At 40.0% G+C, this 144,179-nt stretch overlaps 7 protein-coding genes across 13 annotated transcripts in view; 6 read left to right on the forward strand and 1 right to left on the reverse strand.

The window, feature by feature from the left end:
* Nucleotides 1-7,697: 7,697 nt before the first annotated feature.
* Nucleotides 7,698-22,307, forward strand: slc38a3b (solute carrier family 38 member 3b). The gene is made up of 16 exons (XM_076110607.1): nucleotides 7,698-7,801; nucleotides 8,170-8,190; nucleotides 8,343-8,424; nucleotides 8,520-8,635; nucleotides 11,376-11,449; nucleotides 11,666-11,758; nucleotides 12,665-12,746; nucleotides 15,696-15,778; nucleotides 16,654-16,712; nucleotides 17,043-17,216; nucleotides 17,373-17,452; nucleotides 17,538-17,638; nucleotides 18,634-18,758; nucleotides 18,854-18,998; nucleotides 20,177-20,280; nucleotides 20,427-22,307. Exons 1-16 carry the CDS (start codon nucleotides 7,698-7,700, stop codon nucleotides 20,529-20,531), a joined length of 1,548 nt encoding a protein of 515 aa, XP_075966722.1. The 3' UTR covers nucleotides 20,532-22,307.
* A 1,362-nt stretch (nucleotides 22,308-23,669) lies between these two features.
* Nucleotides 23,670-53,994, forward strand: gnai2b (guanine nucleotide binding protein (G protein), alpha inhibiting activity polypeptide 2b). The gene is made up of 8 exons (XM_076110959.1): nucleotides 23,670-23,962; nucleotides 41,354-41,396; nucleotides 43,092-43,233; nucleotides 47,233-47,393; nucleotides 49,365-49,493; nucleotides 51,249-51,378; nucleotides 53,528-53,681; nucleotides 53,804-53,994. Exons 1-8 carry the CDS (start codon nucleotides 23,845-23,847, stop codon nucleotides 53,992-53,994), a joined length of 1,068 nt encoding a protein of 355 aa, XP_075967074.1. The 5' UTR covers nucleotides 23,670-23,844.
* Nucleotides 53,995-59,073: 5,079 nt separating this feature from the next.
* Nucleotides 59,074-61,480, forward strand: inka1b (inka box actin regulator 1b). Of its 2 annotated transcripts, XM_076110472.1 has the most exons (3): nucleotides 59,074-59,189; nucleotides 59,288-59,340; nucleotides 60,437-61,480. In XM_076110472.1, the coding sequence occupies exons 2-3, from the start codon at nucleotides 59,338-59,340 to the stop codon at nucleotides 61,367-61,369; spliced, it is 936 nt and encodes a 311-aa protein (XP_075966587.1). In that variant the 5' UTR covers nucleotides 59,074-59,189; nucleotides 59,288-59,337; the 3' UTR covers nucleotides 61,370-61,480. The 2 variants fall into 2 exon arrangements, with proteins under 2 accessions (XP_075966587.1, XP_075966588.1); XM_076110473.1 differs by lacking the exon at nucleotides 59,074-59,189 and having other exon boundaries at nucleotides 59,250-59,340.
* Nucleotides 61,481-62,117: 637 nt separating this feature from the next.
* On the reverse strand, nucleotides 62,118-95,966 carry uba7 (ubiquitin-like modifier activating enzyme 7). Of its 2 annotated transcripts, none has more exons than XM_076110471.1 (24): nucleotides 95,789-95,966; nucleotides 95,534-95,702; nucleotides 94,913-95,047; nucleotides 94,454-94,560; nucleotides 94,264-94,354; nucleotides 93,768-93,900; nucleotides 93,489-93,586; nucleotides 93,245-93,394; nucleotides 92,916-93,080; nucleotides 92,631-92,735; nucleotides 92,444-92,524; nucleotides 91,851-92,006; nucleotides 91,034-91,199; nucleotides 90,690-90,886; nucleotides 89,628-89,692; nucleotides 88,002-88,212; nucleotides 85,704-85,778; nucleotides 84,226-84,427; nucleotides 84,043-84,134; nucleotides 81,770-81,862; nucleotides 80,327-80,518; nucleotides 65,994-66,092; nucleotides 64,523-64,605; nucleotides 62,118-63,060 (listed from the first exon to the last, which is right to left on the reverse strand). In XM_076110471.1, exons 1-24 carry the CDS (start codon nucleotides 95,833-95,835, stop codon nucleotides 62,928-62,930), a joined length of 3,045 nt encoding a protein of 1,014 aa, XP_075966586.1. In that variant the 5' UTR covers nucleotides 95,836-95,966; the 3' UTR covers nucleotides 62,118-62,927. The 2 variants fall into 2 exon arrangements, with proteins under 2 accessions (XP_075966586.1, XP_075966585.1); XM_076110470.1 differs by having other exon boundaries at nucleotides 92,444-92,527; nucleotides 95,789-95,965.
* A 3,509-nt stretch (nucleotides 95,967-99,475) lies between these two features.
* LOC142970318 (macrophage-stimulating protein receptor-like) lies at nucleotides 99,476-110,502 on the forward strand. Its single transcript, XM_076110468.1, has 20 exons — nucleotides 99,476-100,675; nucleotides 102,072-102,248; nucleotides 102,377-102,496; nucleotides 103,024-103,194; nucleotides 103,896-104,059; nucleotides 104,451-104,580; nucleotides 104,690-104,826; nucleotides 104,931-105,107; nucleotides 105,259-105,355; nucleotides 105,580-105,810; nucleotides 105,961-106,107; nucleotides 106,206-106,368; nucleotides 106,538-106,627; nucleotides 106,893-107,102; nucleotides 107,199-107,279; nucleotides 107,375-107,556; nucleotides 107,661-107,770; nucleotides 108,547-108,712; nucleotides 108,796-108,932; nucleotides 109,131-110,502. Exons 1-20 carry the CDS (start codon nucleotides 99,476-99,478, stop codon nucleotides 109,360-109,362), a joined length of 4,122 nt encoding a protein of 1,373 aa, XP_075966583.1. The 3' UTR covers nucleotides 109,363-110,502.
* Nucleotides 110,503-122,642: 12,140 nt separating this feature from the next.
* Nucleotides 122,643-135,595, forward strand: LOC142970641 (caM kinase-like vesicle-associated protein). Its single transcript, XM_076110999.1, has 11 exons — nucleotides 122,643-122,809; nucleotides 131,367-131,507; nucleotides 131,603-131,734; nucleotides 132,152-132,226; nucleotides 132,349-132,487; nucleotides 132,637-132,757; nucleotides 132,852-132,927; nucleotides 133,032-133,162; nucleotides 133,285-133,363; nucleotides 133,490-133,577; nucleotides 134,135-135,595. The coding sequence occupies exons 2-11, from the start codon at nucleotides 131,413-131,415 to the stop codon at nucleotides 134,444-134,446; spliced, it is 1,248 nt and encodes a 415-aa protein (XP_075967114.1). The 5' UTR covers nucleotides 122,643-122,809; nucleotides 131,367-131,412; the 3' UTR covers nucleotides 134,447-135,595.
* An 826-nt stretch (nucleotides 135,596-136,421) lies between these two features.
* Nucleotides 136,422-144,179, forward strand: part of rbm6 (RNA binding motif protein 6) — a 13,119-nt gene continuing 5,361 nt past the window's right edge. For all 5 annotated transcript variants that reach the window (XM_076110482.1, XM_076110484.1, XM_076110485.1 and 2 more), the window contains exons 1-7: nucleotides 136,422-136,557; nucleotides 137,459-137,532; nucleotides 137,789-139,331; nucleotides 139,443-139,532; nucleotides 139,657-139,726; nucleotides 140,603-140,676; nucleotides 143,998-144,072. In XM_076110482.1, coding sequence (XP_075966597.1) covers nucleotides 137,480-137,532; nucleotides 137,789-139,331; nucleotides 139,443-139,532; nucleotides 139,657-139,726; nucleotides 140,603-140,676; nucleotides 143,998-144,072 — 1,905 coding nt within the window. In that variant the 5' untranslated portion in view covers nucleotides 136,422-136,557; nucleotides 137,459-137,479. The remainder of the gene's footprint in view (nucleotides 136,558-137,458; nucleotides 137,533-137,788; nucleotides 139,332-139,442; nucleotides 139,533-139,656; nucleotides 139,727-140,602; nucleotides 140,677-143,997; nucleotides 144,073-144,179) is intronic.

A 144,179-nucleotide genomic window follows, 5' to 3' on the forward strand; every position in this document is an offset into this window, starting at 1 on the left:
TGCTTGATGAGCTTAATTTTGTTTTTGGCAAGACTGTATGTGGGCTGCACGGTGGTATAGTGGCTAGCACTGTCACCTCACAGCAAGAGGGGCCGGGGTTCGATCCCCGATCCCGGGTGTTCCTTCTGTGTGGAGTTTGCACGTTCTCCCCGTGGCAGCGTGGGTTCTCTCCGTCTTCCTCCCACAGTCCAAAGACATGCAGCTTAGGTTATTTGGAGACTTGAAATTGCCCGTGAATGTTTGCCCCGTGACCCCGAATATGATAATCGGTTTGGATAATGGAATGGAAAGACTGTATGTGGTGTCTTATACAATGATTTCAAGCCAATTGCCTGCAATTTTTGAGTTTGAATGAAATGTGTTTTATCACACAACACAGTGAGTGTTTATAGGGAAGCATAAAGTCTATGCTAGACTGTTATTCTTCTGGAAAATGTTCTACTCCTACTTCAGGTTTCCTAGGTCTGAATGTGTCACAATTCATGATGCTGCAGTTTTTTTTGGGGGGGGGGGGGGGGGGGGGGGAGATCGGCATCATGTGTTGCACCCTGCACGTTGCCAGTTTCAGTCTTTGACTTACTTAGAAAACGTTGGGTGTAGAAATGTGTATATTCCTGTGAAACAACTGTTGTACTGATTGTGTGAAATAAGACACTTAACCCCTAGTTGCTTAAATGCAGGTGTTGAGCGGTCATCATAGAAAACTGTAGTTGTACTGCTAAAAACATGTAACTTTCCAAGTGTGACTTTCCAAATTATTTTAAATACCAACCATATTAAGACTGAACACCTCACAGTTTCTGGGATACAGATCGACTGTCCAGAGAACTTCAGTGTGTGTACTTAAGGTGGGGTGACAGGTTTTTCACTTTGGCCCCTATCTAAACACCAACCCATATGGGTTGACATGCTGGGTTCATCACAGTGGAGAACGAGCAGATAAGCTCGACTGCGGCCAGTGACCCCAGCATGTGCGGTGATCAAAGTGGCTGAGAGTTTGAGCACAAGCTGGACAGGTGCGCGGCATGTGGACGCCAATGTTTTAACCATGTGGGAACCAGCCAGCTGTTCTCCTCTGTCACACTGAAGAGACCTGTGAATATCTGCGTTTGACTCAGCCCAAGTGTTAAGTGTCAGACACTCCAGAGGTTATTATTGTCCTTGTCATGGGGCTCATAATCTGCGGGGCTGAACTTGAACATGCCATGTGCTATATTTAAGTCATTATAAAGTCCTTTATTGATGTTGTGTATATGAAAATGACTAAATTGCATTTATTTATTTAATAAATGATATGTTTCCCTGCAGGCTTTTTGATATTTAGGATTGTCTTTTTTGAAATTGTCCCGACAGATAATGTTATGTTCATTATCTTATGAGAAAGTTCAAACTGGACTGGTCTTTCAGTCCATTCAAAGAGCGTTGTTTGTGCAATGTGGTGTTTTATAGCTTATCAGGTAGAAAATGGCACAGATGCTCCAGTGAATTTGTTCCCTCTTGAGCAATCAGTGCCTACAAAATTCTACGTAGAGCCATATATTGTTGAATTTGAAGACTTTCAGGAAATAAATCACCATAGACTAAGCAAGAAACAACCCTAGCATATACTGAATGTGAGCAGTTAAATTACATATATAATTTGAAAGCAAAAATAGTCAAGTGACAAGTTACAATACATACATAAGACAGAGACAAGCTGTTAACACTGACATATATCGCCTCTTATGTTCATATGGCAAACATGTTCGCTAACAGTTGCCTATTTACACATCCAGAAGATACAGAGCAACAATAGCATTTCCTTTTAGTTTCATTTCAAATAAATGGACCAAGATGATATTTGAATAGTTGCCATTGTTGCACTGAAACACATTTTTAACACACACTGAAATGCATGTTGTTTGGTATATAATACATTCTATAAACTTTCTTGTGATGGCCATCGTTCACATCAGCTATAAAATATTACTAGTCACCTTAATTTTAGAAACTGTAGACACCAACACATAATAGCAATTAGCAACCATAGAGCTACTTCTTCTTTACTCCTAGAACACCTTTCACAATAATGCAGTCAGCTGAATTACTAGTTTGCAGATGAAGTGTCAAAAAAGAAAGTTTTACACGGTCCACAAAGGCAGGGTTTATTGCAGGGTCACTGCATTAGATTGCACTGGATTTTACAGGCATTCTGTGCTTGTTTCCACATCCTGTATTACAACCATGATTCAGGATGTGTCACCCTTATAACATGCATTCGTCCTGGTCATGGTTGCCTGGGCTTAAACTATTGGCCCAGTGGGTATGTACCAGTGTTTGTCTTGCAATGAAGTCATGCAGCTGATGAAGTCAAGAATTCTGGACCTCCCACGGCTAAAAAAGCTAAATAAGCCATTCCTCTCTGAAATGTGTTTTTACACATTTGTCATCCCCTAAGTTGAAACATTTCATGCACTTGCTTCTGTTATACTTTTATGAAAGGCAAATGTTAGGGTTCCACCTGCCACCAGGTTACATGCTACTTGGATTAACATAACATAATAGGAGGATTGTCGGCTGTTTGATGTCGCTAAAGATAAAACTTTGTTTAAACTGCTTGTTAAACAGGGTGTTAAATAATATCTTGGCTCCCTGTTTTCACTCTAGTGGTGTTGCTTTTATGATCTTTAACGATTCCTGTCTGTGCGTGAGAGAGAAAGTCAGAAGAATCATGAAAACTTTAGTGGGCTGGGAGATTATATTATGAAACCTTCTGTTGACTTTTACCACATTGAATATCACCTGTTTGATATCGATTCTGTTGTTCATTCAGTACACATGACATCTATTGCACTTCTGTCCATCCTGGGAGAGGGATCCCTCCTCTGTTGCTCTCCCACAGGTCTCTCCTTCTTTTCTCCCCGTTAAAGGTTTTTTTCTGAGGGAGTTTTTCCTGTTCCGGTGTGAGGGTTCCGGGACAAGAGGATATTGTAGGTGTACAGATTGTAAAACCCTCTGAATTGAACTTGTTTGTGTTGTTCCCTCTTTCCAATATACCATTTATTAATGGATGCTACATACTTGACTTAAAGTGCAGTCAGCCATTAGTCCTCAAACTGAGAGACCAAACTAATTTGGGGATTTTACCACACAAACGTGAAATTTAACTTTTCAAAGAAGCATGTATGCAATGTGTATTTTTAAATTAATTTCAATCATACTTGAAAAAAGGCAAACAGTAGTCGTGACATACCAACCTATGTTTCATCAGACAGGTCAAATATGATGGAGGTTACATTTGACTTTGGTTTTTGTGTTCAAAGGTCAGGGCAAACTTTGCTGACCTGAAAAGCATCAGTAGCTTGACAAGAGCTAACTTGTGATGTAGTTTAATCTTTAGTGTGTCAGTTCTGTCAAGCTTCACATTGCTTTAATACCAATGTAATTATAGGCTGTGACACAGAAAGCTAATGCCTTCAGTAGCATGAATGTCACCTCGAGCTTTTGTTTTGTATTTCATTTGAAAATTCCTTTTGAGGATGAAGGTTACATAATTTGGCTGTCCCAAGGGAAACATATCCAATTTGCTGTACGTAACACCTCCCTAAATGTTAAGGCTTACTCTGTAAAGATTCTAGTTTTTTTGTTCAATCTACAATCGTAATATATCTTCAAATTGTGCTATCTAGTCAGAAAGGCTGACACTATTATTGGTATATGAGGAGGAGGGTAGCCGGTGAAATGGGAACATCATCTATTTCATTCAACTATTTGATGCAGTATCAAAGCTGTTGAAGTTTAATTTTTATATAGTTTGAGTTATGATTGAAAGTATTTTCTGTGTGTTAGTACACTAATTATCTTTATCTCAGTATTATTTTGAATTTCATAAAGACTAGCATATATGGATCATTTCACAACAAGTCTCTCCTTTCCTTACATTCTCCAAATGAGAACATAGAAATAGCTAGTGTTTATTCCAAAAACTAATCATTTATTACAGATTGAATATCCACTGGCAATAAAAAAGAATCCACTGCTCCAGATTGTTGTTCATTTGACCTAAAGAGTTGTTTGAAGCATTTAAAATGGTTGTAGTTCATGACGAATTGACCATTATAAAAACCAGCCTGCTTTGCCACATAGCAGAATATGTCATTCAGGTGCTGGCCGACATCACATAGGACACGAGCATGTGTTCCTCTGTCCCCAGCAGCACGTGGCTGAGACGAGCTGGTGCTGCCAGGCACAGTTGACTGAACCTCGTGCCTGTTCCTGCGCCCACTGTCGCCCCACTTGTCCCGTGCCTGCCCTGTTTTATGTCCAAGTGACACGAGAAGAGATCGGAAATAATTGTGGGAGTAAAGTGTTTTTATAAAGATTCTCTCACATTAATGTCCAACAGATGGAAAAACCTAACCGTTTTTCACACGGACACGGATCATATCTGTAAATAGTTAGTGGTTTTCTTTGCCCGTAGGACTTCATTTCAAGTGTTTTATTGCTATAGAAACATCATATCACTCACCCAGAAACGTTTAGTTATAATTTTGTTACCAAGAGGTTGATGCAGATGTTCTTGAATAGAACATGTGAACTTGTTTAAGGCTTGGTAGATTTTACCTGCTAGATACAGAGGGCAACCATTTTACATTTGATCTTGATCATTTGAAGTCAGCAGGAAACAAAGACACGGACAGAGAGGTAGATCAGAAGAATCAATTAGATTTGCAGCTTTTACACCTTCTGCAAACAAGGAATTGGTGTCCCCTCCTTTGTGGCACAATTGTACAAATTATTAAGGTTGTTATTGTTTCACTGGTGCAAAGCAAGTTATGCATATGTGCATAACCATTGATGTTTGTATAGTTGAACTATACAAATAGGATGTTCTCAAGATGACCCAAACCGCTATGAAGATCTGCAAACCGTAGTCCTTTTTTCGGTACCAAGCTGGCAGCAGCCACTTCAGAAACCACATCTGCCGGGTCTCTAACAAGCTGTCTTGGATCGTGTTGAGGGACAGGTTTATAGACACACATATGGCTAAATGGTCCAGCCTGCCTAATATCAGCCATGTGTCTGTTTAAAGAATCATTTTGCATACAGTTACCTGATCTCAGACTTGGTCTGTACCTGACGGAAGTTTCCACAGAGTTCCAGTCCTGTTGTATTAATGCTGCTAATTCACTGTGACTTCCTGTTGTTGCACCTTAACTGCATCAGATTGATGTGGTCTTAAAGGTCTTTACCACACTTCATAGAAGCCCAGAGAATGCTGCTTTATGGGTGTGTGTTTTCCCTTATAGTTTCCTATGGAAAATACTCCCTGGCTTATGCTAGCAACTAATTGGAATGACTTAATTGGAAGTGTCTAATGGTGATTTTAGAATTGTGTTTGTATGCTGTACTGTTATCAGCTATGTTGCCTTACACTACTACTCAGAAGGTCTTATCTAACTTCAACATTTTCATTTGAAATAAATAAGAACTGTTCTGACTGAAAGCAGCAAACTAATCAGTCAAATAGAAATATCCATTTGCAAAGGATTTCGCATGAATACAGTTTTATTAGAAAGAAGAATAAGCTTTTGAGTGTGATTTTGCATTTCATACAGTGTATAGGCAAGTGTTTTCAGGGTCTTTGATATAGATTTGGGTTTTTCTTTGATTTCCTGTGCTAAATACACATCCATCACAGTCCATCTTTTATGTCTTCCATCTGTCCTCAATGACTTCTGTCTTGACAAAATTGACTAGTACAATTCAGGATATTAAAAGTAACAAATAAAACACCTGAAAACATTAACCTCACTGACACCACAAAATAAAAAAGGCACTCTAGGTTTAGCTAGTATTAGCATTTTCTACATCACCATTGACTGAAAAAATTGTAACTGTCTCTGATTAGACGCATTATTCAAGGCGCAGCTGTTGTCAGGTTAAAAGGGTATGCAGTGCAAACAGTGATCATATGGGCGGAACACCGGCAACATCATGAGACTTCATAATGAGCCTCCTACTGTATTTACTGTAAATGTTAGTGGCTCCAAGCTCATCTGCTGTTTTCTGGTTTTTAATGCACCTAAACAGTGATTGGATTCTCCTGGAGGCCACAACAGGCACATCTTTTATAATTTACAGTGGGGAAGACTGGAGCGATATCTTGATGTGACGCTTAAAATAAGCCTGTTTATCACTTTTTACCCCCAGTTTCTCTGGAAATGATCATTATCAAAGTCTGGTGTTGCAACAGGAAGTATTCACATTAGGGGCTTTTACATGTGTCGCCATGTTACGGGACATGTTAACTTAGGGCAAATAAAATGGCTGAATAGATGTGGCAATGGAAGGTCTCATTGAAGTTAGATGATATTTTTTAGGTTTAAATACATTTTCTTTATTGGAGGAAATTATTCATTTCTTGATTGGCATCTGTGCCTGATTATTGTGTTTATGTTGTGCAGTGGGACTTTGTTTTATTCTACTCGGCCTTCTTTTGTAGCTGCAGTGCTTGTATCAATGGCCCTCTTCAACAGTGTGAATAGCAGTAATAGGGATCTTTTGGCTGAGAGGACGCCGTGAACACAATTGAGCTGCTGTACAATTGTCACAGAGGAAACAGCGAACAAAACCACATTGTCTCTCTGAGTTCTGTATTCTGAGTATTCAATATGTCACTTGGGTCATGGTGTGACGCAATCACATATTATTAATAGTTCTTAGTTATTGATAATTTGATTGGATGTGAGTGATGTGAATTCTCCCACAGAAGTCTTTATAGTTTTATAGTGATTAATCGGTTGACATAAATATGCCTTCTTTCTCCTCAAACTATTGTTACAGAAAACCCCATGCTCATTAAGGAAAAACACTGTTGAAATGTATGATTATAGTAATACGGTAATAACAGTTTTGCAAACGGCTTTCTCAGTAATTTGAGGCCTGCTGTTGTGAGTGATTTAGCATTTAGTTTACTCACGTTGTGCTTATATTCATCCTAAAGACCACCACGTCATTGTGTGGGATGCGAACAGTAGCACTGAGAATCTGCAGGTTTGTGACATTAACTCAATGGACAAGAGCAAACAAAAGTAAAAAACTCAAGCAGACTTTGACCGTTGACCATGTAGTCTGTACTTGTTTGCTTGGCTCAGTACTGAAATTCTGGACAGCACAAAAAATTTGCCATACTTTCCAACATTTTACCGCAGCCTTTGATCATTTCCAGCTACGTATGTACCGTTCATGTTGGTGTATTTATTGCAAAAGTTTCAGTGAACAGATTGGACAAGTGAGAGAATGAGGTCAGGCCTCGAGTGTTGGAGGTCCCCGTGTCAACAGTAGAACTGAGTCATCGTTACCCAGATGTTGTATAGACACATGTTGAATATAAGGCTTCATGACGTCAGTCATTGATCGCAGAATTTACAGAAGTGCAGGTGCAGTAAAACCAGAACCTTGAGCTAGTAGATAGAACGCTGCTCTTTGAAATTGAAAATGAATTGTAAATAATTACAATTAGGCAAAAAAAGGCAATTACAGGCAAACCAAACAATGGCTCTGGAGAGAGCCTTTGACGTTTTTACATGACCTATACTGTATGTAATTCATGTCCTTTCTTTCTCTGTCCCAGATATTCAAGATATTGAGCGACTATAAAGGATCATCTTCATTGTATACATACAAGCCAAAAATAATCAGTTCCTACTTGGACTATGGAACCAGCTCAGTCAGAGATGAACATCTTATCCAACGGGAAAAGTCACGAACTTGAAGGTGACTTAGGGATGCCAATGAAGACATTGCTAGAAGAGGATCAGTGAGTATTCCCCCTTCATTTTAAACACAGACGAATGGCTGCCCTTTGTCGTTTACATACTGTTAATGGCATTATAACACAGCATGTGCCGAGCACTTTTTATACCTTTTGTCTTTCTGTATTATATTCAAAACCACATCCTGCATTATTCAAACAACTGTCGTTTAAGTTAACTAAACAAAGACACTTTTGGACGCGTTGATTTGCATACATACCTTTGTCCTTGTGATAAGAGTTTATCATTTAATAATGACCAGGATAATGGATGTGGCGAGGAACATACAGTAGGACTTACAACCTAGATAAACGCTTTTAAATGCATGTTCACCTTGTTTTTTGCTCACCTCATCGGGTGGATCCTTATTCAGAAATGGCACTCAAACAGTCAGGTATGTCTTTGTACGAAGACTTTTGAAACTGCATATTTGTTTTCATGCATATGATAATACAGAAAAATAAGCAAGTCTACAGGAGATATGTGCACAGTTGTAGGAGATCGATAGAGAGACCATGCATTGACAATTATAACTTTGCCCTGTAGATTTGATGATATTGATGGAGGACTGGAGAATGAGGAATTTTTGCCCAGTGCGGATGGAGAAAAACAAATCCGCTTCAAAGATGTGAGTCAAGTTTACAGACAAAAAACAACAGAGTGAGGATTATGCTTTTTCAAATTGTACATTTATTGTGTGCTCTTGTTTCTTCCCCCTCTTAGTTTGAAGGAAAGATGTCTTTTGGCATGTCCGTCTTCAACCTGGGTAATGCTATTATGGGCAGTGGAATCCTGGGACTGGCGTATGCCATGGCCAACACTGGCATACTCCTCTTCTTGTGAGTAAATAAGTGTGTTTATCAACGGGTGGCAAATGACAAAATACGAGCTAGAACCTGCATACAGGCAAAGTCAGTTATGTCAATGGTTTCAGTGCTGCATTGTTGTCAGTTTCATTACACACACACAGTATATATGGCAATACAAGAGGTGAATGAAGAGGAATCTTCATCTGAGTGGTTTTTTTATGGGAATGTGGATCTTTCAGATCCATTTGAGGAGTGTCAATGTCTCACATTTTAACGTAGGAGTGTATGCAGTGTGGGATTCACACTGGTATGGTCTTGGTCTTCACGCGGACCTGCCCCCTCAAAGTCTTGGTCTTGTCTCAGCCTCGATACACTCTGGTCTTGCTTATGACTTGGTCTCGGTTTAGGTGGTCATGACTACAACACTATTAGTTTAATTTACTTAAGAGTGGTAAAAAAAACTATCAAACTATTTGCCAAAAGCATTATAGAGTCCTGAGATTCTCTAATGTGCTTCCTTCGGGATTACACTTGAGGAGTGAGCTGCTTTGGTGGTACGATTGAGGGCCAGAGTGGTGCCACTTACAGGAGTGATTTACTATCTGGCATGACTTCTTGGAATATATCGTGTACCATGATATGCTCATCTTTACTCATACCTTTTTCCAAGCTCCCATCCCTGCTCCCGTTGCCACATACAGAACCCAGAAAGGCCACAGTCCAGAATAACCGATCCTCCAGACCCTGTGTGAGGCATCTGGATTGCTCGTGTACTTCCTTATGCTCTTACCACAATGTTGCTGTCAGATCGTGACCCTGGTTGTCTTGGTCATGTCGTCTGTGTCTACGTAGCTGCAGAGAGCAAGTAGCAAGACTTAGGTATAGAACGGCCTCAGTGTAATAGATTCAACTCCTCTCATGAAGGAGGCTGAAAGGTAATTTCCTATGAAATTCCTGTTCGGAATTAGATCAGAGTTATTCTAACCATATATGCTTGGGGATCTTATCATTGCTATGTCAGTAGGTGCAACAGAAATTTATATTTACATGAGTTTTCAAAGCAACCTGAGGCAACCAACCTGCAGGTTAACAGTCTTTAATATCATGACAACTTATGTCAAACATAACATTCAATAAACAGCATGTGCATGTACATTATGTCTGTTCTAAGAAGCACAAAACACAGACTTGAGAGTTATTGAAAAACTGTAGGTTTGATTGAGGCTTTTAAGTGCGCCTTATAGTGCGGAAAATACGGTACACTGTATCTCACTGTAATGCTTGTCTTGCTTTAATTCTGTGTTTTAATGCATTAGACAGCACTGCTTTTTAAAATCTGTTTAATCTCTGATGCGATTAAAGGCAAGTGGCTCTTTTGAACGGACCAGACCAGAGGCATTTCAAAAGTGTAATTCCTAGAAAGCAAACAAAAGAGCTTTCCAGGCTGGGGGATTAATTTCTCTATACGAGCACTTCATTAAAAGAAGACCATCAAGCATTGATACATGTCACCTAGTTGACTGCATTGGTATTGTTACACATGCTTCAGAGCGTCATGTGTCAAGAATATCTGCAATATTTTACCCGATAGTCACTTTTGTGTTTTGGATTCAAAGCATGTTTATTCATCTTTGTTCGTACATGTTTGCTCTAGAGACTAGATGTTTGGTCCTTGTTGCCTCAGTGGCTCTTTGTGCTACACACGTTATTCCCCTCATTATGGCTCTGGTGGAGATTATAGCCGATAGTGTCAAGAGAACCCTTGATCCACCAGCAGAGATACAAATAGACATTCTCACTCCACGCCAGCTTATTTCCAGTGAGACACAGAAATAGAGCAGTCAAAGAAGGCGTCAGGATCCAGAGAAGAATATTTCTTCATTGACACAAGTAATGTAATATACTAAAAAGCAGATCAAATAAATGCTTGTTTTTGAGTTGAGGGAGGTTGGACAGTTTGCGCAGCAGTTGTAATGCTGCTAATGACTGTTCAGTGGAATCTGAGGGCTCGGCCTCCATCCCTCTGCCTACACACAAGGGCCAGTGGTATTCTCGCTATGTTGTGGCTACAGGAAATGCAGAGTGTACAGAAATGCTGGGAAAAGGTCTGAGAAAGGGGATGGATTTTGGATCGACCTTTGACCCATAATGCTGACCTCACAACCCTGCTGACTTGACTCTGTAGGAGGACACTCTAACTCGGGTTGTGGGACATATGGTTTTCATCCATGTGTAGGACTGTTGAGTTCAATCAATCGGGAGCATTTATATTCTAAAAATAAGTATTATTGCAAGAATGCCTCGTCTTTAATGCAGAACATTTGCCTCAACCTTTGGTAAAGTCTCACAATAATACTGTACAATTAACATTTATACTGTACAATCAACATTTATACTGTACAATTAACATTTTCAAGCAATGAACACCATCAGCTGTCAAATGTCATGCAAAGGCGGGACAGTGACGTTGTGAAAAATCAGCCACTACTGAAGTTCAACTTCCCAGGCTTAATGAAATGTTTTTTGTTCTCTCATTAACACACAATGTCAGGTCAAACAATAAATTGTGTAAATAAATTATGTCACATTGGCGGTAGCATCTAAGAACATGCACAATACATCACGACTGTTTTATTGTAATGTACATGGAAATGGTCAGAAGAGTAAGGCCAGGATTATAATCCCAGAAGCAATGTAGAATTTGGTGAAATACACGGTTGACATATATAAACCTTCAGTATATGACTGTTCCTTCCGTATTGTGTAATAGGTTTCTCCTGACTGCAGTTGCAGCCTTGTCATCTTACTCCATTCATCTCCTGCTGAAATCCTCTGGCATTGTGGGTAAGATTTGTGTCATGCCTCTGCCTTTTGTGAAGAAATCAAAATGATATGTACTTAAAAACAGTTCTGCAACATCTGATACATTTAACCCATTCACCCAACAGTCACAGTTGTACAACATTTTAATTTGTTTATGATTTTACATTTTTGTAATTTTTTTTGTTGCTCAAAGGGATGTCTCAGCAAACATAACTGAGTGAGTATTAATGTTTACAGGAATTCGAGCTTATGAAGAGCTGGGGTACAGGGCCTTTGGTACTCCTGGAAAAATGGCTGCTGGTATCGCGATTACCCTGCAGAATATTGGAGGTGAGGAGCCAATGTGACTTAGTGATTCAGTTTGTGGACGCCCTGTAGTAGAATACATGAGTAATAATGATATTCCCCACTCAACCACACACACAACTACATTCCTCAAACCGTTATTATTGTGACTTTTATTCCTGGCTGTATGTGCTGGAACATGAGGATGTACTAAGAGCAAAGATCAGGAGAAGTGTTGGTAAATAGCTGCTTTCCCGCTGCTGCCTGCTGGCAATAACAACAGTTTCACCCACTCACTGAGCCGCATGTATGGCCGGTTGTTTCTGACCAAAGCTGACACATTAGAGGCACGATTAACATGATTGGTTGCATTTATAATGCATAATGCTTAAAAACGTAATGCATGGGTTTTCATAAGTAGCCCTAAGTAGGTGCAATAACTACACATGGATTGACGTTGATTGGTGTTGTGATTGGCTCACTGAAACCAGTAACTCACTTTCCAGGGTCATGGCCAGGATTTTAGAATTACTGAGGTCAAATACTATATCACAATAGTGCCGATAAAATGCCAATAAACCTGGGAGGAAAAACAGATACGTTCTGGAGAAGCTTGGCAATGTTTGGTAATTTTGCTTGAAAAATGACTGAAACAGTATATTTATGTTCCTCAACTTGACAGTCTTAATGTTGTATGAAAGCAATACAATTCTGGCCTTTTTGTCAGACTAAGTCTTTTAAATAAACAGTGTCAAATCTGCCGATAAATTACAGCTATGTGTTAATTATTTTAAACTGTAGACAGTAACCTCCCCCATGCTGCTAAAACACATGACCTCAGTGTCCTCAATAGTAGCTACTGCTCTGTCACTTACACAAACATAATGTGACATGGCTTAGCGAATCATGATTGGCCACATTTTCACCTCTTCTCTGTCTCGTCTGTTACAGCTATGTCCAGCTACCTGTACATTGTGAAATCTGAGTTACCGCTGGTCATCCAAACTTTCCTGAACGCGGATCCCAACTCTGAGTGAGTATTATCACTTAAGCGCTTTTCAACATCAAAACCTCTGTGCTGCTAGTGAAAGGCACTCAACTCCTGCCTGCTGTCCAGCTCAGACACTGTGTGCAAGGTCAAAGGGCCTGGCAGACTATGTGGGCAGTGAGTATGGGTGTGGGGGTGTGATGAGAATGGCAGCCTGTAATTGGCTGAGCTGCAGGGGGCCCTCGGTTGAGTGCTATCTGTCAGTTATGTGTACACACGACATAAACCCTCAGCGCTTGTCAGCTTGTCCACGTCAGAGTCTTGCCACAGACACAGACGCTCTGCATAAGGCCACGGCAGACTGAAGTGGATTCCAGCCTGTTCGAATCTAAAAACAAACCGTGTGCTCGAAAAGGGATTGCAGCGACTGCAGCAGTCCCTCTTAAAACATCTCAGGTCTTAAAGATTAAAAAAAAGAGTTTTAAATATTGGAGCTAAACCTCTAGACAATCCTCTAATGCATCCAATGCAATACACAATACTCAGCAGAGTGTGTTTTTCCATTTTTTATGCCATACCATTTAGAAAGAATTCTAACATCTAAGCCTTCTAAAGGGCACGCTACCTTTTATCACTGAGTAATTTTAGAGTGGGACGAAGTAATGCATATGTCTATGTTTGTGTGTGTTCATTTCAGGGGCTTAGCTACAATCGAAATTGACGTATGAAGCATTGTGACTCATGCTCTTTCTGTGTCTCATGCAAGCGCGCACACACACACACACACACACACACACACACACACACCCGCACTCACAAATGACAGCAGCAGGTGGTTGAACATGGGTGCCAAATTTCGTGGTCGAGCATAAGGACAGGTCAGCTGAGGGCTGGCACCCAGCAACCAAGACACACTGTTCATTTCCACTCAGTGCTCCTGTTTCTGTTCAGATCCATGGCGTCAGGAGAACAGGGTGACTGAGGAGCGGGAGGTGGTGTGCTGGGGGGGGGGGGGGTCACACAAGAGGGTCAGATATTTGTAAGTAGGAGGAATTCACTCAGAGCTGTAGTCTTGAGACCAAGTCACAAAAGTTTGAATTTAAGATTGAGACATGGACTTGGACTCACTGCTGTACTGTGACACTTGACTCCATAAAGACTTGGGCCCAATTGATACTGCATTTTTGATGCAGATGCAATATAGCAATCCCAATATTTGGGAGCTAAAAAAATTAGAGAATTCTGTATCGGCCAATGCCTATTTTCTTTATACAAACACATACAGTAACACAATAGGATCCCCTAAATTGGTTATTTAAAAATTGCGACCTAAATATGTGCTATATATCAGGACATTTTACAGTTTCAAAATAAAAGCAGAATAGAATAGGATAAAATGAATTCTGTCAGTGATCACAATTTTCTGTTACTTATCATTCATCACATTATTTCTGCTAATATTTCTTTTATAACTTCACATCACAAGCTAATATCATTGACACTGTAAAATCCAAAGAATAATAAAACAGTGCTATAGGCCGTTCTGAACCACTCAGCTTACATATTTAATAATTATACATTACAAACACTCAGCTGTGCATTAAGACGTCTCAAATTAAAATGTTTAAATGCAACACTTGCAGTTTGCTTATGAAAACTAACCCTACCCCTTTTCACTTGACTTGGATTGGTCTTGTTTGACTTTAGATTCGACTTTCCCTCAGCAGCTCTGGAATCACATCACAGCAGAAAGCTGATCCCTACTGGCTAAATGTCGTAAGAGGACATGACCTGCGACTTGCCTGACTTCCTCCACGTTCCACATACACACAGAGCTAGTGTCATAGATCACTGTAGGGTGATGACAGACAGTTGACTGGTTGTGTTTTGTCCAGAAGGTTAAGAATAACAGGTTTAGCAGCTTAAAAAGGGGCTGTAGGACACAAAGACTGTTCTATACACAGGATTTAGGAGACAGTGGTCTTTGATGATTGACAATTATTTCTTTAAGCTTCCTGTTGCTGGTGCTCATCCTAGGTCTACAGCTACTAATTAAATGTATATTTGTTTTCCTGAGAAAGACACACAAGGAGCGTTTGTCTTTTCTATTCCTTTAAGTAAACTGGTGGTTGCCCACCTCAAGGACTTAAACATGTGTTAAAAAGACACATATACATGTTGTGGCGGCTTTTTAGGTTATGTAAGGGTGTTGTGTTTTATGAAGGGCGTTCACAGGACGTTGTTTAATGGTGCCCACATATAGCCAATGACAAAACAGCAGCATGGTCCCCCTATCGGTTTGAAGTATAGGTGCAAGCTACTGCAGACCCAGATGAAGACCCATGTCGGTCGCAATGCGTAGGCCATTTTAAATACATATTGCAATGTTATATAAAGGCTTGTTAATTTAGCACAATCCCTACAATGTGCCTTGGATATTCCACCCTTTCAATTAACCCCTCACCAGATTGAATATGTTTGTTATGGTCTGGGGTGAGTAATAGAGATGTTTGTTGTGGGGTTGATATGAAAGAACTAAAGGGACATAAGTGACGATGGTGTGATGGAATAAGCTGGTAATGTTTACTGACGTCTTGCCTTGGTGCTGTGTTGATGAGGCTCCACTGTTTTCCTATTCTGCAACTGTGAACAGTCGCATGAATCATCAGAGTTACATACAGTCTACTCCAGTACTTCTGTCGAGAGCAACATAAGCAGACATGTTTTTTCCACAGTTTTGTGGCCAAGGATGTTCCCAGCAGGTTGCTTTTTTTGGTCAGGCAAAATGCAGCACGTCATCCGTTTGGATCAGTAGATTTTTGTGATTTTAGAGAAAGTAGTACTAACGTTTCACTAAATATGTTGAACTATATCTTACCATCTAACACATTTTCCGCTGTAATTTTGTCCCCGTCTCTCTGTGTGCTGTGTCTCTCTGTGCCAATGTTTGAAATATTGAGGTCACCAAAGTAAACTATAGTTTTCTCCAAACAGTCTGTGGTACTTGAATGGAAACTACCTGGTCATCATGGTCTCTGCCAGTATCATCCTGCCCCTGGCTTTAATGAAACAGCTCGGTGAGTAGAACTAGTGCAGTTGGAGCTGCAAGCAAGGGAAACATTTGTGGTTCTTTTCACCACAGGACCTTTTCCAGGGATATCTTTAGGAACTCACCTACATTTTGACCACTGGGGTCTAGTTTCAATGGAAGCTCAGATCTGCCCAAGTGCCCAAAATTATGCATAGTAAAAATACTTATGGTAGGTCAAAATAATCATACAGTAAGTCAAAACTATGAGAAACAAAGACATCCAAGCTCGTCATTTTGGTTTATGGTAGGTACTTTTATATTGTCACATATAGCTTTTTGTTTATCTTTTCTTTTTGTGTTGGAAATGTGGTTCCAAAAGTTCCAGTTTTTGTTACTGGGCTTAGTTCCTGCCTCCTAATATTAAGAGACTATAAGTCAACGACGTCCTTGCACTTCTTTGCCTATCCGTCTGTTTTTACACACGCTTTGCTGTGAAGCTGAAGATCCTCAAGTTAATTCATTTGTAGTTTAGCTCTTTCCAGGAACATTTTCTATCTTTAGGACTTGTTCATTAAAGCCATTTTTTTCTTTTGACTTTGAGCTTAGGTAAGCGCATTTTGATGCAGCAGTTACCTCAAAGTCAAGCAATTATTGTGTCTTAGTGCGACCTCTGGCAGAGGGAACAGTAGGTGCCCAATTAGACATAATTTTCTCTGAGTTGATCCCTCCCTCTGAACTATTCATTAATATAATATAAACATGCTCTTTCTGGTCCCATAGTGCTGTGAGGTCATTCGTCTGACTCTTAGCTCTGTGAAGTTCTTGTGTAACTATTACAGATTGCAGTGGTCACAAACAACACATGAAGGCCAAGTGGATCAGGAGCTCTAACATTAACTGTCTTTTCCTGTTCATTTTCAGGTTACCTCGGCTATACCAGTGGATTTTCGCTCAGCTGTATGGTGTTTTTTCTCTCTGCAGTAAGTTGGTCCTGCTCACATAGTAGAACATCATCACAGTGACTCTTCACAAGGAGACTCATTTGTTCTGGCACGTCATCTTGGCACGTTACTCGCTTTCTTCCCACCCTCATCTCTATTTTTGGTGGTGTGTTGCTATGTTTGATAAGGCGCATATAAGAGCTGCTCAATGCACATCAAAGGTTCAAAGTAAAACCTAAGTACTGAGTCACACTAATCTGACGTTGGCAGTGGTTATTTTGAGCCCTTGTTTTATTGCGTCCCTTCATGCTTACGTCTTTTCTTCGATTCCACCTGTTCTTTTCTTCATTTTTCCGCATCCCCCTGCAGGTTATCTATAAGAAGTTTCAGATCCCCTGCCCTTTCGAAGAGTTCTCAGCCAACACTACTGCTGCCAACCTCGGCCTGAACGTCTCAAGCCACGGCCACGAGTACGACAATGGTCTGGTTCATGAAGACGATGACTCCCACTGCTCCCCACGCATGATCACCATGAACTCACAGGTAAGCAGCTGAGCTGAAAACGCAGTCTGCTTATCTGCATTGTTTTCGAACAGTAAAGCAACAAACGTTGATGTCTGCAGAGTTCCCACACTTATTTTGAAAGCCTCGGTTGCACTTCTAATCATAGAAAGTCACGTGTTAATGTGTTCTTATCAGACAGCATACACCATCCCCATCTTGGCTTTCGCCTTTGTTTGCCACCCTGAGGTCCTCCCCATCTACACCGAGCTCCGCAAGTGAGTCACCCCTCACCTGCATATATTTTACAACATGTCATTGCATAATGGAGCATTCAAATAACTTTCAACTGTCTGATTTCAGTCCAACGCAGAAGAGGATGCAGAAGGTGTCCAACATCTCCATCCTTGTCATGTACACCATGTACTTTCTGGCAGCTCTCTTTGGCTACCTGACCTTTTATGGTGGGAAGAGTTCTTACTTTTTGTCTTTACACTATCGTTGGAAAAATAATATTCAGGAAAAAAATCAGATCGTCAGGGCAGTGATACACAGTAAAACAAAAGGAGTGATGCTTTGAGGCGTATAGAGGCAGTTAAACTGAGAGATGTTTGTTTTTGTAAAACTAGAATTATCGCCTTGTGATTGTATGCATTCGTCAACCAGTCATGTTGCAGTTTACATCCATGTCTGTCCAAAATGTCATAACTTCATAATGTTATCCAGTTAGACGTTTATGTGAAATTGTCATAAAAAGCATATGAATTCTTGAGTTATGACCAAAAACGTGTTTTGTGAGGTCACAGTGACCTTTCACCACCAAAATCTTATCAGTTCATCGGTGCAAGTGGACCTTTATGCCAAATTTGAAGAAATGTGCTCAAGGTGTTCTTGAGATATTGCGTTCCCAAGAATGGGACGGACATTAGGTCACAGTAATATAAAAAATGCTTTGTTTTGCTGCTGTTTTTAGAAGAAAAAAGAGAAAAAGAATAATGATTTTGTCCAAATCGAGGAATCAACAGGGTCCGTAATTATGATGAGGGGATTCTGCTTTATATAGAACACTAAAGTACATAAAGGAAAATCTTGCCATAATGCAGCTTTTAAAAATACTCAAATATGTTTTGTGGCAAAATGCAATGGAAGCAATTAGATTAAATATGTAATAATTTGCAGATTTTAAACAAATGTTCTAATCTATGGTTTTAATTTACTGCATGTTGTTGAGTCAGATAATAATATGCGGTATTAATGGTTAGTGTTTTTCTGCATTGAAGAGAAACAGAGCCTGGTACAGTGTCTCATCCTCCACGTAGAGCACAAGCTCCATCTTGTGGTGACAAGCTAGAGTTTGTGGCTCGCCAGTGCTACATTAGATTATTACTCAGTGAAGTTCACATGAGACTTTATCAAGAAAGTACATTTTTCTACATCTATTTTTCACATATTTCCTTAGGCAATGTGGAGCCTGAACTGCTGCACACATACAGCCGGATCGATCCTTACGACACTTTGATCCTGTGTGTGAGAGTGGCCGTCCTCACGGCTGTGACGCTGACCGTCCCTATTGTGTTGTTCCCTGTAAGTTTGTTGTTGATTTGTTCCCTGCGTATCTCAATGACTATGATATCGTGGTATTATTTCCTCATTCAATCCTCTGTCTGCTCTGTCCACAGGTACGTAGAGCCATCCAGCATATGGCATTCCCCACAAAGTCTTTCAACTGGTTGCGTCACATTGCCATTGCTGTCGTTCTGCTCACCATCATCAATATGCTGGTGATATTCGCCCCCAACATTCTAGGCATCTTCGGCATCATTGGTTAGTACAGCACAGTACAAAAAGATGAAATTGTATCAAAAGTATCGTAGAAACACATAGAAACATTGTCACCATGACAGACTTAAAAGTCGCAGACAAGTAGCAAACATATGCTATATCATAACTAATAAACATTAGAACAATGATAGGAAACAATATATCCTACAGGTCTTATTTATCCACTTGTCTGGATTTATTCGACTAGATATTCTACATATGATGTCATTATTATGAGTTACTTATTTTGTCGCTGTGTACAACCCTTCTGTTTGATCTAGCAGTGTTTGTTGTATTTCAAGCGTTCACGTTTCTGACACACACAAAAAAACAAAAAACGTGACCAGAGCATGTTTGCTCACGGAAAAACCCAAGTCAATATTATTGTCACGCTTTGTCCTCGTGTTTCAAAGGTTAGAGGTCAAAGTTTTAAAAAATTGCAGTCGAAAGAGCGCCACGGGCATCTTCAAAGCCAGATTCTGCTTTGACAAACATGTGCATGCAGATGAGGCAATATATGGAGCTGTTTGCAACAACTTTTGGATATTGTTAGGGCTTACAATCCTGAAACTTGTCTGTGTCAATTTTGAATTAAAAAAACAGGTGAATCTGATATGAAGAAAAAATCATTAATATAAGAAAATCTGAATGAAAATATAATTCGCAAAGCAAGCCTTCTGGAGCGTTTTTGATTTAGTTTTAACTCACAGGGGATGCATAGGGCCTGTCTTTGCTTTTTCTCCCTCACTTTCCATCACCACTGTATCACTCTGTCTATCACTGTAAACTATATTTAACATGCTGTGTATTCTCTTCAAAAACTTTTTTTTGGGTCATTAAATACATAGTTCATGAATGAAAAAAAGAAAAAAAATCAGACGCAGGAACAAATTAAGAGGACGGCAACACTTGTTGCCCAGTAATGGGCAAATAAAATACAATAATAGAACAAATATAATGATAAATAAAAAAAACAACAACAAATGATGCATCAAGCACCCTGAAAAATAATATTATTTCAACAAAACTTGGTAAGATTGCTAAAATATTCTCAGTGTTGAGTCATTTCACTCAGATTACTTACAAACTGATTATAATTAGACTTCCAAATGTTTTGTCTTCATATCGCTGCAGTGCTATTTGCTTTGTTTTTCACCAGCCCTTCCTCGTTCTCCTTACAGGCGCAACGTCGGCTCCCTGCCTCATTTTCATCTTCCCTGCTGTCTTTTACATCCGCATTGTTCCCAATGAAGATGAACCCATGAACTCTGTTCCTAAGATACTGGTGAGGCCTTGAAATCTTTCCCCCTTCAGTCATTCATTATGCTTAGTTGGTGATTATCCCATGTGAGAAAGGCTATTGTCATGGAATGGTGCTCTTGATAATTAAGCATCAATGCCATCGATGTGCTCTTTTCCCCTCGTTCTTAGGCGGCCTGTTTTGCAGCTTTGGGTGTCATTTTCATGGTAATGAGTCTGAGCTTCATAATCATCGACTGGACTTCAGGGGGCGGCAATGCTGCTGGAGGCCACTAGATGCTGCTTCGGTGTTTGTGAGCTCTGGAAAGGGGGAAAATAACTGGTCAATGTAAAGGGAACACAGTCACTTCAGTGGGATCGCTACAGGGCTGCACAGAGCCTGCAGGGGTTTGTAACAAAATATACAGTATAGTATGTCGGTTGAAATCACACTGTAATTGATCGAGTTAAATTAGCTTTTTGTGAACAAAGTCCTTGCATAACGACATAATTAATTTAACATAACACGTAATGCAATTTGTATGAATAATCAGGACGAAACAGGGGCTTTTTTATTACCATCTGTTGGTTCCTCCTTTCCTGTTGCTTCCTTTTTATTGACACACAAACAACTGCAGCTGGTACTGTACAGAAAAAGAAGGCATGATCGTCTGTTAGGTTGAAGATGGGAATGCATCAAGATATGCATGAGAAATAACTTGTTATTTTTCACACCAATTTCAATTATTGTTCCTAAGACACACAAAAGAGAATAGTCAGATGATTTCATCCTGACCAGCTGCTCTCTGAACTGTCCATCATGATGTAATGTAAAACAAAAAAAGTGCTTTAAGGCCTTACAGTGCAGGTGGTATTTCATTTCATGGCCTGTGGAGGTGTTATGTAATGCATCCTACTAAGCTTTTGTTCCAGATCTGCTAACTCTCTTCAGAAACCTTGGTGCCTTATAGCATTTGGAACAGCACACAAACACACAGCAAAACAGGATTGTATATTTATTTAGACACTATTAATTTCAAATGGACGATATTTAACTACTGTATATGATAAAGGCAATGATCCAAATTGATCGTATGATATCAGTTTTTGTTTTAGCTTACACTATATTAACAATGGAAGGAGTTACGAATGATGATATTCAGATATTCAGATTGATATTCAGATGCTACATGACATAATATTTCAAACATTACTGTTGTGGTGATCTGTCAGTGAGGTCAGTGATGACACATTCATGGATACTTTCAGTAATTCTTCAGGTGAATTTTGAGACTCACAAAAGCACAACAACATGCAATAAAGTTTTTTTTTTTTTTTTTTTTTTTACAAATTACATTTCATTATATATAAATCACAAATTAACAAGTTTAAAAACAGCACAAAGGGTTTAAACTTTTAATAGAAACTCAGAGAAGTTTAATAACTAATATTTTCTGCTCTTATCCAAAGGTGGTCTTATATTGTATCGCAAGTTTCAGGCTTTCATAACAGTCCTGCGTAAATCATTACTTCTCCAAATGTATTTATATAGTATCTATTCCTTTAGCAGTTTTTAAATTGTGAATAAGTCTCGGAAATACTTATACACATACCAACCTCCGTCCCTTGCTTTTCTACATGTATTTACAGTGGTTGTAGTGGTGTTAATGAAAGTTTAGTTTTGTCATGTTTCGTGAACAGAGTTTTTATTCACTTAAAGGTATCATGCCAAAACGAGAACTGACTACCTGCTGCTTCAAAATGCCTTAACCTTTTAACAGGTACCACAGTTTTAATACCAGACGCCGTATATCAAATATGCATTTTTCTTGTACCTAAACAAATCTGTGTGATATTTTATTACAGCTGTTGTTCAAGAAATAGATTTATGGAAATGACACAACTATAATATAATATGGTAAATGAATTTTGGTGAATAAGACGTGGCTTTATATAAATAATGTATATAAATGTAAACCTTTTATATTTGTGATGCATATTTACAATAGCTTGTAAAGTGTAAATAGCAGGGACAGTTTTAGTTTGCCAATAAAATAATTGTAGATGTTTTTACATTGTCTCTGTTGTCATCATTTCCCCTTCACTGAAACTAATTCTTATTTAAGCAGCACATTTTTCTGCTTGTTGTGTTTAAGCGCAAATGAACAAATCAGCCTAACTTCAATCATATGGTTTTTGTGTGTGTTGCTTTTTATTTGTATGCAACTTAACAGATTTTTTATAAATTGAATGGACATTTCCACATTTGATCCTTGTAGGAATATACCATCTTCATCCCCAAACGCATTTGTGTAGTAGGTTTAAAAGTAGAGTTTTTATACCTGGTCAGTGTTCTTATGATGTCAATCTGTCGAGGCTAAGTTGTGTTTACATAAAAAACACTACTTTAGGTCGTAATGATCCTTCATTGCTGACCTTACTTTAAGACTTAAAGAATAAAAATAAATTAACTTGTGGCTGAATGAATTGGGGCGATGGGAGACATTTCTGATGAAACCGTTGTTACTGTAATTATTTAATTAATTATTTAATTTAAATTTGTTTGTGTTTATTATTTTACAACCCTTCTTTTTTCAGCATATTTCAATATTAAGTTGTTAGAATGGCCTGTTTTTCCTCGGTTTTCTTTTGTGAATCACTTTGAGCTGCATTTCTTATTATATAAATACATATTATTTATTATCATTTTCACTTTATGGCTTTCCAGAACATTTGGCCCAGTATCTGCCGCCAGAGAAAATGTCTATTTATGTCCACATGGCGGCGCTGTCAGCCAGCTTGATTGTGTGGAAGGCTATTTCATTAACATGTGACACAAAGACCTTTTAGCCATATTAACAGCTCGTCCTGCTTCCTCCAAGGCAAACCTACTCCTGCGCACTTCAGTCAGTCAGAGAGCAGCTCAGACCGATCTATACGTTGCGTTTCTTTCGTCCTCCATGTGAGACGCAGAGGAGTGAAGTTGGCACAGCGCCCACTGCAGTCCACACACCACACTGCTGAAATCACGCATCCCCCCCCCCCCCCCCCCCTCTACCGTGAGGCGCTCACCTGTTTTAATTGGACTATCGCGACAAGTTGCGCAATGGACGTCGATGCCACTGGCCGACCAATTCCAATCGTCAGAGGGACATCTGAGGAGGATAACTGAGGAGCACCGAAAAAGGACTGCAGTAGTCGCGCTACTGAGGGACGTGCTGCTCACCAGGCCGATGAGACAAGTGTTGCAGTCCGCAGCGGAGCAGCGAGCGCTAGGCGTCCTGTGAATGGTTGCGGGACGGAGGGCTGTGAGCGGTGCGGCACGGCCAAGTGGTGCTAAAAAGCCTGGTGTAATAAACCAAATAATTTGGCTGCAGATCTGCTTCATCTTTGATCTCTTGCTTGAACAGGGGAGCGGGGACATTGACTTCACGCGTGTGTTAAAAACAACTCTGGAATCGGCCGCTCCTCGAAGGCAGTGCTGGACGCAGGAGACTCGGGAGACGCAGGAGCTGCTCCGTTCTTGACATCGGCTGGTACGCGCTGAGGCCATCAGCATTGAAGCCTTTTTCTTCTCGCAATTGGTCGGTGCGCCCCTGCGTTTGGAGCCATGGGTTGTACAGTGAGCGCCGAGGATAAGGCTGCCGCGGAGAGGTCAAAGATGATCGACAAAAACCTCCGAGAGGACGGGGAGAAGGCAGCCCGAGAAGTGAAACTGCTTCTGTTAGGTAGGTCACAGCTGGTGGCTTGTTGCTGCCTATAATAAACAGCTCCACAGTTTTAGAGCACGATCCAGTAAGTCCAACTGAAGACCAACTGATTCAATATTAAAACACAATCTGATGATTAACCAAGCAGCTCAGTATTATGTTTTAGTGAAAACATTCTGAAAGGAAACAAATTAAATTGTACTTGCAAGTATACATTAAGTTTAGATTTGACCAAGTACCAAGTCCAACAGGGCCACAGAACTACCTCATAATTGCTCAGGGGCCTGTGCAAATCAGCCATTTCAATGCTCTTATCTTCGTGTAGTCCTATTGAAACTCCGCCTGTAATTGTGTTATTGATTAGCCAACACAAGTGTCCATATACTTGGAGATAAGTCGGATATCATCCTGTCAACATGCCTCAGAGCTTTGAGCTGGCATTTTGCCCAGGAAGCTTAATTCAGTATATCAAACCTGAGGATTGTGACTAAACATGAACAGGGTTGCACTTCAGCACCTCACTCTTAAATACACATCAGTCTGTTTTTTTTTTTCAACGAACATTCCCTGTTTGTTCCCTGACAACAGTGGGGGGGAAAAAAAGCATTTTTTTTTTTTTTTTATTAAATAGATTCTGGAGCTGGGAAAACACTCTCCCTGTCCCTTCTCCTGCATTTCACTCTTCTTTTTTTTGTACACATGCGTGCGTGCGTTTTTTTGCGTGCGTGCGCGCGCGGAGTGAGAGGGTTGAGGTGGGTGTGGTTGGAGTTGATGAGGTGTAGAGGAATGGGTCCAGATAGGTGTTGCATCATTGCTAGTTGTTTTGGCTGTTTTAATACTCGCTCATTGATTTTCAGCCTTCAACCAAAAAGAGAGAGAAAATCTTCATAAAAGCTGAGTTGGAATCAAGTTTACCTCGAGACAGAAAGCTCCCTGTGCAACATAAATGTCTTTCCGCCATATGTTCTCTTTCGGTGCAAACTTATTTATTAATTTGCTAAGGCATCTGTTAGTCAAACCTGTATTGTCCTGCCCCTTTTCACTCCACTGTAAACTGATGAATGTTTATACGCTGTATGATTTATCATGGCAGCCACTCTCAATCTGCTCTTCTTCACACACAAACACACACTTTTTTTAAAGGTGCAAAATACGGGATTCATATGCATTAATAGTGCAGCGAACAACTATTTGCACTGTTAAGATGAAGCGGACTGGAGTTTCTCCTTGCTTTGATGACATAGCCGGTCTGGCCACGTGTGCTTTTAGTGCATATTCGTGAATGTGAGCGTGCCCCACTGGCTAGCTCACAGCCGCTGCTCTGCACTGTTCTCATACAGCTGATAACATCTGTAACATGGAAGTGTAGGACCCACCCTTCGGTTTCCCCTCATGTAAACACCGTTAGATCTGTCAGCACTTTTGTCGTTGTTTGCGCTGTTTGCACAGTTGGCTGCGAGCCACCGGCTCAACAGAGAGTGGTATCAATCTTCCTATGCAACACTTGGCAAGAACGTGAATAAGAGTATTTCCCAAAAGTTTGAACAATTCCTTTAATGAACTGAAATAAAGCATCTCAATTAACATAGCCCTACTTTAACTGGGAGAAGTTATTTATTGAGACAGTGTCCAGTATTTAGAAAACATCTGTTGTCTGAAGATTTTCATACATAACACTAGACGATAACTTTTTAAATCCACACCAATATTCACCCCCCATCGTAATATTAAGTCATGAGACTAACAAAATCACTCAAGGCAGATAATATCTTACAGCACCCTCTGGCTCGTTCCAGGTGGCCATTTCCTGAAAGCAGTAAGAAGATGGAGGATGTTGCTGCTTGTTGACTTTTACTTTAAAGTGTAAACAGACAACATTTCAAATCCCCCCCCCCCCCCCCCCCCAGCATTTCTTCCTGTTTTAGTTGACGCACGTCTTTTGTGACGTAAACTGAGTCTTAATCTTCCTGCGAGATCTTATGGCGGTGGCAGAACACAACTGCATAGTGAAAGCAATGCTTAAAGGGAACCAATCCAAACAGATGGTGTCATTATTCTTTTGCCTTTACAATCTAATTAACATTTACTTCATAATAAGTAAAATGCTTGTCGATTGCCACTTATAGGTTGAGCTAAGGACACGGCTTATGTTGTGTATCTGTTTCTGTTTGACAAGATACCAACATGTTTTGGCAAAGAGAAGACGAGTCACTTGATGGTAGCCACTGAAGCACAAAAGCTGCTTTTAATGGCTTTACGGCATTCGGCCAAGTGGTTTTATTTTTTCATTATTTCTTGAGGGAACTAAAAAGCCGGTGCTATTTTTTTTTTTTTCTTGAAGAATGAGTAAGTTCTCTCTTTGCCAACGATTATGTTCAGGTCGCAAAGTGCAAAACAACCCGATTCCTTCCTAGGTGTCTGATTTGTGTTAATTAAAGCTCATGCTAAGTGTCAGCGAGGTCTAGGGACGTCAGGATCAAATTATGTGGAGAACAAAGTTTATGAACTCTCTAGACGTAAAGAGCTTTCACGTGGCCTCTAACTGGCTGGGATGATACTTTAAGCCTCATATCAGCACAGGGCTAAAAAGAAACCTTGACAGCTTCAGAGGAAACTCTTCTCTCGCCACTTTCAGTGTTGTAAGATTTCACCATGTTGTGCAATACTCGGAAGCTCTCTGAGCAACCGACTGACTCGACGTCTTTTATCGGACCTGGCAGCAGGAACAAAAACTCATGATGATAAATCTATGATGCGGCATCTCAGGAAGTGAGGCTCATCAGCACTTGACTTCAGTACACACGTACATACATCTGCGTTTTTGCATTCGGGGCCCGTGGGGCACGGCCTCATCAGAGGGCGCTGTTTACAGAAGAAAGTTATAGTCTTTTCTCTATTTCCGACACAATAACGGCAAAGCCAACTTTGTCTACTTTATAATATTTTTGCAATATTTCATCATATTCTGAATAGAATCTCTTCTCTTGAAACGTATTGCTTCGTAGAGAGTACATTTGTCTTTGTGCCTGGTGCTTCTTGCCAGTTTCTGCTTGGTGGGGCACGGCAGAACTGGAACTGGCCCGACTGCACTAACTCACTCCCAGTTCTGGACGGACAAACCATATGTGTGTGTGTGTGTGTATACCCGCGTTCAACGTGAACTTTCAGATCGTGGGGCCTGATGGCCAGGGCCCCTATAAGCATCCCATTAGTTTATTTTAATGGTGCAAGGGTGTACACATGTTGCTAGCTAGCTAAAGAGGGACTGATATTGTACTTATGTTAACTTTACAACAGTGGCGATGACTTGTGTAGATTATTTAACAGTATGATTGAGCACTTTACCCCTGGTAAATGGTTTTTAAATATCACTATTTCCCAGTTGTGATATTTTTAATAACTGTATATATTATGACGTAGATTTTGTAAACATTCCATTTAAGGATTTTGGTTTTGGCACACATGAATTCAGAGGTTCCTCAACTATAAGAACAAACCGATAGCCCAGTATCATGAAAACAGCTATCAGGCTTTCTACAGTAATGGTTTATAATAAAGAATTCTATGTAAATTGCAGTATTATTAATATTGTATAAATATTGTATTTGCATTTTCTCTCCTTCACTGCCTTTTTATGCGCTACTTTTTTGCTAGAACTTTTTGCTAGAACAGCTGTAATCAAAACTATAATGCATGGGTAGTATGTAATCTGAATGTACTATACAATATGTTTTTTAGAAAAGGTACCGAATGGTTTTTCAGTATTTTTTTCCAGCCCTGTAGACTAACTGCCATCTTGCCATCTCTAGCCTTAGAGGGGAAACTCAGGAAGCACTCGCTGCTGCTGTCGGTAAAGCTTCAAAATCTTTTCTCCTCTGATTTGTGGTGGCTGGAGAGTAAGAAAACACTGTTTACAGAGCAATTGGTGAGTAAATCAAACCGAAATTAAACCCCTGAACCTTTTTAGTTGTTAAAGGAAGTTGTATTGCATTTGGGATCAATAACAGCCAATTAAGGTGCATCCCTTATCGCAAGCAAATCTATGCCAGCTGTCATACAGTAATCAGAAAGTATTGACTTAGCTGTTCTAACTTGCATATTTCCAGGTCCTGGTTGTGCTAACACCGTTATGAATGCAAAGCAATGCAGCCAAAGGGGAAGTACACTCACTCATTTTGCAGTTAAGTCTGATATGGTTACCATTGACCTTTTAGAGGAATATGATCAAATGTAGCTAAAAAATATGATCGCTTCTTATAATTAACAATGAAATGACCAATGACTTGATTTAGAAAATTGTGTTGCTTACTATCATAAATAATTGTAATTTAAGCACATGAGGCTATTATCTGCCACATTAATCATATCTAATTACTATCATGTTATCAGAGGGAAATTTGACTTTTAAAAGTTATCTTAAGGGGTAGTTTCAGTTTCCCTGTCACACATTTTCACCCAGAGATTTGAAGTGAGGATACACTCGCATCATTTTTTTCCAACTTCCTTCCTTACTCTCTTAAATGAGTCCTCCACTGCAGCTTATCTCTAATTCCCACCCCAGGCAGACGGTAATAATAGTGCTTCTCAGACATGACTCACTTCTCCTGACGGAGAGGAGGGCTCAGGGTGAAACTTCACAGCTACCCACCAAACTGAAAGAATATACTTATGCACAATTTGTCATGTCTCCGCTGAATACCACTAATTCTTCAATAAATGCGCAGGTATTGTTGTGCTGAACAAGCAAAACATGGACCATCACTGCAGTCTCACTTAGGATGCAATTTCTACATTGGGTTTGTAAACAGGAAGTAAAATTTTACTATAGAGTCAATGAGTAATGCTGTGGGTTTTAACGTAAGCCCTGTTTATTATAAGCCTATATTAGTTTACATTTTGGCAAATTGGCGCCATTAAAAGTATGTTGAATTAGCTAGTAGCAGTTCCTGTTTACATTGTTGTACAGATGGATGTTTGAGTTCTGGAATTATAAGGCGAAGCCTCTCAAGTGCCTCCATGAGCTGCAAGTCTCCAACTGCTGATAGTTTTGGTAAGTGGGCCAATTATCCAAACCACAATTACCATATTCCTGTTGTTGTTTTTAGAACGCTAGCATGCACCGGTCACTTTCACTTCTTCCCTCATCTTTGCCCAATTTTGATACATACTGATAAAGAAGGTCTCTTTTCATTGACTCATTTTGAAATCTTTCTCTTGGTAGTTTGTCCTCATAGTGATGGATTGGTGTACAGAAGATTGGATTGTGTGTATGAAAGAGAGTGAATAAAGCCCTCAGGCCTTTTATGTGATTTTTAAGTAATTTACAGCAAGTCTGCAATTTCTGTTGCTGCAGTACAGGAAATGTATCCGTTGACATTGTGATACCTGCAGTTGTTATCCAGCAGTTATTTGCTGCCTTTGAAGTTGTAATGGAAGTTTTAGATGAGAGCTATGTTTAATTGACTTTTTATTTATTTATCACAGCTCACAAATACAGCTTGTATGCAAATTATAAGTCAATTTTCAATCCTGTTCGGTGCAGATGGCAAACTTGATCCTTCCCAATCTTTCATGTTTCAAACACATTTCCACTATAAGCCCCCCCACCACATTTATAATTTAGGAGGCTTCTTTTATCTCTTTCCCTTCTTGTCTTGTCATATGTCAGCCAATCATAAGCTAGGTGAATAGTGCAAGAGTGCCTCAGCAAGCAGCAAAGTCGTGTTGGTACCAAAAAGTTACCAATGTCAACATCATTCCTCACATATTAGTTACACTTGACACTGAAGACATTGACGTAGGGGGTACTGGATGTAAGACAAGAAAAAGACATTCTGTCGGCTCAGATGTTGAAATCAACAATATCCAACATTCAGGAAGTTAATATTAAAACTTAAGCTGGCAAGGTCGTGATGTGTGTGCCAACAGAAAACAAGGGAACATAATCTGGCTACATTCACACAGCGATAAACACCACTGAAGTGGAAATGATCTCATGATCAGATAAAGCCTAAAGCTATGCGACTAATGATTGAGTTCTTCAACTATTAATCTAATCTATTGATTGTTAAGTCTATAAACAGTAAAAACAAAGTCTAAGGTGACGTCTTCAAATTGTCTGACTGGCCAACAGTCAAGCAAGCAGCAAATTCTTACATTTGAGAAGCTGGAACCAGAGAATATTAGACTTATTTGTTTGATAATTTAATAATTGTTTAGATGATTAATTGTTGTTTAATTATTTCCCACCAACTGTCTAATCAATTAATGGAGTAATCATTTCAGCAAGTTTGACATTATCAAAGTTAAATAATGAATACACTTGAATACAATTTTACACTGTTCACTAACTGAACACTTTATTACTTCTGCACTGTAAATAGGGCTTTTATACTTTACCAACTCTGGATCCTGGACTGTAAACAAGCTTTTTTCCACTCTGCAGATGATTTTCACTGTGAAAATAGGTGCGAGTAAGTAATTGCAGTAGGAAAAGATGTCGGGAACACTTTAAAGGGCAGTGAGCACATTAACTGTCAGTGTGATCGGATTTGATTGATGTACCTCTCCACAAACATCCCTGTAGTCATTGTTACCTGAATTTGTTCAGTGGTACAATCAAAACCTCCTGAAAAGGAGAACAAAAATGATCTATATAGAAGCAAGCAAAGGTAAGATAAAAGTCTCAATAGGGCAAAGTAGCTCCTGAGTCTGCGCTGTAGCTCGTACATTAATCTCCAGGATGACGACACTAATATGAGACACAAGCCAACAGAGGATGTGCTTTATGTAAAGGCAGGAATCGCAAGACCAGGAGGAGCGCTGTGTGGTCAATGGGATTTAGTTGGTGTCATCTGGAAAAACATGGACAGCGCCTGCATCGCAGAGGCACTGTGATGTTGTTTGTAGGTTAAAGACACTACACATAATCTGTTCACACGACACATCTTATGCTGTCGAGGCCTGATGTCTCTGCCACGCAGCGAAATCCTATAAAATCTGTATTTCCTAAAGTTTTTTTTTAACTGTGTGTTTGCACTGGAAAAAGTCCTCGGGACAGGAAAAGTGACATCATGAGTGTATTGAGCACGTTGAATTTTGGAGCCACAAAGATGAACCGGTCTTCATTCCGCTCTGCCTGGTTGCCATGGTTACATTCCTACTGAATGACACCTTTGCCTTAATGGATTTTTCGTTCTTCATTTTGCAAAAACTGCAGGCGCTAAAATGGTTTCAGTGGATATATTTGAATGTAGAACTAGTCAATACTTACTGCTTGTTGAGATATTTCAGAGCCATGTTTTATATAAACAAGTTGACACAAGAGGTAACGGATGGAGATGTTTTGCCAAGAAAGGGTTGGCTTTTGTCGAAACAGCTTAAAATAATGGTTTCAGTAGTAGTAGTAGTGTGTTATGCTTTCCTGTCATACTCTGAAAAGAAAAGCCAACCGTGTTCCACGTGATTATAATTTGAGTCTTACTGCTGACGGAACACTAATCCCTCAGCTTTAATACATCTGATTAGCTGGTAAACCAATAACTCTATTTTAACTTTATGACGATAAGAATCTGTAAGCACCACCTGATTGTGGCCTGAATATTACTTGCCAACACAGTGCATCATTATTTAAAATTTCTTTTTTTTTTTATCTAGTCTTCACAGATTTGAGGTTGTTTGAACTATTCTTTTTCAGTTATCAAGGCCAAAATTACGAAAAAGTTATCTAAAGTTGTCCAAAAATAGTCTCGTGACAAAATCCTGAACGATTATTTGTATCTAACAATTAATGTCATAAATGTGTCTGTTTATGTTCTATACACAAAGACAACAGTCCCACATTTAGTATAAGATGCTGGTGAATGATTTTGTGTTGTGCTTGGACTAACATAACAGTATCTTAATTGATTATATGCAGGAACCACACACACCATATATCGTTAACTGGCAATTTTCTGTTGCTGTTTGTTTGAATGTCAAATAAATTTACGGAAACCCTCGTGATTCGTCTCTACTTTCCTTGTCAAATTTAAAGCTGCAATTATTTATATTAACAATGGATCAAATGACTGTGGGTTACATGAACCATGTAGCAGTTTCCCACTACACAAAGCTTTATAGCGTCTTTCATTCTTTTGGTTTTAATGCCAGATATTTCCCCCCAAGTGTTGGTTGAGACCAAAACAGAGCTAAAATGAGAGTGAATATTGGACTAAGATTCATCGGGTGACTCAAAGGAATGCTAATGTTGCTTGTGTCTGCTTGTTGTTAACCATGACAACTTTGAGGTGATAATAAGTACAGCTGTCACAAATGTGGTGCCCCCAAGTGACCAAAAATATAAAAACAAATACATTTTAGTGTAACTTTAGTTACCTTCTGACTCTTACCCTCTCTTAACAATGGTGAATCTGAAGTTGTTGTTTTTGGCATTAAAGAACAAAAGTCATAAAGATGTGTCTGTAAATTTTTGATTGCAACTTAAAGGTTATCTATGCGATAGCATTAATGTAACAGCAAACAACCGTTTACAATGTAAAGATATAGCAGAGTAGTGTCTACCTGAGCAGAGAATGAAGTCACTGTATGAGTTGTAAATGAGAAACGCACAGTATTCAAGCTTGCTTTTAATGACATTTCTGTTTCACAGATCATGGTGAGAGATAGAGTGACATTGGAGTTTATGCGCGTTAGTAATGGCCAACTTACATCTGATCCAAATATATTCATAATGATAAAAAATATATAAATTCTGCAGCTTGGTATTGTGCTCTCACATGTCTGAAAACATCAGTATTGCCATTTCAAGCAGGATTCAGAAAGATGTGTGCGTTTTATGACAGTGGTAGTGGAATTGTGTAACAAATGCCCTCGTTTTTTAATTGCTCTTGTGGGAGACCTAATTTGGTTGGATCCAGCCTGAATTACTGTGCCAGTAATGTGTCAGTAATTCATAATTGTCCAGTGCAGGAGCTATGAAAGATATGACTGTCATTTAAAAGACATTAGACCTCTAGATTATGATCTACATTTGGCGTGAGACAGAAATGTAGGTTCTAGAAATAGATAATATTTTAACAGCAAAGTTGTTGTTTACTCATTTGTTCTGTGTTTCTATCTGTCGTCTGTCTGTTTACCTATAGATTCAGCTTAGTAGTTGAGCTTAAAATCCTTATACAGCAAATACAACACTTGTATTTCTTTTTGCTGTTAATTATGCCAAAGAGCGATTCTTTATGGTCTTGTTTGTACGCTGTGTGTTAACTCACCCTAACCCTCCGGGAGACAGACTTTCCGTTTGCGGATAACACCAATATAATAGTAACACAAATTCAGCCAGAACAAACCCTATAGAGCCAGGGGTCTGATCCTGGAGGTCTGCCCCAACTCCAGCATTTAAGTGCTAGGACTGGCCAGGATTTGTTCAGCTCCTATGCCCCGAGCAACGGGCTATCCTCACCGAACTAGTCGAGGTCAATACCTAACCTTAACCATCCATCTCTGCTTCAACCAACAATGCAGGACTGGTCTTGCCAAAAAAATGCAGTGGACAGTACGCCTCTACTCTCGACTGACTTTTATCTGCTTTGTCTATGATCTAAGTAGGCATATCAATATCTTTGTGTAACCTGTTCTAACTGGCTTTCATACCACCTTAAATATCTGGAATTTTCATCTTAAAACTATTGAACAGTGGCCAAGGCCAACTTCTTTCTTTTCAAATACAAGTTTTATGGTTTCCACATATCAAGTGTTATCGGTGATCAATATGCATTCACTTGGTTAGTGTAATTAATAAGGACTCAAGGCTGTGTAAATATTGATTTAGTTCTAAATTATCCAGGTGATTGGTATGTATTCTTTGTGATAGCTGATACTTCAAACCAACCCATCACATACTGCAAAGTGGAATCTGCTCTGCTGGGATTTTTTTTCTCTAAAGAATTGTGAGATGAAAAAGTTGTCGACCTCAGTTTGAAGTAATGTTGTTTGAACTTTAATTAGAATGACTGAGGGAAACTCTTCAGCACCCATGACGGTGTCAACGCTGTTTTTACTGTGTCCGCAGTATGGTTTGTAACAGGCTGTTAATGGAGCGTCAAATGGGTACCATGAATTATCCTGCAACCAGTTTGTGTATAAAACATAAAAAAGTTTGCATTTGCAAGTACTGCTTTGTGCTTTGTTCAAGTTTCAGTTTTAAACATAGAAAATGCAATACATAACATCTGTCAGTTTTTTACAAGTATTAATTTAAGTAATAATTATGACCTAGAAGGTTGTATTGGAAAGGTATGAAGCAGTCAAGAGCCGGTTACACCAACCCACTGCTTATATGCATTAACGCAGGATGGATGGATAGGGCTGAAGGATGCACTGAGATCTAAAAGGATTAAAATAATAAAAAACTACTGTAATTGGTAGCTGCAGAAGTAATAATGATTATGGCATATAAAAAGCTGTTTGCTTACAATCTGTTAAACTACGACACATAATGTTCTGCTTGATGTACTCCTTTTTTTTTTTTTTTTTTTAAAGAACACTGCAGTGACTTTAAGATGCTCTTTAGCAATGTTGAATGTAGGATTGCGTGGTATATGTTGAGCATCGAGGGCACAAATGTGTTGACGCTGCTTGTGAGCACACGTAAAACAGGATTAAATACTGTTAAAATTGGCTGTACAGCAAGCACCCTATTCTGCAAAGCAGTGAAGCTCCACTGCTCCCTGTGAGGCTGATGACCTACTTTTCCACTCAAGGCGAAAACACACTGTACTGAATCCAGCCATGTAAAATTCCATCATTTTCCACCGTGCATGTGAAAAGGGTCGTGTGGTTGGTTTGGAGGAGGGAGCTGGCTGCCTGGCTGACAGAAACACCTGTGCTACTGGTGCTAGTTCGTTGACAGTTACCCACTAGAACCGGCATGTAGTGATACAGTAAACTAATCTAAGTCTTTGTTCCCCCTGGCAGCCTGATTCTGCTGGCTAATAAAAGAACGGTAGAGAAAGGCTTGATTTCAAAAAGAATGAAAAAGAGGAATATTGTTAATATCCTGCTGACAGAAGGCTATGGACTAGAACCAAGTGTTCCACTTCTAAATGAGTGTCTTGCTCTCTCACACACATCAAACCATAACTTGTACTTACAAAGACAAACACAGAGGCTGAGCCTGATCAACCAAGTAAATGATGTACTAGTCTAAAAGTGTATGTATGTAAATCAACTTTTATTGACACATGTACAGAGCACAGCACACAGTGATAATAAGCCTCTTCATTTAACCCATCCTAGTATTAGGAGCAGTTGGCAGCTATACAATGCTCGGAGAGCAGTTTTTTTGTGGGGTCTGGTGTTTTGCTCGAGGGCACCTCGGCAGTGCCCAGGATATGAACTGGCACCACTCCAGCAACTAGTCTGAGCTCCGTAGTCGGTCTGTGAGGGGACTCAACTTGGCGACTTTCCGGCTTCCAAGCCTACCAAATTTTCTCTGTGTGTTGTAATCGGACATTCCCTGTTCTTTCTACGGGCCGGCCGGGCATGCTTTGTTGTGCACGTGACCGTGCCCCACTGGCTAGCTCATAGCCACCACTCTGCTGTGCGCTCATACGGTGGTTACAGCTGATAACGCTGTCCTGACCAATGGTGTCGCTACGGAAGCGTAGCACCCACTTAGGTAAACACTGTTAGCTCTGTCCGCACTTATGCCGTAGTTCGCACTGTTAGCTGCGGGTTGCCAGTTTAGCAGTTGCAATGTTAGCCATTGAAAGGCAATAGATATGCTCCCAATCCAGTGAATAGCACCTTTTAAATTGTAGTCTATAAACCTGAAATAATGAAATAAGACGGTAAAACACCCTGCAGAACTGAAATGAACTTAGAAGTTTTTTTTTGACTATTTCTATTTTTGATATTTCTCTGTGGGTTCATCACTAAGAGTGACACCTTTCACATTAAACTTAGACATTTGATCAATTTGATATATTGATTAATGATCAAGGTACTGTACATTCTGCTCAACTATGCCAGACAGAGGACTTTGTGAAGAACAAGATATAGATTTGGGGACAGAACACTTGGATGTAGGAGGTAAATTCATCTGGAGTCAGTGTACACACACGCATATATATTATTTGGTCCCCTTTTTTGTTTGAGCTGAGGGTTTATTGGTTGTGTTGATCATTTCTACGCATCATGACTGATATCGATCACCTTTTTCATAAAATGTACATACTAAGGGTAGGCTAATGATCGGTTACATTTGGGGTTTAGTTTCAAATAAGTAAAAAATCCAACAAATTTCTTGAGCACTAATCTTGGCAGTTATTTTGCAGTGTTGTCACTACGTTTTTACACTCAATACTAGATTCTGTTTTGATTAAATGCAATTAAATACCCCTCATACAGAAGCAAGAATATTTTTCTACTACAACAGATCTCTATACATACACTGAATATACTGTATGCCCAGACACACTTGATTATGGGTCAGGAGGAAAACGTTACTTACAAATGTATTCACTCACGTCAGCTTGTGTCAGTCAGCTCCCTCAGTACACATTGCGACGGGGCTTTAAATAGCAACAGCATCATTGTTGTGTAGTCTGCTCAATGTCATCAACGCCCAGAGGAGGTTAACCTTTTTAAATGGCTGTAAAAGCTAGTTGGATGTGAACAGTCGTGACACCAACGGAGAGCGACGGAGGAATTGTGTCACAGCCAGACCAATGAGTCATCCTCTCATGGCAATCACTGAGAAAATAGATGGCCTATGATGCTGGCATATGCTGAGATGTGTTCCATGTCTCCACAGAAGAAAGGCCACCGCAGTGGGCTGTGAAACACAGTGTTTGTGATTATAGGCATCCCAAGGGTGATGTGATATTGTTTTGAAATGGATTCATGACGCTGCCTGTGTTGAGATGTTTCTCTACTTCAGCAAGTTTTTTTTTCAAATGGTTGAGATTATTTCTTTTTACCCATGCCAGCAGCATGGCTAGATGCCAATGTTGGTCAGTTGGTCACTTTGGCTCTGACTGAAATGTCTCAACAACTGTTCCATAGATTGCCATGACATTCATGGTCCCCAGAAGATGAAGAATTTGGAAACACCACTGGCATTTCAAAATTGAATCTTTTCCAGCGAAATATCTCAGTATTTATTAAATGGATTGGCACACAACTTTGCACAGACAATCATAGTTCTAAGACAATGTGTCCTACAGACATTGATGATTCCCTGACTCTTCCTCTAGCGCCACCATGAGATTGATGTTTTTGATTTTGAATGAAATATTTCAATATCTATAGGATGAACTGGCATTTAATTTTGTACCCACATTTATGTCCCAATCAGGAATAATTGTGATAACTTTGTTGACCTAGCACCTTAGCGTTTTACCACTCTAAACTAAGGTGGTGAACACCTGCCTAACAGCATGTTAGCATTGTCATTGTGTGCCTGTTAGCATGCTGCTGCTAGCATGACTCTTAGTTGTGTTTTATTCCTTCAGATTCAGAATGATGCTGCCTGCAAACAGGTTTCATTTCACCGATTGAGCAGAGTGTGTTTTGCCTGCAGCCGGAGCAGGACATAGAAAATGAATGGGAAGAATGGATCCTGTGGACACGTACCACAAGAGATTAATTTTAGGATCACAAGCCTGAAAATTACTAACATCGTAAAATTAACAGCCTGCAAAAAGCGATGCATCAATTTAATTTTTAATGCCATAATAGGAAAAGCTTCTTGGGAAGTAAATATATTAACTGGGTCATGTAGTGGCAACGCTTTTGAGAGCAGTCTGCTATGGGATGGGGAGATTCAAAGTTCTCTATAAAACAGTCTGTCATCCCGTGACTTGCTGCTATTAGCATTTGCTTGCAGTAAAGCAAACCAATCTGTTGGCAGTTAAGTGACGCAGAAGGCAAGAACAAAACAAGTGATTGCCTGCTGCTGTTCACTGAATGCTGTTCAGCTTGAACTTCAATGTTACTCATGCAATCTCACTTTTCATTTTGCTCACAGTTGCTGAACTTGCTGCTGAACTCTATTTATGTAAAAACCGACAGATAACCTGTTATGACTATTTATTAATTTACCTGGCACTCGTGTTAGTCCTCATCCCACCACTTTTTCTCTTACCAGTGCCTTTTATGCTCAACAATCCGCTCACAGCCTCACCGTTTCTCTGCATCGTCATCCTCCCACGACGTATCTGGCTCATTTGTCACTCTTGCCTACCTTTACTGTCAATGCTTGCTTTGACAGTAACTTTGTCTTTAACTGCCTTTTAATTACAGTGTTTTCTCTTCTCAAGCTTTGCTCGTAATTTTCCTGCATCTCATTCTAATTAAAAATGTTATTAATACTTTTCAGCGTTTGCTAGATGCTGGTTTGTTTCAGTATCTCCACACCAGGGTTAAGGTGCTACCGTGTCAGCTTTTCCGAAGGGGATCTGTGCCCTGCGAGCTACACTCGATTATCACTTATTGACATATTGATTATTTTTTACAATTAATTACTTGACAATGAGATGTCAGAATTGATCAAAAAATGTCCAACACAGTTCCCCTGAACACAAGGTGTCCTTTTCAAATTGCAAATAGTCTGAAACCCCAAATATTTTTGATTTTCAATGAAGCTGCAATTCCTCACATTGTTTTGCCTGATAAATACATTAATACTTATTACTGGATTATCAAAACTGTGGCTGTAAATTTTCTGTCAACTTAGTTATCAAATTGTTTCAGCACTACAACAGAGAAAACACCAACCCGATTCACTGCCCAACGTTTACAGCTGAGATGTAGATTGGCATGCGTGGACTAGTTGACAGGTGATCGACCTTATCTGCCGTGAGATTCTGTGTGGATGTTTATGTGTTTGCCAAGTTTTTGGATATCGTATCGGTCCATGAATGAAGGCTTTGTGTCATCACCAGTGGGTAACTGCGACCGTGGCCAAGTTGTCATTGATTTGAGTGGGCATGCGAGAGTACTGGATGCGTTTTTCATGTTGATCCTTAAATCATGTTGTTATCAATGCTGTGTTCTGGCACTTACTGAGAACCAATTCAGGAGCTAGTATGAATAGTTGGGATTGAAGAAGCAGAAAGAGGGCGTCTTCTTCTCCTTGCCAGAAAGTGATTCTGGGTCTGCCGCAACGACACTAAAAAGAAAGCGCTTGCCCCCCCTGCCAGCGCAGCACACAGAGGGGTCTTTGTAATACCAATCAGTCCTCATTGCAGCTCCAACACAGTGGAGGTACAGGGCTTCCTGTACGGTGGATACATCTATTCACTTAGAATATTCTGCAGACTTATTCATAATAACTGATCTGAATGTTTTTAGCACTATCGTTGGATGCTCTCTGCTGAGTAGCTGTTCACTGATTCAATTCAATTCAATTAGTTTGTTCAACCCAAAATCACAATTTTCCTCCACTAGTGTCCAAGTCCGGCAGAAGCCTCCAGTTCTGAAAAGTGAAGCCTTAAAGCCTTCAATATGCATCATCTCTACTGGAGATCAGGGGGAACCTCCTCTGGTAGCAACAATACGTCTGATTGTATGGAAGTCTATGAGAAAATTACCCATGCACAAATTATGAACATGAGTTTATGGTCTCAATCACTAGTTTCAAGTCTTTTTCAATACAGCTTGATGTTTAAATTATGGTCTAATTTAGACTAAAATAGACCATAGAGCAGGGTATGCTTTAGGGAGAGGCTGCCTTGTGATTGACAGGTCGCTACCGCTACCAGAGCTGTATACGGCGTCTCTACGTCATTCCTTGGCCATCCAAATATGGTCACTTCTGTTCACTGGTGGCAAAAAACCCAAGATGGCCATGGCCAAAATGCCGAACTCGAGGCAATCGGTCCACAAACCAATGGTCAACGTCACGACGACTACGTCTACTTCTTATATACAGTCTATGGTCCAAGTACAGTATCATGGACCAAAACGTATGTTGGTTAGGCTCTACTACTTTTTGTTTTTCACTGTAACACAGACAAAGGATTCATATTGTTTGTTTTTATAATGATTTATGACCAATACCGCCCTGGCACTGTTTACTGCCCTCTGGTTGCTGTGACAAAATAACCCGATACTGTGAAATCAAAAGGTTGTTCAAAAGTTCTCCCCACAAGCAGAACAACAACACTGCCCGTTTCTCCTAACACACCCTGAGCATGAAGAAAGAGGGTGCACTCTTCTTTTTCACTGCTGCTCACAAATGTTCACCTGCCTTTGGGCTTGAAATATTAATGGATGACTTTTATTCTGGAGTCAGTAAATTGACCTTCACGCATGTGTGTGTCTGCAGAGAGACTAATATTCCACTTTACACCACCCACCTTTTATTCTGGAACAGGATATTTTTTGAAGAAGTGCTTATAAATCTGATGCTGTGTTTTTGCTAAATTGTTGTATCTTTATAAAAGTCAACTTTGATAATCCAAATGAAAGTAAATGGCAGTCTAAAAGAAGAGGCTTGCCCTGTGATAAAACATTGCGGTCCTAGAATTGGGCTGGTGAATGAATAGAAGCCTAGTTTCATCATTTAATCTTGATTTGCTTTAAGATTGAAAAGTTTCTACCTCAGGATTCACTCGGGTATGTTGGGACAAGAAAAGGATCAAAGAGATGAACATGAAACAATTTACCAGAAAAAATATATGTAACCATATATTATTCTGCTATTTGTGTGCAGTTAAATCTTGTTCTGTGTGTGTCGGGTTGTTGTGTACTTTTTGTCATAGAGTCAAATCCCCTGATATTTAACTACCAGCTACCTCTCAGCAAATCATGAGTGGTGGCTCATACGACAGCAAATGCAAGACATTGCTTTTACACCCCTCCCTTTCCTCTGCATGAATTTGATAAATGTTGACAGCAGTGCTGGTCCCACTTGCTCTGTCAGCTCCGGACTGGGCTAATGTTTGTTGGCAGGCTGGGTCAGGTGGCGTCAAGGGACAGTAAATGGTGGCATGGTCTTAAAAGCAGAAGAAACGTGCCAAAAAGTTAGGCTTATTTATTTCAACAAGATAACAACTGTTTATTTGGTATAGGTTTATTTGCTAAGAAACAAAAAACTCTTATCAAATGCTGGAAATCTTTCATTTTAATGTATCATTAATTCTTTATTTTCAGTCCACAGAACTAGGACTTGTCTTGCGTGTGTCATCCATTCATACTAGTGATTTCAGTCCATTAACTGTAAATACTTTCCATAATTTCCCACCATTTTCATCATATATTCCTGGATTTTTATAAACTGGATGATCATTTCAGGTTTCTGAAGCCAAAGTTCAACCCTATTCCACCCACAAAGACGCACAGAAAGACAACAGCAACCGGCACTTGACGTTCCTTTGTAACTCTAATCTTTTAATGCTCCAACAGGTGCTGGGGAATCTGGGAAGAGCACCATTGTAAAGCAGATGAAGTAAGTTACAAAAACAATCTTTATCTTACTTTATATTTAGGCCTTCTGTTAAACCCAGAAATGGATTATGTACCTTTTATAAACGAGTGTTTCCATTGTGAAACCTGGCTACGGTGATGGTGACACATGCCACAGACTCGCCTTATGGTCTCTTGATGAGTAATAATATATATTAGAAATAAGCTAAAGGTAGAATAATCATTGTGAATCATGTTAAATCGTGACAAGCCAGCTACTCAGCAGAGCTGCAAACAAGAACATACGCTTCCACCTGATGAGATTCTGCTCAATGTAAAAGTTGCAGTACCTCACTAATCTTATCTTCTGCGTTTGGCTTAGAGACTCGGGCACTGACCATATTAAATCAGAAATTATAGCTCAATAATTTGCAATAACCACAAAGCCATTGTTGGATACAATAAATAAGACTTTCTCCTTTGTGGTTTCTAGGGGGAGAGCATTGCCTCTACTGTTTGTTTCTGTCTTTTACTTCTCATAGCACAAGAGTAGTATGAAGAGTTTGTGAATACAGAGGATGTTGTAATGTCTGTGCACCAATCAGAACACACACACACACATATATGTATATGCACATGCACCCACAGGACCCTAAATTGCTTAATTATTCACATTCCTCTGGGCTAGCCAGCCATTGAATCCATTTTTTATGAGCTTGGAGCAGGAGCAGTCTGTCGCTTTTTGAAGCCAGGTTATTAACACGTACAGGCATACAGAGAAATCAGCCCGCAAGACAGAAACACTGGCCCATTATGTAACATTACACAGTGATGTATCCCGTGTCAACATGACGTTACATGAGAGAAAGTTAGGAAAACGCAACCATTTTCATAAAACGGCTTAAAAATGACTACTGTTCCTTATCATACGCATCAACACACTGTTAAAAGCAGTCGGGAGTTTTACTTTAGAATTAATGTGAGGTCATCTCAGTAAGCTCTCTCTGCACTTCCCTCTGCAGCCTGATGAAGTCTGGATGATTGCATCTCATGATGGGTTGCACAGACACTTAGTTCCCTATCTCTCAGGTTCTGAACAATAACATTACAAGAGGTAATCTCAGGATACTGCATCAGCTGGATACTGCAGAGTTTCACTGTGTGTGAACCGCACTGCTACGCATCATCCTGCACAGCATGCTGACATGATAATTGAGGTGCAGACTGTACAGTATATGCTTCCTGGTAGACGAGGTAGCAATTGTATGCAGACAAAAAAAGCCACTTGTCAGCGTCAAATTCTGGACACCCCAATGTTATTACTCTTCATGTGTTACTTGATTTATAACAGTAGACATTTTTTATGTTCAACTTGATGATTGATGGTTTTTAGGAATGTTGCTGAAATTTACTCACTGATAATCAGTTAAACTGCTGTGAAACTTTAATTTCAATGTGGCAAAAACGGCTACCCACTTGTCAGCAAACTATTTTGCATTTAAAACTGATACAATCAATGATTTTACTTTAGCAATGGATCAAATGACGACATGTCTGTGAATAGGGCTGCTCGTAGTGATGAACCCACAGATGATTGTTACACTGCTACCACACGGTATCTCTCAGCATTACTGTTTGTTTTAGTGTGTTTACAATCAGACAAAGGACAGACTTGAATAAACACATCCTTCAATATACACTTTAATAGATGTTGCATATTTTTTTCTTTCATTCTCAGGATCATCCATGAAGATGGCTACTCAGAAGATGAGTGCAAGCAGTACCGAGCAGTAGTTTATAGTAATACCATCCAGTCCATTATGGCCATTGTTAAAGCCATGACCAGTCTCAAGATAGACTACAGCAGCCCTGGCAGATTGGTAAGACACACAAGCATACAGATACTCAAAAGATTGTATTTGTATGACATGAAATTTCCGCATATCTACTAGATTTATTAATAATGTATTATTATTCTTTATTTTCATCCTTTTAAAAATCGTATAAAATACCAGTTGCATATTTGTTGCAAATATGAAGAGATAATTGTTGAAAATCCTTGGTTTTATAAGGGTGAGAGCAGAAAGCGTTGTGTGAGAATGCAGAATTTTGTTGGCTTTACTAACCACAGACGGATCAGGATCTCCCTCAGGCCGCAGCAAAACCTGTTTTAAAAAAAAGCCTGTTTTATCAACAGCATCTTGTAGTTGTATATCAGTCGCACCCCTCAAGACTCATGCTTGCCCATAAGTGATATCACAAGAGTTCGCCTTTTGCTTCTATAAACACACCATGTCCCTCTCACTTTTCTCCTTGTTTCAGAATAATTATGGAAGAAAACTCAGTTGGCCATTATCTCTGAAACAAACATTTCACTCCCTTACTTATTCGTATTGCAGTGTAAACAAAGCAAACAAAGAACATTACAAGGCTGTGATGCATCTGGGAAAAGAGGTTTGTTCTCATGCCTCTTCTCTGCCATTCTTATTCAGTCAATCACACTGGTAAGCTGTGCCAAACCAAATGTTGCATCACATGATTTCCAACATTCACCTGTTAATAGCTTATTTTGAGCTCTAAAATTGCTCTTGGTATTAGAAACTAGAACACAGTACAGTGCTTCTCTGATCCATCTTTGTAGCTAGCGGGGAAGTGATCCTTGTCTTACAGACTTCACCTCCTCCATCTTTGATCTGTTTTCTCCTTAAAGTTGAAATGGAGAGAGAAAGAAAAAGCTGCAAGTGTACTTAATGCCAGCAGAGGCAGCGGCACTGAGGGCTGTTTTGGGGATTTGATTTATTTGAAAGTGCTGGCACCACACATTTTAACAGCACATCTAGTTTGCCAGGTGCTCTCTGCAACCTCAACAATGACACAAATGAGTTCCTTGTTTTCAAGGCTACTGTCTGCCTGGAAAATGAAAACTTTGCAGGTGGCCAAGGAATGTCTTTCTGTGTAACAGAAATGTTTCTGTGCTTTAAAACAACTGTCATTCATCATTTTATGTCTTTTTGTCTGGATTAACATTACATCCCCAATCTCAATTGACCATCCCCCGAACAGTGATTGTCCAACTCTAGCAACTCTAACTAGGCAAATCAGGCCAGTCAAGCTTTGGATTTTCCACATGTTGAAGCAGTGTTTAATGGCAATGTCTTTTCGGCCTTTCAAAAACAAAAATGTGGAATTGGAATGTATTAAACATTTTTTATTTTTTTATTTGCTACAATATAAGATGCAAATGTTAGCAAATTCTGGCTGTTTCTACCTACAGTAGTAACCAAGCATTATTTCCAAGGCCTAGGAGCAAATCATTTATCAACTAAGCTGCATTAGTTTGTGTGTTAACAGTGTACCTAAATAGAAAAAGGCCCACCAACAATACGCTGTGTTATAGTGGCAATCTGGAAGCTTTTCATTTAAATAAATATCTGTTAAGTGACAGATCTGACACGGAAGGAGTTAACACGATGGTGATTGATCATATGGCCCACTGATGAAGTATTGCAATATTTATATATTTGCATATATATATTACAAACTGGGTGGCTTCGGCAACATTATCAGAAAAAAATGTTGTATAAACATAAAAGATGTAACTAAGCAGTAAGCACACACTTCTGACAACGTGATGGTCATGTATCAACAAAAAAGACTCCAGACTGCTCAACTTTAAGCACTTCCTTTTTCATTTAAATAGACATTTTAAACCAACCAGGACTGATATATTAAGATTGCCACTTTAAGCATTGCCTTACATTTTTCCTTATTAAGAAAGTCCTTTAGCGCCATATCATCTATGTAGCCATTAAGTACGTATTAAAGGACAGTTTTTACAGGATTCTTGTTGTAAAACGAGTCAGCTTGAAAAGTCAGCTAGATAATGTTTCCACCAACTCATGAAGCTAAAGTTAGCTTAACTAGTTAGCTGCTGATAAATCTGCCTGCTTTTGTGTACCTATGTTTTAAATCAAACCCAGTGTTTCACTTTTTTTCTTTTACTTATATGATTATTTTCTTTGACTTGTATGATTATAATTTATATCTTTGGGACATTGTACTGTTGCCTATCTTTGGGTTGCACATTTAATGTGATTATTATATTACATTATATGCTTAATCCATTCATCAAAACAATTTCATTGATCAATAACGAGAATAATTAAGGGCAGCTCTAATTAACACACATTCACAATTTCATCATTGCATTTAATAAACTCTTATAGAACACATACCGACAGACAGACGCATGCAAGAAGACACACACACCACCATCAAGTCTTCTCCACCCTGTGAACACTTAGACCTCACTGACAGCTTGCTCATAGGCTGCTAACGGTGGCTGAACTCATTCCTGTGGAGGAGTGTGTGTGTCGGTGTGATTTTGCAGTGAGACCAGCTCATGTGTGCTGTAACTGGAGCTGCAATAAAAGGATCGAGGACTCTGCTGTGGTCATTAGAGCTTTTTTTCCGTCTGACAGATCTGTCGAATGGCTGTATGTACATGACAACACTCTCACCGACTCCCACACACGCAATTAGAGTGATAGCCTGCCTGTGCTTGCACACTGCAGCCCTGTAGAAGTACACAATGGCAATCGCACACAGATTGTGCATGAGTGCACACATGCACACAAAAACACATGTAAACGAAACCTCAACGTGCACACATTAACCACACTATTTGCTTTTTAGTTTGGTTGAGGGAGGAAGCAGAGTTCCAGTAACTTATGATCCAATAGTGGAGCTTAAGACCAAAATCCATTTTTTTTTTTCTCAAATGTGACAAATACACAGACGGTAACAATTGTGAAATGTATTCTTCATTGTGAATCATTTTTCATGTTCATGATAACTACATACATATTCAAGGAAACGGCCCCTCCTGCAGTCAGAAACTGACCAAAACCCTTCATCTGTGATTCATTATTGCTTTTTGTATTTTATCATGTCACTCATTGTGAAAAAAGGGTTGCAGAAGATTTTAAATTCCATGCCAACAAGAAGATGGAGAATTGAGAGAACGAAGCAAAGAGGCAAATTTAAAAAGCATGATGTGTCATAGCTGCCCCGCATGCGGTTACCTTGAGTCACACCAACATATCTTGCATGTGCTCAGCCCCTAGTGGCTGCCATCAGCTTCTAGGTTTCACTCATTTCATCTTCAACTTATTTAGCTACTGCTATCATAACAGTTGCTTCCTTGGCAGCAGTTTAGAGACACGGCCCTCTATGACCAAACATTATTTATTTAGCATGCATCCAAATACGAATGGTTGAGAAAGTGTCTGTTGATTGTTTTTGAAGAGCTGTATTTGCTTTATTTTTTCGCTTTAACAGATCTAGTCTAACCGATTTGCTCTAATGTAGATCACAGATATTATTCACTTATTCTACATTTACTGTTTTCAATTTACATAGTTCAAAACTTAATTAATTGTGTCTTTAATGGATAGGTTCACAAGTTTGCCTTAAAATATTACTGAACTACGCTGTAGTTGTTACTCCTGTCTATACTGGCTGCAAAAAAAATGCCTTGTGAAAGAAATTTCAATAAAATATATAAGGGACAAAATCGACAGTCATTGCTCACTCCAAAAATGCATTTAAAGTACAGCCAAAGGTGATATGAGGCTTCAGCAGTCTGTGTTAGACAAATAAAGTTGGTATCTTCTAAAGAAGTGTGCGAGTGTTGTATTAAGTTAGTCTTACTTAGAATTGCCGACCTATCCTTTAAATGATCCATTATTATCGTTTCAGTCCACACCCAAATCTATACAGTGGATTGCGATGATGTAACAGTTTTCATGTACAGTTTGTCTTGGCAGTGATGCCCCCATTGTAACAGTCCTGTCTTGTGTCCTTGTCGCCCCCTGCAGGACGATGCGCAGCAGCTTTTCGCCTTGTCTGCAGCTGCTGAAGAACAGGGCCTCTTTCCTGATGATCTGTCCAAGGTGATCAGGCGATTGTGGGGGGACAGCGGCATACAGATTTGCTTTACACGGTCGCGAGAATACCAACTCAACGACTCTGCAGCATAGTGAGTGTGAATTTGTATGTGTATTTTATACTGTGATGCCGCTTAGCAATCAAATACATTTGAATGCTTTTTTCTAAAATAACTTAAACGTAGTAATGCCTTCTAGACATGCGCCGGCCTGCTTGACTCTAATTTTAATATCCCTTTTATAACATTCAGGCTGTCATTAACAACGTTGTCCCTGCATACCCTCCTCGGTGTATTCAGGAGCAATCTGCTCCTGAATACACCGACTCTGTGTTTCACCATTATAAATGTAGCCAATTTGGAAACCTCACAGCTACCCGTCAAATGTGCTCTTTTTCTCATCTTGTATACATCTTCTGCAACTGAAACACTGCACTTAAATGTTATTTTAAAAGGAGTATAAACAGCTCAAGAAAGTGACACTGATAAAGGTTTGGGTGTTTGTTTGTATTTGGTTCATTGTTGTGCTGATTAATTCCATGTTCCTCTCATACAAAGGGCTGTTTAATACCCATGCCATTAGGGATGTTGCTCTCTTGGTGTTGTGATGGCTCTAATATTGCAATCCTTTCAGCCGCTCTCATATGCACTGCTTCCCTTGGGAGCTATAGCGACTAGAAAGATAGTCCAATAACCTTCATTTAGTGAGTATCTCTACCTCTCTGAGGTTGATACTTTCATACTGTAATGTAATAAACAGAGAACAAAATAGTTTGTCTTCAGAGATGAAAGATTTGCAGAGACCTAGATTAGTCTCTAAGAAAAGTATGAGATAGTTATGATAATATATATATATATATATATATATATATATATATATATATATATCTCAATAAGTATGAGGTTTTGTTGGCTCGTTATTTATTATCTGTGGTACAATGAGATCTGTACAACTGAAATGCCGTGTGTGTATATATATCTTTCTTTCTGTCTGTGAAGCGAGGGTTGGCTGGGCCACTAAAGCTCCCAGCTGGCCTTGGATGATGATGCAATGCTTGTGTAAGTGGAGCAGGTTGTGTAGAGCATGGCGAAGATGCTTCCACACTCTCCTACTGACCAGAAAACAGAAGAAGGGCAAAAACAGATATGAGAGTGAAACGAGTTATGAATGGAGACAACTTGATGTCTTTTTCCTCTGTGAGAAATTTAACTTTGTGTGATGTTGTTTTCAACATGTTTGCAACACTGCTCTTTCAAGTAACTGACGCCCCATTATCTTACTTTTAAGAGGCAAATCTGATGGACAATTTGGAGTCTTATTGAATTTTTTAAGATTGTTTTAATCAAATCACAGTAGGAAGGAAAAGTTATCTCTTTTTTTCACTAATATATGAAATGAAACGAGTCCCCGCAAGCATACATCAAGCAGAGACACTGTATTAGATACAGAGCTTTACACCAGGTACTACCTGCATCTATTGCAGGAGATAAAATTGTATAGTGAGATAAATAAATTGAAACAGAAAAAACACCAGATATGCTGCAGCAGGCTATAGGACAGCTGTGCAGTGTATAATAATTTCCATCAGCATATTAAACTCACGGAGTAGGACAATCAAGATATTTTGGAAGTGAGGCTATGGTTCCCAAGCTGCTATCAACAGGACAGGAAAGCTTCCAATTAGAAGTGCATGTTTAAGGCCAATAGCTGATGTAACAAATGGTGATGCGGAATGTCTGTCGGAGCTTTGGGGGAACAGCAGCACCAACATTTCATCCACAAACCTGTCCTGAAGTGTCAGTGTAGTGAGCTTACTTATGAAAGCAACGAGCGCTAGCAGTAGCATGTGACAATGGGCAGGCCACTAGCAGTTTGAATAGACTGCTTGATTACATACATTTACAAAATGTTTTAATCAAATGGAGTATGTCATGTTTTCTCTCTCTCTCCCTTGCAGGTTGCAAATCATGTTCACTCTCAAATCGCTAACCATGACATCATCTCTCTCTCTCTCCCCCTTCCCTCCCTCCCTCCCTCTTTCTTTCCCTCTCTCTTGTTCTTAGTTACCTAAATGACCTGGAGAGGATAGCTAAAGCAGATTACATTCCTTCCCAGCAAGATGTGCTGCGAACTCGGGTTAAGACCACTGGCATTGTGGAGACTCACTTCACTTTCAAGGAACTGCACTTCAAGTAAGGCCATAAAGCACTGACCTGATTTCAATGTTAATGGACTTCAGATACTTTGGAAACAAAAAAAAAAATAAATACCCTGAAATTACACAGCTATCTCCTCTCTCACACGGTCTCCCTTTTTATCAAAAATAGCCAATGTGATAGTCCAGGGAACTCTTAGCAACTCACCCAAAGTGAGAGGGTGTATTTGACATGAACAAACCTCAGGGGTAGTATAGCCCCCAGTGCTCACTCTTCTCTGATGCTTGTAGTGGGATTTGGTAGTACATTAAAGAAACTGCCAGTTGTCAGTTTGTCTTACCAGCCATACAAGAGCACATGAAACATGACGGATACTGAATAAAATATAACTGTCCTTGGTGCTATTTTGGGAGAGCAGCAAGGCAAAACCCAACTTGGATATATAAGTAAATGCGGGTATGTCATCATACTTTAAAAAAATTGTTATTGAATAAGTCTATTTCAGCAGTGACATCACCATACAAGCCTCCTCCACACCTGCTTTAAACAGGTTGCTAGATTATATTTTGTTCTCAACATTAATAGCATCAAAGGGCAACTGACTCTCCTGACTTGAAATGTGCAACTCGGCTACCTAGAAGCCAAATTATAACAGCAACTAAAAGCTTAATAATTATCATGATTGAACTGAATGCTGAGTAAATATATTAGATCCTTCCCACTGTGCTCTCGCTCAATGAAACCAAAGCTCTATAGATCGAACATTTGAACATGTCCTCCATGTTACAGCACTTTAGGTCTTACATAAAATATGCTCTGACCCAGTCTGAGCACTCATGTGTAGGATAATGATGGATGTATAGATATATCTCTTGATAGAGGATGTGCTAGAGATACAGTAAGCGTTTCAATATTTTACAACGGGACCTATACTGAAGCAGATCCAAGTCTGGTATAGTGTTTAGTTGAATACACAAACGATGTCATATAAAAGTGCAAAGATCACAGTTGTTTTTGTCACTTTTGTTTTTTAGAAGTGTAAAATACATTTTGCAAAGCAGCTAAACGGATCTGGATTATAAAAGTCAGCCACGTGGTTCTGGTGTGACCTGTTTCTTGATAAACTCTCTGATATTTACCTTCTGTCACAGCCTCAATATTTGGCCTGAATAATACATGGAGGCAATCAATAAGAAGAAAGTCACGTTTTTATAATTCTGTCCTGTTTGCCATAACAAGTATGGAAAGGAAATCTTTTCACATTGACTTAATTTAGATTTTTCAGTGCGTCTGCTAACCTAAACACTGCAAATGGCCCTTTGTATCATTCAAATATGATACAGCTAATGGATATGGTGGACTGCCGTTGCTCTTTGATCACAGTGCTCAGCTTCCCCATAAGCCAGGGCTTTGCTCTGCATATATTCAATTTGCAATTCAATTTACTTTGTAAAGCCCAAAATCACAAATTTGCCTCAGAGGGTTTTACAATCTGTACACATACGGCCTGCCTCTCGTAGCCCCACATTGACGCCTGTCGTCTTTCATCAGATATCTGACAGATGTCTCTCCACCTCTTCACCGCATTGGTTTTTAAAGAAGCCTCATCAAAACGTGTACATCCACGGATAGTGTCGCTCTTAACTTGCTATTTTCTTCCCTCTTCACTGTCATCCTTTCTGAACGGTCCTCTTCAATACCCCGTTCCCTATCGGCTTCACCTTACTGTATTTCATTGTGATCTCCTTCCTCCACATACAATGTATCTCCTTTGCTTCATCCCCGTTGCAGAATGTTTGATGTTGGAGGCCAACGCTCCGAGAGAAAGAAGTGGATCCACTGTTTTGAAGGAGTCACAGCCATTATTTTTTGTGTTGCACTGAGTGCTTATGACCTGGTGCTGGCTGAGGATGAGGAGATGGTAAGGAAAAATCCCCCTTCTAGCATGCGTGTCTTCATCTTCATGGATGATACAACTTTACGAGCTTGATAAAGCTGCTATTTGGCTCATTTGCGGTACGAGATAGTTTAGACTGTAAGGCATTACAAGGCATTTAAAATCACCCATCCTTCCTGTTGTTATAGCTCAATGATAGTGAGTGGTGAAATTTTCTCAGTGGACTTTAATGATCCATTTACAGTTGAACCATTGGAGTGTAATTATGTAACTAGAAAATGCATTTCCTGCTGACAATGCGTTGGAATGCTGAAAGCTGAAATGAATTGTAAAAAAATTGCTGAAAATTAAGAAATGGGAGACTACCCGTCTGAAAAATGTTGAAGCCTGAAAGCATTTAAACTGCACTGCTGAAAACCCTTCTAGTTGAAATGTCTCACTATGGTGTCTGTAGCTGAAAGTATGAGGAAGAAGAAGGCTTTGAAAGTTGAAGAAGTTGAACAGGATTTGAAGATTTTCTCCATAGAGATCCCATTCAAAAGAAAATTGCAAATAGCTTAATATTTCAAAGAATTTAAAGATTACAAATATGAAGTCATTTCACCCCTCTCCTGAAAGAGCTGAACATTTTGATATTCGAATGGTTTCTGTGGACTCATATTGTTAGATTAACACAAACAGGTTATTAAAGCTCTGTGCATGTATAATCTACGCGCTCGGGAGACAAAGCAGAGGAACAATGACTTCTGGGGTACAATGAGACCATTGCCCCTTGAAAACAAATCACACGGATTCCCCTGGGGATTCAGCAATGCGGCCTTCACTGCATCCTCCTCATGCCCGGCTCTATCCCCAGATACAGTCTTAAACTGTCTGAGAAGTTCGAGGGAGGGCAGAGACTTTGTAGTGGGTTGGTGGTTTTGCCTGTCCTGGCTCTCTGTCCTTCTCTCCAGCCCCTGCTCACTCCCCAGACCTGCCAGTCCTGGTCACATGACATCCCCTCCCACCTACACACCTGTTCCCACTTTCCTCATCAGACCTGTAGTTTCTAGAAAACACACCTAAAAGATTTTACTCTACTATATTTTTGGAGTTTTACGATAAGTAATTGTTCTTTGTATATAAGAAACATTTCACCAACAAAGACCACGCTTCATATGATTGCAAATTAGTTTGAAATAACATGACATACATCACAAAAAACATAATAAATAGGAGAACTGAAGCCACCGGGAGATAATTGACACACTTATACAGGGAGACACAGGTTGTTAAATCAGGAGAAACTTAATTTACAGTGAACAAATACATTTATTAAATTGTGCAAAGTAAAGTAAAAATTTTGGAGAGTCAACACTGGTGGAGTTGTTGAAGACAGTAGGGGCAGGCTGAAGATCTAGATGATGGCATGTTTGAGTGGGACTGCCCTCAGTGGAAGAAACCTTGAGCACCGGATGTGATGATGAATGGGGAGGAGGGTCACATCGGTTTGTACTGAAATGACAGCTGACTGCAGGGAAGAGAACAGGTGTTTAAAGTTTGACGGGAAACATATGATTGGCTGAGGGAGACCTAGGCGAAATTTCCCACTGTCAGCTGATAGCGTAGGAGCCAGATAGCGAAAGCCAGAGAGATTTGTGAGTGAATGAGAGAATAAAAAGACTGTCTTAATGTAGGAAGTTAGTGTCACGATTAGGCTTTGCCTCCTGTGTCTGTCTGTGTGTGTGTGTGTGTGCGTGCGTGCTTTGGGCGTGGCTCCGCCCTGGTCTCCTCCCGGCTCCCTCCTGATTACATTCATTCAACGCACCTGCCAAGTCCACCCAGCTGCCTTCCATCTACTCATCACCCAACAGTACATCTACCCCGGTTCCCTGTCTCTGGGCCGCAGCAACAATCTCAGGCTGGCCTCCGGCCGCCCTTTTTGTGGTCTTGCTGTGCCGCAGCAACAATCTCGGGTTGGCCTCCGGTCGCCCTTTTTGTGGTCTTGCTGGGCCGCAGCAACAATCTCAGGCTGGCCTCCGGTCGCCCTTGTTGTGGTCTCGCTGTGCCTGGCCAAAAGATGCTCTGCACTGGATATTTCTCACATTTACAATGTTAAACAACATTGTCCCCTGGTGGCAGCTCTGATAAGTTGTTGTACTTCAGCCATGACCGACTTTGCTCCTTTTTTTAGAATCGAATGCATGAGAGCATGAAGCTGTTTGACTCCATCTGTAACAACAAGTGGTTCACTGAGACCTCCATCATCCTCTTCCTCAACAAGAAGGACCTCTTTGAGGAGAAGATTACTCGCAGCCCCCTTACCATCTGCTTTCCAGAATACACAGGTACACAGTGCTTTTAATAGTTAAAGGTTGTTGACTTACTAACAAATCACAACACAAGAAAAAGTACTCTGTCATCTTAATAACAAATCACTTCCTCATCCTTCCGAAATGTTGCTTCCCAGGAGCCAACAAGTTTGATGAAGCAGCAAGTTACATTCAGACCAAGTTTGAGGACCTGAACAAGAAAAAGGACACCAAGGAGATCTACACCCACTTCACCTGTGCCACTGACACCAAGAACGTGCAGTTTGTCTTTGACGCCGTCACTGACGTCATTATTAAGAACAACCTAAAAGACTGTGGTCTTTTCTAAAGGTAGGACAGCGGGACGATGAAATATAAAATATTATGGAACAGCTTTAGACAATTTAGGTGGCTCGGAGCCTAGATGCATCGTCAACTTATCACGTAGTCGTTCAATAGAAGATTAATTGGGAACAATTTGATAATTGATTCATTCTTTTAGGAATTTTTAAGTAAAAATGCAAAAAAAAAAAAAACTCCAGCTTCCTGAATGGTGGGTTTTTATTTTCTTATTTTTTTTTCCCTTTTTCACAATAAACTGAATATCTTTGTGCTTTGAACTGTTGGTTCCATAGGAAACAAGCAAATATTATACACAATGACAAATAATCAATATATCAAGAAAAAACTGCCCGATTAATCAATAACGAATGTAGTCGGTAGTAGCAGTCCTAATGCAATCACAGATGATCATCCTAAAAGTGAGAATATTCTCACTTTTAGCAGCTTTAAATCTGTTAAAATAACTAAATGCACCAACTGTTATTCAGCTTATTTATTGGAACTGGAACAACTAAGAAACACTGTGTGGAGCTACGTACTTACGGTATTTGGTTCTTTAAGCACAACTTTTATAATCAGAAACAAAGTAGCTAACTTTGGTTGTGCTGGTTTCACTCACCTTTTCAAATTTGAGATTTTATAAATTCGTGCTAAATGAATAAAATGTGTTGGGGTAGCAAGTCAAACCAAAACAGGATAAATTAGTCAACATCAATTTAAGTCTGTTTATTAAAACAGTGAAATAAAAGCTCTTCTCTCATTTTCTTTTTATTGTATTTGTGTAATGGTGCTTTTCTGTTGTTTTTCTGTTCATGCAGGGCAATGCCTGACGCACACAGACTGCATGAGAGACTGCAACAGCCATATGATGATTTCTGCTTTTCATAATGAAAACCATAACAGACTTGATTCCTAAAGGGGAAACCTTAAAGAACTTTAGGTCATGGTAGGCGTCTAGGCCATGTCCTCTTCACCCTCCTCTTCAAACTCCCCCTCTTCCTCAGCAGTGGCCTCCTGGTACTGCTGGTACTCGGACACCAGGTCATTCATGTTGCTCTCAGCCTCCGTGAACTCCATCTCGTCCATGCCCTCAATCAGTGATTTGCAACCATCACATTATCAGTTGTGTTCATATTCCTTTTATATATACATTTCTTACTGGTCTTGGTGTTCTCATACTGAGTGCCTGTAAATATACATTTGACCAAGGACCCCTTACTGGTTTGTAAATGACATTTGTAACCTAAGTAATATTATACAAGTGGAAGATAATTGTTGGAAGAGGAAAACTTATCATTATAATAAGCCATTTTCTTATCATGCAACTTGGCAAATGAAAATTCAGAAAAATAAAAATATTTTTCATCCTCAAAAGGCCTTCAAGAACCAATTTGAGAACCACTTGTACACTGTATTTATCTCTACAGAGCTCTCGGGTTGTTTTTGGTTTTCATTTGACTTCATTTGCAGTTTAGTAAGAAGATACAGTACAAAAACAACTTTTTATAACATTAACTTCTGTTAACTAATGTTGGCGTTTTATGAACCTTTTGACCCTAGAGCTTATTTTTGGAAGAAAACAAACAAGCATGAGAACGAGATGGATAAAGGGAAAGTGTTTTTTTGTATAATGTTTACACAGAATCAATATTCACAGATGTATTATATTGCATTGTCCTGCATGACCGTCCATAGATTAGCTTGTACCCTCCACAAACTGAATAACATTCCTAAGTAACTTCTTTGAAGAAATAAAACAGAAATGCTTACGTGTCACTTTTAAGAAATCTGCAAGATTTGTAAGTGCTTATGTCTGTTCCTAACATGTATTGTTTTGTGGTATTTGTTCCATTCCAAGTCTTTTTACATGTTTGTGCCTTGATATCTGTTTACACTTGTTCTTTAGAGACATGCCATCTCCATAGTGTGAATTAGGGCTATTTATACTCTACTTCGGTTCACATAACTAATGATTTAAGTTGCATCACAACACAGAGACAAATGGATGATAGTCACTAATGTTAAGATAATAGTAATTCACTTGTTAAATGTAAATAAAAGTTTACTCACATGATCTTTTATTTTACAGTGTGATGTGTCAAAGGAAAATGCATAAAACGCATACTATTCTGATCCGCTGTGTTTGGACCAAAACTCTACCAAAAAAGAATATAGAAAGAGGACGATATGGTAGAAACTGAACCTCAGAGGTCTGTTTTATTTCTTTAAGGTAAATGGGTGATTCGTAAATCTGTTTTGTGCCATTCGGCCATTGGCGGAAAGTAACTGTATATATACTGAAGTATTGTAAGTTTTAAAGGTTCTTGAGTGTTTCCATTTTATGCTACTTCTACTCCACTAGAGGGAAATATATTTTCCTACACTGTTTATTTTAAAAAGATATAGTTAGTGGTTACTTTTCAGAGTCCGATTTTTCATATACGTGAGCTTATAAGCTTTTTCACTTATTGCTTGGGTATAATTAAATTTGCACTAATAGTGCCCTGATATCCACCCTACCCATCAAATATCAAAATATGTATTTACTGTATTATATATATGGAACCTAGAGGCTTTAAACATACACACTTGTCATAGGTGGTAATTTCACACAGAAACCGTAAAAGAAAATAACGTGTAATTAATGCACAGTTCAGGCCATCGCATTGATTAAGAAACTGTTCAAAAACAAAAGTTTTGAAGTAAAGAAATGTGTCAAGTGAGGTTTAAAATACATTTCTTATGTTAATATGTAACAAAGTTAGCAAAAATAAACTTCCACTTTTTTAAATACTTTTGGACGTTGTCAAAAACTAAATTTTACCTCAATTAATCCTTTGGAGCTTGAGATTTCTAAATGTATCTCCAATGTTAACTAGAAACTTGAAGGTCCTCTATACTGTATTAGATTGTTACCACTTTTAAAGATTGTATAAAAAATGTTGATGTTTTTAGTTTTACATTTTATTTTTGTCATTTCCATACTTTCCGTTCATTCTCCATTTGTACAACTTAAAATATAAAAAGTATATGAGATAAATTAATAGAAATAATGAAAAAAAAAATAAGATACAAACACCATTCCAATTTCCATAGTTTCATTTTACTTTTCAATTTTACTTTTCAATTACTCTATTGAAAAGCTAGTTTAGGTATAAGCCTCTTTTTTTATGCCTGGTCTCCTGTTGTAATAATACATGTATAACAATGTCATCCACAATCCTGTTATAAACATCTTTTTTCATGTATATTTGTACATTTATTACTTTAATTACTAATGGAGACAGTTGTTGGATTTATTAGTTTAATGAAAAAAACACTTGTTCCATGCTGGATTACAAAGCTTCTGAAAGGGACACGATTGCACCAGCAATTTAAATTGAGAAGCACAAAGTCCAAAAATGTTAGGCTCATGAATTACTAATGGCAGAAATGTTTTTTTGTCTCACGTCAACATTAGATGAAAAGGCTTATTCTTAAAAAAATATATTGTGTGTGTGTTTGTGTGTTTGTGTCTTCTTGAGGCAGTTCATAGGCTACAACTATTGTGAGCATGTCTGTTATTTCTTTTTTAATTCTCCCGTTTTTTAATATGATACAATTGACCACAAAGTCTGACTGTTATTCATGGTACTGAGGCAGGTGCTGGATCCCAAGTTTCACATAAATCAGAATTGGCTTTATTGGCCATGGATCCGTACGCATACATGGAATTTGACTCCGGTTTTCACATTGCTCTCAACGTACATACATAGAATAAACAAGACAAATATAAAAACAAGGATATTAAAGGCAACAGATTAGAACAGATAAACTAAGCATAAACATTTAACTATTAACAATATAAATATAAATATATATCGAAGAATATATATGAGCATAAAGAACAACAACAATGACGATGGACAATGGATTTTAGTGCAGAATGGTGGTAATAGTGCAAATGAAGATGCAGTACGTCTGATTAATTGTTCATCAGAGTGACGGCCAGTGGAAAGAAGCTGTTCCTGTGTCTGGTGGTTTTGGCGTACAGAGCTGTAGCACCTACCAGAGGGGAGGAGGTGGAACAGCTTGTGTCCAGGGTGTGAAGGGTCTGCAGTGATGTTTCCTGCCTGTTTCCTGACTCTGGAGGTGTACATGTCCAGGATGGAGGGCAGGCTGGAACCAATGATTTTTTCTGCAGACCTGACAGTCCATTGCAGTCTGTTCCTGTCCTGTTTGGTGGCCGATCCAAACCACACAGTGATGGAAGAGCAGAGAACAGACTGGATGACAGCCGAGTAGAACAGGATCAGCAGCTCCTGAGGCAGGTTGAACTTCCTGAGCTGCCGCAGGAAGTACAACCTCTGCGGGGCCTTAATTGAGATGGCGTCGATGTTGGAGGCCCACTTCAGGTCCTGGGAGATTGTGGATCACATAAACCTGAAGGTCTCTACCGCACAGTGCTGTTGAGTATGGTCAAGTGAAAAGAGAACTGCAAGCCCAACACCATGTTTGTATTTCTAAACACCAACTTAAGAGAACAATGGAGAAAGGACTTATGCATTGCTCATATTTTAACAAAAGATAAGGGTTTATTCAAAGACTATATGAGGAATGTTAAACTGAGAGGTCTTGTCTAAAAGGATCCACTAGGTGGCAGTATGTCGATTTTAATAAATCACATATGTATGCACATGCATACAGAGACTTATCAGCAAAGACATTTTTTTTTACAGAAGTGGCGTTTCATTTTCTGCATTAACGTTGGCCTTCACAGCATTGTAAAATTAAAATTAAGCGGTGGTCTTAAACGTAAAGTATTAAATACAATCAATGCCAGTGATTTGGAATACTTAATAGTATCTGTTTAAATGGTTGAATGAAAAGCGTTTTAAAATGTTCTGTTTAGTGTAAATGAAAAATTGTCTTTTCAGCCAACTCCAGATGTAGAGTCACCACAGAGAAACCCGACAAAGTTACAGTAGGACCCGCTGTAATTACACAGGGAGGTATCTAGTTTCAGGCGACTTGCTATTGGCTGGTTTTGTGATGCCCTGCGCTGATTTGCTGCAGCGAAAAGCTCAGCGTCGTTAAAGTCCGCCGACGGACCTTCAACCAGTTCAGATGAGGAATTAACAGAGCGACAAACCATCTCTGATTTACTGTAAATGTGTGCAGTTGTGGATTGTGCTGGCATTAACTCCTGAATCAAATGCAAAGGTGAGTGTTGTTCGCCTTTTAATAAACGACTAAAAGTGTAAGTGTAATAATTGTGAAAAACGCCCACCATTTATCTAATGCATTGTTTTTGGTTACAGGAACAATTTACAGGATTCTGAACTTCACTGCAGACATTTCCTCACAAGCGATGGTAAGTTTTATCCACGTGCTTTAATAGATATCCACAGTTTTGTAGATTTGATTGTGAGATTGCAAAGGCCGTTGCTCAGGACCCTTAGCAGAAGCGTTTTTTGCGCAAGCAGCGTACATTTTGTACTGACTCTTAAAGTTGTTCCTCTGATGACTGTTCTTTTTATGAAAGCAAGAATGTTTCAATCCTCAAAGTCACAGTCAATTCAAACCAAACTGTCCTTACCAAATGCATACAACTGGGTGAATCACCTCTCCTCGTTGTGTGAAGGCAGCCAAGGAGAACAGGGCATTTTAAGAGGTGCAGACCAACCACAGAGTCCCACTGAGGATGTCTCTGTATGTCAGATAAGTCCCCCCCCCCCAGGGGCCAAATGGTTCAGCACCCACAGCTGTGACAACATCATGGCATTGTGGTGTCCCTACATCTCCAAGCCAAACACTGACAGGACAGGGTGGTTCAACAAACTAAATATTATAAGAACTTGTACGACAACAAAAAAGGTTGAGCTACTAATTTTCTGAGGATTTTTTTTGAGGACAATAGTGTCTGCTTCCTGCCACAGGAATGGTTTGGATGGAACAATATAAAGAAATGTTGCGTCAAGTGGACTGCATTGATTTCAGTTTATCTGAAGGCTGGAAAATGATTGAAACATTACAATTCCGTAATTCCAACATGTTGCCGTCATTTCCTGCTTTATAATACAGTCCAGTCAACATGCATCATGAGGCAGGGAGAGTTTGTCCCAGTGTAAAATGTGCATCCTGTTCTCCGAGCCACGACTTTTTCATTTTCTGGGATCATACTGCATGGGATGGTCTCCATAAAGCTGCTCTGCGGTTTTACAGGAATGCTTCACTTGTTATATGGTCATAGAGCAGAGTGATCTCAGCTGGTAAAAATCTTATTGGCCCAGTTATAGAAATAAAAGCGGCAACTGTGTTTATACCAGCCAGGGCATGATGGGATATTTTGGAAGCCAGCCTAACTGCTCTGTCGCCTCTTGCAAAAGTCGAACAAAGCTTTTTGTTTAGACGAGTTGACTTTATATAAATTCTGCCTGCCCCACTGATTCTTTGGGTCTTTCTTTTAGCTTTGTTTAGGAGATTCTGCTGACTGCCTCCGGGACCAAATGCAGTGCATGATGAGATCCTTGCAGGACCTGAAGCAGATAAGCAGGCCTAGGCCACTGAGTGAACCATGTGCTCGGTCCTTCGCTGTGACACGGCTCTGCAAACAGAGGGCACAGCAAGAGCGACTCAATCGTCTACGTGTTTCTGACGCCAGTGAAGCCAGCACGTATGACTCTGCCTGCTGCCTGGCCAGCCCCCTGGAAGAAGAGGAAGAGCATCAGCAGCATGAGCGTTTGACACAAGGCTCCCCAAGCAGTGAAAAGAGTCTGGACTTTGACTCGGGTTACTCTGAGGCCTCTTGGCAAGATGAAGGTGTGGTGCTAAGGAGGACCAGGAATGTGCGAGTCTCCTCCTCCGCCTGCCTCCGCACAAACAGAGGACCTTCTGGCCGAATCCGGCCCAAATCCACCTCGGACGCTTGCCTGGAGCGCTGGACCTCATTTGAGGCCAGTAACCCAGAGGACTGGACAACATCGCTGCTGAGCCGCAGCAGAAACAGACAGCCTCTGGTTCTTGGGGACAACAGCTTTGCTGACCTAATAAAGAACTGGATGGACCTACCAGAGTGTCCTGAGCCAGCAGAACCAAAGCCCAATGCGGGCCGCCGCCGCCTTGCCAAAGACATTTTGATCAACATGCGGCGGAGATTGGCAGGAATGTCTAAAAGTGTGGAGGTGAGGCAGAGGCCCGCAGACTCCACAAGGCTCAGCAGGGCTGCAGAGGCTCCCAAACGGATGTCCTGTCCAGTGGGACTCCAGGCTCTGAAACCCTTCTTTCACCAGTCCCACACAGGCCTGCATCAACCGGACGCTGACTCCTACCAGTTCACTGCTCTAATGAAGACAGGCAGCCGACAACCCATCATATGCAATGACATTATTGGATACATTTAAGTGACGCTGTAGCTCCGGACTGATCATAAACACAAATTAGAATAAAATTGTTCTATTTTCATAATTGGATTTGTCCACAATGTTGATACATCTGGAATAAAAGTTTTTTTTGGGGGATTTAATGAAAATTTTCTGTTCCTGCCTGAAATATTATTATTATTGTAGCCATGCATCATTGAGTTTGACACATTTTAAGCGTCTTCTCAATCTTTCATGTGCCGTTGTGATATTATAGGGGCGAAAGGTGTCTGCTGTTTTCATCAACGCAATATTTCTTGACAACTTTTAAGCTCACAGTTAGTAGTTGGGGGTAGAATCTTTTTTTTCTTAAAGAGAATCGATAGAATAGATATCCGCACACTTATTCTATGCAGAGTACACTTTATTTTAGCTTTTGGTCTAAAGGACCTTAATCAGAGCAGGTCCTTATTAAGCCTGAAAGCTAAAATAAATTGTATTCTGCATGAATATATATATTCCACGATTCCATCAGTGTTAACCGTTTGATACTTACAGCACCTTATTTAAGATTAAGCCAGGTGGAGTGGTGGTTGTCCTGAATTTCTTTTAAAAAATATAATAACTATCAACATGTAATAAAAACCCACAGTTACGTTTCTTAAGCTTTGTAAACCAAGTATATTCAACAGGACCCTTTTCTGGTTACAATGGGAGGTTGGGTGCAGTGTGCTCATTGGTAAAGTATGTTTGTGAAGGAACTGAAGTCTGTCAGTGAAGTACACAGATATAATGGTTCCTCAAAGACACATATTTATTGAATTATATGAATCACAAACAGCATCCTTCAAACACAACACAGACCCAAGTACACAGTGCGGCAAGACCCTTAAAAGTAGTTCCAGTGATAATGTCAGAGTAAAATACAGCCAACTGGAGAAGCAGATGAGACCAGCTTCTCCACACTGACCAGCTCTGGGATTCTTTTGGGAGGGGAGGGGGGGTGCTCGTGTGTTTGGAGTGAGATTTAAACAAGACAGCTGTGTCCAGATGGCTAGAGCACCCCCAAACCATCAAAGCACTGTACCTACTGTGCCAGCGGCCTGTTCTGACTTGCACTCCTTTAACATCGTGCTCAGTCTGACCTGAATTAAACCTTGAAACCAAGCCAGTACTGCCCCAGCAGCTCCAGATCTTCTAATCCATATGCCTTGGCTGGCATCTTCACAACCTCTTAGCCCGGCCTCTCGAAAGACACATTTTACTTGTAAATGAGAACCAAAAGTTGGCAAATGGAAATTACAGTTTGCAAAGTTTATGCTTTTGCTGTTAAATCAAAAAAAGAGAAGTAGGATCATAACAAAAACAAATGATGAAAGTATGCCAGTGAAATAATTCAAAAATATTTGTGGAAGAAATAGATAGACGCTGGAACAAATCATTCAGATATTAATCTTTGTAAACAACAGCTAAAGCAACACAAGCAGGATGTTTTTAACTGATATGATGTAACAGGAGAGTTACGTTTGCTTTGTCACATTGAAAGGGTTCCATGTGATGCATTTTCAATGGAAACTGTGGAAACGTTGTATTGGCGGCATCACAAGAGCATGTATCTGATAGGTGGGACTGTCAGACAGTCCTCATCTTCAGTAAACGAGGGGGTCAACTCCAGCATCTTCATGTGTGGAGGGATGTCTGTCTTGGTGACCATCCTCACCACGTCAGAAACACTGCAAAAATACACAGTATATTTAAGCTTTCACTTGAAGAGTATGAATGGAAAAAAATTACAAATTCTAAAATGTTATAATTATAACTAGTTTTAACACACATTTGCATTAATGTAGCTTTTAAAAAGTGTCTAATCATCATCAACAAGGCCATAAATATTAGTGTCTTCTGTCAGGAGATTAGCTTTTTCTTATTATCAACAAATTCCATGAAAAGACTGAAAGCAATTAATTCATCCTACTATCAAGTATTTATGTATCCAAAGCTTTATAAAGCGTAATCCCCTGTGAGATACACCATTCTGCTGCTGGAAATACTCAAGAGGCACACAAAAGGTGTATTAATCAGTGGCTGAAAATAGTCTCCAACAAAACTACTTTTTACTATTCACTGCTGTTCATGTAAGGTTTTAGACAAACTATAGTGCCCAGAAACTATTTCATTTGTTCTTAAAAATTAAACTAAATATTTGTGACCTGTTTTTAAGGATTTACATCATCAGTTGGAAGGATCGGGCTTGGGGACACAGCCATGGTTAGGGAAGTCAGGAAAGTATTGAGAACACACTGCTGGCTTTGGTCTTTTCATGGGAATTTTTGACAATAACAAAAACATAAAATAATAGCAACTATACAATAAAATGATTTTGAATGGCCTCTGACTTTTTAAGTTCTAAGTTCCCCCTCACGGGCCCAACACAGGAAGCTAGGAGCAGGGCGACTGCACAGGAAGTGACTGCTGGAGAGGGCATTTGTCACGTGTGGCCTGCTGTCCACATGGCAAGCACTCTGCCCCTTTCAGACTGCAGCTCAATCTAACCTCAACAACAACACCAGCTCCCCAGAGACTGGAGCGTCATTAACAGACATGGACATACACACAGTCCATTTCAAGATGAACATGAAGACATCACAGCAAGAATCAAGCAAAGAACAATAACAGTCAACAACTTCGATGTACACATCATTGCCTTTAAAACTTATATTAAACCTGATTTCTTACAGTTTTCCTCCTCCTCCTGGAATCGAAACATCCCTAAAGGGTGCGTATTCTGCTGTGATACAGTCCTTGATGTGGAGAGTTCACAGCACAAGGCGCCTGACTTCATTTCAAACACCCCGGGGCTTATAATGTGCCGCAACCCTGAACAGGCCCATACAGCGTGGCTTCTCACATGCAGAATAAAAAGGTTTGTACTAATTTTACTCTTAAACTCTGGTCCTCAACAAGCAGACGGAAACCCGATGAGGATCGGTCTCACTCGTCAGTGTTCAGTGGTGCATGCGAGTGTGTCAACAGGCTCTCTGCTCACAGGCTCAGAGGAAACACCTCATCCTGCCATTAGCCTCTAAACAAACAAAGGGAGGCTGCTCGTTGTGATTGTTTATGTGGCAGGGTTGTGTGCAATGTGTAGCAATGCATATGGAAATCGCACTGAATCTTTGTTTTAGCTAGACATACCTCTGCTCGAGCCTCTCTCTTTGCCCCTTGTATATCATAGCTGTTCCATAGTAGAGTTCACAGATGCTCAGGTTATATTCCTCCTGCACAAAGAAAGGGTTCAATTAAATGCACAGTACAATATAACAAACATAGCAATGTGTTAAAGTGTAAAAGAGGTAATTTCTACAAAGAAAGCAGTCCGCAGTGCTAAAGGTCTGATGACGACCTGTGTCCTCAAACAATTTCAGCAGTTCAGGAAGCTCTTCAGTGTCTCCACAAACAAACCAGGGGGAAAGCAACCAGTCAAAGGTTAAACAAAACCTGGAGCAAATATGATCACTTGCCAATTTATTTTCCCGTTGCCTCCTCAGAACAAACTGCAGCAGAATCAATAAATCAAACGTCTGTTCAGGGCAAGACGGTGCATGCATAAAAAAACAAGCTAGGAGTCATATGCTCAGGCATTTCTACTGCAAGTGGCCTATGTCATATAATAAAGACATACTGCATATGTAAGAGCATTAGGAGAGTACTTACTCGCACTTTACTGGATATGCAGACTAGTATCCTGGTCGCATTTGGGATATGAGATCTTCTATAAATGTACATTGTATTCAGGGTTACTATGGTGTGCAATCACCAGATCTAGTTTCTAATCAATTACTTGCTCCGTGTTTTTATGTGACAGCTTGACGTTTGTCAATGTTGTGAAAATTCGTATCACTTGTCCAACAATTTGACTTGGACGAAAGATTGAATTGGAACTGACATGTTTATCTTCTCATCTATGACTTCTACTTTGGTGTGAATTTTGTGCAAGTCAGCATCTTAGTTGTTACAGACACAATATTTTAAATTATCTCTGTAAGCACAATCCTTATGAATCATAAAATCTAGGTTGTATGAAGATAAGTAGAGGCCTCAAAGGAAAAGTTTTACATTTTGGGAAATGTATCCACTTTCTTGCAGAGAGTTAGTTTACAGGACTGGTGGTACAACTCTCATGTCCGTCTGCTAAATATGAAACGACCACGAGCAGCAGGCTAACTTAGCACAATAACTTGAAACAGGGGGAATCAGCTGCCTGGCTTTGTCCAAAGGTAACAACATTCACTTACTAGCACCTCTTAAACTCACTATTATGTGACGTCTCAAAAACTAACATGTCAAAACAAATCTGGTGTCAGATGAGCATGTATGAGTAGTACACGTATGAACTGAGGGAAAGGTTCCAAATGTTGTTCAGGCATTGGAAGAAATGTGATGGTTCAAAAACTTTTTCCAGGATGGTAGAATAGAGTCCTGAAGTTGTGAATAGAAGGTGTAAAGTGGCCAATAATTTCAAACAAGGGCCATTGTGTGCACTGGAGGAAGGTGAACAGGTTTAGGGGTAAAAATATAAAAAAAACATGCTCAAAATATGCACAAAGTAGCAGCGGGTGTGAGGAGAGTGTATGTTTCCTTGCTGAAAGGAATAAGGTGGCCATACCTTGATATACTGGATCAGATCTCCCAGGGTCATTTCCTGCTGACCGCGTCTGCCCTCAACAAGGAAGTCATCCCACAGGGTGTATTTCTTTCCTGCGACCTGCCGATAGACACGTTACACACACACACACACACACACACACAAAGTTGACAGATGAAGTACTACTTTCTGTGAGGGGTGTGCAGAACATGTTTGGGTCAATAGCAAGAGTCCTGCGCACTCAGAGGCAGAGGGACTGCATATTTCATCACTGTGTTATAAAGCAGCTGAGAACAATCAGCAGCTCTCAGAGAGGTGCAGCGTAGACCCGAACAAGCCACGAAGAGGTCAAGAAGGGGCTTCCTCATGTATGATGAACTGACCCTCTTGCTTTTCTCGAGTTTCCATCTACAAGACTTCTCACAGTTTTACAATCATCCTGCTCTAGTGAAAAAGACATGCAGCCATGTCAGTGCAGTTTGATGCGGATGATATTTGTGCAACTCCAGAAAAAATGTAAGAATGCTGCTTAAAAAACGTCTGTGAGCACTGTTAGCTCTGGGCTGAGAAATAACAGACACCTTGCCAGATTGCACTTCTAGTAGCTGAAGTTTGAGCTTTGAGGGGCCAATTGTCATTTTGAATTTTCTGTAGTTCTTTGAGTCTTTTGTGTTAAAGAGACACACTTGAAATCTGGCTGTTTAAACTAGGAATGATAGTCTGTGTATAATAGCAGCTTTTATCTCCTGTCCTCGATTTCTGATAGATATACGATGTGCTGACACAATTTGTCCAATTTTCATGGAGTTATTAATAAGCAGAAAGTTTATCTATGACCATTGTAAATAATAGGGCTGTGCATCGAACATTAATGTTATTTTTGAACTGACCAAAATGTGTCACAAAAGGCATCCAAACCAAGTTCTAAAAGCTGGCATCAAACATCTGGTCAGATGTGTGATCTTGCTTACTTATTTCTTTAATCTGATAGTTTAAATGAAAACTTAAATAGTTTTTGACACATCAAGACCATATGATGTTAGAAGCGTGATGAGCGTGTCTTGGGAGTCTAAATGAAGCTTAACAAACATTTATTAATTTAGAAAACTTCACAAACAAGGCATCTCTTTCTTCTGCCTCAGGCTCCACTGTCACCCTGCAGCACTGCCGTCACACCCCTCACATCTCATTAGCTCTTTTATTTTAAGGTAGACCAACATTAACGCTGCTGTTTCTTTGGTCACTGGACAGATATTGGTTTTCACTTGCCACTCTGTGTTTACCTTACTCATCATAATCCACACATGTAGGAGCTAAGGTGAAAAAGTCACCTGACCCAACATGAGTCAGGATTCCTCCCATGCAGAAAACAAGTCAAAATGTGTCATGTAGTCAGATGACCCTGATGACACAGGCGCTGTCTGGTGGGAGAAGTTGTGAAGATCAAAACTTGGCTCAAGATGTGAATACCAAAACTCCGGCTAAACCTGGGTCCAATTATCTCTGCTCCAGCAGCCAAGGGGAACTTTTCGACTAGCCCTCACAGCTCCCACCACTTATGGGGTTTGGGGTTATGGAGACACACTCGAGGCAAACTTCTCCTCAAGTCTGACAGGGTCTCTAGGTCTAGGTCCTTTGTCCAATTTTCAGACAAAGCACATTTTGTTTGCAAGATGCACTTCTTACCCCATGGTCATGTTATGCACTCCTTACCCCATGGTCATGTTAGTTTCTGCTTTAGTTTATGCAGAGTGAATTATAAGGCCGACCTCAAACTTTCTATGGCAAAACAGAACTTCAGCCTTAAATGAAATGCACTTGTAGAACAAAAGAACATTATTTACAATGATCTTGCAAATGCAAAGTCATTGTCAGACTTTAAAAAGGAACTCTTTTGTTTCGTGAGTTTTTTTACGAGTGCTTTTTTGTGTAGATTTTTACACAATGCTAAGCAGGCACGCAGGCTATTTTTACTCTCTCCCCTCCCTTCCTCTTTCTCATATCTGTCGCACGACTCTGGAAGTGACCTGAAGCCAATCAACTACCCCATCAGTCCGTGTGTAGAGTGACGTCAACTATTCAACACTATAGTAGAGGAGACAAACGCTGGAACCATTCTGGCTGCTGGAAACAATTACAAATGGTTTCCCACAAGCACAACTACATTTTCTTTTTGTCATGGAACCTCAGCCATAAAAAAAAACTAAAATGGCCCAAAGAAACAGTTATCTCTGGGGAAAGAGAAGGAATGTGAAGGAGAGAGTTATTGTTTCCCTCTTAAAACAACACTGAACCAACTTACCAGTGTGGAAAATAACACAAAATCAGCTTTATTGGAAGTTCAAATGCAATTATCTGTTCCTGTATAATATATAGACACATCTTTATCCGCTGTTACATTTTGAAAAAAACAACCGTGCTCAAAGTCCAAAAGACCAATCAAACGCAAAAGCTAAGTAGCGATATTACATAAGTCCATGCAATTAAAGCTGGGCAAGATTGTGTTGAGGTTGCAGGGACGCAATACTTTCTGATCTGTTATGCTGACAACCGGGCAATTGACAAATCCCTGCAAGTGCTTCTTGGTTGCTAATCACACCTGATAGAAGGTGGAGTGGAGTGTCCATGTGGAAAATGGCAGGCTGGAATTTTGGGATTGTTCTCTAGGTAAACGCCTAGAAAGAAGTCTCTAGTGGTTATGCCAATAAGAAATGGTTAGAGCTCAACCACAGCAATAGAAGGACACAAATAGTCTCCTACTTGACAAGTTTTTCAACCTCAGGAAAACCTCATATACAGTATTTATTCAATATTTGCTACAAGTATGTTGGGTTCATGTATTGTCCTACTGCAAATCCAGAGGTCTGTAAATCGTGATTCTAGGTGGTTGAACTACACTAAGGACGACTTCAGAGAATGAGAACGAGACAAACGGCCACTTCACGGGCCTGAGTGGATTAAAGCCACGGCGGTGTTCATTTAAGTTTTTACTCTGTCTGCTCTGTTGTTGGAGGGTGGCCAAATCTCTCATATGCTGTCCACATATTGTACTCTGTATTATAAATTGGGCTTTGGACTTCCCCCTAAAACATGATACAATTGGTCTTTCACACGATGACATTTCAAACCTTAATCGCTTCTCACTTCACTATCTCGCCCGTCATAGTTTCCCTGATGCTATGGACAGTAAATTCTCCTTAGCATGGTGGTCGTATCAACTGTAGTCACAATTTGGAAACAGCATTATTTTCATTTACTGTAACAGCAACACAAATCATCTGGATGTTTAATACTGTAATAATTGACTTCACTCTTCTTCACAGGATTTATATTTGTATTTTTTTTTAACGAATATTCCATCAGTGTTTGTGGCTTCTGAATTATTAAATATTATGCTCATTATAGATTTTCCTATAAGTTACCCTAATATCTGACATGGACAGCCCAAACCTCAAGCTACTTCCTCTTGTTGACAGGAAGCCTGTCAAGCTCCCCTGCTCTTCCTGACAAATCTGAGTGGAGACAGAAACAGCTTCCAGGACAAAAATAATCTCATCATTAAATAAACCGCATATCAAATACACACACAGCCCTTCACTTTTCCATTTCTCTGGTTCTAAAGCTGTGAAACTGCATATGACTAAAGAAGCAGATTACTTTAACACACAATACATTACATGTATGCTGTGTAAATACAGAGAGGAAACTAAATTTCAATATTAAGAGTGCAAGAACTAAACATTAATAGATTTGTGTTCTGGGCAAATTAAGAGACCTCACCGAGACAGTTTACTTTACGCAATAAAGACCTGATACACACTTAAGCCACTTATGATAACAAGGCCGACTGAACCCAGAAAATAGACGCCTCTGAGATATATACGTGGGGGCATGGGAAGTTCAGCCAAGTAAACCTGATAAGGAGGTAAAATGAATCCAAGTCTGCTTGCGATCCCCTTCAGGGAACACAATTATGCTGGTCATTTTTCACAGGTCACTGCATGTGGAGTGTTATCATAATGTGAGTTCTTAATCTTGCCCTTTAAGACAATGGAGCATTTTTGGAGACAGGAAGCTGGGATCAGCAGCCAAACCTCGATAAGTCCTCCTCCCTGCAGTCTGCCACAAGAAACAGGCACGCTCCTGCCTCGGCTTCATTAACTGGACAGAATCCCAACAGTGGAAACATTTTTACAACCCGTTGTGGCTAGAGGCCTGTTCCTTCAAAGGCAACACTTTTCATTTGGAGGGCTTCAAAGTGAGGCTTCTGGAGAGAAATCTGTGTGGTCTTTTTAGATCAGATTTTCATCTTAAGCTCCTTTAGCTTCCCTTTTGTTGACAATCTGGTTAATTTCACCAGGACATCATATCCTAGATTAGTTCTTCACTGAGCATCAAGTAAAGCTGCATTTCCCTTCATATGAAGTGTTCACTGAACATATGGTAGTGATGCTGCTGACTGCTGTATATGCTGTACATTGCAGTACAAGCAGGAATGCATCTGGGTTATTTCAGATATACTGGGGGAAAAAGTGTAAAATAGTAGAAGTCAGGTTTTTTTTAACCTTTAAAAACCTTTTTTAAACATAAGCTGGCACTTTATCTTCTTTAAAATGTAAAATCATATATGTTATCTCTAAGTGTTGTATGAGACACTTTACGTCACACCTACAGCACAGGGCCAATGGTGATGCGCAGTGATATTGCCGATAATATCACAAAATCAATGGATGGAAGCTCCCAGGTCACCAAAGTGCTTCTGGAAAATGACTTTATATTTGTCTGAATGTGATTGTGTGTGTGTGTGTTCAGTTAGGAGTAACACACTAGTGATACAGTCCTATCATTGTGGATACGCATGAAGTGATGCACCATGTAGGTACTTTTGTATGAGAGGTTGCAACTGACAAAGCAGTCAAAATCTTAAATCCCTTCAAATGAAAATCCAGTATGCAACTGAATAACATGTTCTTTCTTCTAACTGAAACAGTAGAATTCAATTAAACTATGTTTATGCAATGTTTGCACGTATGAGACCAGAGAGTTGATGCGCCACTCAGTGCTGTCACTAAGCCTCTTTCACAAATTGCTTCCATGAGATTACTGCAGTCCCTTTCACACATGCCGTCTATCCCTGAAATGTTCAGGAAAATGACCTGCATGGGGTCATGTGTGAATGGGAGCAGGGATCGATAATCAGGGGAAATCTGTACCCTCAATTTCCCACCTTTTACAATGTCAGCGGAAATGCCGGTATGGCTCTGTGTTGTGAATGAAAGCAGTATCATTGCATGGATGAGCAGTTAAAGGGTTACATCCATCTGATGAACATAACCTTCATGTGGCGCAAGCAAACCAAGACTCACCTAATGACGTATTTGAATCCACAACTTTTTACTCTTTAGCCCGCTCCTCATTTCTGCCTGAAGCTAGACGCTCGAGGCTACCAGCATAATGCCCATGAATCCCTGATAGTACCATTGGTGGTTAAGTTGCATTGTAGGTAATGCAGGCACCAGGTTTTGACAAGGAAGAAGAATGTGGGGAATATAAAAGAAAATAGCTTTGGCTCCGCTGCATTGGTTTTGATCTTTTTTCTAACTGTCCATCTCTGACATTGTTATAGGAGTGTATTGCTCCTATAACAATGTCTTGCTGTATGTTTTGCTGTATGACATTTTTAACAAAGGGACAACAGTACTCTCATGCAAAGTGAGCCCTTGTCTGAACGGGAGTGTCATCTGCTACCTGGTCACTATTGATCACCTCCCTTTTTGGACTGCAATGAAGAAACAGATGGCTGAGACCTCCAACTGCTCCCACCAGCCCACTGCAATTATTTGTCTATAACACCCCAGAGAATTGACAGGATACCAGCCTTACACGCATCCCAAAGACATTGAAATACATTTAAACGATACGTCAAACTAAAAGCATACAATCTGTATTAAAGAAACTTTGTATTTACGATCGTAAACTGTATGTTTTGAAGGCCGACTATACTGGTGCAGCGTGAAGGAGGAGACACTTCTCAGGAGAGTGCTGAGTTTGACACACAGACTAAAAGCTGCCAGTTAGCTTTGAAAGGCTTCCATTGACGTGTAAAACGGCAAACAGAATCTCAATGCGATTGTCTTTCAAATGAGAAGATAAGAGCTCTCTGCCTGACTGAAAATGACCTGGGGCAGAACGACCGAGTCAATAAAATGCTCCTCTTGCAAATGGACCATTGACATGCTGGAGCCTGCAGAGACACACAAATAGCAAATGTCTGATTGACAAAGTCACAGTTATAAAGCAATGAATTATCATCAAAAGGCTTCGAAGTGATCTGATGATAGTCCCAACACACGACCACGGATTACGCATTAGAATTTGTAATACATGCAAGTTTCTTATTAAGTACTTCTTTTGTAAGAGGGTTGGGCGTATTTTTTACGATGGAATGATGCACTGATAAAACAGGTGTTGTTAATTAAAATATTGCGTAAATGGACTTCAATTGACGACTATTTGATTATTCCATGCAAAAGATTTGTTGTATACTGTGACTTTTATGATTACTGCAGCACTTGCTGTTTATTGGTATGTAGTATGGATTTGGGACACGCGTCAGCAAATGTGTCACTCACAAGGATCAATTTGCCGCTCTGAACATTGACTGTGATCAGTGTGTCCCCTGTTGCTACATCCCAGCTTGTACCATTGATTAAATGGTTTAGTAATCAGATGTCACACTCTTTGGTTACATGGTGTAATGCAGTAGTCAATTGTGTAACTCTTCCATTGCCACCATTATTGATATCTGTGGGTCAATCTGATGTCCAATTCTTGTTATCTGATGCTGGACACAAACAAATAAGACACATGAGACTAACATACCGCTCACGAGGTATTGAACACTTAATGCAGCCAATTAAAGCTGCATCTGCCCAGATACAGGAGAGCAAACATTGCGTACTTTAAGGCATGAATTCCAGCTTTATCCTAATTTGAATTGTGCTTATTCACACTTTTTAAAAAGAGGGATGAATTCTAATAACTTTGTGATTTCCTGCCACCAGCAGCTTGACTTTTATGATTTTGAGATTGGATGGGTTGCCACAAAATCTTATACAATCATTCATTTCCCCCTCAGCATTAATTGTAATCACTTATCAGTAGCATAAGCCCAATGCAGGGCCTCTCTTGACTGTAAACATGGAACATCATTTTGATTTCTGCCAGGCATAAAGATGCCTGAGCCTTCCCTGCTTGAGTTACTCAGCTTTGCCAAACAGACTGTTGCCAAATGGTGCAACAGTCTGTCGTTCATTACAAAGGAAATTGAGGCAAAGCCATTAATTTGCTCATTAAGCAAAACATTAGCAAAATAAATCCATGACAAACACTTATTAGGGGCTATTAATAACCCTAAAGCCCCAGTCTGTGGATGTACACAAACTCTTCCATTTCCTTCATGAGCACATTCATGTGGCTTGTAAGAAAAAAACAAGTTTATTTATATTTCCATCACAGAACCTGGACATGTGTATGTTGTTAGTCAGTGCTCCATGTGCACTGCATAAAGCAGAACATACAGTCTGCAGGCAGACAGCAGGCAGACAGACTCTCCTGCAGGGCCTCACAAAGCAGATGACACAATTAGCCCTATGTGACATTATCCTTACATACAGTGATCCAAGCTGGGGGGTTTTGTGTATATGCATGAGGTAACGGTTCCTGTGTGTGTTAGTAGAGAAAGGAAGGGGGGGGGGGGGGAAGGAAGAAAGACAAGACATGACAGAATGCCTTTAGAATTCAGAGTTTATGTGTAAATTTGTAAACTCATGACATCAGGAACAGCCCAGAAATGTAATTTAATGTCACTAATGAGAAGCCTGCAGCCCATCTCCCGCTAGCATTGGTGCTTTAATGAGAGAATAACGAAGCAGGAGGACAGAGACCACTAATAACGTCCACATGCTTCCACTAAGCTCAACAGGCCTGCAGAAAAAAACTTGTGAGAAACATGGCAAATACTGGGACTAACAATGGATGAGAGAAATAAATGGAAAGATGGAAAACCATATCATCGACCCTTAGTTAGACCCAACCGTAATGCTGTTTTGAATAGCACATAGCTGAGGTATCACAACCAACACAATGTCAATATGTAAAGCTCTTTTCTTACGCTATTTAAACAGACATGATTAAAAACTGATGTTTAGAAAATGCCTCACAAAGTCAGCTTTATTATCATTTCCTGCATGAAAAATAGACAAACCCACAGCAGAAGTATGAAAACATTGGAAATACTTGATTAAAATTAGCTTCAGAAATTTGTGAAGGTTGTAAAAATAATTCCTGAGGTACTTGTTAGGTGAAAACATCCATTAAGTGTGGTATATGTGATTGTTTGCTCAGCTTTAGTCACTGTCGGTATGCCCGTCAAGCTGTCCGTTCTCACATGGAACATTCAGTTTAAAGTGATAACCTGCTTCTAATTTCTGCTGATGTTGCTGGCTCAAATGACAACTGTTGCTAGCAATTTTTTATCAGCTGTAGCGAGCTAGTTGATTAAGCTGACTTTAGCGTGACGAGTTGGTTGAAAACACAGTCTCTTAATGTTTCAAACTGACCCATTTTAAGAAGGGAACCGTGTAAAAGGATCTTAAACATGAAGTCGATGGCTACATCACCGTTTCCTAAACCTTTTTTTATGGGAACTAACTTTTAAAAAATGACAAACCATTGCGACCCAATTCACAAAAGGCCTTATTGTTCTTATTGTGAGAAAAGATAATTTGTGTGTAAATGAATGACCATTTTTATTAAAATTTCTGCATCACCTTATATTATCTTGAATAATTAAACCAGCCATTTGAAGAGATATACTGTATGTTTGATAAATCAGAACTCTGTTTTATGCTTGTGTTATTGAAAAAAAAAACATTCAGGCCATCTCATTCTTTTAATTTCCTCTCATCAGCAAAACAAACAGCGTGTTCGCTAGCCTTTCATATTAGATTCAATGTTATAAGTAGGCTACAATTATCAGATCAATACGAACATTCAGGCTTTATCATGTACTGCAGATATAAATGTTGAATAAAAGACCATGGAAGAAATTCTGCTAATGTATTAGGCGATGTTGATAAAATGTCCCGCGACGCACCTGTGGGTCTTGAACCGGTCTTTGGGCTACATGGTATTGTGCTTAAAGACTGAAGCTAGAGCTGCAGTTATATTGTTATGATTGGACAATCACTGTTTGTACAAAGGGGGCTGCAAATTAGTAATAAATGCTCTTCCATAAATTGTGAATACTTTATTCCATTTAGCATGGGCTCCTCTCGGAAGGGGAGAGGTCAGGGGCAACAGAGTAGGAATAGATTAACTGCCTTGCTCAAGGACACTTTAGATAGCTGAATATGGCCTCAGAGGTTTGAATTCTAATTCAGCTAGTTGAAGGGCAATCTGTCGAACCAAAAAGCCATCCTGTTATTGTGTTTCTCATTTAGGACTCTGGCCTGTGGCTTGTATGACATGAGGAGATGGTTGAGGATGATTTGAAAGAGCTGCTAACTATATGCCTCTGATTTTTTTTATTTGGCTAAATGGGGAGCATGCATGCTGAGTTTACGAGCCGTACGACATATGCTACTAAATAAATTATCTTGATAGCTATCTTTAGGTGGACTTTTATCTCAATGTTCTCTTGATGACGCCTGTCTTTGTCTGATGCTACACAAACAAACAACCAGTGTACAGACATGATCTTGTTTTTGATGACACAAATGAGAAGGTAATGATCTGTGGGGAACTAAAAAGCAGCAGTGATGGAACAATGCAGCGTGACTTAAAAACAAAAGGCCAACCACACAATAACACTAACAACAAAAAACCCGGAGAACAACAGAAGGCACAAGCTGGCTATGTTGATCACAGATTACTCATTATCCCGTGAGCACTAGTCATGTCTAGGTCTTGAGTTACAAACTGCACAATGCAGGTCCCAGAGAAGTACTGAGGGCCTTGGATCATGTTCACCCTGTTTCTTTACTGGCACAGTCCGAGGAGGCCAACACAGATTTAACCACATGTGAAGAAGCCTAAACTTCCCCTTCGTTGTTCTCTTTCTGTCTTTAAGCCAATCCCTGTTATGTGTGCGACAGATGTGAGACCTTCAATTATATAAGTGCTCAAATCACAAATCAAGTAGCTGCAGGTTTTGCCTTCTACATGCAAAACAACATACAACCACTCTGGACACTGAGAGCCTGCAAATAAAGTGCAAATATCCTTGTTTCTTCCTGACTTTTTCGCTGAGCAAGCTGTGATTGAAAAGGTATTAGATACAGAGAATGGAGCAGAAGAATCCCTGCCTCCTCCTGGTGCTCTACAGACCATGCAGCAAGATCACATAAATGCTCACAGGGAAATCTGTTTTCAATACACTGCTTCCTGTGAAGGCAGGAAATAGCCGTCATTTCTGCAGGCAATTAACAAAGAACCAGTGTGAGCATCGACCTCTGAGCGGCTTCCTTGAGATCAGGAGCCTTGCCTCCAACACTGCTAATTCAATTAGAGACCGAAAGGGCAAGCCGGGGGAGAGGGCACCATGGGAGTGTGAAAGGGAAGTTATGAACGAAGTTATGGCTGGGGTGTGGAGGATATGTGCACAGACATGGAAGAGGGAGTATTTCCATGGCACACAACCAGCAGGCAGCATAGCAGACAAGTAAAGACAGCATACATTGGTACAGAGAGTTGGACAAGCTGCTGGAGGGGTTGAGGATGGCGCTATTTAATACCCAGCTGAAACACGTCCTCCTCTGTCCTGGCCTTGGGTGATGTTTCTCTTCACATGTTTTACTGAGGCTGCAGCTCAGTTACAGGACTCATTAATCTTTGTTGTACTTGAAGTAGCTTTTAGTGTCTTGTGAGGTTTTGTTTCCTGCAATAACAAGCACCGTCTGACCTTAGTGCGATCCTGCAGCTATAGCATCAACTACGTACTGTAATGTACAACAGAGAGCGCATTACAAGCAGCATTCATTTCTCATTATCCCATTTGCGGCCGCAAAAAACAAGCAACACTGAACTTATTGTAACATATTTCTGACCACCCAATGATTCAAATATTTACTGTCTTTTAAGCTCTGGTGTGGTCTTCACCAACTCCTGAGAGACATATCTGCCTCCTAACAGTAGCTGCTAAATGCTCCACAATGCTCACCAGCAAGTCACTAACTTTGTCGACCAGCTGTTTGGTGCACACAGCCAGTTTACCATTCGATTTAACGCCACTGAAAACGACTGCATGAAAAAGGCGAGAACAGGTAGTTCAATCAAAATAATAACCTGAAAGACACTAAAACGTTCTGTGAAGCTGAGGGGAAATTCGGTTGTGGGTTGATAATTCTCTGTGGGTTTATAACCATATCCACCTACCTCTTGTATATAAAGCAACCTGTCACACTCAATCCAATCACTCCAGCAAGTTCAGCTTTAATTTAACTGTGGATGCCTTTGGACAGCAGTGTTTAATTCCAATGAGAATGTCTGTCATGCTGTATTTTGCAGTTCATTAATATGAGCTGGAAAGTTTCATGTGGAAGAGTTTCGGTAAATCTTCTCAACACAATAACAAATAAGGTGTCAACAGTAGAGTAGGATATATTAAGTTAAAGACTTACAAGCTTAAAAACTACGGCAGCAACAGCTGACCCAAGTAACATCAAGCTTTTCATGGTTACATGATAATGTCTAATGCAGATTTTGCGCAAACATTTCTTGTAATTTTAGAGATATCCAATCTCTGTGAACTTGCCAGACTTGCCACTCCTCTAGCGCAATGGCCTGTGCCTTGGCCCCCCAACTGACAAACATAAACACAAGGAGGAAAACGATACTAAAGAATCGCAGTGTTGAGCAGACAAGGACAGCCTCCCATTTGTTTACATATTTCTGCCTCCATAACAGCAGCGGGGGAAGGCCAGGGGAACTTCCTATTTTGGGAAACAGCTGCTTTAAAGCAACAGTTTCTGGAAAAGGGTTAGCATGGTGGGAGAATGAGCAGCAATCTGTTTTAGTTAAAGACTAAATCTGTGGACAGAGTGCTACACAGCTACATCTAAAACACCTTTTCCAAAAGCCTTCAATCCCAACAACCAACTCACGAACATATTTTTTCCTCTTCAGAGTTGTGATAGTGCAGGTTACGTTACAATGACTTTCCACACATCTGACAATGCTGTGATGTGGTGGTTTAAATACACACCACTTTGAGTGAACACCGGGTGGGCCACCAGTACTACCAGTAAGATGTGAGTGTTGTTACTTGATATTAATGAACTGAGACTGATCTCATGAGGGGAGAGGTCTAAGTCATTGCAAAAAGTAAGCTGAGCTCTTGATGGTGCATGTCAGATCAGTGATATTCAACAGCTGCACGTCTGAGGTTGCTTCAAAGACCGACTAATAAAACCTATAATCTTAGACAGATTAGAGAGATAAGAGAATATTAATAGCTATGTTGCTTTCGTTTCTGCTTCCATTACTGTGGACTAATTTCTGCTATTTTGAATGATCTATGTTTCCGTCCATAGTTTCATTGACATCCTACATTGCAAGGTACACAAATGTAATGAAGAATCACAGTTATGTGATCATTTAATGACAGCACTGTTTCTACATGGCTCTATTTTGGTATTTCAACACTGCAATCTTTTGTAACGTATTGGCCAACATATATAGAGATAATGATATCTTTGATAAGCTAATATCAATTGATAATATTGGCCAGGCATTGTTGGGTCAGACTCTACTTTGGAACTGATAATCAACACATTTACTGTGTTGACAACATACAATTTGAGTGATAATATAAACTGCTAGTACTGATGCTATTTTATACTTAGCTTTTGATGCTATGTGTTTTCAGAATGAAAGTGCAGATACACCTATGTGGATTACCCACTACATAGAAAAAGTCTACAGACAAATTTCAACTAATAATGAAGACTAAATGTTTTCTTTGGCAGACATAAGAGCATCTCCCACTCAGATGACTTTTGGCAGCCAACCATCTTTCTCCTCCCTCTCTCTGTGAGCAAGTGTGTAACAGCACATGTGTGTTCCGCATTTAATGTGTCCCCATCAGCTTAAAGCTGATGCTGCAACACTGCAGGCCAAACTGGAAAGGCCTGGGTCTGGAAAATCGAATATCTGCCCATTCCTCTTTCTAAATGATTCAACACTTGAGTATATAACCTCAGGCTAGGATGATGTCAGGTACTCTGTCTGTGTGACTGCAATCAATCACTGAGTGCATCCAACGTTCCATGCTGGTTCAGCAATGCTGTGCGTCGGCCAGCAAATTTTTGAAGTATGCGCAAACACTTTCACTGACCAAATTTAAAGACAACAACTGTGAGAACACCGGGGTCTTTGTAAGTTAGGAGGGTGGCACGCCTGGAACTTCAGAACTGCACAGAAAGTCACAGCTGCCTCTGTCATCACAGCAGCCTCCAATGCAGCTGTAGCATTTTTGCCTGTAACCAAAGCTGAAACCAGACCGACACTGTCTCAGAGCTCCCTGCCGCTGCACCCTCACGTAACAGAGGACACAGCTACCCCACTCGCTGACCCCCAATGACCCCTGTCTGTCAGAGGTTCAATGCTCGGAGTCAGAAAGCTGGCGAGGGCAGCTCCAATATCTGATTTTCTCCAGAGGGGAGATATTCAGGGGGAAGCAGTCGGGCCTGTAAGGGGGCAGCAAAATGATTTGACTGGATATTCTCTCGGACTTGACCCTAAAATGTGACCCTAAGAGTTACTTGGCTTTTGAATCTGGCTGGTAGCCATTTTGCGTTTGTGTTTTAAAGCTTGGCCAATACAGCATAACTTAGTATGACCTCGCAAACCGGGTAGAACCTAAAACGTTGGGGTGGATTTGATCCTGAAAGGGCTCCAAGAATAAGCTCCTGTCACTTTTGCTTTGAGCTACAGACGCCTTAAATCCACTTAATGTGTGCAAACACAGAAGCAGACATGGGTGTGTTTAAGTCTTACCTGCCCTGAAATTGACAGTTGACAGTGGGCTCTTACTCTGAGAGCACACATTCATGACTTAATGCGCTCCAGCCAGTAAGGAAGGACAAATATCTACAAAGGACCAAACTGATTTATCCCCAAAGTAGGCCAGCTTAAATTATAAATGTACATACAGTAAGAGTCTGTCAGGCTGTACAGAGTGCCGTACTCAGGTCCTATATGTGACTGACTGCTTTGTAAATCTTGTCCCTAAACCCACCACAATCACTGACTGTAACTAAAAATGTCTGTGGGTGTAAAGAGCTGTTACTCACTTCAAAGTTGTTGGTCTTGGTCGGTTGGCAAAACACAATGTGCGTGACTGGCAGGTACATATAAGCTGTGCGGTAAGAGCAGATCTTCTGGTGACCCTGCACCAGTTTATACAGCTCCAGGCACATCAGGCCTGCCACTGCGGCTGTGGTGGTAGCTATGGCTGGGATGATCTTTCCAGCTATGCGCTTACTCTGTGAAGGAGACAGGAGACAGGAGACAGGAGACATCATATGTCTTGTAAAATCTTATACAGCAAAGAATTACTATGTCAGATAAATTCAGTGATATTTTTAACAATATTTCACCATGATAATGGAAGGATAGTTTAAAGCAGCAAAAAAATGAAATCACTCAAGTAAAGTGCAGGTACTTCAAAACTGTACTAAATTAGGCCTACAGTACTTGAGTGAATGTACGTACTTCGCACCACTGGTCACATTTCAGAGACAAACATTGTTCCTTTTTACTGTATTGCTTTTATTTCACAGCTATAGTTACGTGAATTTTAAGGTTTTATATGCAAAACAAATGGTCAGCTTATAAAATATGATGCAAAGTAGTAAAACAATAGCTTTATTTCAACCAGCTGAAACATAAATGATTCATCAACACAGTAATACATCAGTATTCAATGCATCCTGTAATGCATAATATAACAATTACACGGGACAGATTCTGCTGCATAACGAGTACTTTTACTTTAAATAGTTCAAGTATACTTTGCTGCAAATGCTATTGTGCCGTAAAAGGGACATTTTATGTATATTTATATATATTTTTGCATTACATGTAAAGATTTTTGTTGTATGTAATGCATAATATTTCACTGCTTAGACATTCATTTGATTATCTAATATAGGCTTTTTATGTCATATATCAATACAGGAGCAATATCCTTATTATTATTATTATTATTATTATTATGATCTTGACACTGACAAATTGCCACAACCTTATGTATGTTTTGCAGTGTAGATATACAACGAACAGGGTAAATTGGTGAGTAAAAGTAAAGTTGTTTCCAAACAAGATGCCACATGTGGAAATCTCTGTATGCTTACACACAGGTAACCCTCTATTGTCTCCCCTCACTCAGTAGTACCCATCCCCCCCCCATCCTCCATCTGTCTTGGCTGTGTGTGTCTGCAGCAGCGGCCGGTACAAGGCCTGGCTCAGGTGTCACCTCCCAGGCGACAGGTAAAGTGCTATGATTAGTTTTGCTCCAGGAACAATAGGTGAGGAGGCTGTTTCTGTGGCTTTAGGGCAGGTGTGTGCAGCAACGACTGAAAACATGACCCCAAAGGGGGGGGGGGAGGTTTTTTTTCATGCTTTTTCTAATCTACACCGCCTCTCACTTCAGCTTCATCCGTCTTATTCACCTCTATATCTTTTAACCCTTCACAGAGATTTTTTCAGATGATGCACACGGTGAAAATGCTGACCTCGTGCCGATCAGCTGCAGGGATGACATAGTTCTCCGCCCTCAGGTTAGAAGCAGCAACAATGTAGTCCATGTGGAAGTTACTGTCATCATCCTGTGCCAGGTGGGATGGTAAACATACAGTATATGAGCCATTCATGTAACACACTCCAAAGCGTGATACACAAGAACAAAATATATCTCTGTTTTCATCCATGTCCATGCCAAGTGACATCCCCAGAGGTGTGATGCTCGGTTTGGCTGCTTTGAGCTTTGAAGGCTTTGTTGTTGTGTCACTTACATCACTCTAATAAATGACTTGGTCACCCCAACAGAATGCAGGGGAAAATCAGATTTCTGTTATGATCGACATGGCCAGTGAGGTCATGCCTCTGCTTCCGCGGCTCTACAAAGACTAAGAAGGGGACTGTCACTCGGGGATGGCTTTAGGGGTTGTGAGGAAGCTCCTAGCTGGCAACCTGATGCATCTGAAACCCTCCTACACACATTCCATCTATCCACAGCATGACCTGGGCACGAAGGGATGAAAATGAAGAGAAGGGGGAGCAAGGTAGTTTGGGGATCTCATTCTTATTCAAGATGACATTTGATATGTACCTGAATTACCTCATACACCTTCATTCCTGCTTCTCCTGAGTCACTAAATGCTTTACCAGAACCTCTCTCAGGCTGAGAGTCATATTCCACAGCCTCTCTAAATTCCTCTAACACTCACTTCTGCAGCAACTGCACCCCGTCTGGCCTTCTAATAGCTCTGCGTTGAGGCGTCGGGCCTGAAGTGAAGGTTTTGTCGCTGTGACAAACCTTTCAACTCCACACTCCCAACCTCCATGAAGATAAAGAAAAGGCGTGTAAAGGAGGTGGGGATTTTAATTAGTCTACTCGTTTTCCAAGGTTTCCCAGGAACTCAATGGAGGGTCAATAGGTGAACAGGTAAATAGGAATGGTCAGATGCAGAGGACATATTCCTTCCCACAGGGGTTAATTAAGTATAATGAAAACTATATTTGGGAAGAGACATCCACAATTACTCAAGATATCACTGTATTTGTTTATGAACATCACGCTGCACCGAAGACCACTAATGATTTTTTGACAAAGGTTAATTATTTAGTTTTTCCTTATCATGGTCCACCTCATGTATCCCCTCTGCTGAGATGTAAATAGAAAGAATTGCTGCCCTCGTGACACAGACAAGGTCTCTTCAGAGGCAGTTTTTTTTTCTCTGCTTACTTAGCTGACTGTGCTGAAACAACGGGTTCAGGGAATTTGTTGGGAAGAAGGATATCTAATCTGCGCTCCCAGATAATTTCTTAGAAAAGAGGGAGCTTTACACTCGGATCCCACAGACCCTGCAAGATTTCAACCGAGCGCTAAACAGGATTTAATGTCCAGACAGTGAATGATTATTTGTCGAGAGGTGGTGTGAAAGAGTGTGAGGTGAGACTGTGACATAGAGGGAAATCTACCTTCAGGGCTCAGGGTGCCACTTCAAAGACACAGTCGACACGGTTGCGGACAGTAGTATCTGTGCCGAGTTGTTAAATGTAATGCATTTCACCAAATGTGTTCTAATGAGGCTCTCACACAGGCCCACAGGGACAGAGTGCAACACGTCATACTATGAAAACTACAACCACTGAAGGGGAAAACAATTGGCATCACAATATGCAATCAAGGGCTAAATTGCTAAACAAACAAAAAAGGCCTGTAGCTAGTTAAAAATGATTTATTTTAGCATGTCAAAGGGTTAAATTTAGCACCCAGTTCTGTGTCATCTACCCTGCTGGTAGTGCAACCCACCACACAGCAGCTTTTAGCCATTTTTCTGTTGTTTGCTAGCAGATGAAAGTAACAAGGAGGCACTTTCACACAATACAAATCAATAGGGAGTGATAAATTGTCTTCCCCTGCAGTGTGGGCAGGACTTAATTGCGCTCTGTCTCTATATAGATATGAATTTGTTCCACGTGAACTGGCTGAATGAAGTGTTCTTTTCATCGAGGATTTAAACTTCTGAGTATATATACTGTATCTTAGCCCCAAGGAGTTAAAACAGCGAACAAAGAGCACAAGCAAGCTCTGTTTCATGAATGTGTTCAGGAATAGCACAGATTCGGGTCACGGAGGACCCAAAGAAGAGGGGAAAAAAAAGAAGCATATTCTGAAAGCACCCACAGATTTGAGTGCAGCTCCCTGCTAACACTCAGCCGCCAATCTGTCTGTGGCTTCTGCAGAGCGTGCAGCAGAGGTGTCACTGCACTCATGCCCTACCTTCTCAAAGTCGGTGGGGTACATCTGCATGGATGAGCTTTTCAGAGATGATGAGGCCAACTTCCCTTTCAACTCCTCAAGTCGGGCTTTCTCTGGTGCAAGGACACAGAGAGAGAGTTAAGAAAATAAATTCTGGAGGAAAGTGAAGTAATACCAAAAAATATCAGAGATGAAATGACTCACCGGCTTCATCTCTGTCCTCTTGTTTCTCCTCCTCCATCTCCTTGTCAGTGAGATGAATCTTCACGGAGGACTTGGGAGTGAAAGATGGTACGTGGACGTTTTCTAAGGTTTCTCTGATAGAAGCGCCGTCTCTTGTCCCGCCGATTCCGAAGATCTGCCCGTAGAGATTAGCTGCTGCCACAACATACTCCATATGGGTAGTCTAAAGCACAGAATGAAATTATAAACCGCTATAAAACTATTGTCATGTTTTCACAGAAAACACAATGTCCATATAGAAACTAAATATACTAAAACACTACCATGTCATTGTGCATTTCTTTAAAACACAGCTTTGTCTTTCTATAGAAAAGAAAAAGCTATAGGTTAAAATAAAATTGGTTATTTAAAGCTGACTCAGTAGACCTAACTGCAGGGTGAAACTGTAGAAGGGACATTTTGTAAAAGGTATATTAAGGTAGTGCATTCAGTCCAAATTACTTCCCTGAACTGAACAGGTAGCTGTAACAATAGGTCACTTTCTTCATCTCTCTCATCACACACACACACGCACATTGTATCTTACTGCAGTCACTGCTGCTTACGGCACGACAGCACTTTACACTTTACAGATATTTTAGGTCTCTACAACCCTTTATTTATTTCACTGATAAGTAGATTTGCAGGTTGTGCAAATGCTGCATACTCAAACTTACAACGCATGAATAAAACCAGATAGCAATTATAGAATAGAAGAGCTTGTAACATAAACAATATCTTACAGAGAAATTACTTTTTGATTAACAAAATATGCAAAGATAATAGACAACACATCCAAAACAAAAGTGCTGCAAATAATAAACACAGGTGCGATTGTGACGTCACACTCTTTGCTTTCTAGATAAATGAAAAATGGCACTGACCCTGGCATTTGCAGTTGTAGCATTGACTGTCAAACATGTCACGCAGGTGGAGGGGCAAAAATGTATTGTGAAGGAGATAAAACTCAGATGACAGGAGATGGAATAAAAATACTGACAGTGCAAAGATGGTGGAAAAGGTGAGGTCAAATGACAGAGGGAGGAAAGCAAATCTTCTGTGTGAGACAATAAGATGTTGCAAATTGTCAATGTTTTTCGGCTATCAGTGCATCATTACAACCTTCCAAGTTACAGTATATTAAGCTTAATATCAGCTTTACCTCTTTTGTAACTGAGAGTATGTAGAAATCAGCTTGGCTGTCAAGGAGGTGAACGTGTGTGGAGAGCAGATTATTATCTGCGTTTCATTGTCCATATGCAGGTTAAGTGGCATTCACAGCTCAGATAAGAATCCAGTATATGGTCAGAGTGGGGAAGAGACACTATCAGCCCAGATAACGAAAGAATGCCAGCGGTCATCACCAAATACTGTGTCATTTTTCAGTCATTCCCGTCCACTGTTTTAGGGTGCATTTCATGATTACTACTGCAGGAGGAATTGGAGCGGACGCTACTCACACTGTTGGGGTCGAAGGTCAGTTCGTGAGGGCATCTCTTGGATCCAGACCAGAAGGGTAGACCAGAAGCAGTCACCTAAAGGAAGAAAATGTCTTTATCACAATGATCAACATCTGAAAATACTGCGTCTACATACAGTATATGCTTTTATAAAGCTCTCCGTAGTTATTCAAAATACAAAGGGGACAGCCACAAGAAGATCTTCGTCCCCTATTAAAAAAGGATCAATTTCTTTATTCCAAAAGCTTTATCTTTGAGATGGAGTTGTTACGCAGTGTACTTTCATCACAAACAATATACCGTTTCAATGTATTACATGATGAAACATCACTTGGTCCTTCAGTTCTCTGACACAGCAGGAGGATTACAACCGTCCCGTCAGACAGCCACACTAATATTGTTATCAGTCGTGTGTTGACAACACAATTTGTATGTCTGATAAAGGAACAAAGGAACGGAGAGCTTTGATGTTTCCAAATGGTCCATATGCTGGGAAAGAGAGAGTCTCCTACTGGTGCTGCCAGTTTTTACTGCAGGGGAGCTTTCTATAGCAGCCAAAAGGCATCAGCTGCATTCTCCTTCTCACAACCAGGATTCAGACGGCTTTGGGGCACCGACAATGATTGATCCCTGAAAAGGTTGATACCACTTAGTTTTACAATGTATATGGTGCACTCATGGCCCAAGAATACTAATTTTAAAGATTACAACCTCAAGGTCCAGTTCTTTTATTAATAAATCATTGGTGAATTTGTGATTTACACTTTTCTATTATTATCTGTTATAAATAAAACAGATTTGACTTCTATTCATTGTTATTTCATAGTTGATGATTTACTGTATTCTATAAAATGCAAAAAAACACTGAAACACCTACTTTCATATCATATCTTAAAGTGTATTAATTTAATAAAACAATTAAATGTACTTCTTATGTCTGGCCATTATAAAAAAGAAAAAATTGTAAATTTAATACCAGTTTATGGTACAGAAGAAAAATAAAGAATCTTCACTTACTTGAAGGACTATGATTAAACACTGCCTTCACTTAACTGATTGTCCATAAACTAGTCTCAGCCCTCTTCTTTGGTCTTTTACTGCAGTACTTTCATTAGCAGGCAATGAGCTGCTCACTGTAAAGAATGGGATTGCATCAACAATATAAGGCCTTTAATCTTGGATGTCATTTGGGGTACAACCATATCTTATTCTGGACAGCCTCTCACTCTATCTTTATCTCTTGTACACAGACTTGAGCCTTGCATGGAAGATGCTCCCATAATGTCTTTGGTTCAAATCCAACCATTGTTCCATGTGTAAAGGTTTAACATACATGCAGGACCACGCTCACTTCTATATGGAGGTTCACACCCAACAAAGTAACTGTTACAGTGAATGTGTGGCCATCTGTCATACTTGTGTACCCATATTCGTCAGTTTGGTTTGTGAACGTTAACTGACGTTAGCTGTTTTATCATAGTTCCTCAGAAAGTTTGCGGTCAAGAGTGACTTTCCAAGAAGACAATGAAACCATAACTCTCATATAGGTTACGACAACGAGAGCTAGGGAAGAAAAAAGAGAAGTAAAAAATGATAATCATAACTACCAAAGAGTTTCTCTGTGTTGTGTTGAGATCATAAGGGTAAACAGAAATGTTCGGATGTTTTCCGGATTGGTTAAAATTCTAATTGTAACACATGATGGTTCATTTTATCAGCATAAGTCATAATACTTAAAGTTGTGTTTTTCTCAAGGGAAATACAGGGAATGTAGTGCTCTACTATAAATATTTAAGCAGACACGAATGGAAGAAAATCACACTTAGGAATTTCTATAACCCTGCAGGGACATCTAATGAGGCTATAAACGGCCAGTTGCTGGACTGGGACAGGGGTTAGTGAGGGTCTGTTTGGGTTACTGATCTGTGCCCCCCCCCAGGTGTGACAGCAACATGTGACATCACTGTCTGCATGCTTCACCAGATTACAAACCCTCAGAGCCGCTCAGAGATATTTATCAGCGATGGCTTTCAGTGGTTCGGGTTTCAGACGAGGCTCATAGTGGTCTCTGAGCCCCGCGAAATATGTTGCATTACACCATGAAGTGAAACGTGAAAAACTGAAAAACTGATTGGCACTCCTTTTGCGCCAACGCCTCTTTGCAGTGTTTCATTGATTGGAATGCAAGGAACACTTACACTTACAAACACAACAGTGCCCCTCTGTGTCCATAAAAATAAATCAAAGCTTTACGATACTTGGCTTTATGGAGTTATATTTCCTCTGGTGTGATTTTACCTCTTCAGGAGGGAAACAGTGCAGAAGCTGGCGGATATCGTTGTTATAGAGAGTCTCCCACTTGCAACGTGCCCAGCTCACACAGTCTTCCCAGCTCGTTGGACGTTGTCCTCCAGCGTCCATGACCTCCAGGCTGCTCCACAGACCCCCAAGAACCTCCAGGGCCTCAGCGTCTCCAAGGCCAAGAGTCCGCTCTACAAACCCTTCATCGCTACAGCAAAGAGTGCAGCAATTCATTTTGATCAAATAACATACATGCAGTATACAAAAGGTAATGATGTGGGAAAAGAAAAGACAAGTACTGTCTAAATTTCTAAAAAAGCTCAGACATCTATTTTTCTGGCATGACATGAACATTTGACCTGGAAAGCGAAAAAGTCCTCATGGAAAAATGTTTGGTTCTAGGAAGAATGACTCAACAGATCTTTGTATATTAGGGTGTAGTCTTGTTAGTGACTCTGAGGGGATTCCTTTGACGCTTGGCTGAGGATTAATAGAAAGGGAAGGAAGTGGTTAGTAAGTTTGCAGTGTGCTGGTCAGTGCAACTCCATACCACACGCCATTATCATGTGCCAGCTCACCGTACACAGCCTTGTACTGCGTAAACAAAAGGAATCTGCCTCCTATGCGTGCAGTTACACCTAAACAGGTCTAAACAAGAACATTTAGCGTCACAGTTTTTGCATTGAGCTGCATGGGTTGGAGGTTAACACAACAAAATGTGACTGTTATTTTCCATAACCTCATTCAGGTCTTAACATGTCATGGACGACAACATGTAGCTGACCTGCCCCGTGAAAATGTCCATTAAGGTTTTCCATGACTGCACTACAAAGAGGCCTCTGAAGAAACACATAATACATCTTCTTATTTCTACACATCAGTGTAAAGGTGAGAAATTGCAATGGCTGTGTGGACCATTTCTGTTCTGGTCACGATTTCTTTCCAAACTGTTTAATTAAAGACACGGGACAGTCTGCAAGTGCTCTACAATGAGGGGGGGGGGGGGGGGGGGATTACATCAAATCTCACCAAAACAAACAGAGAGAGACATCTCAAAACATGGCTGGATTAGGAGGGCTCCGCGGCTCAGAGCTGTCACTGACGTGCTGTTACATTATAATTAGGTCAATGCTTCTTTTTTTTTTTTTTCAATCACTAGCGAAGACCTTTGACATGATGTAGAACTCTCTTCTGCATTAATCTAATGTCTTTTTTTCCATTCAGCAGATGTTTCTAAACCAGAAAACCTCTAATTAGTTGATAGACTTCATTAGTTTTTTGGAGAAAATAGTGTTAGAGCTCCTGTGGAGGATACATTGCATAGTACACACTTGGCATGACAGACTGTTTATGTAGTTTTTACTCGGGGTTTACTGCTTAAAGCCAACCACATGTTTCCCTGTACATAAAACAAAATAATGAGCTTCGGGTACTTCATTAGTGTTTGTAGGTGTCCTGGAATGCGTTTTAGAAGAACAGAAAAGCATTGTGAAGTGAGCAAGAAGTGGTCATTAAGTGGCAGCAGACTGGCAGCAGATTGAAAAATGGAATTTCTCACGTTTGTCAGATGCAACACTTGTTGTGGAAAAAGTTAAATCACATGACGATGGCATCACGTCTTACCTCAGGAAGAGATTCACATTTCCAGGTGTTTGTTTGAACAGTCCTTCGAACTGGTCTCTGGCCCACTGAAAGAATTGTAATGCAAAATGAGTGTAAAGAAAATCTAAGAATACGCAGAGTGCACAGAAAAACACATAAAATCCTGTATAGATTCAAACTGGATCATTTTTTTTTAGCAGTGTGAGTGAATGGCAATACCATTTTGTCGTTTGGTGGTTGCACCACTTTGGTCCACACTGCAATACTAACTATCAAATAGATTGCCATGAAATCTGGTACACACATTCATAGTGCCCAGATCAGTTTGGAGCTTGGGGATCCCCTGACTTTTCCTCTAGCACCAGTATAAGGTTGACAGATTTGTTTTTTTAGTGAAATCTCTCGACAACTAGTGGTTGGACTGCAATTAAATTGAGTACAAGCATTCATGTTAAGAATGAGTTCTGATAACTTTGGTGATCACCTAGCTTTACATTTAGCGCCATCATCTGGTCACATTTTTAACTTGTCCAATACTTTGACTTATGACCAAATACCTGCAAAACAAATGACATTCCATCACCTGCGGCTATACTTTGTGTTTAGTGTCACTTAGCAAATGTTAGCATGCTAACACGCTACAGTAAAATGATGAACAATAGGGTGGTAAACCTTCTGAACAACGGCATGTTAGAATAAGCAGGTTAGCTTGCTGAGTTAAGCATTTAGCTCAAATCACCACTGTGTCAAGCATGGCCAGACTCTTGATAAGATTCTAGAGCTGCATTGCACTACATTATATAAAAATGTGTTTCTAATGTTTCACCCCACCGTATATGTTAATGAGGTGCATTCAATTATTAAAAAACATCTTTCCATATAATGCAGTTCAATGCAACACCGCCATAAAGTACTAAAGGATTCTGTCCTTCAACAAAAACTAAGTAGTAGTCTTTGCTTAGACATTTTAAACACTTAAAGTAAGACATGTCTTCTGTTTCTGGTCATTCAGAGTAGGTTTTGAAGCAAAACTTAGGAGATCAATCAGTGTAACTCAAAACACGAAGCTAAATTACATCGTACCTGCAGGGTGTGCTCAATGCGGTAAGGGAAGTTCTTGAGAGTGCACAGTGGGATGGCTTCATTAGAACTTGATGTGTCCGGGCCGTAAGACTTTGTCAGGCGAGGCACCACCACCAGAGTATGACCCTGACATCCTAAAGTTCCTCCCTCCAGCAATGGTTTCTGGTGCTGAACGCAGCGTCCATCAAGATAGACCCCTGGGCAGCAAAAAGAGGAATTCTGAATGTTGTTTCCAAGCATTTGCAGTCAATCGTGTACTGTAGGCCTTAATGCTCTGGTATAATCACTGTGGTAACGGGAACTTAATATATTAATAGTTACGAAGACAAAATAAGTGCCCTCACTGGCTTCCACATTATCAAGGGCTGCAGCCACTCCATCGAGACCCATGAAGAAGTTGTAATCATACACTCCTTCACTGTCGGGGCCCAGACGATCCTGGCGAGCGATGATGGTCATCTGTGGGTTAATCTCGCGCACTGCTTTGGCTGCAACTTCTGATTTTGATTTCTGTTTATAGACAAGTGAGTAATTAGGGGGGGTGTCTGGGAGATAATGTATGTGAGCAATGTAGGTGAAGTCAGACACAGAAAACAGTGGTAACAACAGAAGGAGGGAGAATTTTATAAAATGTTAATTCATACAAAATCAAAATCCAGATTTGTTTTAGGATCCTTGTATGAAACTTTTCCATCAAATGAGCAAAATATAACACCTACAGAAGAAATGTGGTAAGTCATACTGCATATTTTTACTGTCAAGACTCTTAGTGTTCTTCTATTATATATCAGTAGAATCAGCACATTGTATCTCCAGAAATTCAGAGCAGCTGAGGATCTCTTGTCAACATACGCACTAACTGCATTGAACGATGTGGTGCATAAGTTGTTTAGACAGTGGTAGTTGTTTGCTCAGACATGTGTGATCAACTATCTGATATACTCCTAAAGTACACTGCAAAACAAAGCTGCCATAAATGACGAGTGGATGCGTAATCTGACACAAGCTATCTTAGACAGTCACAATACCTTCACCCCCCCCCACCTGTCCCATTAGTAAGCCCTCTGACCCTTCCACTTAACCAGGTCAAACAAGAACCAGTGAGCTATCGTGGTACGTGAGATTATTCATTACGGAGTGTGATGTTGTGCTTTTTCTCACCCCAATATCCTGAGCCCTGAACAGGAACTGTCGGTTCAAGTTGGATCTTTCTATGAAGTCCATGTCTGTTACGGTGATTTTGCCTTCTTCTCCGGCACCGAGCCCCATGAGGGCAAAGTTCTTAAAAAGCTCACATCCAATGGCACCAGCTCCAACCTTGAAAAATGACAGGAGAGATTGTGTCAGACTATATGTACTGTAGATATCAGCTGGTGCCATACAAGTAAATGCCATTGAATTAAAGCTATGTTTAACATATTAAGAAAAAAAAGATCATCTGGCTTTTACAACATAGCAGAAAAGGATTCATCTATTGCTGCACATTACTTGTTTCACTTCCTGATACTTTGCGTGCAGTAAAAGTAAAAGTAACAACTTTAAAGGAAACAGAGAAAGGGCTTGGCACTGTTGAACAGCCCCTGCATACCAGGAGGTCAGCACTGGGCCTGGCAGGAAATGCTGGCTGTATCACAGCTATTTCCTGCATGTGCCATCATTAACACTGCACAAGATCAAAGGTAAACGCAGATGGAGCTCCTGCATTCCCACAAAGAGTGTGCCCCCTGCTGGACAAATACCAAACCTGCCCTCACCAGGAAATACTTCTGCCTTTCAAGCTTCTCCTGGAACGCTGGCCCAAATACGGCAATCTGTCCATCGTATCTCGTGCCTTTCTGCTGGATAAGAAAGCAAAAAACGTTCAATTAAATACCAAAGTCGATTTGGATGTTCCTGATTGGTATGCATGCTTCATTTAAATCGAGAGATCTGTTAACATACTGCTGCAAGGGAGCTCTCTGTCAGCTGGTCCTCCTCTTCAGGGAGGCACTCCAGTGCATCAAAATATAGCCACTGGCGAAGAGGCGTAAATTTCCTACTGCATGCCTGCAGGAATGTTATAGAGTGCACAGAGCAAAACACAGTCAGATATATACACCACCACCATCACGCAGTAAGTGCTAAATTCTGTATAATTAATATACTCAATGTAACAATCGCAATGTTATACTCCATCAAAAACGGAGCGATGAAACTAATGTCAAAAGCATCGACCTTTGACCTCACCTTAATAACTTCTTGAGCTGCAAGGCCGCCAATGAAAGCATTGATAGGAGCCAGGTTACCCCGGGCTGTGTAGGAAAGGGTTCTCACAGCAGCTTCATCCAGCTGTGCCAGCTGTGCGACTGCATTCAGCTCTTCCACCATGGCAAGCAGAGCATCTGCATCCGACTGTGTGAGATTGATCGTGTCAAGAAGTGAGTGGAAACAATCCTGTAAACTGCTTTAATGATCATACAACACCATTTTAACTTGAAATGTGTTTTACTAATCATATAACTTGTTTTGTAAAATGAATTGAATACTGTCTGTAATATCCTGCAACCTTCACCGACCTGAGACCGAGGGCGAGGGAGTCGTTGTTCTTTCTTTACGAAGCCGTGGAGGGCTTGGAAGGCCAAGTGCAGGGTTTTGTGCCTCTGTTCTTTTCCAAAGTCATTCATTTTCAGCAGCTGATGGTCCAATAGAGCTTCACCCAGTGATTTCTGCAATTGATGTTGTAGTTATTTCATTAACAACGAGTACACTTGTACAAAAGGAAAAATGACAAAAAGACTCAAACTAAATATGGACACTTACGAATTGTAGGTTGAAGGGCTGTTTAACCTCAGTCACTACTCCACCCCGTTCATACTGAGAAAATGCTGAAGTATCACCAATCCTGAAGGAGTATTTGCCTGGGTATACAGGTGATAGATATACAGAGAGTGAGACAATGATGAATTCTCATCATGACTATTGTTAACTATGGATGGGTGTCCTGTGGGTTGCCAAAGTGTGGCTCATGCCTACACTGTGTGTTTTAGGTGTCAGCAGCTGAGGAAAGAAGAAACAGTACAGAAACAAAGCGACACTAACCACAGCCTCCGATCTCCACAGGGCCGATGCTGTTGAGCTCCGTCATGCCTTGGACTTCAGAGAAGACAACTTTAAAACCATCTGAAAAGCTATGCTGCCGGTCGTCTGTGCAGCGCACCACTCCAGGATTTGCCTAAAATAAAGTTATGTTGATAACCTTCAAATTAGAAAGAGATCTTTGAGTGATTTAAAGTGAGCTTATTTTTGACACTTTGAGAAAACCTGGAAACGACATTTGGATTGGGAATCATTTACATTTGAAGCAGACAGGTCAGAGACTCCTATGTGGAGTTATTTATGTTCTTCCTGTGCATATTTGGATTTCCTTCCACAGTCCAAAGACATGCAGGTTAGGTGAACTGCCAACTCTAAAATGCCAGCAGGAGTGAATCTTACCCAACACAACTCTTATCCAGATAGGTTATAAAATGGACGGCTTGATAAGTTAGAAATGCTTTCAACATGCCAGTAACATAAAGCAAATGGAGGGCATTACCTTAGAGACACTTTGTATCATAGCTGATGCCGGCTCCTCCCCATTGTCGTCCAAGACCTCATACTCCTCCCCAAAGTCACAGAACAGCTGACTGCAAATTTACAACGAGGTTTTCACTTCTTTCTTTCCCTGCATTATTAAGTACATTCAATCTTTCATTTTTTTTTGACAGTTTCTCTTGCCCACTTACCCACAGAGACCTTTGGTGTCTGCTACAATAAACCTGATTTCACGTGAATGGCAGAAGTCGTCAAAACGCTTCTGATCATCCAGTGAGGAGTCAGTGAGGACCACCACCTGAAAAAAATGACAATTCCCCCTCCACTCAGAAAGGTGTTTTTCTTGTTGTTACTGTTGATTGTACAAGCAGGATTTTGGGACATTACAACTAGTCGTCCAATAGACAAATTATACACCGTTTCAAACTTGACAAGATACATTTCTAAATGAGCCTCATTTGCATTTTCTGTTGTAATGTTTGTAAAGATGCTGGAGACATCTTGTGTCCAGCAGTTCAACTTTTGAAATGGCAATTATTTGCATGATCATAACCTTTTCAATGAGGGAGAAGAAGTAGATGTCATTTTAAGAATCCCAATAAGGTCTAATATGCACCTAGTCTAGTCTGTATGCACCTGCAATTAAGTACCTGAAACTGCAGAAGCAGGTCGTCGTCCAGTGGTCCAGTGTGGGCCGACACACGCACATGTGGGTTTAAAGCAGACAGCTGTTGTAGTGAGCATGTGGCTCGATTCTGACCGAGATGGGACTCCTTCAGGAAAAACTGGTGGGAAAATGAAATTACAGGTTGACAAAACAATCTCAACTCGACTTGACTGTATCACTCAGTCTTCATCTGCAAAGGTGTCATTTGTCAACTTTCCATGATTATCACGAGCACATTTTGAATGCTTTGTCAACAGCCTTTTCCAAGATCAGGAGTTAACTATCAAACTCAAAATTAATTAACAATCCTTTTATGGAAACACTTAGAGCATTGGATTGGGAGGGGAGTAACTGTGCTTTATTAACCTTTATGATGGGCTAAGTTAAACATCAAGACATGTAGTAATGTTAGTATTCAAATACAAAAGCGAAAGTAAACTTCATATAATACAAATGTCACAGGATGTCACAGGACTAGCAGGTTTGGCAAGTTGCTGTTCCCTTAACAGGAAGTCGTTTACTTAAATCGTAGTTACACGTAAGCTTATCTCCTAAAAGATTCACCTATCTAATTATTTACAGATCAACATCAAGGGGTTGTTACCTGGGAGGACAGGTCGGCCCACGCCGCCGTGCCTTCATCCTGGACGGTGACAGACTTCACTCCGGACAGGATCACATTTTTGGCAATTTCTACCCCAAGACCACCCATGCCTGCAATGAGGACGTCGGCTGTGCCCATGCGGTGCATCGCCTCGTGACCCAGAACATACCTGTGCAGGTAAAAGATGACGTGAACCTCTGGCCCGTAAGGGTGCATAGGTAAACTGATTGATTTGCATGAGTCGGTAGTACTTACAGCTGTCTGGAGTATAACCCTTCATCGATTTCACCGATTTCTGACATGTCGCGCTCTCCGATATGAGATGACCAGTCTGAAGAGAGGGATCAGCTGGAATAACACCTGACACACTTCAAACCAGGATCCGAATGAAAAACCGGGCGTGACAAGTGACGGTTTAACGTAAAAGTAGTTCACTTTCGTTTCACGAGATTCTTTGGGTTTGCTCTCGTGCCCAGCAGTAGTTTCTAGTCTGGCCACCAGAGGGCGACTCGGGACTGTTTATTGGGTTGCAACCACCAGCTGCTCCTGTAAAGGAAACATCATTAGAGCTTACAATGAACTGGTGGAAGTAGAAGAGAGTAAAACCTAATATTTAGGTTTAAGTTGATAAAGTTAGTAAATGTATGTATTTGTTCATTGTGGAGACTTTCTAATAGTCTAAAATAAAAATGTTGTTATTGCCAATGCTCTAAACCCATAAAGCCATTTTTGGACCTTTTAGATTTGTTCTTGTATATTAACTTGTATTCTGCTTATTCTGCTTCTGTATTTTTTAAATTAGGAGTAGATGTACTTTTCGGAAAATAAAGCTAACTGAAAATGTATTTGTGTAAAAAAAAAAAAAAAAAAAAGACAGAACAATACCCTGCTTATTCATCAAAGCAAGTTTTTTCTTCTTCTTTAACATTTCCGTGGTGATAATAGCAATGAAACGGACTATTGCTTAATGTGTTTGTCATTCATTTTAACAAGCTCAGTGTGGTTTAGGGGACACAAAAACAAACCTCCAGAAGAAAGTTCTGCATGCAAAGGAGTAACGAGAAATGATTCATCATTACGTGTCATATAGAGGCAGTAATTATGGCACACCACGCTTATCTCATCGTGGTGTGTGAACGAGGAACAGACCTCTTCAAGATGTCAAAAGGAACCTGAAATCAGATGCAATACTCACACGATGACCGAAATGACTGCACTGAATCATAAAACAGTCAATTTCAAGTGTGCTAAACCTGTGAGAAATAACCATTTTATGGCAGTTAAAACTTCTTCTGGGAATTTAATCTGGGACATTAAAATATCTCTGGAGGTACTCGTGCAAACTAAATATTCCTTGTATGGACCAAATTGCACATGTTTGTTTGCTCCCTGTGATTTGAGCCAGGTTTTACACAGGGACAGACGCATACTCAAGGACTACATGTGGTGTCCTTAACACTGTTGTTTTTTGACAGTGTGTTTGTTTTCTGTGTGCCATGCATGTTTTTGGTTCTGCATTACTTATCAAAGTGTTCTCTAGTGGCAGTGAATATGGCAACGCTGACTTTTCAAACAGTCTGTGATTACCGACCTTTGGATTCAGTGGTAGATGTTTAACTTTTGGATCTATAATGCTTCATTATACCAATGACAACCTTTCTATTAGGACATTTTGTGATGATGATGAATAGCCTCGTTTTTTATGTTGCAGCCAACATGAGTGAGTTTATTTACTTTCTCCTTTCTGTCAATACTTTTTTAAAATCTGTTAAAGGTCACATTGCTGACAGTATATGAGGTGGTGTGACTAGAGAGGGGAGACATTCCTCCCACAACTTCCTGGCTGGAGTTGTCTATATTTGAGGAGTAACTTCATTCCATCATCTGAAAGCAATGCATTTCTTGGCAACATTCCCCCAGGCGTAGCTCAGACTGCTTTTAAATATTGAGAAAGTTTTTCCACCAAATTCCACACAGTGACGCCTGAGTGGAAACACAGTTGGTGATATGATTTGACTCTTGGGACGGAAACGAAGAGGATATTTTGAGGCGGTCAGATTTCGCAACTATTTCAAACTTCCTTATTGCGTGCGCGGCTTGACAGGAGAGCACCCACTCTAGAGTCAAGCACGTCAGAATGACGGTAGCATTTCCGGTCTTCAACTTTCAAAATAAATCTTAAATCTTACTCAAGGACAGGTTTCCTGATTGGTACCAATACTTGGAGCCAAAATCCAATTGTAGAATATAAAGGCATTTTAACTACAATTTTGTTGCCAAATAATAAAATAACCTATCCAAATCATCCACGTTAGCTCATGCAATGACGAAGTATATGGACAATCTGAATAAATGTTACACTTAATCAAACCTAAGCTCACAGTTCTGCTTAAATTTAAGGATGTTTGAATTCAGTTGTTACATTTTTCAATAAAGGTTACTTGAACTTGAATGTCATTCTGTGAACTGTAAGGTCTGATTTTCATGATCTGTGTGTGTAATTGTTACAGCATAAATATTGGTACAGCATAATTATAAAGATCTGTAATATCATCAGAGGCTTATGATATCAACACATCATGTTTGTAATGTAAAAAAAAAATCATGTTTTCAATTGTAAGGCATACAATTTATTTTGAATCCATCTCCATAACTTTTTTCTCCCTTTTCAGACTATTTCACTGCTGTGACATGAATTTCCCCTCTGGGAAAAATATTACTATTATTATCATTGACTAAAATCAAATCAGTAATAAATCATAATTCAAATGAACAATGTTATTAGAGATGGTGCCTCAAATTCTTGCTAAAAGCATTAGAAACGAATCATTAATCATCACACTCCCACCATGAGGACTTCGTCCTGGCGCACTTTTATTTTGAAGGTGAGTAAGATCCTGTTTTCATCTGTAGACTGTAGTTTTATATCAAAGCCCAGATGTAGTTCATTATCAGGGTAAACTCGGTGCCAGTGGGACTTCGGTGTTGTCAAGTGAAAAGCTGCTGCAGGTTCATGAATGGACCTTCACTAACACAGGAAATTTATCTCTCAAATAATTCACATTTTGAGACTGTTGGACAAATCACGACGACATTCACCCCTTGTCAAAGTGAGGTAAGAAGATTTATTTTTAAATAGCCTACATTTGTTATGGAAGATGTCTAGTATCTATTGGTTCATGTTAATGAATGACTGAACACATTTTCTCATAATTCACAGCTCATCACCAACCTGCACAGGAGATGTAATTTTAGCAGTTATTATAAATACATGATCCTAATCATCTTGACTTTAATGCTCAGCGGACTCTGTTTTGGACATTTTAAAATAGTTCTCCATTACATAATAGTGTATTCAGATTCTGATACAGGATTATTATCATTTGCATAAATGTGTACCCATGAATTTTGGCATTTTTACTTTTTGACTAATTTAGGCTAAGCTATTACTCTGTTTACTCTGTCTATGGCTCTGGGGGGCTGAACATTTTCATTGCTCCACAGGTCGCAGCAAGTCATGTCTTGCCCACAGTAGATTTTATCTTGACTCTTACAACTTGTTATTTTGGGCTTTATCAGCTCTATCGCCCAATAAGTTTCACAGCTATGCCATATCTGTGCACATCAAGTCTTATTTGTCTGAAAAAGCAGCATCTACTGAATCACGGGGCTCAGCAGCTGATACTTTTCCCTCTTCCCTCAGTTCCCCATGCTGCATTTCTCAGTTTAAACAAGCTAACATGTTTACAGTATCCACTTCCACTTCAAAAGCAATGAATCTCTGTTGAACGTGAGATTCAAATGTTGCTGCTCTCTGTCTGTTAAATCTCAACATTCCTTTTGTGTTCTCCCTCACAGAGCTCCTGCTGGTTCTCCAGAATGTTCTCTTTGAGGAAAGCATCTTATCGGTGATACTCAATCACGGTGGGCTGTGACGTGGAGATGGTCACTTGGGCCGCCTTGCTGACAGTATGCACATGGATACAAACACAAACAGCCTCAGGACAGCACACATGTGCTTCTACTCCACACAGGCTGGTGGATTTCTCTGTAGAATATTCCCTCCCCCACTTCCAGACAGACAAACCTATACAGAACATAGCTGTGAACTGGGAGGAGAATCGGTCAGACGTGTATGTTGCATGTCAGAATGCAATAGAGGCAGTCAACTATGATATGGAACAAATCTGGAAGGTGAAAACTGGACCTGTTGGCAGTCCTGACTGTGAAACTTGTTTGTTTGACATAGAAATAGATCCTGGGGATCCCGTGGATACAGACAATGAGGTTCTGCTTTTTGATCTCTCTGCAGTTCCCACTCCCTACTTGTACATTTGTGGGAGTACTCAACATGGGATCTGTCACTTCATTGACACTGGCTCTCCAAAGCCTGAGCCGATGTGCTTATACAAAAAGGAGCTAAACTCTCCAACCAGCTGTACAGACTGTCTGGCCAGCCCCCTCGGCACCAAAGTCACCCTCGTTGAACAGGGAGCTACAGCGTTCTTCTTTATCGCAGCCTCTGTCAATGACGAAGTGGCACAGAGGTATCCAAGGAGGTCAATATCAGTGGTGAGGCCACTTTCAACTGAAGATGGCTTTCATATGATCATGAATGGCCTGACAGTGCTCCCCAGTCTACGGGACTCTTACAAGATCGATTACATCTACAGCTTCTCCACCGAGGAGTACGTCTACTTCCTGTCCCTGCAGAGAGAAACCCCATCCAAGAGTAACTCAGCTTTTCAGACTCGTCTTGGACGACTGCCGATACGAATTCCAGAGGTGTGGATGTACAGAGAGGTGGTCCTGGAGTGCCGCTACAAACCAAAGCGCAGGAGACGGAGAGAGGATTTGGGAGACACTGTGTATAACGGGCTACAGGCGGCACACTTTGGGCGAGTGGGGAAGGACTTGGCAGAAGAGCTGGGGTTGAAAAAGACGAAAGACATTCTGTATGGGGTGTTTGCAGAGGTGAATGCACATGGCGAACCTCAAAAAAACTCCGCCCTGTGTGCCTTCCCTTTGGCTTATGTAAACCAAGCGATAGACGCAGGTGTGGAGGACTGCTGCAAGTCGGGTTCGGAGCAGCTGTCTAGAGGTCTCTGTCACTTCCAGCCGTGCGAGAGCTGCCCACATGAAGTGAGTAACTCTTCTTTTCTTTTTTTTTATGCCCGACTGTCGTCAGAGCAGAGGAACAGTGCAAAGGTCCTATGCCCAGACAGGAAGTGACCTGTTCTGACAAACACTGTGTAATTAACTCACCTTTGATGGGACAATGAAGTTTATCATTAAGCTGACAGTTTTATATCGTGCTCTTGAGCAATAAGGGACAGTGTAAAGTAAATCTTGACTACTGGAGTAATATATGCCTGTGGGCCGTGACGAAGGTGTGTGAGAGAGCAGGCCATATCAGAACTGGGAGGGGTGGATGAGTCAGTAGTCTGACCTGCACATTGCCACACTGTTTCTCTGCTCTGTTAAGTTTCAGTATGTCTCTGTGAATGGGTGGCAACCGTTTACAGCACAGAGATTTTATATGAAAACTGTTTTATCAAGATTAGAGGCTCAATGATTAGACTAAGTTGGATTCTTCCGGTTGCTACAGTTTTCCTGCCCAGAACAATTAATTGATGAGCTACTGAGAAAATAGTTGGCAGATAAACCTAAAATAAAATGCAGGGTTCACTCTCAAAACACCCTCTTGAAATAGAGCATTTGGCTGTGGTGCTCAACACAATGATAAAGGTGTGGTCTTTTCCCTTTTGTGGAGTTCAAACTGTACAGCCATGTGTACACCGACAGGAATGTGTGCCAAGAAACACAAGTTATAAATCCTGCTGATAAAAAGGTGGAATTCCAAGGGGAGGGACAGTGTTAGACTGTGCCTGGCTTTTACACATGCTATCTGAGTTGGAAACGGGTATAATATTAAAGAAGTGAGGGGTGGGGAGGAAAGAATCTTTCACTTAATCGATAAATGAAAAACTCATGAATCTATCTTAAAGCTGCATCTAAAAAAATTACATGGATACCATATGTATTCAAGCTTCAAATGCTGGAATACTAAGTGACTGAAAAGATCAAATGACGTAAATATAGAGACATTCAAATAGTGGGAAACAAACGGGCATGCTGGGGCAGGTCAGGTATATTGCGTTGCAGTGGAATGCGTATCATTAGTTGAACATATCCTCTTTTTTGAGTAATTACTTTTTGTCAACCAAACTTATACTCTGCCAACCATTTACACACATCAGTCATCAACTGTTTTATGATTATGAAACTATGGAAAGTCCAGTTTCAGTATATGACAATCTGCACTGAGTATCCGTCACCAAGTCAACATATGGAGCCGGAGTCACTGCTGTTTTATGACCTTGTTCCTCTCACAGCTTGTTACTCTATGACTGGAGGCGATACTGTATAGAAACTTCCTTCCCAGAAGGAGACTGATGCTGACGGAGGCAGATACTTTAGATGTGTCTATGTAAAAACTAACACCCTTGCTCTGTATGTTTTTCTCCTGCTTGCACAGAGCTCTGGAGGTAATGACACATGCAGTGTCAAACCCACTCTCGTGTCAAAGCCGCACTTCAGACTAGACCTTTTCAACACGAAGATGAGAGACGTCCTTTTTACTGCTGTCCTGGTCACCACTATTGGGAATCACACACTGGGTCACTTTGGTACCTCAGATGGTCGAATACTGCAGGTAGCAGCATAGAATAGTAATTAAGTGTTGTGTCTTCTTCAGTAGTCACAATAAACATAATTTCAAATGTGAAAAATTTCAAAAATGAAAATCCTTGTGACATTACCTCTCTGTTTTGTGTGGTTTAGGTGATTCTTGCTCGGTACAGGCCTATTATTTTTGCCAACTTCTCTCTTGGAGAAAGCCAAGTCTCCAGGACAGCAGATGTGTACTCAAACGATTCACTTCTCTTCGTAGTGGGAAATAAGGTACATTTTGTAATATCTACTGCAGGTACTGCTTGTCTTTTTGGGGGGTTTGCAGCCTTTAATGGTGCAAACAGACCAACATTTCGACCCCACTGTGTCTTCATCAGAGTCAAAATGGTCAAAAACACAAGGCAAGCACACACACAGTCAACCTACAACCATTTGTCAGTGGATAATTGGTTGAACAGGATTTCAAATCTATTGGATAGTGGATTCAGTGGTTCAAGTGGCACAACCCGTGCACTATAATCAGATCAGTAACAAATGAACACAGATATATCTTAAAGTTACCGAGATAAAGTACAAAAAGCACTGCATCCATACTCAGCTGGAGGACACATGATACATTCTGTTCTTTAATTAGGCCAAAAGGCTAAACTGTGTTAAAAGTATGAATCCGAAATGCTTTTCTGCAGAACAGTGGGTTGACTTGTAGGAGATGTTTTCATGTTTCCCTGCTTACCTTTTGACTGTTTTTCTCTGTTTCTGGCTCAATCCACCCTCGTCTTCTTCTCTCCTGCATCAAGATGTTCAGGGTGCCCTCTGCAGGACCAGGGTGTGCACATTTTATGACGTGCTCCATGTGTTTGACGGCTCCACTCTTCATGAACTGTGGCTGGTGTTCAGGAATCTGCTCGAGGCAGCATGAGTGTGCCTCTCAGTGGAACACAGACTCATGTGCACCTGTCATAACAGAGGTAGATCTGCAGCTAGGTGTAACTGATTAGCCACTGCATGAAGTTTAAAACACCATGGGCCTCATGCATCAACATCCACTTAAATTTGTCCTTTATTTTCCGTAAAAAGAAATAATTTGAGAAGTCAATGCCAGATGCATCAAATGTTCTTAATGGCTGGTGTTGTTTCGTGTGCAAATACTCTGGCATATGCCCAAGAATCGGAGGGATGCCACCAAAAAGCAAAGAGCAGATATGAAAACCATTCAGAGGCTGAACACACACAATATCATCCGAGGATTTTATAGTTTTCATTGGGATCAATAGTATTTATTCAGCCCACAAATGTAATAATCCAGTAATAATGATTACTCTAAAACATATAATAATCTAAATTTGATATGAAATGTTTCTTTATGTTTTCTTGCATTGGACAAACACTTTGTAAACATGGAAAACAAGATGTTTTTCCTTATCTTGTTAAGAGGGCTCTTGAGCACTCTTAAAGAGTAAAAAATAAGAAAACATTGGTGAATCCCAGAAATGAACGGGTACTAACAAAAAAAGAACAAATCATCGATATGAACAAAAATAAGAGGACTTTTTTAAAATATTGTTTCCTGCATGAGGCCCTGTGAGTAATAAAGTTACACCAATCACAATAATAGTACTGATTGTACTGAGACGCTGATTGCTCTGGATGAAAACCCTTTTCTCTGCAGTTTTTCCCTAAAATGGTACCTGCTGGTGCTGAGACAGAAGTGACACTGTGTGGCAGGGAGTTTCAGTCTCCTCTGCGACCCGCCATCATCAGCGGCAAAACCCACATCATCACAGTGGGCTCTGGGACCTTGTGTACCGTGCTGCCTAAGAGCAATAGTGAAGTGTGAGTAGCATACATGCATACAATGTCAGACACAGTTTATTCTCTCAGTTAATGAGGGAAGAGTGATATATATTAGCTTAAATTACAAAAATGCATCCAAAAAGAGATGTTGAGGATCAGACTTGTCACTTTTTATTTAGGTAATAGATTTAGGGTTTATTAGCATTTGTTAAAATGTTTTCTAATAGTGAGGTGTGGCTGGCTAGTCTTAACCTGAAAGAGCAATTTATTTTTCCAAAATGAAACAAAATTGTTGAAACTTATAAATACTGTGGAAATGTTTCTGTCTCATTGCCACATTTGCTGTTGTTCATTTCTGTCTGACTAGCCGTTGGAATGTCTTCATCTATTGAATTCATAGACATGTCAGTCCTTGTTTTCTTTAATACAGTCTAGTATGCAAGATTCAGGAAAACACGCCAAACCAGGACCTCAACATCACTCTGGAAATACACGAGGGGGATGTGGAGGGCCGCTACACAATTGAAGGCACAGCACAGATGCCTGGCTTCTCTTTTGTGGTGAGAATGGAAACATTTAAACATGTTTCTGTGTATGGTCTCTATTTGCCTAAATTATCTGTATAATGCAACATTGTTAAGTGAAAATCTTTCACCTCTGTCTAACCAGGAGCCTAACATAACAGAAATCAGGCCTGACTATGGACCTGTGTTTGGAGGAACGATGGTTACACTGACGGGCAGATATCTTAATTCTGGGACACAGAGAAATATCTTATTTGCTGACAAAAAGTGTAACATCCAAAGGTGAGCAAGATAGAAGAATTCGTCTTTTGCTTACAAATTAATTATGCTCTACAACACATTCATTTAATTTGGTTTTGGCTTCTGGTTATCTCTTTTCTTTTCAGTGCTCCTGAAGGAAATGGGACTTCTTCGATTGTCTGCCTCACACCAGCTGCAGCAGGAGTTGGAAAGGTACCTGTGACAATCTTCATTGACAACTTTCAAGTGACGACCACCAAGATGTTCTCCTACAAGAAAAATCCTGTTATAACCGCTGTACATCCTCATTGCAGTTTCCAAAGGTTAGGACGCTGATCCCAGTCTGCTCATGTCCTATTATTGGACTCCAAATGAAGTGATATCATTCAAAAAAAAAAATACCTTTCATTGCCTAAACTTAAAAAGACAATGTTTGCAAATAATAACATATTGCTCATTTGTACTGTCATACAGTGGCTCCAAGCTGGTGATAAAAGGTCAGAATCTTGACTCTGCCCACAAAACTGTGGTTCAGTACACATCCAATCACAATGTGCAAATTCTTCAACGAGTAAGTTAACACTTTGATTTTATCCTTGTGTAAGTCTGTATAGACAGTACATTATTCAATTAAACTACTTTCATTTCAGTTAAATTCAAACCAGGTCATTCAACGATTTCAGCCATGAGTTGCCATCTTACTCATTCCTTCAGTTCCAAATGAAACTGTATATATACAAACTGTTGTTGTGATTTCTAACAATAACAACACATAATATGCTTATTTCACTTAAGGTCTGCAGCGGCACAAGTAATGCCACATATATGGAGTGCTGGGCCCCTGCTTATCCAGAGGAAATGCCAGAAGAAAAGTCTGACGCGGGATATATTTATATTCACATGGATGGGAAAAGTAACCTCTGGAAGAAACGTTTCGACTACCACCCTGATGCCAAAATCATTCCCATTGAAAATGAGGACAAACAATTACTACTAAAACCAGGAGACACGGAAGTTTCACTGCATGTATGTAATGTACACACTCTACCATTACGTTTTGTTCCCACATCTATTTATACAACACGTTTTGTTGCATTAAAATCTCAATCCAAACAATACTTGAACAGCGCAATTATTAATATCAGTGCATTCTTCTCTTTTTTCGCAAATGAACAGCATAGCAAACTGAGTACAGTGAGTTCATGTATGAAGATCACAATGACCATTGGGGGTGTGGACTGCAATGCCCAGGTTCTGTTAAATGAGCTGACCTGCAGGATTCCTAAAGGCCTGGTTATTCCCAGCGAGGGATTGCCTGTCGAGGTGAGAGAGTCTTTTTTTAAATCATCAACGTTAACTTTATAACTTTATACTCATTTAAATGTTTTTACTGAGAGTCACCATCTGTTCCACTGCTGCAGGTGTCCGTGAATGGGGAAGTTTACGGTGTGGGAACAGTAGTCAACGATGACAGCAACAACAACACTGTGATTGCGGGCATTGTGGTGGGCATTTTGGCCGCATTGGTAGTAGGTGCCGGCCTTGCATTACTTGTGATGATCCATTTGAGGAAGAAAAAGAGAGGTTAGGAAATCCTGAAATCTAGAACACTTGCAATTTAACTTTAATCCGGCACTAATGGTCTGTTTACTATTAACCTGATCAACTGTGACTTTTGCTTTTTGACTTACTTTACAGCATGTTTTCATAGATTATTGCGCAGTAATTTAATTCATCATGTGTCTCCTTTTAGCAAACATAGAGAGTCGTTTGTCAACAGTGTTTTCACGGAGCCGAATGGACAGCGGTCATAATATCTCTCCGACAGGTGACTACAGACGAGGTGACAAATCCAAATTCATTCATTCATTGTCCATTTTACTGTAACTTTTAATCATCAGCAGCAGCTGCCAAATAAATGTTCAACAAACATCATCAGTTTCCCTCTGAGTATTGGATGGTCTCTTCTAACTTGTTTCACTGTAAGTGAAGATTGTATCACATACTGTAGTCTGTTTTCTAAGAGAAGTAACAAAAGATGCAATGGCCTGTTGAGTCCAACAAATTCGTGACATGGTTCCCTTGTGTGTTTCCCTTGTGTGCTGCAGTGGATCTGTCCAGTCAAACATCAGGTTCAGGAGGAATCGCCTTCCACGGTTTAGCGTATGCTGCCAGCTATGATCATCTGTCCATTCCTTTAATGTCCCGGGACAATATGTCAATGGTCAGTCTGAGCTCTGAACTTCTTGAAGAAGTCAAAGATGTCCTGATCCCGGCTGAGATGCTCCGAATTGAGGATAGCCAATTCATTGGCAAAGGTAAGTCTCTTGTCTTTTATATTTGTTGTTTTTGTTCTTTCCTTCCAATATTTTTATACTAAATATTCACAATGACCACATTTTCTTCTCATGCAGGCCACTTTGGTACAGTTTATCATGGATACCTGATAGACAGCAAAAAGCAAGAGACCCACTGCGCTGTCAAATCACTGAACAGTATGTGAATACCTTTTTTTTTTAAATAAATGAAATCAGTATCATATGAGCTCCTGGCTGTTGGATTAATCTGTATATCTGTATGTGTTGAACAGGGATCACAGATTTGGGGGAGGTGGATCAGTTCCTCAGAGAGGGCATCATCATGAAAGGTTTCCACCACCCCAACATACTGTCTCTGCTGGGCATCATGCTGCCTAAAGAAGGGCTCCCTCTGGTGGTTCTGCCGTATATGATGCATGGAGATGTGCGTCACTTCATCCGCTCTGAGAAAAGGGTAAATTGCGCAATGAAACTTTCTGGACCGGGAGGTTTGCGGGTATTTTTTAATACTTCAGAACATGGATGTTTGTCTATTCGATACTTCCTTGTCCTTCACAGAACCCAACAGTGAAAGACCTGATAGGCTTTGGGCTTCAGGTTGCCAAGGGGATGGAGTATCTAGCCCAGAAGAAGTTTGTCCACAGAGACCTGGCTGCCCGTAACTGCATGTGAGTGTGAATCATACACTAATTACAGGCCTGTGGCACGTCAGTGGATAAGCTTTGTGAGGTGATGTATTATAAAGGTGTATTTAAGTTTTGGAATATCTTTACTGTTATAATATATGCAAGAAATATAAGTCTTGGTTTGTACCGATCTGTGGTTGACTACAGCACAGAGACATTTGTTAATCCTTAAAAATAACATCACAAAGTTAGTAAAAGGGACATAAAGGGTATAAATACACCAGATTACTGATGCAGTTTGTATTTTGCTTTAACATTAAACTTTTTTTTCAAGTATTTTTAATTTAAATGGATAAAGAAAGAAATTGCTCTGATGATCCCACCAAATGAAAAGTATGACAGTATATTTAAAATTGTATATATACACCTGTATATAAATAGACTTCCCTTTCCATCTGAAGGCGATAAATATTTGAGAAAACTGGTGGTATAGTGTTTCTGTTTCAATCAGCTTATTTGCCCAAACATATTCAAGGAATAGTAGAACATTTAGTAGAACACCCTTTTGCTTTCTTTGAGAAAAATTAGATAATACAATTGATGCCACTCTCCCACATTTCACTATTTCTGCATCCCACCTGTGCATAGCAAATCTCTAAGGAGACCTCACTGCTTATCAACACTGATTGTCCAAAATGGTGTAAATTAAAGTTCACCTGGCCTTCAACCTCTTGAGCACACCTTGAGTCTAGAGATGTGTCATCTTGACAGGAAGTGGCAGAGAGAAGATGTTTTCTTAAGGTGCCTTCTTATTTCAGGCTTGATGAAACCTTTACAGTAAAGGTGGCTGACTTCGGCATGGCAAGGGACATCTATGACAAGGAGTACTACAGTATTCAAGATCACAAACGGGTAAAGCTGCCAGTGAAGTGGATGGCCATCGAAAGCTTGCAAACACAAAAGTTCACGATCAAGTCTGATGTGGTGAGTGTTCTTTCTCCAGTCTACTGCAATATGCTTGTTACAACTATTACGTATCTCCAATATATTGCATTTCTGTTTCCCAGTGGTCATACGGCATCTTAATGTGGGAGCTGTTGACCAGAGGTGCTAGCCCATATCCAAATGTGGACCCCTATGACATCGCACACTACTTGTTGAAGGGACGTCGGCTTCCCCAGCCACAGTTTTGCCCTGATACTCTGTAAGAATCATAACTGCACCCTGTAAACATCATATGCCGTAATGACTAAACACATTTCTTGCAGTATCTTATCATCATTATCTCAATTTAATCAATTATTTTCAAACTCACAATGGCATCCAATAGTTCAGTTACCTACCCACATATTTACTGACGCATTTGCTAATTTCTTAATTGACACATTTATTCATTCCACAGCTACTCTATAATGCTGACATGTTGGGACCCGGAGCCTGAGTGCAGACCTAGCTTCAACTGCCTAGTTACAGAAGTGCAACACATCCTGTCCTGTCTGGAAGGAGAGCACTACATGAATCTGAAGGTTAACTATGTCAACTTAGACCAGCCACGGCCCTACCCGTCCTTGACTGGATCTGCAGATGAGGCCGAGGCCTCAGACTTGGACTCAGACAGTCCTGCTGGCAGCTGAGGGTGCAAAGTCCTAAGACTCTCCGATAGGAACGCAGGATCCGGATTAAAGTTCGACAGCACACAAGAAAAGTGACACGGTAACCTGGATCCAACCATGCGTCACATACATTGTTGATCTTTTCTACAAACCTGAGCACATTGAAGGTTTGGCTACTGATTTAAAAGACACTGTAGGTACTATAAACTCTTATTGCAGCTGAGACAAAACCACGCTGGAAGTTCCCCATCCTTGTTACCTGGTTTTATTTGTAGCAAAATGGAGTGTCGCAAAATGAATGTAAAATGTGCAATTGTTCTCAGACAGAATAGGATGTGAGACTATGTGCTGATGTCTCTAAGTCATTGCATTGGACTGTTAAACACAGGGTCTATAAATGCTGACGTGCGCTCAAGGGTCAACTTGTTACTTTTTTTACACAATTGTCCTGGGGTATAATAAAGATTATATCTCTTCATATAGGCTATAGAATGTAGACTTAGTACAAAAGGACGTGTGCATGTGAAATCATCCTACTGGATGCAGAATAACTCAAGCTATTGAAGCTGTCCGTGCTGTTCAGATGTCAATGATTAGAAACACGTCCAGTACCTGTCGTTATCACTAGAGGGCAACCAATGCCTCCTTCTTAAGCATGCTTCAATGGCTGCTGCAGTGACGTCTGCTGCACTACGGCAGATAGCTCAGAGCAAATATGTTACACAAACAGTACCACTACAATATATTCAGCTGAACAAACTCATTCCTTCATTCAATTCAACTCAATCAACACAGCATAACATGCTGTCCAGACTGTGCATTCCTCCTTGTTTCCTGCATGTAATTACAATGATCTTCACAGCAAATTAAACAATTCATGAGATTTAAGAATGTATGCACTGATTTTCCAACTGCGGGTTCATGTGCAATGCGGTTTAACAAAAAAATATATTTATGTCGACCAACAAGCTTTCCACCAGGGGTAATAACTTTGGTTCTAGTATACTTGATTTTTGTCATTGCTGCATTTTCTCTCCTTCCTGCCAAGCTTTACCTGGTTTTTCTTTGCTCTAGGTTTCACTGTAAAGAGTGTTTTCGCGCTGACAAATGGTCAATTGTGCATATGCAATACATGTCAAGTAAAGGGTATCAACAAATTAAAGTCTCCCTAGACCTGTTTTTCCAAGCCGTATCCTGAATTTATACAAAGAAGAATTCAAACAAGATAGTTCTTCCTCAAAGAAAGTCACCTAAAATGTTATTCCTAACAGTTGTTTTTCCCCCAGAAGTCCTGATAAGCGTATCATCAAAGCAAATGACATCGGGCGGAGCCAGTACAGCCCTTGTGCTCGGTCAGGTGGATGAGAAGAAAAACACACACTGTTAGAGGTCTAAATGATGTCAGCCCAATCAGAGTGAACACTGCATGCTTCTGTCTAATCTGTGTATCTAGCATTTGTAATACTCTCTATGAATAATTTATGGGTCTTAAAAAAAAAAAAAATGGTGGCAGTAATAATGTTTATAATGACAAGCTCTAGTTGTATTCAGGTAGAGGTTCTGGATTTGAAAATAAGGTGATGTCTGCAGCTAGATACCGAACAGAAAGACAAAATTGTGGATATTTTTTACAGTGACCTACCATTGCATTTGAGATTTTATTTTATTTAAGTAATGCAAAAGCAAACACAGGATGTAATGTGTTTAAATTTAGGTAGTAAAACATCATCAAGGTAGTTCCTGGGCTCTTAACTCTAACTAGCTTGAAGGGTTAGTTAATTTATTTAGCAGTACACACATTGTCATAAACTTGGGGGACTTGCAAGGGACACCTTAGAAAATAATAGTCAAAATTGAAGCAGCGGAGGCCAATGATATCCTGAGGTGTAGTCCCTAGCATGCATCAAGTTTCAAAAAACATAGGATCCTACACTTCCCATGATGCAACTTGAAAGCATCTTTAATTGAAGAATGATTGAACCAACCATCAATGCATCAATGAAAAGCCTGATTCTAACAAAAGAGTCCCTGAGCACCTACACCAAGTCGCAGATGGTCTATTTATTCAGAAGCACCACATATGTCCCTCCCCCACTTACACACACACACACACACACACACACACACACACACACACACACACACACACACACACACACACACACACAACCCCATCTAAACCCAGTAGCACAGTGAGGGGGGAATAGCTGCACTGAAACAATCTGAGAGCAGATCCCAAAAGTGTCTGGTCTAAAATTCCTTTTGTTGTCTTCAAGTGTATATATTTATAAATATTTTACACTTTCATTTCACACTGCCCTGGTTTTGAAGCAGGGTTCGGTTGAGATCTGCGAAACTGCAAATATCATACAGCAGCTGTTGTGTGATCCATGACAAACTGGACAAGGGAAAATAAACTGCGTCTAGCTGTTTAATGTCAAGACTTGTGCACATTTTTCTTCAACAGACTAAACGGAAGAACACAATATTAGGACAGTGAATTAGCACTCTTAGTGTAGTTGTCAAAATGTAATTCTTAAACTATAAATCATTGCTGTAGGGACCTTAGAAAAGTGGAGTGGAGTTCAAAATCCACTTCTGTGTGTATGTGTTATTTTTTAACTACAGTAATGAATAAGGAGGTAATATTGTCAATGGATCACGCTTTTAAAGTTCCAAACATGACTGTTAATTTTGATTGAGGGAGCTTTAGCAATCTGGATGTGCATGTTGAAGCTTACAAATATGAGTGGTAGTACCAGGCATCAGATGTTCTGCACCACTTGGTATAAATTAACTTGAGGAGTATGAAAAAAAAGAAGCATGCCTGATTCGCTGATGTTGAGCTTTTCCTGGCAGGTGTTTTGAACTATATGCATTCATATTCTGCAGTTTTTCAACATTGCTCGAGGTTTGGTGTGAAAAAGTCTGCAGAGGGAGACAGTAAAATAATGCAACACAATAATGCATATTTGATCAAATGTACCAATGTATGAATTTGAACTTTTGATAAGAGAACCAAACTATTCTAAATTCAATACATTTCAATACAATTCTCAATAAACAAGGTTATAAAAAAACATGCATATATAACACATCTTCAAAAAGATAATTACTAGTAAATGTTAACAATAAGTTTGCTGCTCGTGAGTTTAGTGAAAATCAAACCTTTAGCATATCTGTCATTTTCTCATAAACCTTTATTTTTTTAATCACAATTTTTTTAAGAAATGGGCTGAATCCATTATTTCTTAAAAGCCTAACTTCCTGTGCGAAATATCTTGCAAGTTTGTAGCCTTTCTCACACTTTTGTTCTCTGAATTGAATCTGCTATCCTTGAGCTTGCGTACCATCAGTAGATACCTGAATAGTGAGGCACTCTTCCTCCCTCTCCCTTGCTCTTCTCCATTGTTGCATCGCATTCAGAGGGAGGATGAAGAGCTGGAAGGTCACAGATAGAGAGAAGTGTTATGTTTGTTCCCGTCTCTGCCCTCTGAGTGAATGTGTCCACAGATGGGATTATATTGAAAGGCAAACAGAAATTTGCAGAGCAATGAAAGTGCTTTTGAGGTAAAAGGCCCTGTACAGTTGTACAGATAACTGTAACAAATACAGTTTTTCATCATCCATCTTGTTATCAGTATGCCAGGGTATTGTGTAGTTTACAAATGCACACTTTGTTGCTGCAAAGATTCATGTTATACACACACAACATGCTGAATAAGTTCTACATATTAAATATGTTACCAAGATCAGCACGCAAATGCAAATAAAGGTGTTGCAAATATACAAGAAAATATATAAATAAAAATATAAACTGTATGTCCTCATTGCTGTTGTTCATGTACCGACTTATAGAGTTGGATTAAACATGCAATGATTAATGAAACAGGTTTCTGAGGAAGGTGGATATGACAGTAACTAGAGTGTATACAGAGATGCTTATATTTGTATTGATCGTGATGATATAAATACTTTAAACGAATGATATATATATAATGATATGTATAATTTACTGGTGAAGTGGATGCTGGGTGTCATAAGGTTTTTTACCCAGGGATTTTCCTGGCACTAGTATAGGCCGATGTGAACGGTTCATCAGAGTGATGGCCGGCAGGAAGAAACTGTGTCTGGTTGTTTTGGTGTACAGTGTTCTGCAGCACCTACCGGTTCAAACATGCTGTGTCCAGGATGTGATGGGTCTGCAGTGATGTTACCTGCCCGTTTCCTTATGATGGACGAGCAGAGAAAAAGACTGGATAGTGTCTCTGTTGGAAGTCCACTGTAGGTCCTGGGAGAGGGCAGAAACCTGAAGGATTCCACAGCAGACACAATGTTGGTCATTGTTATAACTTGCTTTCATATTGATAGGTTGAACATTGTTCATGTGTGTGTGAAATTACTGCACCTACACGATAGAGATAAATGAGATTCAGCTATCATACCTCTATGTCAGGAGCTGTCTAGCTGCAATTAATTCATGTTGGCAATTGTACCACTTGAAAGTAGTTTAAAATACTTGGAAGTACTGGTGGCATTTTCGTTTTATTGCATGCAGAAAAGACAACAATGGAAAATGCCATCATATGGAATCTCTCCAGTTTGTAGGCATACTCATTTGTGGATGACATAGTGGTTTGCAGTGTAACTGTCCTGATGAACGATTGTGTTCATGTGTTGGCAGTAATAGCTATGCTTTTTCCATTATCCATTCAGTTTGGTTGTTTATGGATAATGCTTCAGCCCATGGTATTTTTGGGTGAGAGGATAAAATCCAGGTGAGTCATACTCATGGCACACTGATGGCTTTCCCTTGTTATCAAGTTCCAGAAAGGCAAGTTGGTTATGTTAAATAAGGCAGCATTTGGTATTCACTGTCTGCAAGAGAGACAGTCATGCTGCCCTTAAACAACCAGATGCAGCTTATTTATCTGAAATTAAGAGAAGGACAACACCGGCATGCATTCAAATCAATTCATTACTGTCGTTCATCAAGGTTAGACAAGTACACATACGGCTGGTATTTCACAAATCTGCAACCATACTGTTTTATTGTATTTTTGAAGTATCGCAATTACCTGTTTACAGTAAAACTGAAAATTAAGCAAGTGGTTTCATGAAAAAGCAAAGTTGAAAGCAAGCAATCTTGTCTGGAACCTCTAAACATAACAGTTAGTATGTACCAGACTGTCCACATACTAAGATAAGAAGCACAATTGTGTAGTTTGTGCTGACATACTGTTAAACCTACAGTACGGACTATGTGATTTATGCACTACTTTGCAGACATTACTTTGGCATGAACCTGCCCAATAATTAATTATTTACACACACACACACACCTGTAAATAAGATAAGATGTACTGGGCAAAATAGATTTGTTCAGTCAGGGACTGCATCACCCCTCCTGCCAACAAATATATAGTTTCTGAGGGTTTTCTTGTAAATAATCTTGCAGTGGAAAAGATCAAAAGCCAAATAAGACCTCACAAGTTTAATGAACAACCGCAATTCAAAAGGTACATCGTACTTCAATCGCATTAGGAGTCGGACTCCCACTTAACCAACCTAGACAGGACCAAATTTAAATCAACAAGATAAATCAACTTTTAACAAACGCAAGTTAACCACAAGTTAACAAGCCATGCCTACTTGCTTACATGGAAGAGCCAAAGGATCAATTTAATATTTTGGATGATCAAGCCAGGAAAGTAAACCACAGTTACAAATATTAGACACATAAACATTCTTTGATACCTACAGTATCACAATAAGTTCACAATAAGTTACCTCCTGAAACAGCGAAATATTTCTTATTGTAGCTATGTGATTACTGGCCTCGAAAACAGACCAGTAATCACTGGTCTGTTTCAGTAATAACTGGCTTATCTGGACACCAGTAAACTTGATCACTTTGAAAAACTGCAAATATCATCACTTTTGTTTTGTTTTATTGTTTGTTTTTAATATTTGTATTGTGGACTCTCTGGAAAGCAGTATTGCGAATGATTGGATTATAAAGTATGAAATAAAGTAAATTAATTAGTCAATAAGAACTTTCCCGCTTTAGTGACATAAATGAAATGGATGCAATAAACAAATGTAACAATGAATGATAATAATCTGATCCAGTCAGTGCTAAGAAAACTCAACTACACAGAGAGGTTAATCAGGTAAAAACTAGTGCTGGAGTAATTCCTCCTTTGTCGTCGTCCTCCTCTGTTACACTGGTTTTGACTCCTTCCGATTGCAAAAATCACACAACGACATTTGCTGAAACTGTGTCAAGTTTTTAGTTTCACACTAGGCCCCAGCTCTGGAAACAGCTCAACTGAGTGTGATGGGTTTCAGTGCCTGGAGTGTACTGTAATGGACTGACAAAACCTCCAGTCATTTCCTGTCCGCGTCATATCACATTGAACAAAAATGTCCACACCAGTCACTGAGCCATCAACTGTTCTACAAAAGCTCAGTCAAACTATTTTCTTCAAGTTGAATTAATCCAACAATCCAACAAAAGTGCTAACATACATAAAATGTTAATTTAAACTGTTTAACTGAGTAACTCTGTCAATACGAGTGATCTTTAATTATCAGTGGGCTACAGTATATGTTAAATATGAACAATGCCCTCAATAAAAGTAGTTAAGATCAGGAGATTGCTAACCTTGGAGGCCTGCAGCCTGCAATGGGAAGTTGTATCACAATGTTAAAACATTTACGTTTTTCCCAAATGAAGTTATTTCTCTCGACCTGTATTCATACACTCACCTATAAGCTCCACCACCAACCCCCGAGAAATAATAATTTTGTAAGATGGTCAAACTTGAACTGGTGGGACTCTGGTGCACCCGAGGAAACCCATCGAGACACAGAGAGAGAATATGCACAACTCCACACAGAACCCAGCTTTCTAGATCGGGTTCTAACACAGCACCTTCTTTAGGCTTTGCAACCCACTGCGACTGAGCCCCCATGCCACCCATCCCTAACATGCTGCGTACAACGATTAGTGTATGTTATTATTCCGTGACAACAACAGTCATGTCATTGTGTCCTAAATTAGAGAAGCAATAATCAAGCATGTAAGCTGTCGCTAGTGGGGTTTAGACAGGTCGGTTGACAGAAAAGGTGGATGTGAGATGTTCTGTTATGCTGATCTGTGTTTGTCTTCCAAAAGCCCTGTTGTGGCTTGGGAGCCTGTTGCTATGACAACCACCATTTAATACCAGCGGTGTGTAGGAAGGCATAGAGATATGGTTGAAAATTAGCAAACGGCTTTATGCATGTTCTATAATCTATTCATAATTTTTCACATACGTGTGTGTGTGTGTTTCAGGGTAATAAAATAAAATTAGTTTGGAAGAGTAATACAAGAAAACAACATTCATTCATGTACTGAGTCACACTGGGCCATGTCTTCCCATGATTAATTCAAGGGTTACTATACTGGATACGCCTCAAAGTGAATACTTTACTGTGGGTACGTTGAAAACATACTTTCTTTCACTAACTCACTCAAATTGCATATTTGGCTCATCCTTTTTATGGAGATGAGTTAGTGACCCACATCTCTCATGAGAATCAGGATAAGTCCAGTTCCTGCAAGTAACATATTCAAATCAAATGACACGAGTTAGTGTTTACAAAGTAATCAATAGTGACCATTAAACCAATATGTCGATATAATCAAAAGTAAAATCACTTTAATTATCACAGTACATAAGTAGGTCTTAATATTAAACATGGTTATCAACAAAAAATGACTTCAGAGACGAGCAGAAACTACATCCAATGTTATATATCTAAAATGATGCAACTTCACATTTTGACATTTAAGGGTTAAGTCATCGTGTTTCAGAAAAAAAAAAAATCCATCACCATTTTGGCATTACTCTATTCAGCTACAGCTATGTTTTTTAAACCGTGGATACAACATATGCATCAGTTGTAACCTGCAGCAATTAGGAAAAAGAGTACCACTGTTTATTAAAAGTGCAGACCCAAAGGCAGACCTCATAAACTCTGAAGCACAAGAGAACTCAGATAAATTGCCTTTCCACATGAGCAGAGAGACCACAGTAATTACAAGGATGTGAAACCTTTGAAGAACGTTCATTTATTTGTTGCTGCTTTGTCCCAAGAGCACGAGCCAATAAAAATGGACTGAACTAGTTTGTTACCGTTGAATTGTTCTCTTTTTACTGAGTTAACGCTTTCAATTAAAAGTCGTGGACTCGGGTTGCACGTGATATTTCACCATTTAGCTAATTTCTCTTCACAGTGAAGTGACTTGTTATGGACTGTTTGCTTTGACACAGAAACCAAAGATGCACCACCTGTTACGAGCTGATCAACATTATGGGCATCCGGTCTTGCTGTGTTGTGGTAGCTATGGTAACCTCAAAGAGCACCAAATGTTCTGCTTGAAGTGTGAGAGTATCATCTGTGACACTGTGCCTCCTCCCTGTATGGAAGAAAAACAGTAGAAACCCACGTGACTTCTCCAACTATCGAGATGATTTACTCTTAAAAGGACCAATTCGCCACATTCCAAAAAACAACACATTTTTGCACTTCGCTAAAATTTCGGTTTTATTTACTTTCTGAGATATATTTCCAATAATGGGGGTGATTAAAATGCCATTCTCAGCCATTTTAAAGTCTCGAATGCAACATGTCTCTCTAGAAACAGTGTCACAGTTATACGTCTGGATAATTCACAGAACACTGTCAGCACTTTTACTATCAAAATAGACTATTTATTTTATAGATGTAGTGTTGGAATTCATCAAAAAACACTTGAGATGAAACAACTCAAGCAAGCAGCCGAATTTGCAAAAACATTGACACAAATGTTCGCATTCTAAAATGTTATTACATTACATTTATTTAGTTAGTATCCAAAGTAATGTACAATAAGTGCAATCAACCCCAAAAAGTGCAAGAATAAAATAACACTCAGTTCCTGAGATTATTTTCCTTGTTCATGTAAAATGCTGCATGTTATAGGAAGGCCTGAAAGCCAATGAAACTTGACTTTACGTAGAATGAATCTCAGAACTTAAATATGTCTAAATTATGAAGCTGGTTTAGTTATGCATTCATTCATCCCCAAAATAATATTTCAAAAATGTATTGGTGAATACATAAAGGTGCGATATACTAGATTGGGAGCATTTCTATTGCTTCTCAACGGCTCTCAACAAGGCGACGGCTGAGCCGGTGGCTCGCAGCTCACGGTGCTAACAGCCCAGAAAAGGCTAACAGTGTTTACTTGAGGGGGAACCGCAGGGTGGGTGCTACGCTTCGGCAATGACGCCGTGGGTTGGGACAGCGTTATTAGCTGTACCTGCCTTATGAGTGCAGTGCAGAGCGGTGGCTGTGACCCAGTGTGGCTCACGTGCACCAACAGGCACTAAAAGAACACGCGCCCGGCCCGCACGGCTTTCTTACGTAGCGCTTTTCAGTATAGCTGAAACCTTCTTTTACATGATTTATGATTATAGTATTCTGTATTTTAACAGTCACTGTTTTATGTATTTGTGATGTTTATGTATTCACTTTTAGCATTAATAACATGTTACATGTTGTATAAATTAGAACAGTTTTCTGAGGAAACCTTTTAAATTTCCTCAGAAACAGCTTCACGAGCAGTCAAGGTCTCCACTGATGCTTGTGAGAAGCATGCATTCAGCCCTTCAAAGGTTTCCATCACAGACCCCATGACTATTGGTTTTAGTTTCTATGACAACTAAGTTGAACTATAAGTTGACTCATCTTTTACAAGCTTCAGAACATCAATGTGGAGAAAATAATATTTTGGTCAGAATATGATTTCAGGGCCAATCCTGCACTGAGAAGAAAGAAAATGAATCCTATTTTGTTAAAACAATTGTTTGACCTAAAGACATTGTTTGGCCTCTGTGATGACTTAACGTATTCTGATGTTTTTTTTAATTTACCTGTTGCTAGAATATTCCTAAAACAAGGGAAACTGCACCAGGATCAATTCATGTCAGGTCTGGACAGTGTGAGTTAAGAGCGTTATATATATATATATATATATATATATATATATATATATATATATATATATATATATATACATACAGTACACATATATATACACACACACACACATACATATGTATGTGTGTATATCCTCCAAGAAGAGACTGTCGGGGATTTCAGGCAAGAAGACAGACATGTTGAAACAGTGAAGCAGGGGAGTCACTCGAGTCCATTCATAGACTTACAAATGCTAGATAAGATGCAGCCATGGTAACATAAGGATGAGCAGAGCATTGATAGTTTCAGAGACGCACAGTGAGGTACTGCTTGCGAGCTTTGTGACGCAGATTCCGTATTTGCATATGCTTCTACTGTATGACAGACTAAAAAAAGCTTTCTTGTGGATAATTACAACGGATGTGAATCAAATTAGAGGAATATGTTGCATGGGATATTGGACGTACTGTTTTTATTGGGAGGCACCGAGAAAGCTTTCTTTTTTAAGAGATAATTTAATCTCCACTGAATTATTTGTGGTAAAAAATGACTTGAGTGATGGCTAATGAATTATGAAGTGTAGGGATCCTGCATATTGCGTCACCTAAACAGCAACAGTTACCAGTTTCTCATTTATCAGGCAGCTATGAGTGTTGAAGGTCAAAATTCCATGTGGATCTACTTTCAAATGACTGGCAATGCAAGTGACTGAAACAATTTGAACTGACTTCATGGCACACCTTAAAATATTGAGATAAACAGATTAACTTAATTAGAACTGCGCCTAGTAAATGGCAACAGAAGATCTACTAATAGTAGAGTGTACTGAGTCAAAGACCAGAGAAAGACCACGGAAGTTATTCTGACTACAAGACTCATTCAATCCTCTGATATGATTATGCGGATTCTCCAAAGTTTTAATTTGAATTGAGCAATAATCATAATATTCCAAATACTCCTGGAGTCTCAGAGATTTAAAAATGGTCCTAAAGTTGCTTTAGGAATCCTCGCCGTGCAATTTGTTAGCGCAAAAATGTTTTTTTATTATATTTGTATCATATGGCACGAAACACTGCAATATCTATGTCCCTGAAAAGGCTGTTACTATGGTGACAGCGCACCAAAATGGTGGATGTCACTGGCAATTTAGCTGTTGTAAATGCAAAGTCACTGATTATCAGAACATAAACATACTATGAGAATGGACTTTAGACATATTTTGCAGAATTTTAAGACATCCTTCAATATACAGTCATGAGGTGGTCGGCAGTTCAGAGAAGAAGCTGGAGAGTTAAGTCTTAGTGCTGTCATGATACGTCTATCATTCATGACTTGTGCAAGAAATATTTGTACTTCTGGCAATATGTCGGAGCTGTCTCCGAAAATGGAGTTGCCTCACCTTTTATCTGAAGAATATTCAAATCTAGGGTGTACATGAGCACTATTTGTGATTTTACAAACTCCCCATCTCCTAACTGCTTTTGGTGAATAAATACTTTCATTCTACTTTAGCAACTGGGTTATACTTCTATTTCCAAGTGTACTTTTACCTTTAAACAATTTAAAATGTGCCTTTCCCCATTCAAATTCAGATTTCCAATCCCAGGCAGATGTCTCAAATACACATTTAGACCTAAACGTAGACCGCTGTGATTGACTCCCTCCTGCAGCAGAGGATTTGAGGAGGATTATAAACTTCCCGCTCTAAAATAATGACAGTGATATAAGGGATTCCAGGACTCAGATTTGTGATACAGCACAACCTGTATTGCTAAGACAACCATGAGTTCTGGTGAGCTGTGTGATACCGGGAGTCAGGAAAGAGAGAGTAGGTGTTTTGGTGGGTAGGTGGGGAGCAGGTTAAAGATGCTCCACCACTCTCTTTCCTGTTATCCCAATGGCCTTTTAGCGGCATTACTCATTTTAGGAAGAGACACTCATGTTACATAAGCCAATGCTACAGAGTCTGCCCACCAGCTAAAATCCCAGCATATCCTCTGTATACCTGTACATAATTGCAACGTGCTACTGATGGTCAGATCAGTTTTCTCTCTTGAAACTGCTCAGCTGCCGCATGCACACGGGGGTCCCTGTAAATTAAAGATTTCTGTGGTAGCTTTTGGAGATTTCTAAGACAAATGTTAACATAAAACAATTGTTTCCAATGCTGTCTACTTCCAAAAATGTACATTTTCACAGAAATGTTACAACAGAATACACTAAGCCCCATGAAACATGGACATTGCAGTCTCGTCCATAACGCATGATTAAAACACACACACATACCTTGTCAGTGAGGAGGTTGAAGGTGGTACTGCTCCGAGTGTGCATTTGGGTGTTGTTTTCTACCTCACTTCATCATCATCAAGAGAAGAGAGACAATGATGATGAGACTTCGTTTATTTTTCTACAGGTACATTTCTATGTCATGCATCAACTCTGAAGAAGGCATACAGTCCATGTATCATTAATATGGTATATGCTTATTAAAGTCCAAGTCCAAGCTGCTTTGGAAATGCATTTACATACCCTCCAAGAAGTCCTGGTTTCAGTTAATTTTAGTACAGTTTAAATTAATGTATGTTGTCTCTCCAACATATTGCATTTCTTCCCGTGGACCAACAGGTATTATCATAACTTACTTGCATTATGTAAGGTAAACCAGTGTTTTCTACCTTCCTGCCCCCATGGTGCTGTGACTGAATCTCTTCATCTTTTATTATTTAACGTTCATGATAAACTATGTGATACTTTGTCTTAAATCACATAATGTAAGTTCATTACAATAAACAGCAACACGCCACTGTCTTGGTCTATCTAAAAATCAAAGGGAACCACTGCTGCTGATATTGAAAATCAGCGAACAAACAAACTCATGACCACATAGCCATCTGTCCTGGAGGAAGAGATCCGAGATGGAGCTTTTGAGTGTGCAAGGAATAATGAATAATAATGAATAATGAATAATTTTGGGCGATAACATGCTCTTATTCTGGGACCAAATGGTGTCGTTGACCGATAATAACCAACTTCCGGAAGGACTCTGAGGAAAATAAAACTTTTGACCCTGCTCAATCACTGGTAAAAGTACTAAAATGACGATACTATTATCAAAACATTTGCTGCACTGGTGTGCACACACGCACGCACTTACGCACACACATACACACACATACACACACACACACACACACACACACACGAGCGCATTGTAGTGGTGCATGTCGCACACACTCTTCCCCTCCTTCCTGCATCATAGCGCGCTGTTACCATCACACGGTTCACGTAATACTCCCGTGAACAAGCTGACTTGTTGGAAAAGCTCGAGGATCCTAAATCTCTCTCCAGGCACGCTGACTGTAAAATCAGTGGAAGAAAAAGTGAAGCCGCAACAGGAAAATACTGAAATAATAGATATAGCTGGATTATTGATTATTACCAGTTTACTTCATTGAAGGTAAGTAGACGCAATACGCGTAATCTTTGGTTCAACCAGCATGAGATTGAAGTGAAGAATGTCGAGGAATGTTCTCCGAGCTTCATTCATTCAGTTATTGACGTCTTGACCTGCACCTCGCATCCGAAAACAGAGGACGCGTGATTGGTTTCGAAAACTTTTGCGACGATAATACATTTTCGGGTTAAAACATCAGACGTGCTCACGTGATTTAAGAAGCCTGCAGGAGTTTTCTGCAACACCAACCTAACCTGGGCGATGCGCAAATAGCCTACCGTGTGTAAACTATCCAGCTGCTTGAGCGGCGGAGGTTGTCAGTACCGGGACCGTAATCGGTCACACCTGTGTTGCTGTTAAAGCCAAAGTTTGCGCATATTTCTGCTCATTGCGAGCCGCTCAACAAGTCCTATTCACAATCTGTGCTTTACAGTTCATAAAGACTTGCTCAAACTGCGCTTTCGGATTTACATAAGGCAATGCTGCTCATGCACTCAGACTGCAGCACCTCGTCAGTTCACATTTTCAGTTTTAGTCTCGCGGTGTCCGTGCCTTCCTTGTCATTATTTGTCATCATTTCACACCCAAAGAGCTTGTGTTTGCAATAGCCGCTTACTTTGCCAATGCTAAGCCACACACTTCATACACCCCAGAAGGTTGGAGGGCAAGTGCTCTGACAAGTCAGGATGTGAGGCTGCCTGCCATCTACTGAATAAACCATAAAAGAGAGACACACAGAGGTCCTTCCTTGCAAGGGCTCCAGTGTGCACTTAGATCAATCACAGGGCATCACATCGGTAGTCTAACATGCATGTAAACTGTGCCAAAAGTTTGGCAACCCTGCTGCACTTCCAGTTAGTAGATGTGATGAGAAGGAATCTTGTGTTGGAGCCCACTGAGAACAGGAAACACTTAATAGACAAAAGTTGATGCTGTTGGAAATATGCATGGCTTATCTATGAAGTAAACAAGATCTAATGTTTAAGGAAACCGATAGTGATATAACCCCTGATTTACTAGAAGCTGCTCCATGTTCTACTGCTATTCAAAAATACTGCCACACACCTTTGTTTTCACACTTGTCTACTAAGCGTCTATTTTTTCTTTTCCCCTTAGCCTTGATGGTTCGTTCTGAGAAACAGTGAAAGACATCATTGAATAGAACATATAGAAGGCTTATTTGAATAGAGTTTCAGCCTTTTGTTTATGTATAACTAAATCTAATTTGTTACCTGGGTCGTGGTGTGTGTCATCGGGCATTCAGCTATAGTTGATAAATAAATGCAGCCGTCACATAACTGGGGCACACAGTGTTTTCAGATTGACATGGTAAAATAAATAAATGAAAAGACAATTATTTTGTATTATTAGTTTGGTTAGTATTCTGGATTTTGTTTTGTAAACTGTGTTTGAGTTTCAGCCACAATGTCCCTGAGTGCACAGAGAGCTATTCTGCACAGACAGTGGTGCATACAGTAGCACTTGGTGACCATGGCAACAAAACAACATCAGAAGAAACTGGTCAGCTCAGCCAGTGATGCCCAAGAAGAGATGAATGGTCGACTCAATGCATAGCAGATTCAAGCACAAAGAAGGGCTGATTCATACTTCATCAGAATGTTCCTTTCTTTTCGGACACATTTCTCTGCTTCTGCTCGAGTCTGATATAATGTCCTTGAAAATTAGAGGTGTGGATGTGTTCTTTGTGTTCACAGCTAGAAAGTGCAACATTTAGGCCACAAATGAGGCATTACAGGCTTTAAAATTTGGCTCGAACATCACCACCACCATCTGCCCCCTTTCACCAAGCCTGTCTGTTGCCAAGTCCTCGGCTCTCTCAGGTCTGACATGACTGACCAACAAACCTGAGATCTAAAATAGCAAAAATAATGATTATGTTACCAAACCGCATGTGTTGTTATGAACTTATAATCTTAACCTACATCTTCATTCAGTGATCTAACATTATTATTGATTATTTCAAGTTAATTGAGATGGATCTTGTTCCCAAACTGCATTCAGAAGATGCTTAAGGAATTTCAGTTGACAGGCTACCTCATAAATGTGCTCTTACACTCTTACACACAGTTAGCATTACATGTTCCCCCTTGCACACTTACAAAGTGCTACTAGGACATACAACCAACTATAACAACAGTAAACAATACACATACCAATCAGCAGCTACTTCAAGGAATATCGTCATCCACGTTTCATCTCACTTGCTTAGCACGCCTCAGCGTATCAAACCTAACGTCAGCCAACTTTATGGTGTTTAAAGGTGTTTCATGACTATTTGACACTGAATTGATGATGCATATTGCCTCTCAACGGGACTCAACATGGCGACGACTGAGCCTGGAGCCAGCGACTAACAGCCAATGGTGCTAACAGTGCAAACAACATTGGTGACAGAGCTTACAGTGTTTACCTGAAGGAGAACCGGATTGTGGGCGCTATGCTTCCGAGACGAAGCCGTCGGTCAGGACGGAGTTATCAGCAGTAACCGCCGCCGTATGAGCGCGGAGCAGAGCGGTGGCCGTGAGCCAACCGGTGGGGTATACGCTCACCAGCATTAACATGCACTATAAGGCAAGCACGGCCAGCTGGCAGGCTATGTTAACAAAGCACAGAGAAACTCAGATAACAACACACACAGAGAGAAAGGGACTTCATTTTCTGCTCAGGTAAACATTTCTTCCCTAGTTTGCTGCAATAGTAATGGTCTGATTATCGAATAGAGAACCTTTAATACATGCATCCAAATATTAGCAGTACGTCCATGTTACCCTGCCCTAAATTAAGACTTTTAAAGTGTGAATTTTAGATTTAGCACCTCTGTTAAGCCACTTGGAATGTTATTGAATGCTATTACAGAGAGCCAAATCGCATCATCCTTTTAGGTAAGATGGAGTCCAAGTGTCTAAGATGTTTTAAACTTTGTGCAAACAGAAGCATTTCAACTTTATCATTCGAGTTCATATGGACAAAGACATAAGGCAAACATAGACATATAATAAGAGTGCTATTCTCATTGGATACTTGGTTGAACAGGATTTCAAATCTATTGGACAGTGGATCCAAAAGTGGGAGTTGTCAATGTCCAAGTGCCAAACACAGTCTATGGCCAAACCGCATACAACACAATCACACCAGGACCAAAATAATTATACAATAATGAATTCAATCATGACGTTATTAACTATGAAAACATACCATTATGCAAGCATTGTTCATTCATATTTTAATTATTTCCACATAGGCTATGCCTTTGATAACTTTGACTACATTATGAACGGTGTGAACATTCTGTTCCACTCTTGTAAGTCGACCAAATTCAATTTTTGTCCCTGATTTACAGTAGTAGTTGTAGCCTTTTTTAGTTTGTAACATTGCTCCTGTTACTGCCAGCCCCTCTGTTATCCTGGGGGCAATAGTCATTTTGCTCGAAGTAAGTGTACACAAGCTGGTTTTATTCCGTAACACCCACAAATATAACCGTAAGTGCTTGGAAAAGCTGATCTGAACACTGGTCTAGGTGGCAGTAGGCCAATTACCCCTACTTCAGAAGCCCAGCCGCGGTGGCTATCTCTCGCATTATAACTCTCGTTACATTCTTCATTAAACAATGCAGTAAGTCATCATTTAAAAACATTACTCTATTTTACTGACATATAGAACACATTATGCAAATTGCTATTTTTGCAATATGACTCTAGGTCTTATAGTTTGTATATTATTATGTTACTTGAAAAAAAAAAAAATATACATTGAAGAGGTTTTACCTTTACCTTCTTTATGCTACTGGAATATTAATTGGATACAGATTTGAAACCTGATTATCAAATGCAACAGCTCTGCGTTTGACATTATCCTCCAAGGTCCATAGTTAAGTTTTCACAATGCCGAGCTCTGCGACAGTCTGAATTTGGAACAGCGTTTAGATTCCCATTAGTGAAGAACACGTCATTCAGATCTTTCAAAAGGCAAAGATAAAAGAGCCCTGATTCAGCAATAGTCAAGTGTTATCTATCTTTTTCTTCTTCTGGTGAAGGAGAGCAGCCTTTTCGCTCTAAGATTGCTTTGAAATAGGGGGGAAAAAACAAGTGCGTGCAAAATTGTGTCTGACTTATCATTCTTAGTGTTTAGTGTTTGGTGCACCGTGGCACTGTGAGTCAAGCACCCAAGAACAGGTGAAGGGATGATTCATTGGGAGGGGAGATGATTCAAATAATAGTCTTGCATCAGTCTCGCCCTTTAACTCAGCTTGTTATGCAGGGTATTGTATGTCTTTGGGAGCTGGCTATTTGGTGGTGTGGTTATTTTTGAGAAACAGAGGCCACCGAAGTGTAGACGCCCATCCAAGATGAGGAGAAATATTACTCAGAAATTTCTTTTACTTTTGGAGTAATATTTAAACTTTAAACCCTTTCAAATGTGACCACTAATCTGATGATGTCTGTAGATTGAATACACCTTGAAAATCATTACTGAAGAGTTTAGGCATGATAAAAAGGAAATGAGGAGTAGTATTAATATATCTTGTGTGCATCATCTACCTGCTTATATTGGTCTGAACGAGAATTATGGCACAGGAGTGAGGCATTTATTATTAAAAGAAATAATTCTGGTACCCAGGCGCCACAGTTGTGTGACTTTAGGACGAGAGCCAGAACACACTAGGCTGAGTGTGGGTATTGTTCTTGCAGGGATCATGTAGAGGATGTGATTTAGTCGGAGCATATAATGCTTATCATACTTTAGACTAATTGTCAACCAACAGCCCTCCTCTTCAGGACAGACGGGGCATGCTGTTGTACGTCACACTTTGATCAGGCAAGTGGTGTTCTGACATACATCATTGTTTGGACTAGAGCGCCACAGTAAGAGATGGACTGTGTGTTTAAGTAGTTTGCAACATTCTCCGACCCTCTTTACTCACAATGTGTTCTTTACTTCTGGAAAAAAATACAGCCCATGAGTAAAAATGATTGTGTGGGATGAACTTAAACAATAAACGTAATGGCTGAATAGAAGAGACTTGATCGCTTTGGCTATTCCAACTTGACTTCCAAATTCACCAAAAAGATTAAAGCAAGTCTGTCTTATTTTAAGTGGCGTGTGGTTAACTTTTTACTATAGTGACTTAGAAAGAGTGGCGGTTTCTGCTTGCAGTGACATGCATTACAGTTAATGAATCAGTGGCATGAAAATACGTATGCATTGTTTGCTCAGTTTGTGTTTTGAAATTTAAACTTAAGAATCATTTCGTCTGTGGGAGGTAAGCTTTATGATCGACAGACACACATTAGAGATGTAAATGAAAGGCAAAACTGGAGCTCACCTGCTCTCAAACTAACACACAAGTCAACCTCCTTCTGGACCACTTCCGGCTAATCCTTACTATTCTTTTATATTTTGGATTACAGGACCCAAGTTTAATACAACACCTGATGGTTTCCATTCTGAAATTTCAGATTATCAGCAGCCTAATATGAAAAAAAAATCAAACTACATAAATTCATTTGTATTAAACTGTATTTTACCTCCGTAAAAATACAGCATCTGTTTGATATTCACTGCTCCACTTTTTCAATACAGTAAGTATTGAATATTTTTTTTAAATCTCAAACGACTTTGTTACTTCTTGATGCTCTTTCTTTGGCAATAACCCAAATGCAGATCAGTACATACGTGGCCCTGCTACGAAATTTGGATAGCATCAGATGCAAGTAACAGATCTTGTTATTGGGATGAGCACTTATGGATGGAAGTATTACCATAAATGTCCTAAAATCGTATCTTGTTTTGCTTGTGCAGATCTTCTGGCAGAAGATGGTTTAACACAGCGTTTCTGTTGATGCGTGACATGCCTGTCCTTGAGAAACAAGTTCTCAGTTTGAGCACATACTTGTTGTCATTTCACACTTCATACTAATGGATTGGCAGCTTTTCATAACAGAAAGGGTAAAGTTACCAATGTCAGATTATTTCTCTCAGTCCAATGAACATGTTGAGGTACTGTAGTAACGTCTTATGATTATTAACCAACGCCACTGGAAATTGTGGAAAGACAAAGTATTCAATACGAACTGACTGGCAGGTTTAAAGACTTGACTAGATACGCTGACACACGTTGACCTATCCCATGTCAAGAAAAGGTCATGCAATCTGTCTTCGGGGGAAGAAAGAGACCTGAAGCACTGGAGCACAGCTACTTCAATAACCTGTTATTAATGTATAGGATTGTATCCAAATGAATCAAAAACGGTATGTTTTTCTCCCTGCTGTATGTGGATCAAAGACAGATAAGCTCCATTAAATTAATATCAATAAAGAGGCTAAAATGAGGAACATCAGTGGAAACAAACTCTTAAGTTATAATAACCAAGCAATTTGCACAAGTTAACACTTTTTATAATGAGCTCCACAGCAGAGATCTGAGAAGACTGGATCATAGAGTAATGAGTCCCCTTGTGGGCAGTAGCACACTGCATACACTACAGCCTACTGTCTTCAACTAAAGGTCTTTCTCTTGATTCACAAAACATGAGATCTTCTCACCTTCTGCTTTGTTGCCTGCAAGTAATAAACGGTAATAAAGCACATAAATAAAAAACATTTTTTCATATTTATAAGACCGCTCTTTGTTGTACTGCCGATGGATGCTAAAGCCTCTGATAGGGTCTTGACTGAGGCTCCAGACAGCACCTCAGTCAGAATTTCTTCTACTCCCACTCTCTCGTGCTGGCTGCCTTCTCTTCTGTGAGGCCTGCCAAAAAAAGTGGGTCTCTTTTCCCATACAAGCATCCTGTTTCACCAGTAATATTTAGCTGCTGGTGGTGGACCCATATAGTACTCTGATGTGCAGCTGCAGCGATTCGAGTCGACCTCATTTAAAGTTGTAACTCCACTTCTGCAGTTGACTGCACCAAAATGGTTCACTTGTAGCTAGGATTTACTAAAAGCATGTATCGGGATGTTACTAAAGAAGTACACATTTCATTCAAAACACTGAAGGCCTTATTGCCCAAGCTACATCAGAAAAACATCTCATAGCAAATAAGCCAGTGTTACATCCCCCTATGGTCATGGTACAGTAGTTCTTCAGGTTTCATTGTGGGGAAAAAAGCAGTGGGTTATGTTATTTATTTATTAATTTATGTATTTAGTGAGACTGTGAAATTGGCATAAAAACGTGTTAAAGGACTTCATGTGGGTGAACTTCATTTATTGGGCTTTTCATTACAGTTAGAAATGTTATGTTGTATGCAATGATTTATCCTGCAGTGTGTTCAGATATACAGTCAGATGTGTTACCTTGCAGTTTGACTTAGAGTGTAAATATTATTTTTTATACCGTATTTGAGTACAAAGTATGGTATGGTTGGATAAAAAGAAAATATATACTCGGAGATCATAGATTTTTTCCATAGCATAAACATTGTGGTATCACTTCACAGTAATATTTCTGGTTGTATCAATCCATTGTGGGCAATGTTGCAAATCAGCGAGCAGCTCTGCTTTATGGCAATATTGTTTTTTATATTTTTGCATCAATGATGTAACTATATTAATATTTAAACTAAACTATATCTCAAAGTGCACACTGTGATACAATATTTTATCCACATTGCTGCATATTATACAGGGCAAATTGTATGCGATCATGCAATAGTTTGTAATTCATATAGTTGTTATGCTGACTCAATTTTCAAACATTTAGTTATCAGTTGATTGTGATGAGCACCTCAGAGAATGTGAAAACTGCTGTCTAGTCTGAAGCATTTTGACTATGGTTACAACTTCATCTTTCCCCGACTTGCATTAATTAATACACAAAACTCTTCTACGTTTGTGCCTCCAGCTTTCACAACTTTCCATATTCTTTCAAGATAAAAAAAAAAAGAGGAGACAAAAGTTACAGCAACAGCACAGGGTCACGATCATCTGAATATGTTTCCTGTAGAAAGCAGACAGATGAATAATGCTACAGCTGCTGCTGCTGCTGCTGCTGCTGCAGTACAGAGCTGACTCACTGCAGAGTGGAAAGAAACACGCCTGGCAGTCTGACGGAGTTCACTGAGGATGATTATGTTGTTCAGAAATTACATTTTTTTTTGTTGTTTTTCTCTTGTGGTAATTTGAAATAATTTGCTCCCACAAGCTCAATTACACTTACCTGTTCTCATATGTATGATCAAAAAGGTTTCAGAGAAAGAAATAACCATGTGCCTACACTGCTCCCTATAAATGTGTGCATTGATTTACTGCATTCATTTTGTTTTAAGTGCCTTCACTGAGCAACAGTTTCCCCCATTTCTAATACTCCCATTAATTTAACTGTTTATTTCTCTGTAAAGAGAAACATTACAACATTACATTTACAGTGATATTGTTTTATGTTATACAGTAATGAGCACACAACTCAAGCTCTGTGGGCTTTTTGATTCAGAGGCTCACCTGTGTTCAGATCCACTTTGTACTGTGGAGATGCATGTCCGTCAAAATGATGCTCTACTGTTCAGGTGATTGTAACATGTTGCACATGTTTCAACAGGTTGTGTTGTGGCAGGAAATTCCCTGGCTATAGGGCACGAGCTGCCATGCCATTTGGCTGTCTGACACTCGGGGAGAAGAAGGATTATAACAATCCCTCAGAGGTGGCCGACAAATATGACCTCGGGCAAATTGTTAAGTCGTGAGTACATCTATGTTGTAATGTCGAAGTCAAGACTTTCAAGAGATCTGTCCAAAAATATGACGTATACGTGTCTTCTTTCCTCATTTCAACAGAGAGGAGTTTTGTGAGATATTCCGGGCAAAGGATAGGAACACCTTGAAAATGTACACCTGTAAAAAGTTCCACAAAAAGGATGGAAGGAAAGTGAGGAAAGCTGCCAAGAATGAGATAATGATCTTAAAGATGTAAGTGAAGTCCTCCTCATTATAGATGGCTGAGGAACTGTCCTGGCACCGAGACAAAGTGTAATCACAAATGATCAGCATTATTATTTATTCAGGTCGAGCTAAAGGCAAAGCAGAGTGTGGTGCAAAAGCTCAAAAACCAACATCCTGAAATTTTGCCTTTGGACATTCTTCGAGTAATACACAAGGAGGAGTGTAATGATGTTGTAGATTTTTGTTACGGTTAACACATTTAATGAAAATAACATCAGTTACAAATTTTACCTTAACAGACCTGAATGTCCAACATAAGACCATATGGCTCTATAGCTTGTACTCGGCATTGACTCTACTTTTTGCTTATTTTTAACCCCACTTACCTCCCTCTATTCTCCTCCCCCTCCTATTACTCTGCCCCCTCTTTTCTGCTTTTCAAAGGATAAAACATCATAACATCCTCCAGGTGGTTGACACTTTTGAAACTAAGAAGGAGTACTTCCTTTTTCTGGAGCTGTGAGTATTATTAGAGGCACTTGAGATATATGTTGGCGCAGACTGGTTTGCACTGTACTTCCCCGACTGTGTTGTTATTCAATAAGTGACATGCATTCAATTTGGATGTCCCGTCTCTCCAGCGCTACAGGCAGAGAGGTGTTTGACTGGATCTTAGATCAAGGATACTACTCCGAGAGGGACACCAGCAATGTTATGAGGCAGGTGTTGGAAGCTGTAGCGTACCTGCACTCTCTGAAAATTGTCCACAGAAATCTTAAGGTATATTACACTGCTGACACCTAGTGAAAAAAAGTAGCATTTCTACCCAGGCCAATATATGATATATATATAATATATATATATCTATAATAACTGCTCTTTGGGAATGCTTTACAGTTCGATTAACCTGTATTTGTTTACTCATACAGCTGGAGAACTTGGTGTACTTTAATCGTTTGAAGCACTCCAAAATTGTTATCAGTGACTTCCAGTTGGCAAAACTGGAAAATGGACTCATCAAGGACCCATGTGGAACCCCAGAATATCTTGGTAAGTGACATAAAAACATGAATGCAGTTTTAACTAACTTCAATTGATATGTGTGTAGTCGTATAAAAACAAACGTTTCTATTCTGTTGCTCAGCTCCTGAGGTGGTCGGGAGGCAGAGATATGGAAGACCTGTTGACTGTTGGGCCATAGGTGTCACCATGTATATACTGTAAGTGCTCACAAATACACAACAGTCATTTTCTAATGTATATTTAAGTGACTTTATCAAGATGTATGTTGTCCTATAATGCTCTCATTCTGCCAACTCAATAGTTTGTCTGGAAACCCTCCTTTCTATGATGATGCTGATGAAGGTGATGATCGTGACAAGAATCTTTTCCTAAAGATTTTGTCAGGGGACTACGAGTTTGACTCACCATATTGGGATGACATTTCAGATTCTGGTAAGAGATAATTAGTTTGCTAAAATGCATATCAATGTAATCCTATTTCACAGATGGTGTGTTCAGAGTTAGAATTTTGGCAAGCAAGTTTAAATGTTGTTTATTTCATTTTTTTTTTACAGCCAAAAACTTAGTGGCATCTTTGATGGAAGTGGACCAAGAGCAGCGATTAACTGCACAGGAAGCTATTGCCCATGAATGGTACAAAAAAAATGATATTATATAAATGGTCACACCAACAAAACTTAAGTGATGAACTTTGTAATACAGGAACCACAAATATAATAACATGCTGGAAAAAAAGAATCCTCTTGTTCCTTCTCTCAGGATTTCTGGAAATGCTGCTTCTAACAAGAACATCAAGGACGGCGTTTGTGCACAAATAGAAAAGAACTTTGCCAAAGCCAAATGGAAGGTATTGTTTTTCATATATCTCATACATTTTTGCTCATATATCATTAATCATTGCACATGTTGGACAAAATGTTCATGATCAGGACCCATATTACCATTATTCTAAACTGAATACATATTAATATACACATAGTATTCACTGCTATTAGCAACCATTACATCTACAATAAGTTGCGGTAACAATTCCGTATGTTATCCATACAGACGTTTTTCCCCTCATCCAATTTGACTTAAAGTTTAAAACAAGGTTTATTTTATATTGTTGCATACTATTAGGGATTTTACTGAAGCCTGTTTTTTCCCAAAAAGCAAGTGTGCATTTCACAGAGAAAGAGCGATAGATACTATGAATTTAGCCTTAAAGATATAACAAAAAAAGTTAGTGATCAAAGTAGAAGGAGGCACACCACCAAAGCAGCAACAACTGTACACCTTCATATTTCTATCAAAATCTCTTTCATTTCAGTCAGAACCCTACCTCAGAGCGTGCATCGGGATCAATCTATAACATGTGTTGTGTCACTTAATTTCACCCTAGCATATTTGAATTATTCACAGAAAGCTGTTAGAGTGACCACCCTCATGAAGAGACTTCGGGCGTCTGAGCCGGGAGATTCTGGGGCCTCCGGTCTCGCTGCAGGGGCTGCAGCCGACCCCGACGCACCCGGTGGGGCTCCCGCTCCTCCAGCTGGCAGCAGTGATGGTGTTGCTGCCAGCATAAAGGCTGCTCTTAGTGAAAAGGTTCCTGACACACAGACTGCCAGCATCTCTGCACTCTCCCTGCCCAGTGCAGCCAGACAGGAAGAGCAGCCACCGCCGCGGTGCAATGGAGATGTTCCCCAAATGTTGCCACAAGGAAAGGGAGACTAGGCATCAAACAAATACAAGAAGAGGACCCTTGCCAACCAACAAGCACATGTGCAGTAGAGCCACTAAATGTGGCTTGATGATACCATGTCTATGCTGTTCGACTACCCCCCCAGTTTGCAGAGTTATTTCATAACACCATGCATTTCATCATTTTTGCCTTCTGTAGTGATTGGTCTATTGAATAGTGTTCTCCACTCTCCCTTGTTATGTTGTGTACGAGTCTATTTAAAGCTAGTGGCAAAGTAGCTCTTCTGTTGTTTCCTTTTCCCTAAAATCTGTAAAAAAAACAAACTGTAATTTTGTGAAATCATTGTATATAGGTGTATTTGTTGCTTTCAACAAATTGCTACTTTTCAGCTTCAGAAATAACAATCCTGAGTTTCTGTTTTGTGACTTAAAATTATGAGTTGAGAGATTTAATTAATTGACCATCAAGGTTTAAAAAATGTGTTAATTTATTAAAACACTTTACATTCAAATGCGTGTTTGAGTTAACGCTTCAGAAACCATGCCTCTAATTGGAAAACATCTACAGTTATATATATTTGATTTAAAAAAAATGTAAACACCTTTGATTCACTCATGACTGTGTTGAAAGTATTCTAAAAAGTTATTACGTAACAGATACAGTCAACAATTAGGGGATTCCACTTAACAAAGAGACAGACGTCTGCTGATTTATCTTCAGTGCAGTACAACTTCAGTCAACTTACAATTTTAAGGCAGAAAGAAAGCATATTTTTAAGTTAAAGTGCCTTAATATTTGTTGCAGTAATGTACTGTGCTGAAATGTTTTAAAAGAAACAACTTGAATAATATTACTTACTGATTTCTTTTAAACGTTTTAGCTGCCCTTCTGTTTAGTTTTACGCTGCTGTATTGATTCTTGTTTTCCGTCCCGTTTGACTCTATAAAACACAGAAAGAAATATTTAGAGCGTTGTATGTGAAGTGATGTGTTAGCTGTCGTGTTGTTGTGTTGTCGCTTGTAATAAGAACATTTCAGATAGCTGAGTCCATATACTGTACCACTATGTATTTTTGCATTGTAAACATGTGTATTTTTTTATTTACGTGTATATTTAGCAACATTTAGCTGAGCTAACTGGTTGCTACTACGCTTGTGAATGAATAAAATGAGCAATACTGATTTTGCTGAAACTGTGACATTTTTTCTCAAGTTGTCTCTCACTGACAGTGTTAGTATGGGACATCTCAGGCCACGACACCAACCACCATTTCACTTTCATCCCACTTTTTTATTGTGAGAAATGCAAGCAGTCTTGGTCCTCTTAAGAACAGTGTTACAGAATATATTTCTGTATACTTTAATGGTCAGCATTTAAAAAAGGAAGCATTTCAGAATTGATATTGGTCAATACCGATGCTTCAAGATGCTTGTTCGTCAAAACAAGATTAACACAAATTTTAGAGGGTAAAACCAAGATTTTGCGTAGTTATTTTCAATTAACACACAATTAATAATGCATTTAACATATGTATAGATGTGCATATTTTCCACTTAAGACTTAAAAGCCATATCAAAAGTAGATCTTTGTTATAGCTTTTAGGGACTGATATAGTCCATATTATTTTTTAACAAATTAAGCAAACCCAGTGGCCAATTAGATAGCAGAGGAACTGTTATTTCAACTCAAATGGATCTGGACTTCAATTTTACAGGTTTGTGGTGTATCAAGAAATAGTTTGATGAATGTCAATATAAGCTCTTGCACTGATTTTGCCACTATGATTTGTTTATTTAAAGGCGAAATATATGTCTGTATATATGTATGTACTATTTTTCATTGCTCCTTGCATGACAAAACATGATTTAAAAAAAACAAAATGTTATCAAGGTCGAGCCATGCATACTGTAATACTGTACAATCGAATGTGACAGTAGTTGCATTAAATAACCGCTGGATGGCAGCAATTTGCCTGAAGTGTGTTAGGGCTACAACGAAGAAGAAAGAGATTCGTCTCCGCTGTAGCAACAGAAGAAGAAGAAGACCGACGTTCGTCTCCATTTGTCGTCAGTTCCCTGAAGCCATCGACGACCTGAACAACAATCCTGTGCAATATCGACCCTGAACTCGAAGAACAAGCAAGGTAGGTCTTAAAGAAACAACATCCACTCGATCATTTTGAAATATACAACCGGTGTAAGATCCGAATATGCAAATAATCCGGCTTCTAAACGTCAATTTTAGCCAAGTTAGCTCCAACCGCTGCACCCTGTGAATGATCTCCTGCGATGGGCTAACGTTTGTAATAATGCTCCTTTGCTCGCTAATGTAATCATCCTAACGCTGTTATCACGACGCGATCGTTCCATTGCATTATTTTGTTTATTGAAGTGCAGTCACTTTCTCCACCAACGACGTGTATGTATGTTGTGGCGTAGATTGAAAGGCCTTGTGATAGATTAAAGTAGCGGGGGCCACTCTTCGGTGAGCCAACGTTAGCGATCACACCACCCAGTGCTACGAGCCTAGCTGTGACGTATGCTGCCATCTTTTAATAAGTGTCGTCACCGAAGCGCCGAAATAACACACTCGCTAACATATTACACCATCACTTCTTCGTGTAATGTTTACATTATAATGTTATTTATAATGTCGTCCTGTGATTTTACGTCGGTCTATTCTGTGCACACGGCACATGCGCACGTCTGTCCGTCCTGGTAGAGGATCAGTCCTCCGATGCTCTTCATGAGGTATTTTCTATTTCTCCCCGTTAAAGGAGTTTTTTTCAGTCCGGACAGAAGGTGCCGTGTGGTGTACCGATTGTTAAAGCCCCTTGAGGCAGATATGCGATTTGTAATATTGGGCTCCTAAAATAAAAATGAACTGCCCTAATATATTTCTAATCACTTCTTATCCCTAATTTTGGGTGCAGTCAACTGTATTTCTTTCCAGTGTTATAGTGATGGATATATCTGCCACTGCGAAGTCAAAAGTGGTGCATTCATCTACCAGGACATAATGCAAACCTTTAACTTTGCCTCCAGATAAGATACTGACTTACAAACATGTGGGATGGACCAGGGCCAGGGCAAGGACCACGGGGAGGACCGCCCTTTCGGTAAACAAGCATCATTCACGATTTTAAATATATATATATATATATATATATATATATATATATATATATATATATATATATATATATATATATATATATATATATAAATGAGAGAGATTTTGAGTATCTGTGCACATATTTAGCATATCAAATGTTCTCACAGTTCTGCATTATATGGCTCCACTCCTGATGTTCTTTGCTTATGTGCATTTCAAACAAATCCGTTGCCTAATATGTTGTTACATAAATCTTCCAGCGGTGATCATCGTGGAGAGAGGTTTGGCGGCAGAGATCGTCCCATGCCTGATTTTAGAGGTAGAGATGGGATGAACATGGGTCCCATGGGTCATATGGGCCCAAGACCTCAAGATATGCCACCTATGGACATGAGAAGGATGGATGGGCCGCCCACGAGGGGCCGTGATATGGACCAACGTGAGATGAGAGACAGAGAGCAAAACAGAGATTTTTGCCGAGCTGGAGAAGAGCCGGACTTCAGTCTAAGAAGGCACTATGAAATTTCCATCAGAGACAAACTGATGAATTCTTCTGGTTTCCCGGGACCAGGCAGGAACTCGGTAGACATGGGAGGGAGGGGTATGCCACCACGGGAGCCAAACAGCAGATTTATGGACATGAGAGACAGAGAGTCATGTCATTATGACGCGCCACCGTTCAACAATCCCAATATTGATGGAAGAAGAGGGTTTCCTACGGACCGAATGGAGCGAAATGATGGATTTAGGGACATGCGTGACAGGCCCCCAGTGGGCATTGACGACTCTGATGGCTTTAATATGGACGTACCGCCACGTGAAAGGAGAGTGATGGACACCGACCGAAGAGGAGGGCCACCTTTCAATCCAAGAGGTGGATTTGATTCTGATATGGATTTCAGAAATCGTCCATCAGCTGAATTTAGAGGTAGGGATCGATCTCCCTTACGATTTGGAAACAGTGATGTCCCGCCAGTGGACAGGGCAAGATCGAACATGCCCACAGATGTTGCTGGCCCTCAAAGATCAGAGTTCATGGGTGCAGAAAACATACCCAGAGGGAGAGAATATACAGATTCAAGTGGCAGCCCCCTTATGGATTATCGAAGCGGTGAGGAGATGACTCTTGCAGAAGAATGGAAGAACCGTCGAAAGGAGAAGACTCCTCTCTTAGAAGTCGGTAAAGCTATGGGAGATGTTCCAAAACCTAGCTTCCCTGTAGGTTTTGGCCGAGATGTGAATGTTGGAGGTCCACCACCATTTCAGCAAAGGGATAGGCCACCTGTCAAGTTCCCGGGGAAAGAGGTCGGCTTTCCTCATGGTGACCACTTTCCCGCCATGAATCTACCATCAATTGCCAGCAAAGCCCCGCAAGACCATCCACGCCAGGAAATAAGTCTTCTTTCTGGCCCTCTTGGGAGAGAAAATGAGAGTGAACCTTGGCTTGGAGAAAGGAACCCGAAGCATAGGCCGAATAAGCCAAATTGCGACGAAAGGCTCCTTTACCACCAGGAGAAGAATCCGCCCTCGCATGTGATTCAGACGCCAAATGATTGTTTCGAAGGGCTGAAGGATATCCCACATAATCAAGGACCTGCCAGGGGTAAGATGGGGACAGAAGGTGATTTCCAAAGCAGCAGCAGTACTGTGCAGGCGAGAGATCAAGACTACAGGGACATCGATTACAGAACCGGGTCCGGGAGGGCTTTCGATTACAAGCACCAGGCACTTCAAGCACCAGAGAAACTCATCAAAGAGTCTAAACCAATCCCACCTTCTAAGTTTAGTGAGTCTGGTTCTCAGGTAAGTGCTTTTTTTATTTTGCTGTTAGTATTTGTTTATAAATTGTATTTGTATTTATTATAATATTTTGCTGTTTGATAACCTGAATTTAAATCAACATTTCTGCGAAAGGATCAAGATTACAGGAATGCATCCGTGGAGGACAAACTCTCCAATACAATATCCATAATTGGTATTCCAAAGACTGCCACAATGGAGCAGGTAAATAACCCAACAGAAAAGCCACTTCATGTGTCCATCATTCTGGTTACCAGACTGTGTCTGTATTAGTCTGCTCAGAAAGCCATGGCGCACAGCTCACCCGTTTTGACACGTTCTTTGGCAGATTCTCGGTGCCTTTGCAGTCCGTGACGGTGTGCCAATGCAGGGGATGAAAATCAAAAACGTTATGCCAGGTAAGAATTACGTTTCTTTGTGAAGCCGTTTGGGGCAGTCGATCGCAAACGTTGTCTCACGACATTTCGCTTTTACGACATTCGAAACTTCGCATTCTTTCTTTTTTACGTTGTTGGTTGCTTTTGTTGTTGGTGGTCTGTGTGAACTCGCTCAGTAAAGGAGGAGGGGGAGGGGGGGGGGGTCTGTTATGCCATCCTTTTTCATATCTGAGGATTTCTGGTCATTGTGTCAAATAGAGGATTTACCAAGGATTCAATGCGTTGGAGACTGCCAGTTATAAAAGATCGGTGACAAGTGACTCACTGAATGTGTCACCGTGACACTTAAAGTACTGAAAAATAATGTCACAAACTTGAAATGGAGACCGTCTCGATAGCGCTTTGTTCATCCTGCTCTAGAGTGCTTTCCACAGTGGATCATCATGGTCATAGATGATGCCATGCCTTTTTTTTGTGAAGATTATTATGTCTCGAATGCTGTTAATTTTGCATAATGCATCAAAATGGTCATCACAGAAAGATATTCGGTGCCTTTTTTAATTAGATACAAACAAGACTGGTAAACTTTCTGTCTCCACGGTGCGCACCACGCAGTCGTTCACTGCCACTGGTTTGGAATATCTGCTTTGATAAAGCCGAGCCTTAACAGACAAAGTCTGATATGACGTCAGTCATCGGAAGACTAAATAGAACAAAAAAAGCATAAAACAAAATGTGTGTTTTCCTGAAAAGGTATGTATGTAAGTCAAGGTGAATAATTCGCTCACGCTGATCTCGATGTATTCACGAACTGCTGTCTTTCATGTTTCAGTGGGTGACTGTCATTGCTGGCATTGACTAACAAAAACCCATCTGTATTTCAAATGCTGTCCCCAGGTTACAGCTACGATACGGCCTATGTGGAGTTTTTAAACCTCGAGGATGCAGTCCACTTCATGGAGTCCAACAAGGTGGCCCATCCTCGTCACTCTACGAAGGCCGTCTCTCCCATCAGGATTATGAGGGGTTGAGAGGGCATTTAGTAGATGGGGGAGGGAGAGAACCGGGGCAGGGGTTGCTTTTACTATTCAGTGAGCTTACTTTGGTTAAGGAGATGAAGATGTCAGTTGTTTGACATTTTTAGATGCTTTAAACCTCAACAGTTGGTCCTAGTTTTACATCAATTACATTGTAAGTAGTTATCCACAATGCCATGGTAGTACTTCAGGTTACTTGTTAACACTTAAAATACTTTCAACTGTGTATGTGCACAGAAATACAACAGGTTTCCCTGGCATTGTTTACTTGCCCTAGTAGTCCTCATTTTTCAAATTAATTTATAAATTGCTTAATCTTGGAATAGATTTAACCATGAAGATACAGATGTTGTGGGGGGGGGGGGGGGGGGGGGTCGGGAAGACTTGAATGATGACTTTGAAGGTACTAATGTGAAGCCACCATGACACCTATGTGATTTAACCTTTGTAACGAAGAGGATCAAAGGAAATTACTACTTGCGGCTCTTTCAAGTCTTTGTGTCTTAGAGAATATTGGTTTCCTCTTTGCTTTGTGCGACCCTCGAAAGAAGCTTCTGTTGTCAAGGAAGCAACTGCAGATTTGGACACTTTTCTTACCAGTGCCTTGGGGGGGGGAATCATTTCATCTTTACTCATGGTGTAAGCGGTAGAGCGAGAGTGACGCGTTCCAAAGTAGTCTACCAGGAATGTACATGTGATTGATTGGCCACCACACGGCTGTGGAAGAGGAAGTTGCATTGTCGGCCCGGCAGAGGTTTAGCCAGGTGCAACTTCTGCTGGACTAACCTGTGCTATTAGTCAGACGTTGCTGCGATGGCTCATGCTATTAGTCAGACGTTGCTGCGATGGCTCGTGCTATTAGTCAGACGTTGCTGCGATGGCTCGTGCTATTAGTCAGACGTTGCTGCGATGGCTCGTACTATTAGTCAGACGTTGTTGCGATGGCTCGTACTATTAGTCAGACGTTGCTGCGATGGCTCGTACTATTAGTCAGACGTTGTTGCGATGGCTCGTACTATTAGTCAGACGTTGCTGCGATGGCTCGTGCCATGTTGCTAGACTGGCCTCATTCAAATGAATGCGAAGGCTGCATTCTTTCACAGAGGGCGACCTCGGCCTTATTAGTGAGAACCCTGCAGCTACAGTTTAACTGTAAATTTAGTTTTCTTATTCGCAAAAGAGAGAATTAGCATTTTTTTAAATTAAAAGTAACCTTGAAGAAGAATATTTTTTCAATTTGAATTTGAGCGCAGGTAAAGCATTATAGTGATCACAACTTTGGTGTAGTTTTCTCAGCCATGTATGGGTCTACATTGTGTTTTTTATTTTAATTTTATTTAGATATGCCAGTGGCGTGGCTTTATGGATGACGGCCAGTCTATTGGTGCAGACTGAAAGATCTCAACAACTGCAGGATGCATTGCAGTGACATTTTGTACAGATACTTGTGGGCCCCAGAGGATGAAGCCTACTGATTTTGGTGATTCCCTGACTGTTCCTCTGGCGCCATTATGAGGTTCACATTTTTGGTGTTTAGTGAAATGCCTCAACAGCTTATTAGATGCATTCTCGTTGCATGTGGTGCAGATCCTCATGTCCAGAGTACAAATCCTAACAGTTGTGGTTACCTTCTTGACTTATCCAGGGAAGCAGCTCTTCATCCACTTGATGGATTGGCACACATTGTGATACAGATATTCATTCAAGAGGATGAAATAACTTTGGGGATCTCCTGACTTCTCCTCTAGTGAAATAACTGTTTGATGGATAATCATGCTTTTTGATGGAGACATTTGTGGTCTTTGTGCACTTTGGTGATCCCCCTCACTTTCTATTAGGACCATCAAGTCAACATTGTTGTTTATCTATTTGACAGTTTGGGTTTCTTCACAATGAGCAATACAGCTTCACAAAGCTGCTGGCGTGCCTGCAGACTCTGGTTGTCTTTAAGTGTCTGCAGCATTCCTTCTTTCAGCAGTTCATGGCATTTCCAGTCATCTGCAACTTTCCTTCAGAATGTCCTCTTGATGGTGTTCTCTTGAACTCATCGTCTTTGAACTTTCTTTCAACTGCTCTGAGCAGTTTGTGAGTTCATTTTGCATCTTGGCACAGTGAACAAAGTCTTCAACACTGGCCAGAAATGATGTGCTTTTGATTATGCGTGAGGAACTATGGAGTAGCCCGTGAGCTCGGGGTAGTTGGGATCAGGTTGATTGTTGCTGAAATGTGTAGCAGTTTGTTGTTTGCCTTTGCTATTGCTAATGTTGGTGCATTTTGTTGCTTTGAAAACAAAGGATCAAATCTAGACGATGCAGATAGTTGCAAGGTCATTAATCTTGATATCAAAGATTCAAATCACCACTTAGAAGCTCTCATGAATGGTAAAGAATGTTTTGCTTTGTGCTCTTTGGTGCGACTTAATGTATGGTTTTAATGGTTAATCTGTTTTGTGTAAATAAGGTATTCTCTGGAATTATCCACCGACAGCTTTTTGATGCACAACCCATGTTAGAATTATGGATGCTTAGCGCAGTGCTACAGATTTGCCATGAACCCCTTGAAACTGCTAATTTCTCATAGTAATGCAGCCTAGTCTTGCTTATAGGTTATTTGCGATGGCTTAGTCTGGTTAGTACACTTTACCTACCGAGAGCATGGTCCTCATTTTGCACTATGTAGTTCAGTTGTTTTCTTTTGGATTGTGCTGTGGACAACTACCGGCACCTGTTTTGCAAATCAATTGATGCTTTAGTTCTTTTGAAGCCAAACACTCCTTGGTTCCTGCATTTAATTCTTTATGGATTTGCTGCTTTTGTTTGTATTTTGGTGTAGTAAACTGCTTATCTTTGTGTTTTGGTCGGATAAAACCAGCAATTTGAAGACGTTACCCTGAGCTTTAGGAAATTGTCTGACCTGGGCAGTCTGACCCTCTTTTTTCTTTCTGGACCAAATGATCATTTGTTTAATTGTTACAATAATCTGCAGATTAGTCGATACTGAAAATAATTTAGCCGCAGCCCTAATTTGTAGTTCCGTTTAAACTATTTAGCGTAGTGTCAGGGCGACCTGCCTGTGTGAAGCATGATCCTCAAATCTGGGCTTTGCTCACTATCATAAGTGTTCGCCCGTTTCATCCTCAGCAGTGAAGAGGAGGGCTTAACCTGCCACAGTGCATGTTGGGTGTCATTGGTATTATTTACATATAAGTCACAGATGTCGTATGATGCTGATGGATCATTTCTGTTCTTCTTTCAGGGATCCCTAAAGGTTGGCAGTAGAACAGCATCCATGAAGTACATACAGCCGGAGGAGCGTGAAAGAAGTGTTCATGTGAGTGTAGTCGGAGAGAATTATCTTCTTCTTTTTTAATATTTTATCAGACATTCTAAAACAAAAAACAGTATTTGAATAATGGTTGGGTCACAAGGTGCTACAAT

Source organism: Anarhichas minor, unplaced genomic scaffold (genome assembly GCF_050575085.1).
Source record: "Anarhichas minor isolate MPS153535 unplaced genomic scaffold, ASM5057508v1 ptg000043l, whole genome shotgun sequence".
In the NCBI taxonomy this organism is placed as follows: domain Eukaryota; kingdom Metazoa; phylum Chordata; class Actinopteri; order Perciformes; family Anarhichadidae; genus Anarhichas; species Anarhichas minor.

What these genes read in the sequence shown, in the direction of transcription:
- slc38a3b (XM_076110607.1), top strand. Translation starts at nt 7,698, where the DNA reads ATGGAACCAGCTCAGTCAGAGATGAACATCTTATCCAACGGGAAAAGT. An exon ending in TGATCACCATGAACTCACAG is followed by an intron (nt 17,217 to 17,372) that starts GTAAGCAGCTGA and finishes TGTTCTTATCAG; the next exon opens with ACAGCATACACCATCCCCAT. An exon ending in TGGCTACCTGACCTTTTATG is followed by an intron (nt 17,639 to 18,633) that starts GTGGGAAGAGTT and finishes ATATTTCCTTAG; the next exon opens with GCAATGTGGAGCCTGAACTG.
- gnai2b (XM_076110959.1), top strand. Translation starts at nt 23,845, where the DNA reads ATGGGTTGTACAGTGAGCGCCGAGGATAAGGCTGCCGCGGAGAGGTCA. An exon ending in ACCATTGTAAAGCAGATGAA is followed by an intron (nt 41,397 to 43,091) that starts GTAAGTTACAAA and finishes TTTCATTCTCAG; the next exon opens with GATCATCCATGAAGATGGCT. An exon ending in ACAGCAGCCCTGGCAGATTG is followed by an intron (nt 43,234 to 47,232) that starts GTAAGACACACA and finishes CGCCCCCTGCAG; the next exon opens with GACGATGCGCAGCAGCTTTT.
- uba7 (XM_076110470.1), bottom strand. Translation starts at nt 95,835, where the DNA reads ATGTCAGAAATCGGTGAAATCGATGAAGGGTTATACTCCAGACAGCT. An exon ending in GCATTGAGCACACCCTGCAG is followed by an intron (nt 89,693 to 90,689) that starts GTACGATGTAAT and finishes CAATTCTTTCAG; the next exon opens with TGGGCCAGAGACCAGTTCGA. An exon ending in ATCTGATCCAGTATATCAAG is followed by an intron (nt 64,606 to 65,993) that starts GTATGGCCACCT and finishes TTCTTTGTGCAG; the next exon opens with GAGGAATATAACCTGAGCAT.
- LOC142970318 (XM_076110468.1), top strand. Translation starts at nt 99,476, where the DNA reads ATGGTCACTTGGGCCGCCTTGCTGACAGTATGCACATGGATACAAACA. An exon ending in CAGATGGTCGAATACTGCAG is followed by an intron (nt 102,249 to 102,376) that starts GTAGCAGCATAG and finishes TGTGTGGTTTAG; the next exon opens with GTGATTCTTGCTCGGTACAG. An exon ending in ACACGGAAGTTTCACTGCAT is followed by an intron (nt 105,811 to 105,960) that starts GTATGTAATGTA and finishes GCAAATGAACAG; the next exon opens with CATAGCAAACTGAGTACAGT.
- LOC142970641 (XM_076110999.1), top strand. Translation starts at nt 131,413, where the DNA reads ATGCCATTTGGCTGTCTGACACTCGGGGAGAAGAAGGATTATAACAAT. An exon ending in GAGATAATGATCTTAAAGAT is followed by an intron (nt 131,735 to 132,151) that starts GTAAGTGAAGTC and finishes TGCTTTTCAAAG; the next exon opens with GATAAAACATCATAACATCC. An exon ending in GGATGACATTTCAGATTCTG is followed by an intron (nt 133,163 to 133,284) that starts GTAAGAGATAAT and finishes TTTTTTTTACAG; the next exon opens with CCAAAAACTTAGTGGCATCT.